We start from the raw sequence: 139,545 nt of genomic DNA on the forward strand, positions 1-139,545 counted from the left end.
TCTCTCTCTCTCTCTCCCTCCCTCCCTCTCTCCCCCTCTCACTCCCTCTCTCTTTCTCTCTTCCCCCCCTCTCTCGACCCCTCTCCTTCTCTCTCTCCCCCCCTCCCTCCTCCCCCCTCTCTTCCTCTCTCCCTCTCTCACTCCCTCTCTCTTTCTCTCTCCCCCCTTCTCTCGACCCCTCTCCTTCTCTCTCCCCCCCTCCCTCCTCCCCCCTCTCTTCCTCTCTCCCTCTCTCACTCCTTCTCTCTTTCTCTCTCCCTCCCTCCCTCTCTCCCCCTCTCACTCCCTCTCTCTTTCTCTCCCCCCCCTCTCACTCCCCCTCTCTTTCTCTCTCCCCCCCCCTCTCTCGACCCCTCTCCTTCTCTCCCCCCCCCTCTCACTCCCCCTCTCTCTCCCCCCCCCTCTCTCGACCCCTCTCCTTCTCTCTCCCCCCCTCCCTCCTCCCCCCTCTCTTCCTCTCTCCCTCTCTCACTCCTTCTCTCTTTCTCTCTCCCTCCCTCCCTCTCTCCCCCTCTCACTCCCTCTCTCTTTCTCTCCCCCCCCCTCTCACTCCCCCTCTCTCTCACCCCCCCTCTCTCGACCCCTCTCCTTCTCTCCCCCCCCCTCTCACTCCCCCTCTCTCTCCCCCCCCTCTCTCGACCCCTCTCCTTCTCTCTCCCCCCCTCCCTCCTCCCCCCTCTCTTCCTCTCTCCCTCTCTCACTCCTTCTCTCTTTCTCTCTCCCTCCCTCCCTCTCTCCCCCTCTCACTCCCTCTCTCTTTCTCTCCCCCCCCCTCTCACTCCCCCTCTCTTTCTCTCTCCCCCCCCTCTCTCGACCCCTCTCCTTCTCTCTCCCCCCCCCTCTCTTTCTCTCTCCCCCACCCTCTCTCGACCCCTCTCCTTCTCTCTCTCCCCCCCTCCCTCCCCTCCCTCTGTGTGCACGTGTTTGTGTTTGAGGCTCGAGACAGCTCCAGCCACTCAGACGCCAGCAGGCGAGCGCGAGCCCGCTTCGCATTTAACTATCTGGACTAAACGCTGCACGCGCAGAGAAGCAGGTTCCAGCGAGACACGGAGAGGACCGGGCCCGGTGTTCCGGTGTCAGCTCAGAAGATACAGCTCGTTGGACATCGTAACAAAGATTACTTTGTGGATTAGCAGAAAGTTTACAACGTGAAGTGGCGGCTCGCATTTTTCCCAGAGGGGACCCGAAGCTTCACCGACTCCGGGATGTATCGGTCCCGGAGAGCATGTCGGGGACCAGAGTTCTCCCTTCAATGCTGACAGCCGAACCGGGACGAGCTGCTGCTGTTACTATGAGCGGAGACGAACTTCTTCATTGTGTGCCCAGGACAACTTATCAATAGGGTGTCGCTGGTCACTGTCGCAGAGCTGCTCAGTGGGACTGCATTTATTGTTTTGGACTGCCACCCTGTTCATGTGCTGTTCCCATTCGTGTGTCCAGCAGCTGTGCTGTAGTGTGGGTTATTCACAGGGCTGCTATGCAGACTGACTGGAGCCACGCTCAGACAGCTCCACTGTGACCCACAGGCCTGGACCCTCACACAGAAAAAGCCCTTTAGAGCTGAGGAGGGAGGACTTGTGCGAAACAGCAGATGTTACACAGCTTTGTGTACTAAAGCGGATTATTCAGGATGCTGCTATGCAGACAGAGTGGAGCCACAGGAACTCTGCTGGGGAAGTTGGAGTAGCTCACACGGCTGTGCAGCTTCTGTCAGCGCCGCTGAACAGCTTGTGTTACACTGTTGGCAGCTGAAGGTTGTTGTTTTCAACTTATACCGGTTAAGTATGGCTACATTATGAGTTGGAAACTTTCACATAGACTTAGACCAACAGTTGTGTCTGAAACATAAAGGTCCTATTCACAGTTATGAAACCAAGCAGGGGAAGATTTTGAAAGATGACAGTGAAACTTTGTGGAATTGAAACATTTTGTTGGACAGTTTTGAAGGCTTTGCATTCCATACATCTGCATTTTGCATAGTTGAAATTAGATTTGCTGTTCACATTTCACTTCAACAGCTTGTTAGTTACACTAAGTGTCGGAAGATGAAGAACCCTCATCCACTGAGTAACACCTGGAGTAGATCCATGACCAAAGAGCCAGTGCTGATCTCTGTGCCAGACACAAACAAGAAGTTCAAGAGGAAGTCTCGGGAGCCTAAAAGGCTAGAGCCTGAGAGGATGACAACCTACCCAGAGAGCGGGTCGGATGTGGCCTCAGTAGATGACATGCAGACAGAGGCATGTAATGTCAGCAGGTTGGCTCCTCTACAGAGACAGCTGACGATGTCACAGGAGGGGATGGCCAGTACTACGGGGATTCTGTCCGGGCTCCCAGAAGGCAATGTGGCTCCAGCTCAGAGCAGTGCCATAGACATGAGAATTGGCATCAACGTGCCTGCCATCACTTCCAAACTGTCCCAGTTACCCGCCTCTCCGTTCTCTAACTCTGAGATCTCCCACTGGCCCACCGCCATCTCCCAGCCCCTGTCCAACAGACTCAAACTGGGCCTCCGCTCCACTTTCCCTCTGTCGACATCATCCAGCAGCAGCCACAGCCATTCACCCAACCACCAGGCCTTCTCCCTGGAGCCCCAAACCTCAACCCTGCCTGTCCCGAGAGCCTCCCAGACCTCCCAGTGTCACGAGTATGTGGAGCCCCAGGACCAGTCACCTAAGGTGAATGTGTGGAGTGTCATGAAAAAAATAACATGGAGAAATATAGGATGTATAAGAATTAGTCAATCAACACAAAATGTTGATAATTGATTAATGGTTTAAGCAAAATGTATTAAATCCCATTGACTTGTATATATATATATATATATATATATATATATATAGTCAACTTAATATCTTACAAAACAAGACATTTAAAAACATCACCTCAATTGAAAAATAACTAATATATGATTTAGTAATGAAAATAACTGTTAGCTACACATTTGTTATTGCTGTGCAGCTATAATTAAGTGTATTTGACCTATTTTTTAGATAATGTATCTCATGTGTTGTGATCATCTGGGATAGGCAATACTCAATCAATTATGAATCAGTACTTTTCAACTAATTGATGCCAAACAAATAGCTTTTGAGTTAGTGTGGTAGGGATCTGCCCATCCTCAATACATTCTGTAATAGAGTATGTATGCTGGCTGTCAGTACAGGCCCAGGAGTACATGTGCTTTCATATGCTGGCCGTGTCATTCCGGTGACCTATCCAAACATGTAACACAGCATTGGGATTGAACAGTCCTTATACTGCTTCAAGCTGTCTTGAATTCCATTATGAACTCACTGCAAAACATCTGGCTCAACTTCTTCTGAGTCCCCAGAAGTCTTATTTTCTTAAGGTAAAAAAAAAAAAAAGAAATCCGCCAATTTCTAACAAAATGACAAGACAAAACAATACAATGAATTGATAAACATTCATTTTAAATTATATATTTCAATCTGTTGCTGTTGTTAGGTGCACATGATCCTAGGTTAATTATGGTGAGGTGTTCATCAGGGTTTGGTGAGAAGGATTCTAGGTCTGATTGGGGTTGTCCATGGGCCTGGGTCAGCCATGGCGTGCCAAGCCAGCAGGGAATAGCCATGATTTGATTTCCGACTGCTGCTGTTCACATTATTCACTGATGAACTGGTGGGAAGCTTTTATTGTGAAGGTATAGTAAATGCAAGGTAACCTTGCTGTCCTGTGGAAAAACCCTATGAGGGACTGGTGGGTTACAAGCTTTGTTCCAGAGGACAGTTCAATAAAATGGTGCTGTTGTTAAGTTCAGTGAAACAGAAAAGCAAATTTCCTTCTGCTCTCAGGAGTCTCCCAGGAAGCGGGCTGGGGGGAGTACTGATGGACCTGGCCGTTTCCCAGAGGTCAAAGCCATCCAGCAGACCAGGAGGCTTCTGGCCAACGCCCGAGAGAGAACCCGTGTCCACACCATCAGTGCTGCGTTTGAGGCCCTGAGGAAGCAGGTCAGACTCACGTTCTATACTGATAACACACACACACGCACACACACATGTTCAAGCTCCAACTCAAGCATATTGTTCACATAAACATTGCACAGAATCACATACATTGTTTTGGCTTTCAGTAAATATGTTTACGGTGGCCTCAATATGCAGACGCTGACTGCAGGAAATAAAACAAGAGGAAGAAGTCTGTCGGTCTGTAACTTATGTGAATACAGATTCACGTATTTGGTCATTTAAAGCAGCGGTCCCCAACCACCGGTCCTGGTACCGGTTGATTATCAAGGTTGGAAAGATGTTTTATTTTGAAATATGACCAGATACATCCGTCTGTGCATCTGAGCCTCTTGACGCATGTCAAAAGGTCACATGATACGTTACCCCAAAAATGAAACTCACAATCTAGTGACTGACGGTGGCCTTAAGAGTACATTTCAAATAACAACTCTGCTGGTGTTCTGGATTAAAATAAAGGCAGAATATCCTGAGATCGCCAAAAAAGCACTGAATGCTTCCATTTCCAACATCCTGTCTTCATGAAGCGGGTTTTCTGCAGTGACAGCGACCAAAACTAAGTTATGGAGTAGACTGGACATAAAGAACACACTTCGGGTGTCATTGTCTCCCATCACCCCGAAATGGGACCGGCTTGTTGTAGAGAAACAAGCTCAGGGCTCCCACTAACTCGGCGTAATGTAATGTTGAGTTGTATTCTTATTCACTTTATATTTGTTTTTATGCCGGTCATATCATTTTACTACGTCATATTTGTTACATCATATTTATCGGCCACACCGCGAAGGCCGGTCCATGAAAATATTATCTTACACGAAACCAGTCCGTGGAGCAAAAAAGGTTGAAGACCCCTGGTTTAACTGTATAATGTTCTTGTAGCAAACCAACATCAGGATGGCCCCATGCACAGCAGCAGTATGAGCCAGTACAAACAAGAGATTCTGTTTGATCAGATTTAAAATGTACGGTTGATTGCACCAGTTTACTGCTTGCTTAAAAGAGCACAAAGCCTCATACATCGTTAGCCACCATGCCACTGCAACCCACAACGGATAGAAACTTGAAAGAGCCATGCTTTTGCATTGGCTGACAAACGTTTCTTCATTTAGATAAAACAGCAAAGGAGTGTGAACAAAATACTGAGCCCACTGAGGTACTCTTGAAGAACATCTTGAAGTAAAATGCTATGTAGTGCTAGTAAGTCTAGAACCCGGTGTCTAGAACCCTACTCTGTGGTAAAAATGTGATTGAGCCATCTCGCTTCCTTCTCAGCTCTTTTGAGAGTTGCACATGCACCTTACCGATCGGGCACTCTTTACCAATGGAGGTTAGTAAAGAAAAGGTTTCTGTGCTGAAGCGCAAGCAAGCATTTAAATTATCCTGGCAATTTAGTTGGGTGGCATTGGAGGGTGTGGGATAAACTCCAAATGTTTAGTGTGTATGGAGCATTTTGAAATCTTTATTCAAGAGCGTGGTCTTTCGGTTTCAGACCATGACTCTTTGATTTCACATTTTATAATGCTCAAAACACTGCCCTCCCTGCCATTGTATTAGTAATGGTAAATGGACCTGCAATCCACTCAAAGCTCTTTAACGTGACATTCCCACCCATTCATACACTGATGGGAGGAGCTACCATGCAAGGTGCCACCTGACCATCAGGACACTAATGCTGCGCTCACACCAAAAGCCTTGCGAATCTTTCCATGCAAAGTCAATTCACAGACATGACTGGATGCGAATAAAGCATATTTTCCCCGGGCGGCGCGAATGACGGCAATAGCACGAAGCAAAAATGCGCCCGACTCTGAGTTGCGAAAGCCAATCGGCGTTGAGACGCTCTGCCCGTCATCACTGACGTCGTGCCGTTGGTGAATCTAACTGGCTGCTGCTGCTCTCGTAGCGCTGGAAGCGGAAGTTATCCAGGCGTAGTTGTGAAAAACACCGAGCTGTGTGAGCCTACGGGTGATGTTATGAACCCAGACACCAGGGCGCTAGATGTTCCGACGTTTATGGGATGTCCTCAACAAGTATAAAGCAGAACTAGTGGTTATTTCTTCCATGGTAGAAAAAATATATACTTGTTCTAAAGTACTGTTATGTTTGTTGTTTACCATATTTATCTATCATTGCATGTTTATTGTTTTTATTACATCTGTATTTGTATTATTGTATTGTTTTATTCTATGTTTATTTTTAATGTTATGCACCTTATACCGAGTCAAATTCCTTGTATGTGCAACGCACTTGGCCAATAAATGATTCGGATTCTGAAATCTGTTGACAGATCTCTGCACCAGAAATGTTGGCATTGTGCGTTTCTGCAAACTACGTGGTACGTTGAATATGGACGTTTCATGGATATGGTTCATATCAGTCCGTATCATGCTTGCAGCAACGCTCAATGCCACATGATTTACGTTGTGAAACAATTGGTGAGGCATAGGCAACAAAACTACTTGGTAAAGGTTTGAAAAAAGATCATGGTTTGTGTTTAAATAATGACATAACGTGTAATAACAACGTGTAACTACAACACTTAGAAGACTCTCTTACATAACATAAGGACAAATGTAACAGTGTTACACAACACGCAGAAAGTGACTTTCACGTGCAACAGGAACACCAGTCTCCTGAGTGAAAGTCCTGTCTTTGTTTGAGTCATCCATCCACCCCTTCCGCTCGGCCTGAGAGGATTTTCAAGCTTGTTTTGCTCGTTTTCATACCACGTAACTTTCAATAGTGATATTATACCATGTCATTTTTCATAACAGTCAATTGATATACTACGTCGCCTACTCACTGCTTAGTAAAACTCCACATCCAACATATCATTGGTTTGCCCAAACGTACAACAATTCTAATCCCAACCCCCTCTATTTCCTCCTCTACAGGTACCATGTTACTCTTATGGACAGAAGTTATCCAAGCTGGCAATATTACGTATAGCCTGCAACTACATCCTGTCTCTGGCTCAGTTGGCTGAGCTGGACTACAGTCCCGACCACAGCAGTCTGAACTTTTCTCAGTGTGTGGAGCAGTGCACCAGGACGCTGCAGGCCGAGGGCAGGAGCAAGAAGAGGAAGGTGAGACTGAACTCCTTACACTCTGAGGCAGAAAGAAACAAATCAACCTTTAGAATTATGTTGGACCATATTTCACTTTGAGGCTTCCCTGTTTTCTGACCCGCTCCTGATTGAATTAGTTGTTATACAAACATTGTTTACCTAATGTCCACAGCACCGATTCCAAAAGTGCAACAACAGAGTCACGTCTTACTCACCACTCTGCTGAGAGCACTTTCTCTTTACACTACTGTTTTGAGTCATTCTTTAATTCCAATCATTTTTACTTTGCCATCCTTTTGTTTGCTGTTAAGTTACTGTCAATGACACTCTGGAAGCAGGAACTAGCGCTGTGTAAAATACATGCAGCATGTGAGCCATTACACTACATTAGTTCAATATGTTTTACCCTGCCTTTCTTTGTGCCGGACATGCTCCCAACTGTTATTTATTTATTATTTATTTGAGACCGTACAGCATGACATCTCCAGCACACCCATCTCACCTGGGCCTTGTTTGCCTTTGACAAGCGATCTTAGATATAATGCAATGCAATGTTTTGTACCTGGAATTGTTCATGAAATGAAAATGAAGCTCCACATTCTACAGCGTTCCTTTTTAATTGATATACGTGGGTGGAGGTTAAAGAAAGTAAACTTTGAATTTAGGTTTTAGGTTCCGTTTGTAAAAATTGAGTATGACATGTCCCCTTTAAACTCACATTCATCTTAAATAATGAAATGGCATTCCTATAAGGTTCATGAATATGCATGTCATATATTGTGAATGTCAGATGAATGATACAAGTGAAAAGAGAAAAATGATCACGGTAACGCTTGAGATCAATAGTGGATCACAAATATCACAATTGACACTTGACATGCAGACAGTAAGACTCGGGATTGAACTCCTAACCTAGTGGTTAGAAGAACCCGCTCTAGCCACTGTGCAGTTGCTGCATCTCTTCTTAACTCATGTAGCTCATATAGAGGCGTCAGTGTTTAATTGAGACTGTTTTTTAGACAGCAGTTCCATAACACAAGAGCAACAGACTCTGACCAACGACCCACATTATCTTCCCTGCTAATGTCTCATTCTTAGCTCACTTAAAAACATGAACACTACCTGTTCTGCATCGTGGCCTTTTGAAGGAGCCCCCAGGCGAACATGAACACTACCTGTTCTCCGCCGTGGCCTTTTGAAGGAGCCCCCAGATGAACATGAACACTACCTGTTCTCCACTGTGGCCTTTTGAAGGAGCCCCCAGGCGAACATGAACACTACCTGTTCTGCATCGTGGCCTTTTGAAGGAGCCCCCAGGCGAACATGAACACTACCTGTTCTCCACTGTGGCCTTTTGAAGGAGCCCCCAGGCGAACATGAACACTACCTGTTCTCCGCCGTGGCCTTTTGAAGGAGCCCCCAGGCGAACATGAACACTACCTGTCCTCCGCCGTGGCCTTTTGAAGGAGCCCCCAGGCGAACATGAACACTACCTGTTCTGCATCGTGGCCTTTTGAAGGAGCCCCCAGGCGAACATGAACACTACCTGTTCTCCGCCGTGGCCTTTTGAAGGAGCCCCCAGGCGAACATGAACACTACCTGTTCTGCATCGTGGCCTTTTGAAGGCGCGTCCAGGCGAACATGAACACTACCTGTTCTCCATCGTGGCCTTTTGAAGGAGCCCCCAGGCGAACATGAACACTACCTGTCCTCCGCCGTGGCCTTTTGAAGGAGCCCCCAGACGAACATGATCACTACCTGTTCTCCATCGTGGCCTTTTGAAGGAGCCCCCAGGCGAACATGATCACTACCTGTTCTCCACTGTGCCTTATTGAAGGAGCCCCCAGACGAACATGAACACCACCTGTCCCTCACACTGGCCTATTGAAGGAGCCCCCAGACAAACATGAACACTACCTGTTCTCCATCGTGGCCTTTTGAAGGAGCCCCCAGACGAACATGAACACTACCTGTTCTCCATCGTGGCCTTTTGAAGGAGCCCCCAGACGAACATGAACACTACCTGTTCTCCACTGTGCCTTATTGAAGGAGCCCCCAGGCTAACATGAACACTACCTGTTCTGCATCGTGGCCTTTTGAAGGAGCCCCCAGGCGAACATGAACACTACCTGTTCTCCACTGTGGCCTTTTGAAGGAGCCCCCAGACGAACATGAACACTACCTGTTCTCCACTGTGCCTTATTGAAGGAGCCCCCAGGCGAACATGAACACTACCTGTTCTGCATCGTGGCCTTTTGAAGGAGCCCCCAGACAACATGAACACTACCTGTTCTCCAGCGTGGCCTGTTGAAGGAGATGAACATTCAATAGGGAACAGTGCACTACTAGTGTCAGTTAGTGTGTTCCCTACCCTTCTGTGCCATTAACAAGTTTACACTGTGTAACACCGACACTCTGGCAGCCTGCTACAGTAGCGGAATGCATTCACTTAAGAAAAATGTGCCTTGTTTTTCTGGAAAAAAAGCCTTCCTTTTACTACAAAACTATGAACACAACACGTAAAGAACACATTGGCATTACTTTTTGCTACAAAAAGGGATGGGTCAATGTGATTTCAACATGTGGTTATTAAATTAATATATTTTAAAGTGAGCAAGCTTGGATTGAAGATTTTCCTTTCTGAGACAGTCAAAGTGCTTTCACATCCAGCTTCACACTATTGCAGTCATGCTGCTCTCTTAGATGTTAACTAGATGAGGGCTTTTCCCTGCTTGCTGGCTCTTTCTCTCTGTGTGCATGCCTGCATTGTGTGTGTGTGTGTGTGTGTGTGTGTGTGTGTGTGTGTGTGTGTGTGTGTGTGTGTGTGTTCTCTCAAAGTTCCAGACACCAGATGTTTAGAGTGGAAGGGAAGTGGAGCTGGCGCCATGAAGGGCAGAGGGCAGCAAGAAGGCACGCGAACTGAAACCACACGAATGTGCACAAACACACACACACACACACACACACACACTTGGCACATTCCCCAGCAGTCTCTCTAACACATTCCCCCACTCTGCCTCTCCAGGCCATCTGCTCCAACATACTTTGAAACAAGGAGGGGAAAAAACACAGTCATCATCAGCCTGTCAGACATCAGCAGCTGGTGGAAAGACAAAGGGGGGTGGGGGTAGTGTGTGGATGTATGTGTGTGTGTGTGTGTGTGTGTGTGTGTGTTTGATGGGGTTGGGGGGGGGGGCACACTTTTTTCATTTTCCTCAGAGCCAATGAGTCTGTGTGCATAGTTAGCAGGAAAAGAAATGAGGTCCCAAATATCCCAACTGGAACTCATTTCAGTACTAAGAGTTTCTACTACTCACATTGTAGTCTGAGTGAAGAATGAAGTATATATTGTACTTAATTAAAGGGGAACTTCACACTAAATATATATTTTCTATATGTTTGCGCTGTACACATAATCTCATAGATTATTGTTGGCACATTTTTCTGCTCAAAATGAGCTTGAAATTAAATGTGTCTGCTTGGGCAGTCTAACTGCTGTGATCTAGTCAGAATGTAAAAAGATATTCAGAATAACAAACAGTAATGTTAGCCCTGATAAACAGCATGGCTACAGCTATGGTGACACTCCTCCTGTCTCACAGACATTCAATTCAATTCAGTTTATTTTGTATAGCCCAAAATATCAAATCACAAATTATCCTCAGAGGGCTTTACAATCTGTACACATACGACATCCCTGACCTTTGACCTCACATCGGATCAGGAAAAACTCCCCAAAAATAACCTTTGACAGGGAAAAAAGTGAAGAAACCTTCAGGAGAGCAACAGAGGAGGATCCCTCTCCCCGGATGGACAGAAGAATAGATGTCATGTGTACAGATGAACAGAGTTACAGCACATTCAATGAATATGACAGAAATTATGAATAATTAGTAGTAGGCATGGACCACGATCCAGACCTCCACAATCCATGAAACAGAAGGAGGAAGAAAGGGGGAGGGGGGGCATCAGCAGGGCCATGGCAGGAGGCCGGGCCAAGGAGGCACAAAGAAGGAGGCCAGGGCCAAGGTGCAGGATGCAAGAAGCAGGGGCAAGGAGTCAGGTGAGGGGACTGTGTCTGCCTCCCGGACTGAAAGTGGAAGCTGGTTCCATAAAAGAGGAGCTTGATAACTGAAGGCTCTGGCTCCCATCCTACTTTTTAGGACTCTAGGAACCACAAGTAGCCCCGCATTTAGTGAGCGCAGCTCTCTAGTGGGGCAATATGGTACTACAAGCTCCTTAAGATATGATGGTGCATCACCAATCAAGGCTTTGTAGGTGAGGAGAAGAATTTTAAATGTGATTCTTGATTTTACAGGGAGCCAGTGCAGAGCAGCTAATACAGGAGTAATGTGATCTCTTTTCTTAGTTTTTGTGAGTACACGAGCTGCAGCATTCTGGATCAACTGGAGGGATTTAAGAGACTTATTAGAGCAGCCTGATCTGGGCTTTTTAGTTAGAGTTGACTCTCTCTGTGAACTTTCGTTGTGAGTAAATTGCAATCAATGGATAAAAGGGATGCAGAAATAACTACATAATGATGCCAATTTGTAAAAAGTCTGAATTGATATTGTGTTAGTTCTCTCCGCAAGACGACAAGCCAATCACTTTTAAAAGCTTGTTTTCTCAAGGGAGCTTGGATCGATCAGGACTAAGCTTTTTGTAGCATCTCCATCAACACTCTAAATAGCGTCATCTAGGGGTAAATACATCAGCTTTGTAATTGTTTGTACCATGAGGTTTATACATATGCATTCATGTCTTCAGCTCTCTCCAGCGCCAGAGCCCGGACATGAACCCAATCGAACATGATTGAATTGAAGGCCACTCAAGGACATCCACAGAGTTCAGAGTCACTATGCATTGTCTTGTTGTCTTGGCTCTGTGCTTAGGGTCATTGTCCTGTTGGAAGGTCAACCTTCGGCCCAGTCTGGGTCTTGAGCTCTCTGGACCAGTATGTCGTGCATATGCCTGTACTTTGCTCTGTCCAGCTTTCCCTGGTCAGTCCCCGAGTCCCTGCTGCCAACTCTCACCATAGCGATGAATGGAGCCTGGTTTCCTTCAGACATGAAGCTTGAAGCCAAACAGTTACATCTTGGTTTCATCAGACCAGTGAATCGTGTTCCTCATTGTCTGAGAGTCATTCAGGTGCTTTCATGCATCTCCCAGATTGGTAGAGTTTTGCAGTGATTGTTGTCCTTCTGGAAGTTTCCCCAATTTCCACACAGAATCTGTGGAGCTCAGCAAGAGTGAGCATCCAGTTGTGGTCACCTATCTTACCACCACGTTTATCATGTGGAGTGATTACTGTGTGTGTTTCTGTTCCCAGTTCAACCAAGACATTACCCCCTTCAGAATCAACAACACAGCCTCCAGCCCATCTGAGTCCATTCATACAGCATCAGCAATGTACACAGCCATGTGTACACTGTATGATACATTTCTGTCATTTCAATTTCACTAAGAATATGTCTTCTATAAGTCATATTTATATTGTGCATGCTGTATGATGTTATCCTACCAATAATGAATAACCTGATGAGTTCCAGTGTCACTGTACTAATCACAGCTGAGATCAAAGTGGTGATGGACTCGTTCCTCTCTGTGTTCCAGGAGTGAGGCTGATGGCGGTGGACCGGTCCAACAGGTCAGCCGCTGACAGAGCGACGAAGACGCAGAATACTGGCAGGACAAATGACGAGATGATGGTCAGAGGAAAGCTGAGGAAGTGGATACATGAAGGAGTGGAAAGAAATTACCTTTTTTTTCACCACTTATTAGTAACGAGCATCAATAATTGACTCTGAGGTGGAGTTGTGGAGTTCTGTACATAAAGGCCAACAAACAACAACTGACTACAAGACAGAGATGCACAGGGACTTCAAGGATCAGCCCTCAGCAATAACCTCCAGCCAATGCCATGACATGACTTGTTGCCTTGTCAGTATGTATGTTTACTATTGGAACAGTCACTGCAGTTCAAGCAGCTCATTCATTAAGCTGCTGTAATAGTGTAATATGTTTTATAGTTTATAATCCTGTTATATTTCAAAAAATGCCAATTATGTTTATTCAATACAAATAAAAACAATTGTAACATTAACCATTGTGATTCTTCACAAAAACTACACCAATACAATGGAACTACTATACATTACATTTCTCTCGATGTGTATTTCTATTAAAAGAACAGTGTGTATGACTTACATGATATATAATTTGATTATAATATACACAACCATGTTTTTATTCAAATATAATCACCTGAAACTAAGGGATTTATTAGCATACTGTAGAATGAAACCTTCATATCTACATAATAATAATAATAATAATGCATTATATTTGTAAGCCACTCTTCATCCAAGAATCTCAGAGTGCCACAGAGCCAGTACATAGTTCAAACTAACAATAATAAACATTTTTAAAAATAAAAATAACATTTAAAAAAAAAGGAATAGTTGACAAGTCATAAAACTCAACTCAAAAACGCCTTCCTGAATAAAAAGGTTTTTCGGCCAGTCTTAAAAGAGTCCAGTGTCTGTGTTGCCCTCAGGTGGTCATGGAGACTGGTCCATAAGTGCGGCGCTGCTGAGCAAAAGGTGGTGTTGGGGACCCGGAGGAGCGAGCTGTTTGTAGATCTGAGGGTGGAGGTAGAGGTTTGGGGAGTAATGAGTTCTTGTAGGTAGGGAGGTGCATGTCCATGTATTCATTTATGGGTGAGGAGTAGGACTTTGTAGTCAATCCGGGTTGAGACAGGGAGCCAGTGGAGTGAGTGGAGAATGGGTGTTATGTGCTCATATTTCCAGACTCTCATCAGGATCCTGGCAGCGCTGTTTTGAATGTATTGTAGTTTCTGGATGTTCTTGCCAGTGATCCCAGTGAAGAGTGAATTACAGTAGTCCAGTCTAGAGGAGATGAATGCGTGGACGAGCTTCTCTGCATCTGACAGGGTTAAAGTGGGGCGGAGTTTGGAGATGTTTTTGAGATGATAAAAGGAGGTTTTGCACAGGTGTTTTATATGGTCATTAAAGGTCAGGTGAGGATCAAACCTAACTCCAAGATTAGTGACTGTGGAGGAGAGGGGTATGACCTGACCATCGAAGGTGAGGTGAGTTATGGAGGATGACTGAACCTGGTGTGGACTGCCAACAAGGAGGGCTTCAGCTTTGCTACTGTTTAGCTGGAGAATGTTATTGCTCATCCATGTCTTTATCTCCCCAAGACAGGCGGTGAGACATGACATGGCTGCAGAGGGGCTTGGGGCAGTTTTTATGTAAAGCTGCGTGTCGTCAGCATAACAGTGGAAGGACATCCTCTGTCTGCTGATGACACGACCGAGGGGGAGCATGTAAATAATGAAGAGGATGGGGCCGAGGACCGACCCTTGGGGAACACCACAGGAGACAGGGAGCAGTCTGGACTTGCATCTTCCCAGTGAGACATATTCAGTTCTGCCAGAAAGGTAGGACTGAAACAACTTGAGTGCAGAGTCTGATAGTCCGACAGCGGTGTAGAGGCGCTCTAGGAGAGTGATCCACTGTGTCCAACGCAGCAGTCAGGTCCAGGAGGATGAGGAGTCAGGGTGATCCAGCATCGGCTGTCATCAGCAGGTCATTCGTAACCCTGAGCAAAGCTGTTTCAGTGCTGTGGCCTGAACGAAAACCTGACTGAAACTTTTCAAACAAGTTGTTATGTTTGAGGTGGTTCTGAAGTTGAGAGGCGACTACCTTCTTTAACACCTTGGACAGGAAGGCAAGGTTGGAGATAGGCCTGTAATTGGCTAGAACCTCCGGGTCCAGGGTGGGCTTCTTGAGAAGGGGACGGATGACAGCAACCTTGAGAGTAGGTGGGACATAGCCACACTGAAGGGAAAGGTTAACAACCTTGGTGATGAGAGGACTGAGAGTGGGGATATGTGACTTGAGCAGAGCAGTGGGAATGGGGTCCAGGGTACAGGTACAGGATTTCATTTTTTTGAGGATTTCCTCAACATGGCTCTCCTGAACCTCAGCGAGATGTAGAGTAGACAGCACACTCGTAAATAAGGTGTTGGTGTCAGAGGGAAGCAGACATGGAGAGCTGGACATCAGAGAGCGAATGTTGTTGACCTTTGATCTGAAAAAGTCAATGAAGCTGTTGCATTGCTCCTCTGTAGCCTCAGTTGAAGAGGATGGTTGTGGCTTCAGGAGATGATTTATGGTGGAAAAAAGCTGTTTGGAGTTGCCAGGGTTTTTATTGATTAACCCGGAATAGAACTGTGAGCGAGCATCTTTAAGGGAGTTGGAGTAGGCCCTTTGATGCTCACGGTAGGCCAGTTTATGGACAGTGAGCCCAAAGTGTCACCAACAATGACAATGTTAGTTGACATAGTGCAGAGAGAGGTAAGGAGATCACTTATCTCAGGTAGAAAAGATGGGTTTGGTTATATAGGGAGCAGGTCCACTTCAGTGATTGGCCATGTTTCTACAGTAGCCCAGAAGGACAAACCAAACACTAGAGCCTTTGGCTTTGTTTCCTGAAGGCCACCGTAGTTCTTCGTCATGCTTAGAAAAGGAGTGAGAGGAGGATATTCAGTTGGTTGCAATCTGCAGCTTCACCACTAGGTGCCACTACATCTTACACACTGTTCCTTTAAAGGCCGCAATAAACTTGTGATAACACAAATGTTAAAGGGCCACTACAGTGTGGGAAATCTGAGATATCCTGATTTTTATTCCATAACAAGTCAAACTCCAAAAACACTGGATCACAAAACACAGAACACAAAACACAGAACACAAAACACAAAACAGAGAACATAAAACACAGAACACAGAACACAAAACACAGAACACAAAACACAGAACACAAAACACAAAACACAAAACACAGAACACAGAACACAAAACACAGAACACAGAACACAAAACACAGAACACAAAACACAAAACACAAAACACAGAACACAAAACACAGAACACAAAACACAAAACACAGAACACAAAACACAAAACACAGAACACAGAACACAAAACACAAAACACAAAACACAGAACACAAAACACAAAACACAGAACACAAAACACAAAACACAGAACACAAAACACAAAACACAGAACACAAAACACAAAACACAAAACACAAAACACAAAACACAGAACACAGAACACAGAACACAAAACACAAAACACAGAACACAAAACACAAAACACAAAACAGAGAACACAAAACACAAAACACAGAACACAAAACACAAAACACAGAACACAGAACACAAAACACAAAACACAAAACACAAAACACAGAACATAAAACACAAAACACAAAACACAAAACACAAAACACAGAACACAAAACACAAAACACAGAACACAGAACACAGAACACAAAACACAGAACACAAAACACAAAACACAAAACACAGAACACAAAACACAGAACACAAAACACAAAACACAAAACACAGAACACAGAACACAAAACACAAAACACAAAACACAGAACACAAAACACAGAACACAGAACACACAAAACACAGAACACAGAACACAGAACACACAGAACACAAAACACAGAACACAAAACACAAAACACAGAACACAGAACACAGAACACACAGAACACAGAACACAGAACACAAAACACAAAACACAGAACACAGAACACAAAACACAAAACACAAAACGCAAAACACAGAACACAGAACACAAAACACAAAACACAAAACACAAAACACAAAACGCAAAACGCAGAACACAGAACACAAAACACAGAACACAAAACACAAAACACAGAACACAAAACACAAAACACAAAACACAGAACACAGAACACAAAACACAGAACACAAAACACAGAACACAAAACGCAAAACACAGAACACAGAACACAGAACACAAAACACAAAACACAGAACTCAAAACACAAAACACAGAACACAGAACACAGAACACAAAACACAGAACACAAAACACAAAACACAAAACACAAAACACAGAACACAAAACACAGAACACAAAACACAAAACACAAAACACAGAACACAAAACACAGAACACAGAACGCAAAAGGGTTAAAGAGTGGACATCTTATTCAGTCCCTCTTTCAAAGTCTCAAACCAGAATTATTGATTGTTGGAACAGTTGAAAGACTGACGATGACGGTTTGGATCGGTTTCATTTTTCCCTCTGTTGAAATCTGTGAGGTAAAATGACTGACAGGTCTGACTGGAGTCCGGTGGCTTTGAGGACATCTTATTAATTGTAAGTTTCATAAGTTAATACATTCTAATAATTGTCCAAATCCCTGTTGATTTGATTTAATGCAGCCAGGCTGACAGAGAGTCACAGCTCTGTGGAGCCGTGTATTCCTATAGACCTCAGTAGTAATGACTTCATGAACTTCTTCAATGAAAAGATTTTAACTATTAGAGGCAAGATTGATGCTCTCTTGTCCTCAACTACTGCCGATCTGTCATCAAGAGGAGTGGCCTTGGAAACGGCCCTGGTGTATATTTGGATAGCTTTTCTCCCATTAACCTAGACCAATTGTCCTCAATGGTTTCTACTTCTAAACCGTCTACCTGTCTCTTAGACCCCATCCCAACGAGGCTGCTTAAAGACGTGTTGCCTTTAATTGGCACCTCTCTGTTGGATATTGTTAATGTGTCTTTGCTAACAGGCCATGTACCACATTCCTTCAAAGTAGCTGTAATTAAACCTCTCCTGAAAAAGCCCACTCTTAATCCAGAGGTGTTGACTAACTACAGACCGATCTCTAACCTTCCCTTCCTCTCTAAGATCCTTGAGAAAGTAGTCGCAAATCAGTTGTGTGACTTCCTACATCAGAATAGTTTATTTGAGGAGTTTCAGTCAGGATTTAGAAAACACCACAGCACAGAGACAGCACAGGTGAAAATTACAAATGACCTCCTAATTGCATCAGATAAAGGACTCATCTCTGTACTGGTATTATTAGACCTTAGTGCTGCGTTCGACACCATTGATCATGACATCCTATTACAGAGACTGGATCAGTCGATTGGCATTTCAGGTACCGCACTAAGTTGGTTCAAATCCTATTTATCAGATCGATCTCAATTCAAGAATGTCTTAAAGACATAAAAACATGGATGACCTGCAACTTCCTGATGTTAAACTCAGACAAAACTGAAGTTATTTTACTGGGCCCTGAACACCTCAGAGATCAATTATCTGGTGATGTGGTTTCTGTAGATGGCATTTCCCTGGCATCCAACACCACTGTAAAGAATCTAGGCGTTATCTTTGACCGGGACTTGTCCTTTAACTCCCACGTTAAGCAAATCTTAAGGACTGCATTTTTGTCTCATCTCAAAAAGATGCAGAAAAGATGGTTCACGTGTTTGTTACTTCCAGACTAGATTACTGCAACTCCTTATTATCAGGCTGCTCTAATAAGTCTCTTAAATCCCTCCAGTTGATCCAGAATGCTGCAGCTCGTGTACTCACAAAAACTAAGAAAAGAGATCACATGACTCCTGTATTAGCTGCTCTGCACTGGCTCCCTGTAAAATCAAGAATCACATTTAAAATTCTTCTCCTCACCTACAAAGCCTTGATTGGTGATGCACCATCATATCTTAAGGAGCTTGTAGTACCATATTGCCCCACTAGAGAGCTGCGCTCACTAAATGCGGGGCTACTTTTGGTTCCTAGAGTCCTAAAAAGTAGGATGGGAGCCAGAGCCTTCAGTTATCAAGCTCCTCTTTTATGGAACCAGCTTCTACTTTCAGTCCAGGAGGCAGACACAGTCACCTCATTCAAGAGTAGACTTAAGACTTTCCTCTTTAATAGTGCTTATAATTAGGGCTGAATCAGGTTTGCCCTGGTCCAGCCCCTTGATATGCTGTTCGTGTGAGATCAAATGAGTCCAATCTTTTGTTAATGATGCCGATGGGATTGCTGCTATTTATTAATTAAATGCATTGGATTTGATTAATTACTCAATAATGTAATAATTAAATCAAAGTGATAAATGTATTTGTTCATTCTTTTCTATTCTTCTTTGGACTGAATTGAATATCTATTATATTTGATTGATTTTAAGATTACAAAAATTAAAGATATATATATATATATATATATATATATATATATATATATATATATATATATATATATATATATAGGCTTATATGCTGCTGGGGGATGTTTTAGGATACACTGAGCAGCTATCTCATCTTCTCTCTCTCCTTATGGATGAATTTACATCTCTCCATTGCACCTTATTAACTCTGCTTCCTCCCTGGAGTCTTTGTGACTTCACGTCTCATAGGGTCCATTGGACCTGGAGGTGTCTGATGCTGGTGAGCCGGCCTCCCGCGTTGGCCCTGCTGATGCCCCGCCCCCTCCTCTCTACCTCCTTCTGTTTCATGGATTGGAGTTCCATTCATACATTGTCATATTCATGTAATGTGTTTATGTAACTTTGTAATGCTGTTCATTCTGTACACATGACATCTATTGCTTCTGTCCATCCGGGGAGAGGGATCCTCCTCTGTTGCTCTCCTGAAGGTTTCTTCCCTTTTTTCCCTGTCAAAGGTTATTTTTGGGGAGTTTTTCCTGATCCAATGTGAGGTCTTAGTGGGCTATACAAAATAAACTGAATTGAAATTGAATTTATGATATTATGTGTCACAAAGCCTTGGGCCGTAGTAGTGGTTTGCGCCACTGCAATAGCGGAACTACTGCAGTCATTGGTCCCAAGAATGAATGCAGATTGTTATTTTTCCCTTTGAAAGCAAAAGACAGATGTTAGTGGGTGTTAATGGGCTTTTTCCCAGTGTGAATGTTGCTTTGCTCCAGCATGCTCGATGTGAAAGGAAAGAATACATTTCCAACATTCATAGTGGAGAGTTGCCAAGGTCAGGAGGAAAAGCTTCACAGAGGTCGATTTCCCCAAACTGATACCCGAAAGAGGAGGGAAGGAGGTGAGGCCTACATATGTGACTCAGCAGAGAGAGAAGTATATCTACACATTTAAAAGCAATACAGAATGTCGAAGAGTCGTACTGCTTTATATAAACTACTTTGTATTTGTTTATTGCCACCTGCATTACGTGTTTTCAGTTGTTTAAATTGATTCAGAGACATCCACCAGAATGCAGAAAATTAAGTGTCTCAAAATATCAATGGGCAAGGAACCCAAAACTTCCCGCTTGTATAATATGTATACCGATGAAATCTGATCTCAACAACGCAACTATATATATATATATATACTTGTATTTATTAAACATTTGGCAGATATCTCAAGATTGTAGACGTGTTTATTTGGATGTAGACGGATGGAAATTAAAACTTTTTCTATGACCAAAACATTACACACAATATTTCAAAGAGTTCCAATCTTGTCATAAAAATAAAGATGTTGGATACTGTACGACGCCCTGCTGCTCCGGTCTGCTTAACTTCCTGGCCGTCAAAATGAACACATTGAGCCAGAAGCAGATCGTCCTGTTGGCTGCAAACACGTTTGACTCCAAGTGGAAAGACTCCTCGAAAAGAGTTTCGTTTGAAGTTTGCCCGACGACACAGCGGTGCGTTTCCCAGAAAGACATCGACATAAAGAGTTGCCTCAAAGTCCAGAATTAGTGCAGGGAGAACATCCCAAGATGTGTTTCTAATCACCCGGATGAGTTGCCGCCGGTGACATTTTCCAACATGGACGCTTCGAGTCTACTTGGGAGAATGGAGCAGTCGTACTGAGGTCCGTGAGCACTGGAGCGTCCTATTCTATTTAATGTTTTGTATTATCTGGACCCTGAGTCTGAAATAAAGTTTGATTGATTGATTGTGTTTTGAGTTTTGTGTTCAACTTTGTATTGCGTTGTGCTTTATTGTGTCTACTCAAGTTATGACAATAAGAACACATGAATAGTTTGTATTTATATCGGAATGCTTGTTATTAGGTAGCTGCTGCTACCTGTCGGCCTAGCCCTTAATGCAGCAACTGCATACAATATTTGTGTTGCCTTTACGGCATTTTCTATTTCATTTTTGTTTAATTAATGGGGTTTATTTCAAGACAGTTATTGGTAACATGATTTTCCTGTTCATGGCATGTTATGACGTTACTTCCGGTTAATTCACTTCCGGGGCGGGACTTCCGGTTAAATGGTGTCTGGTTTCACTAGCTCGGGTTAACATTTGACAGTGGACCGCATGCTCCAGAATCTGCTCGCATCCACGGGGAAGCATCGTAGAGGCAATTTCGTGAGTGCTGTAAATGTATAAAGATGCAATGTATATTTATATTTTCTACTATGAAATGTTATATTTACGTATGTACACTGAATGTTTGTATTGTCTTTGTTTGCAGTTTTCACCAGCATGATTGAAGGAAAAGAGTTACAGTAAATGGGTGAAACTTATTACGACTCCGTCTTCATTGACTGTGGTCACCCTGCACGAGAACACTACAGTGAAAAGAAAAGCATTGGATGTTTCAACGGGATCAAGATGGCCGCCAACGACAAATCGTCTGTATCCAGCACTAGGAGCAGCAAGACTGCGTCATCATCACCCAGTGTGGCTCGCGTTCGGGCTAAAGCAGAAGCTGCTAAGATTAGAGCATCATATGCTACCCAAGAAGCTAAACTGAAGATGGAAAAGGCTTCTAGGGAAGCAGATAGAGTCACAAGAGATGCTCAAATTCAGTTGGAAGCAGTAAGAATAGACACAGAGTTGGAGGTGCTGACGTTACATCGAGAAGCTGATGTGGCCATGGTGGAGGCTCAAGTGCTGGAAGACGCCGAGGGAATTCCAGTTGAAAATGGCAGATCTGAATCACAAAGGAGAAAAATTGAACGTACCAGTGAATATGTTCAATCACAAATCAATCTTCGTTCTTCCGCTCCACTCTTGTCAGTCTTACCTGTTCCATTCCAGGAAGAATCAAGTGCCAGCTATGTAACATGGTATCCACCTACAAAAGATACTGTACCACCTACCAACTACAAGCTAAAGTCCGAAGGAGCTGAGAGCGGGCATTTAGCTACACCAAACCTACCTGTCCGTGCACAGTCATATGTTCCACAGCAGATTCCTCCCTCTAGCACACCACCTCTGGCAGAGCCTTTGGCACAGTATTTAGCACGACGAGACCTTGTCAATTCAGGACTGTACCAATTTGATGATAAGCCTGAGAATTACCGCGCATGGTGCTCTTCATTCGACAATGCCGTTGGCGAAGTTCACCTCACAGCATCCCAAGAATTGGACCTCATGACTAAATGGCTGGGGAAGGAATCTAGTGAACGGGTGAAACGCATACGCTCAGTGTACGTAAGCAACCCCAAACTGGCTTTACACAAGGCATGGGAGAGGCTGCGTGAGTGCTATGCCGCTCCTGAAATAATCGAGAGGTCTCTGTTCCAGCGGTTGGACGCAGTCCCCAGGATTTCAGCGAGGGATCACACCAAATTACGTGAACTTGGAGATTTGCTCATGGAAATCCAAGGCGCTAAAGAAGAAGGTTACCTCACTGGCCTGTCGTATCTGGACACATCACGTGGAGTTGGACCAATCGTGGACAAACTTCCATTTGCACTTCAGGACAAGTGGATGTCTACTGGGTCATGCTACAAGGAAGAGAACCAAGGGCGGTTCCCTCCCTTTGAGTATTTTTGCAACTTTGTGTGCCGGGAGGCGAAGAGGCGCAACGACCCTAGTTTCATGCAGCAAGGTGGCATCATAACGCCAACAAAACTAGATACATTCATTGTCAAGAATTTTAACACCAACAAACCCATCTCGGTAAACAAAATGGACGTTTCTTCGACCAATGATGACCCTAACAAGAACTGCCCATTGCACAACATGCCTCATCCACTCAGAAGATGCAGAACATTCAGAAACAAACTCCTCAACGACAGGAAGGCTTTTCTTATGGAGAAAGGAATATGTTTCAAATGCTGTTCGTCAGTCTCACACCTTGCTAAAGACTGCAAGGCCTCTATAAAGTGTTCAGAATGTGATAGCCCCTATCATGATGCAGCCATGCATCCTGGTCCGTCACCTCAAAGTTTCACTTACCTCCAAGCCCCTCCACCATCACAAGAGAACAGCGGGGAGGGAGAAGATCATTCTAACACGGCCGATGTTAGAACAAACTGCACGGAAGTGTGTGGTGCAGGTCAGTGGAGCCGCTCATGTGCAAAGATCTGCCTCGCAAAGATATATCCAAAGGGTTCCAAGGACATGGCTGTGAAAGCCTATGTAATTATAGATGACCAGAGTAACCGCTCACTAGCTAGACCGGAGTTCTTCAAACTTTTTAGTGTGGAGAGCAAACCAATCTCGTACTACCTCAGAACTTGCTCTGGCATCGTTGAAACATCTGGCAAGAAGGCAGAAGGATTCCAGATTGAGTCGCTGGACGGAAAGGTTCTCATCGCTCTCCCACCTCTCATGGAGTGTCATGAAGTATTGAACAATCGGTCTGAGATTCCGACGCCAAGCGCTGTTCTCCACCAGCCTCATCTCCATCACATTGCCAAGCATATCCCGCAACTGGATCCAGAGGCACAAATACTTCTGCTACTCGGAAGAGATGTCCTTCGAGCACACAAGGTCAGGCAACAAGTCAACGGACCACATAACGCCCCCTTTGCTCAACGACTGGACCTGGGTTGGGTAGTAATTGGAGAGGTGTGCCTGGGTAATGCACATAAGCCGACAGTCAACACGTTCAAAACCAACGTGCTAGACAATGGTCGTCATTCAATCCTTCAACCCTGCACAAACTCCATGCATGTCAAGGAGACACAGTACAGTGCTAACCAGCCTGACAAGACAACAAAGAGGATGCTGGGTGAGACGGTGTTTAATCGAACTGAACGTGACAACAAACTGGCTCCATAAATAGAAGACCTTATCTTTTTAAAGATAATGGACACAGACGTCTACACAGACAACACTAACACTTGGGTCGCCCCACTGCCATTTAAAGAACCACGCAAGGTTCTGCTGAACAACAGGGTGCAGGTAGTCAACCGGTTCGCATCCCTACAACGAACCTTGAGAAGGAGACCTGAGATGCAGGAGCAGTATGTGGCATTCATGGAGAAAATCTTTGCTAATGGACATGCCGAGATAGCACCGCTACTGAGAGAAGATGAGGAGTGCTGGTACCTCCCAACGTTTGGGGTCTACCACCCACAAAAACCCAATCAGATCAGGGTTGTCTTCGACTCCAGCGCACAGTATCGTGGCGTCTCCCTCAACGACGTGCTGCTCACTGGTCCCGATCTCAACAACTCCCTTCTTGGTGTCTTGCTACGCTTCCGGAAAGAGAAGGTTGCAATTATTGCTGACATCCAGCAGATGTTTCATTGTTTCTTTGTGCATGAAGACCACCGCAACTTTCTGCATTTTTTGTGGCACAAGGACAATGACATTAATAAGGAAGTTATCGAGTACCGGATGAAGGTTCATGTATTTGGCAATGCGCCATCTCCTGCTGTGGCTATCTATGGGCTGCGAAGAGCTATAAGAGAAGGAACAAAGGAGCATGGTGATGATACTGTTAAGTTCGTGGAAAGGAACTTTTATGTGGACGATGGCTTGGTTTCCCTACCAACTGAAGCGGAGGCAATTGATTTGCTTCAACGAACGCAGACATCCCTTGCAGAATCAAACCTCCGCTTACACAAGTTTGTATCAAACTGTCAGGCAGTTGTAGAGGCCTTCCCACCCGAAGATTGCGCCTCAGTAGTCAAGGACCTAGATCTGAGCGGAGAAACAACACCCACACAACGGAGCCTGGGTCTGCTCTGGGAGATCAGGACTGACACATTCACCTACTCTGCGTCAACTACAATCAAACCCTTTACCCGACGTGGAGTTCTCTCCACGGTCAACAGTATTTTTGATCCCCTGGGTCTGCTGGCACCTGTCACGATCCAGGGAAGAGCCCTCCTCCGGGAACACACTTCAGAACTGTTCGACTGGGACATGCCGCTCCCAGAAGACAAGCAAAGCGGATGGGAATCCTGGAGAGATTCACTCCAGGACCTAAAACAGCTCCATGTTCCTCGAACATACACAGTGATCTCACCCACTAAGGCAGTGCACAAAGAGTTGTGTGTGTTCTCGGATGCATCTACCAAGGCCATCGGTGCAGTGGCGTACCTGAAAGCAGTTCACGAAAATGGGCAAGCCGAAGTAGGATTTGTCATGGGTAAGGCAAAGTTAGCACCCCAGTCTGAGCCTACGATCCCAAGGCTTGAGCTGTGTGCCGCTGTCTTAGCAGTAGAGATGGCAGATCCCATCAAAGATGAGCTAGACTTAAAGTGGGATGCCATCAATTTCTATACGGACAGCAAAGTAGTGCTCGGCTATATCTGTAATGAGTCAAAACGATTCTATGCATACGTCCACAATAGAGCTTTGCGCATTCGTCAGTCCTCAAAGCCTGAGCAATGGCACTATGTACGTACAGAGGAAAACCCTGCCGACCATGCATCAAGATCCTTATTAGCAAACCGCCTTGTACAAACCTCTTGGTTCACTGGACCCTCCTTCCTGCTCCAGCCATCTTCAGAGGAAACGCAAACATGTGAGACATTTGACCTAATTGAACCTGAAAGAGACTCAGAAATTCGATCACAAATCCAAACCTGTGCTACTTTCCTGGAAGAACCAATACTAACCTCTGAACGCTTCCAACGCTTCTCCACCTTTGCCTCTCTACTAAGAGGAGTAGCATTCCTGGTTCACATGGCAAGATCCTTCAAACACTCAAACCAAACCAGCAAATGCAAAGGCTGGCACACATGCAACTTATCTCGTACTCCGGAGGAAATGGACCAAGCAAGGAATGTTATCCTTAAAGCAGCACAAAGGAAAGGGTTTGCAAAAGACCTGACGGCTCTCAGAGTCAACAAAACGGTGTCCAAAAACAGTGCTTTGCTGAAACTCAGTCCAACCTTGGAGGACAATCTCATCTGCGTTGGAGGCAGACTAAAGCACTCCAACCTCGCAACTGCAGTAAAGAACCCAATAATTCTGCCCAAGGATAACCACATCCCTCTACTTCTCACCCGACATCACCATGAGCATGTGAAACATCAGGGGCGTCACCTGACAGAAGGAGCGATCAGAGCAGCAGGACTGTGGATCTTGGGTGGCAAGAGATTAATCAATTCAGTACTTCATAAATGCATTATCTGTCGCAAGCTAAGGGGAAAACTGGAAGAACAACGCATGGCAGACCTGCCACCTGAACGTCTCAAAATCTGTCCTCCTTTTACATATGTGGGCTTAGATGTTTTTGGACCTTGGTCTGTCACAACCAGACGCACCAGGGGAGGACATGCAGAGAGTAAGCGATGGGCCATCATGTTTAGCTGTATGAGTGCAAGGGCTGTACATGTTGAGATAATCGAGTCGTTGGACACATCCAGCTGCATAAACGCTCTTCGGAGGTTCTTTGCATTAAGAGGTCCTGTGAAACAGCTCCAATCTGATTGTGGTACCAACTTTATTGGCGCATGTAAAGAGCTTAGGATGGACAAAATGGTGCAGAAGTACGTCAGCAAGCAGGAGTGTAGCTGGGTATTCAACCCACCACATGCTTCTCATATGGGAGGTTCATGGGAACGCATGATTGGCATTGCCAGAAGGATCCTCGATTCAATGTTCCTTCAGCAAAACATTCGACTGACGCATGAAGTGCTTTGCATACTAATGGCAGAGGTCACAGCCATCATTAATGCACGACCTCTCGTACCTGTGTCTACGGATCCTGACGCCCCCTTCATACTCTCGCTGTCAATGCTCCTTACACAAAAGACAGGAGTTCCACCTCCACTTGGAGACTTCTCGGACATGAACCTGTACACAAAGCAGTGGAGACAAGTCCAGGCTCTTGCCAATCAGTTTTGGACCCGTTGGAGCCGTGAATACTTACCTTCCTTACAACACAGACAGAAATGGACATTGGCCCGTAGAAACCTTCAAATTGGAGATCTTGTTCTGCTTAGGGACAAGCAGAATTGCCGCAATTGCTGGCCTATGGCAAGGATTATCGCCATGTTCCCTGGAAAGGATGGACATATAAGAAAGGTTGAGGTGAAGACAACTGACCAAGGCACTATGAAGACCTTTCTTAGACCAATTACGGAGATTGTTCTACTTCTACCCAAGGACTGATCAAGAATGGAATGTTTCTCTATGCTGCAAGTTGTAGTGACCTCACAAAGGTCATGCGGGGAGTGTGTTGCCTTTACGGCATTTTCTATTTCATTTTTGTTTAATTAATGGGGTTTATTTCAAGACAGTTATTGGTAACATGATTTTCCTGTTCATGGCATGTTATGATGTTACTTCCGGTTAATTCACTTCCGGGGCGGGACTTCCGGTTAAATGGTGTCTGGTTTCACTAGCTCGGGTTAACATTTGACAGCTCCAGAATCTGCTCGCATCCACGGGGAAGCATCGTAGAGGCAATTTCGTGAGTGCTGTAAATTTATAAAGATTCAATGTATATTTATATTTTCTACTATGAAATGTTATATTTACGTATGTACACTGAATGTTTGTATTGTCTTTGTTTGCAGTTTTCACCAGCATGATTGAAGGAAAAGAGTTACAGTAAATGGGTGAAACTTATTACGACTCCGTCTTCATTGACTGTGGTTTAACTCGGTGTTTAGTCCAGAGTTCCAACACCCTGCACGAGAACACTACAATATTATTTATACAGTAAGATTAGCATTTACTTTTTTAAATTTCACCCAAATGAGGCCAATCAAATCCTTTATATTCAGTCATGGTAAATATTAATACTTGTGCTTCTGCAGGACAATGTTAATCACTGGGAACAAATGAGGATTTTTGAAGAAATTAACAATGAGGCAAATGTTAGTTCAATCAGGAGAGACCAGTCAGATGAAGAAAGGATCATGTTTATTTATTAACAGATGATTTGTGATTAAGTCTCAGTCTCTTTGGCGCTTGGACTCTACGGGGAGATTTGGAATTGAGGGCCGACGCCCCGATCAGCAACGAGATAGATCCCCCCGTGGAGTCCAGACCTGGTGGTGATGAGCTGATGGAATGATGAGTTGATGAAGCTGATGGATCCGTGGAGACTGGGCGGAGGTGGAGGGGTGCGTAACAGCAACATGAAAGAACTGAAGGTAGAGAGACAGTCACATTTAAATGAGACAGCAGCGAGATGATTGGCTAACCAGGTCATTGTTTCAGTGTGCTTATTGGATAGAGGGGATCAGCTGATCTACACAGCTGGTGTCATGATTGACAGCGCCGAACGATGACAGCGAGTAAACAATGAGTGAGCATGTGTGAGAAATGATTGGCAGACAGATGAGGAATAAATGGCGGGCTTGAGGAATCCTTGGTTCTGATTGGCTATTCCTGTGAATACGCATGTGATCACTTGAGAGTGGCCTTCACATGCTGATGTTGAGTAGTAAGTCAGTTGAAGCAGACTCTTTGTGCTAACCTCAACATATCCTGGTCAGGGTAACTGATATCAACCCTCTTTTTTGATCGGGGCTCAAAATGAATCTCTCCAAATGTCACATGGTTCATGCCATGTGCACCATGTTGGGGTTCAAAACAGATGTTTGAACAGTCGGTTTGGATCCGTTTAGTCTCGTCAGTGAACCGCACAGATGTCCAGTATACAGAATTTGGCTCTACAGGTAGGACAGGGGACTCTGCTGGACAACCAGGTCTCAGGTCTTTGCTGGTCTTGGCGGCTGGCGAACCATCGACCCAGACAGGACAGACACCACATGGGTCTGCAGAAACACTGCTGGCACTCGGACTCGTTATGGGCTCCTGTGAACACACAGCAGTCGCAGGGTCAGAACAGCCATGAACAACTAAAGGCAGGGACACAACAGGACGTTCATGTTCACCAGACAGTCCCATTAATAACTATCACACACCAGAGTTGTTCTGATAACAATACCAGTATCAGAAATGCCTCCGATACTGGATCAGGTATGGGCCAGTACGTCTATGCGCCGATATGATATCAAGTAAGAACCTCATTTATCTCCATAGGAACAACAACGTGCTTCACTCACTAATCTGTACATCCTGCCCAATCGCTACTGCACAAACTAGTACGACACAGCTGTGGTTAAACGGAGAATGGACTGTCCTTGTAATGTGAATCACTTTTCTAGTCTGCGGACCGCTCAAAGTGCTTTCACACTACACGTCATCATGCACACGCTGCAGCAATCTGGGGTTCAGGGTGTTGCCCAAGGACACATCGACATGGACTAGCAGAGCCGTCAGATTGAAGGACAATCCGCTCTTCCACGGAGCCACAGGCGCCCCCTCACTCTCACTCATCCTGTGTTTCCTGGATAATGCTTTAAATGAGCAGCAGGAGAGCTCGTTAGTGGGCAGCACAGTCCTGCTTGGCTAGAGAAGGAAGCTAACGGCTAAAGTTACTTTATTTACTGAAGCTCTAATCAGTACAAAAGGAACATTATAACTGTATCATGATGTGTTCAAATATAATCTTGTCTACTATTTTTCCATCAACAACTTAGGACCCGTTTCTTTTCCTTCTTTGCCAGTTTACACTGACTTCTTCCCAGATACCGTGACCATAACTGTGCACGTACGTACACACACACACACACACACACACACACACACACACACACACACACACACACACACACACACACACACACACACACACACACACACACACACACACACACACACACACACACACACACACACACACACACACACACACACACACACACACACACACACACACACACACACACACACACACACACACACACACACACACACACACACACACACACACACACACACACACACACACACACACACACACACACACACACACACACACACACACACACACACATACCTACCTTCTGCCTGGCAGAGTCTGCGCAGCTTGCTGTTTGCAGGAACCTGCATGCAGCCTATACATGACTCCACCTCCTGTGTATGGGGAGAGAATATTCTTCTGAATCATTTCCCATGTGCTCAGGATTTACACACACACACACACACACACACACACACACACACACACACACACAGTCGAGTACCTGTCCACTGGGGAGTGTGTACGGTTGATTGAGGTCCACCTGAGCTCTGAATGTTTCCAGGAAGAGTTCACTCATGGTTTGGTGGATCACGACATTGGGAGAGTTCCTGATGGGAGCGTGGAGCTTCTGCCTGAGCTCTGCATACTCTGTAGAGATGAGCCTGGAAACAGAGGGACAGACACATGTCATATGCTGTTTTGTCCTGATAGCTCAAGACCACACTGAGAGGCGCATGCACAAACACCTGATATCAAAGGGTCTGACAGCAGGGTTGATGCTGTCCACTCTCAGGGTCAAGATCTGTGCTGGGGAGGCCTGGTCAGGACTCAGCTGGTGCTGCCTGGACTCTGTCACGGTCACATGACATTCACTCTGTAAGGCCATGTGGATGTGATATGTGGTCACCTACAAAAGGACGGAGACGGTCAGGCATGTGGACGAATGCAGATTTTCTTTTCTTGCCAATTTGGAAAACTTAAAATTTAAATTTAAAGTAAATGAGACGCCAACCAACCCGATGACAGAAAGAAGTGAAAACGTGTGGTGTGGTTTTACTGGACTACACCCAGTTACATGTGCACTCTTTAAGTTGTTGATTTGCATTACCTTCACATTCCATCACCTAAAATGTAGCTTGATGACTGGTAGTGTCACAGGTGGGTAATAAAGGGACCAGACTGGTTTATTATAAGGAGAAGGACACATCATGGATACCACAACCTTTAAACAGTCTAAATCAGGCACCCTGAGGAGTAGTTGGCAAGATCAGAGGAAATCGGGGGTGGGGGGTAAGCATAAAGAAGACCCTCTGGCCACGTGTGAGCCAGGGCATCTTGACCAAGATGTCTGGTACTCTCCCTCAAGGAGAACCATTGGGGGCAGTGGGCCGACATCTCCACTCTTAGGCAAGAGATCCCCCTCTGCTCTGCCGAAGAGACCCCAGATGCTATGCCCCACCTCTGGATGAAGCTGCTACTCCCCCGATGGAGGCTCTCCTGGTAGATACATCGCCCCCAAAAACTGCTCAGGCGAGGGGCTGCCCAAGTCAGAAGGGCACGGGACACCCGTAGCTGCTCTGCAGACCTAGTGCCTCCCTGGTGGTTCATGTGAAAACGCGGTTGTCTGACCAAAAAGTATGGCAGGAACTGTTTGAGCGCTAGGTGCACAGCTCGTTGCTCCAGAACATTGAGAATAGAACTGTCCACAGGAAGTCCTGTTCTGCCACACTGCACCCCACCCTGAGAGAGAGGAGTCTGTTGTGACGACCTCCCGGTGGGGTGGAACCATGCCCATGGGGACACCCTCTGACAGGTATGCTCTCATCCTCTACGGGGATAGAGCAAGAAGGCACCGCTGTGATGCCTACTGTCCTGTGGCTCCTGGCACCCAAGCGAAGGCTGTTAAGCCCTGTCTGCAAAAGGACAGCAAGCCCAAGGGAGTGACAGCTCAGGTAGCTGTCAATTTGCCCAATAGGCAAAGAAAGAGGATGTAAGACAACCGCCTGCCCCCTCGGAAGAGGGGAAGGCTGAGGGGGATGCAGTCCACCTGTTTGAGTGACGGACAGGCCCTCATAGTGGCTGCATCCAGAGCTACACCGATGAAGGTTATGGTCTGAGAATGGCTCAGAGAGCTCTTCTCCATGTCCATCGAGGCCCCACAGCGCAGCATGAGAGAGAGAAGGCGAGCAGTGTCCTGTGCGGCCTTAAACAGGGATGGCGCATAGATCAGCCAATCGTCAAGGTATGGCAGTATCTTCACGCCCTGTGATTGCAGGGGAAAGGACAGCAGTAACGCACATTGTGAACACTCGTAGGTGAGTCCGAATGGAAGCACCCTGAAAATTACAGCTTTGGAAAGTGAAACGAAGGAACCGTCTGTGGTGAGGCCCAATAGGAACCTGACAAAAGGCATCCTTCAAATCGACAGACGTGAACCAGTCTCCTCTGGAGACGGCACGTACGACATCTGCTGTGCTCAGCATGAGAAAAAGCCCCCGGGTCTGTGAGGTGTGGACACGCCCCTGCAAAGACCAGAGAACTGCTGCCTAGCCTGACCAGCTTGTACAGTGCGCTGACACGCCTGTAGAGCAGCCGAGCCGAACAGCTCTCCAGGTTCGGCTAGGACAGTATGGAGGGTCCTCCTACATGTCTCCAACAATTCAATTCAGTTTATTTTGTATAGCCCAATATCACAAATTACAAATTTGCCTCAGAGGGCTTTACAATCTGTACACATACGACATCCCTGACCTTTGACCTCACATCGGATCAGGAAAAACTCCCCAAAAATAACCTTTGACAGGGAAAAAAGGGAAGAAACCTTCAGGAGAGCAACAGAGGAGGATCCCTCTCCCCGGATGGACAGAAGAATAGATGTCATGTGTACAGAATGAACAGCATTACAAAGTTACATAAACACATTACATGAATATGACAATGTATGAATGGAACTCCAATCCAAGAGTGACTGCGCCAGCCACACAGCAGGTCTGAACCACGGTGGACATTAGGTGCCCAGGTTCCCTCGACATAAGTGCAAATGCCTGCAGTGAAGCATCACTGGGGCTGGTGGCAGAAGCGTAGATAGAAGCCTGCTGCAGAGAAGCTGAGAGGGCAAAGCATGACATGGGAGAGGGAGTTGCCGTGTAGTAAGCATGGGAAAGCGGTCGTCTATGATCCGATTGGGCTCGAGGGCACTCAGTTACTGTGGATAAAGTCTGTCTGGTGAGAGGGGAGCGCAGGCACTCTCCTCACTAGACTGGTAGCGGTGATTAGAACCTTGAAGTAAACAAGAGCTACTGTGAACCTAGGTTCTGTGGAAACGGGTCAGAAAACAGCCCGTCTAGTGAGAGTGAGCGAGGACACTCTTCACTAGTACAGTAGCGGTGATTACTGGTGGCCCAGCAGTAAGCCTAAGCGAGGGCACTCTGCCACTGGGAAAACCTGGTCATGTGGAAACAGGTCAGAAAACAGTCTGTCTAGTGAGAGTGAGCGAGGACACTAGTATGGTAACCGTAAATATTGGTGTCCTACCAGTAAGCCTGAGCACTGTGCTACTGTGGACACGGGTCCTGTGGAAACAGGTCATAAATAGTCTGTCTAGTGCAGTGGTTCTCAAACTGTGGGGCGCCCACCTCAAGTGGGGCGCCGAGGTATTACAGGTGGGGCGCGGGGGGCAGTGTGGAGAACTTCACATGAGCTTGTTAGGCTTCTGAGCAGTTACCTGACAACACGGGCTGAAATGGGAGAGTTGTGGGTTTCTGCTCAGACCACGGCAGGGAACAGGAAGCTGATCAAGAGGGTCTCTTTAAATGTGCAATGGACACACTGTCATTCACAGAGAGGCGCTAGCAGACAGACAGATGAGCCGTGAACTAAACGAGGTTTTAACCGACGCTATCAGCGTGGTCGTGATCATAAAAACAAGACCCCTGAACGCACCACTGTTTTCACTGTGGAGACGGGAGCGGAGCTTTCAGCTGCTTCACAGCGAAGCTCGGTGGCTCTCACGAGGGAAGGGGTTGTCTTTGAGCTCAGAGAAGAAATCCGTCATATGCATGACATGTTGAATTGAACACATATTATTCTGCAAAGAGGAGGTGGACTCAGTTCATCATTTATTTTATCTTTGTAACGTTACACATGTATATACTTTTTGGAGTCAAATTTATTAATTCAATTATAATTATTAATTTGCTGTTGAATAATTTCTGATGAAATTGGCCTCTCTGACATATTTGGAAAGCTGAATGAATCTTCATCTTCAAGGCAGAGAGCAGCACCTTCCTCAGGCAGCTGGAGATGTGGGACGATCAGGGGAATATTGATTCATTTGAACTAATACTGATACAACTTGATGGCTCACACATATCTGCACTCATTTGGTTTTGCACCGGTTGCACGTTATTGTTTTGAAAAGATATTTAGTGTAAAACTCTTTATTGCCAAATATTTTAACTTGTTTTGTTTAGTTTTTCACAGGTTGCACTTTATTGTTATTATCTTGAAAATATATTCAGTGCCAAACGTGTAAATTGCAGCCACAATAAGCTATTAAAGTGAATGCACATTTTATTAGTTTTTGTCTGATGGAGCAATCTGGTTTACTTGAAAGTGATTGCAATTGTCTTTATTCTATTATTTGAAAAAGCACAGATGGAGGAGTCACAAAAATTCAACATGGACCATTTTGTTACATTTTTGTTGGGGCACGAACATTTTTCTTCCTCCGAAGTGGGTGAGACAGAAAAAGTTTGAGAACCACTGGTCTAGTGAGAGGGAGCGAGGACACTTTTCACTAGTCTGGGAGCTGTCAGAATTAGCGTGGCCTCAAGTTAGCCTGATGGAGACACTCTGCTGGCTATAACAGTGGCAATGTTATCGAGGTCAATGTATACTCCATCAATATCGACAACCTCACTAGCATCCCACCAGGTAGCTTGAGCGGGACACTCTGCTCACTGAAAGCCGGTCGTCACAGTGTAGCCACAATGAGTGGACACGCGCTTGTTAGCGCTCCACTGGATTAGCAGGAGCAAGAGCGCTCTGCCAACCCTGGAATCTGCTGTTGTAGAAAACAATGTTAGTCGATCTCACCCGTTGATGCTCCACGGCGTAAAGGTGGCCAACCTGGTGAAGACCGAAGGTTTTGTGTCCTCTGGTACGGCTCGATGTTCTGAACATAGAAAACGCACCGCTCCCTACTAAGAGGGACAGCTTGTCACAGCCTTTGGAGGGCGAGAGAGCCGCAACTCCGACCAGTGGTCACAAGGCTTCAAGCGGCGAGCTTCAGAGTTCTTTCCTTGTACAAGTTCAGCTTTAGCTGATGCTAACATAATAGTTAGCCTGCGTAGCGAGAAGATGAAAAAGGACTGATGAGGCCGGAACTTATACCCAGCTGGGGTCATCTGAGGTCACGTCTCGACCTGCTTGTGCGCAAGACGGAAGATATCCAATGCTAAGCACCTCCTCTGGCGGTCAGGAAGGATGAAATGGAACCATGAATTATATGTAGACCCACAATAATAATATTATAATAATATTAATAATTTGACAAAATATAGCGCTCAAAAAGTAAATCAGACTCTTGTTCTGGTTCTATTAGAATTCATTCCACCATGCTGCTCAGAGTAATCAGTCTGCTGCACCAGTCCTGTTTATGCAGAGCTAACAGCTAACGCTAACGGAGGTTGCATTGACTTGTATTATGATGCATTCAAGCTCTATTCAGTACAAATGCATATGGCTGCAAATATCTTATAATAAAAATGTGTTTTCCTTTATAGCAGCAGTGTCTTTAACGTGTCATGCCATGGGCTGCAAGGACCAAAAAGTATCTAACCCTTGGCAATGTGCTTTTTCATTGAAGATACTAACAAGCACTCTGTGCTGTACGCGTGACTCTGCAGTGAGATGATTTAATCACTTCTCCAGACCCCTGTAGTACTCTGACAGAGGGAGTTGCATGTGGAGAAAAGACTGAAACTCCTGCTGGTTCAGTGCTATTGATCGGGTGAGATCAAATCATTGTGCAGGGAGCTGTGGGGCAGAAGGCTTCATTTCAGAGCCTCTCCTTTGATGAACACCAGCAATATCATTCCTTTCTGCTCACCTGTCACAGCCAAACAGCTGCAAGTCAACCTAATTTCTCCCACAGGATATTGATTTCCTTGATGGAATCAGGCAATCTACACATGTAGTGATAATGACATCTAGTGTTTACATTAAGAATTGCATTTTAATAAAGCCAGCAGGTCAACTGTAGGTGCAATTGTAAAATCCCACATATAATATAAATGAAGGTGTTGGCCAGCACATGGCCCGCAGGCCGTAGTTTGGACACATCTAAGTGTTGTACTCACCTTCAACACCCAGCTGTCGGTGACGATAACTCTGGCTCCAGGTGCCCCCGTAGAAAACTTGTCTATGCGTCTGAACTCAGTGTTGACGCTGGATGCCACTGAGCCCCAGCCGGCGTGAGGAGGCTGGATGTGGGCCTGAAGGGCCCGGCTGATCGGGTGGTTGTGCCAGTGATGCCTAGACCAGTAGATGACCAGCGTCCAGCTGGTCAACTGGATGCAGAGAGACAGGAGTAGAAACGCTCTCCAGCTGTCACTCACCTGATGAGATGCAACATAACAACACAGCTGAGAGCAACATTCAAGAACACCGGAGATGTCCACCCTTCATCAGATCAAGGACATACATCAGTCAAAGATTGCAGAGGAAGAAATTGAAAATAATCTCTCAAAGCATCGAGTCACAACATCCCTAACTTGTGTTTGGACTGAAATGATATATCATTATGACAACACTAAATATTGTCCAAAGGGAATATCATATTTTCCCTTAATGATCATTCAAAGATACTAAGCATTGCACTTAAACGGAACAGTGTGTAAGCTTTAGTGGCATCTAGTGGTTTGTGGCAGGTTGCAACCACAGACTGTATATAAGAAGTGGACGTAGTCGTGGTGACGTCACCCGTTGGTTTGTGGACTAATGTTCTGAAGCCTCGAGCCGCGTTGCTTCTTTAGAAACCAATGAACGGAAGTGACCATATCTGGACTGAGGAGGAGTGACATAGATACGCCATATACGTCTCTGGTAGATCTCTTATCAATACTCTGTTCTTCTTCATGACTAAATAATTATTCTTAAAAACAAATCAATCAAGAGCTGAATTAGAAGTTATAATTTAGATATAGCTCAATATTTTAACAACAGTAATGTTTGCGTGCGTGCGTGTTGAACTACAGAAATCCTTGCAACTTCACTCCTACGTCTCCAAGTCGGCCTTTAAAGCCAAGATCACGGACATGCTGAAAGAAGAATGCAGCTGTTTCTCAGGCTGTTAGCATGTTGGTTTCTCCGCTCCGTGGCACTTTTTAACCCCATTTATTTATTTATTTTCCTCTCCTTTCCCTCAAGAGGTTTCGCCTCTTGTCAGGCCACAGTTGAAAATAAGATTTTTTCTTAATCCGTTTCGCCTGGCTAAATAAAGATTCAATAAAAAATAAAATAAAAGTGTAGTAGAAAAGCTTAGAGCGCTGCAGCGTGATAATAAATGGCATCAAAATGTGACAATATATAAAAATATGAATAGAAACAGCAGTAACGTTGGAGCTTATCAATGCAATGATCTTTCATTAGTGAGCACAGAGTTTCAGAACGCATCTCTGCCTTCAGATCACGTTAAACGCTCAAGGCCAGTGTTCAGTTCTGGACTGCCGTAGAAACATGGAGGTGCAAGATGGTCGGTTGTATAAAATGTGACAGAGGAACAAGTCAGCGTTTGTCGGGGGGATTTATTGGTCACTGAACTATTTTGGGTTACATTAAGGTACTTAAGGGGGTTAGAGTTCTACTTTGTGAAGGGTTTATTGTGCCGGAGCCCTGCTGTTCTTTTGAATTGAATTTGATTTAATAATAAGATTTTGTATTTTGCAATTTACTGTATGGTTTCGTTCATCACTGATTTAATCTGACATTATTATTATTTCAAACATATTACGACTGTCAGCACACAATATCAGGTCCACCCGTTCCCTTAAATGTAGCATGTGCACTTTTCCCCTGAGCCTTTATTAGGAGGGCGAACTGTTACTAGCTCCCTATGTAGATATAACTAGTTTTCTCTAAGCTAAGGAAAACATAACTATTTTTAGTTTGGGGTCATTATTCACGGATTAAAGCGTAGTTCTGAATAGCATATTCAAAATCTATCAATAACGCCCTCCCCCATACCAGAATGTTACACACTGTCCATTTAATGCTTTGCTGAGTTTGTTTCCCCAAACTGTAACCAAAAACTGGTGAAAATATGGCAGATGGAACTGGGTTATTTGAGAGAGGGTGAACTATATGGTAGCTTTTGTTTTTTTGGGAAGGCTTGATGCCAAGTCACAGAAACAGGTGTGATTCAGATCAGTGTACTTTCTTGAAGCTGCTCATACTGGAACTGTTAGATTTAACTTATTTTCTCTTATGCTACCCTCATTTTTCATCTTTCTAAAATGACATCATTATTTAAGAGTTCATCTAAAGTCCTCAGCATCAGTGCAAAGACTGCCTTTTGTTCATCCTACAACAAATCAATATGAATAGGGATCACAATCTTGACTTCCCACAATTAAATGAACACGAGCAACTGCAATATTTACACTGGAACTCCGCTTGGTATAGAACTGTGAGTAAACATTTAGCAGCAGCCTGAGAACGGCCTCTCTGGATATAGAAAAGTCATAACCAAAAAACAAAAAACAAACAAACAGCTCCTAATCCAGACTTGGCTTGTCCATCAGCAGGAATGGAGCACCACATGACAGTGAAAGCAGAACTCTGTTGAGTTCTTATTTTGTCTATGTACTGTGCATTAGGGTCTTATTTTGGTACTGTGCATTAGGGTCTTATTTTGTCTATGTACTGTGCATTAGGGTCTTATTTTGATGCAAAGATGTGTACATTAGCAGGAGTGAAGCCGTTCATTTCCATGTGAAAGTACAACCTAAACAATGATTGTCCAGACTGACGCTGACCTGGTGAACGTATCCCAGGTTTTTCTCTGGAGCGGCGACACACATTCCCAAGTAGTAACCTGGAGAGATGGACAACAACAACTTAGACATGAACAGCAGCCCCACGTGACCCCATCAGGGCTGAATATAGAACCCGGGCTCCTCTTGCTGTGAGGTGACAGTGCTAGTGCAGCCCGTTGTGAATTAAATCAAAAGTAAATGTAAATGTTCTCATGAACAATGATGTGCTCATCTGACAGATCCTAAAATGCAGCTGTGTCACACCTTAAAGACTTTAAAGAGGTCTCCATTTGATAACTGTCTGTTGCCTCACCTCCTGTCTCCTCGCCTCCTCAGCTCGAACAAAGACGAGAGGAGGCGAGGAAAGGAATCGAGGAGATACGTTTGCATATTCATTCATGCCCTTTTGTATATTCCTCAAAGAGCTGTGCTCAATGGGGTTAAATCTGAAGGCATGTATCTACTAAGGCATGTAGTTGCAGGCCACAGTGCTCGCCTGCAACTACAACCAAATGTGGACTTTGATTTTGGAAGAAATGTGCAAGAAAGAAGTGGCATGAACATAATCTGATGAAGAATAAAATACTCTTCACAAAGTTAGCCTATCGGGGTATTTACCATCCTGACTAGGCGACAAGGAGGCGTGGCTCTGTGAATGCATGACGTCATGTCCCACACCGTCCGCTTTCCCCCCCTGTGTCAGACACATCACGTTCTCAGTTCCACACAGTTAGAGCTACTCTCAGCTGGCGAATATATATATATATATACAGTTATTTGTATTATAGAGTTATGTATTAACTGTCGGTAATGTATGACTAATATTGATAGTTATTTACTCCCCGTCGGTAACAGAATAATATTATTCCCGGATATGGCCGTCAGAGTTTACCTAGAGGCAGAGCGGAGTGCACCAGGACGGTCACGCTGGTCCTCCGGACGTGGTACTGGATGAAGCCCAGGTCCTCGCTGCCCAGCCAGGACGAGAACAGGTTCTGGACGGTGAACCCGGCCGAGCGGAACTCGTTGGGTGTAAACACGAAGCAGACAGAGAAGACGACATAAGCCAGAGTGAAGGAGAACTCGGGGCTCTCCATACTTCCTCCCGGTGCACTCCCCTCTACTTCCGGTGCCCGCCCCTCGCCCGCATACAGCTGGGGCTCACACCTGCTGCTTCATACTTTACTTGGATTTCTTTTTTGTCTTCTTCTTCTGCTTTATGGGGGTTGGTATCCACCTTATTGGTGCATTACCGCCACCTTCTGCTACGGAGTGTGGACCAACCAAACAAACGATACAATTATAATACATCAATAAATACCATACATACCACATTAACTTGGATGTTGTCCTCCAAGGCTAATTTGTGATTCTGGGCTACACAAAATAAATTGAATTGAATCCTCCATGTTTTAATACTCTAGAGTCTAGACTAGAGTGTATGGGTACAAGGGTGCACCCTTGTCGCTCTACTCTTTCATTACATGATATTCAAAGGCACTTACCAAATCAACATTATCTTTTTCTTTTGGTCATGTTTTAAATGCCTCTTAATGCCTCTGCCTGAATCATATCATATGTTGAAGAGATTTGGCTGCTGATCCATATGCTATGCTGCTGTAATGCAGCACAGTTCTTATCAAGGCCTTATACATAGTTTTTAATGATGCAAAGCTGGCCCATTCCCTACCAGTCACACATCTTATCACATTTATTACTTTTTTGGGTGCATTTTTCCTATATTTTCTTGAGATTCAATTCAATTTATTTTGTATATCCCAAAATCATGAATCACAAATTATCCTCAATCTGTACACATAGGACATCCTCTGTCCCGAGACCTCACATTGGTCCAGGAGAAACTCCCTCCCAAAAAACCTTCAGGAGAGCAACAGAGGAGGATCCCTCTATCAGGATGGACAGAAGGGGCACATCTAGGGGCTGGACCAGGGAAAACCTGATTCAGCCCTAACTATAGGCACTATTATGAGGAAAGTCTTATTTATTACCAAATTAGAAAAATTGTCCCCAAAGGACTAACACATCTGGACGCTGATTCATTCTTCTTTCTTCTTCTGACAAATGAGCTGAACTATGAATCTTCACACATGCCTTGGTCATTATCTCTGCCTTTTCCCTATTGGAGACCGCCGTTTCCTTCGTCAGATGTCAAAACGCATTCCCTTCTGTCTCCTCCCATCCTCTCTAGCATTCCCCATATCTCTCCCACAGGAGGAGTTCTCCCTCACTTCTTCCTATGTCAGTCCCACTAAGTGGTTCCCTGCTGCTTTGACAACCAGCTGGATTTGATCAGCTCCTCTTCTCGTCACAGTTTGTGGCTGTGTGCCCACACCTTTAATGCACCTCAATGGCATATACACTCTCTTTGGGTAACTCAGGTAACCCGGGAATACCTTCTTTGGCACGTTCGCTCCTTCAAACTCAATCTGTACTGATTCACTATCCCTTTTCACTCCTCTTGTCATTTTTAGTCTTCGGGTATTCAGTAATTGTACTCCTTTTGAAATTTCCTCTTTAGTTCTCCCCAGCATCTCTGTGTTTACCACCTTACATTTTCCTATTTCTTTTAGATTGAGTGCTTTCTCAAGTCGTTCTTCATTCGCACATCACCATTAGATTGCTTAAGGACCCTCCCATAGAATATCTCCCCAATCTTACTTGCCAGAGCTCTGATCTCTTCACGGAGCAGTCCAGTTCTTTCTTTTGTCGCATGAGCCCAATACTGCTTACCCTGTTTGTTTATGTTCCTTCAAACTATGAGTTTACCCTTTTTAAATATGTATTTCCCTTGTGAACAGCCAATGTGAAACCCACCACTTGTTTTGACATCTAAATACATTATTTTCCTTAATAGTGGTAAATAAAAAAACAAGACGTGTCAAGGGAAGGCCTATTCAATGGAATCCACCAAAGGTTCCATCGCTAAAAAGGTGAGATCAAATGAGTCAAATCTTTTGTTAATGATGCCGATGGGATTGCTGCTATTTATCAATTAAATGCATTGGATTTGATTAATTAATTTATTACATTACTCAATAATGTAATAATTAAATCAAAGTGATGAATGTATTTGTTCATTCTTTTCTATTCTTCTTTGAATTGAATATCTATTATATTTGATTGATTTTAAGATTACAAAAATTAAACTACCAGGATTGTTAATAAATATATATATATATATATATATATATATATATATATATATATATATATATATATATATATATAGGCTTATAGGCTGCTGGGGGATGTTTTAGGATACACTGAGCACCTCTCTCCTCTTCTCTCTCTCCTTATGGATGAATTTACATCTCTCCATTGCACCTTATTAACTCTGCTTCCTCCCCGGAGCCTTTGTGACTTCACGTCTCATAGGGTCCATTGGACCTGGAGGTGTCTGATGCCTGGTGAGCCGGCCTCCCGCGTTGGCCCTGCTGATGCCCCGCCCCCCCTCCTCTCTACCTCCTTCTGTTTCATGGATTGGAGTTCCATTCATACATTGTCATATTCATGTAATGTGTTTATGTAACTCTGTAATGCTGTTCATTCTGTACACATGACATCTATTGCTTCTGTCCATCCGGGGAGAGGGATCCTCCTCTGTTGCTCTCCTGAAGGCTTCTTCCCTTTGTTCCCTGTCAAAGGTTATTTTTGGGGAGTTTTTCCTGATCCGATGTGAGGTCAAAGGTCAGGGATGTCGTATGTGTACAGATTGTAAAGCCCTCTGAGGCAAATTTGTAATTTGTGATATTGGGCTATACAAAATAAACTGAATTGAATTGAATTCTGTCACATGTTGTGTAGAAACAGGGAAGTGTTGTGAACTTATGACGCCGCCTGCTACCCGCGTCCATCCCGACCTCGTCTCCCAGGAGGAGCGACCCAGCCACCACACACACACACACACACACACACACACACACACTCTCACACACACATAACCCTCGCGCTCCACTGGATGGCAGCGTGCGGTCATTGTGCTGACTCGGTGAGTTTGTCTCGTGTCGCTGTGACTAGCGCTCTCAGCAGCGGGATTTCCGACGCTTTTTGGTGACATTTGAAGCCGACATGTCTGACGAGGAGCGTGAACGTGTCCGTGAGCTGCAGTCTGCTCCCATTCTGAGGAGGTCGGTGTGGTTTCACTGGCTGAGCTACCAGCAGGCGTTACAGCTGTGTGGAAGCAATGACGTCATCACTGCACTCTGGTGAATTATTTTGCACCTCATTATAGTGTTCATGGTTCTGCTTATGAAAAGAAAACAATAAATGCACGTTCCATTTCAAATTCAAAAAGATATCAGAAATAATTATTATTATTATGCTGATACTGATCAAAACTAGCTGGATGTCTCGAACATGTTCTCCTTCCTGTGTTGCTGCTGCTCGTTCCCTTTTTGTGACAGGGGATCTATTTATATGATTCATTTGGTATTAAAAGGTCCTATAAAGCACAAGTCCCACATTTCTACCATGATATAGGTACATCTTTGAATATTTGAGGTGCAATAAATAAAAACCATGACTGATACTATCAGACTACATACATTCTGAAAATCAATGTTTGGGATTTCCTCAAGTAAAAGTCCCACATTTGTCCTTGGTCTTTGACTTTGGGTTAATCCTGCTCTCGTGCCTCAGGTCAATACCCTTCATCTGCCTGCTTCGGCTAACCAACACTTATGAGCGGCTCAACCATATCAGACCAGCCAGTGTCGCATTAACGGAGGAACTTCTTTTTGGAATATTGCTGAGTCTGTGTAAAAGGGGCTTTTAAATACTCCTATGTCAGAGTCACTTCCAGACAAGCAAAATAAGCCTTTTCATCTCACTTTGATGTGGGATGAAAACTATTTCCCCCATAGGTATTGTGAGCCTAATATTGACAGGATTAGAGGTCTGGCGTAGCAGGCCGAGGGGTGAAGGGGCTGAGTGGAGGCAGGGGTCTGTCTGAGCTGCTGATAAGCAGCTGGTTAGGCGAAGTAGGCAAGACCAAGGAGACCTGGACCCAAGGTGTAAGGAGAACAGGATTCATCCAAAGTCCAAACATATACAACGTAACAATGTGGCATTTTTACTTGGGGAAAATGAAAAAATTTATGTTTTATTTTCAGTATGGGTGTAGTCAGAGATGTCCTGAACTCAAATACTTAAGTCATTCTATGGAATCACGGAGAAATATATATTTTTAACACGTAAATGTAGCCATTTTAGGGTCAAATGTGGGACTTGAATTAGGCTACTTAATATAGTTAAGTAGTATATTGTTATGGTTTGTCTCTGACCCCAAGCGCACGACAACCGGCAAAGCTCAGTTTAGCCGAACACGGCTTTAGCCCCACCCCCCCCATGTAGACAATGAGCTGACGAGCTCCCTGGCAGCGCGCTCTGAGGTACCGGGTGTCACTGGGCTGAGGAGGGAGTCCGGCTGGCTGAGTCCTGACATATATAGCTGAATTATTTATTATTTAAAGTATGTAAGATTAGCTGCAACATTTATGGAGATGAGAAATCACGAAGAGCATCCATCCCAACAGTGGTGTCCTGGAGGTGTCTAATGCCTGGTGAGCCGGCCTCCCGCGTTGGCCCTGCTGATGCCCCGCCCCCTCCTCTCTACCTCCTTCTGTTTGATGGATTGGAGTTCCATTCATACATTGTCATATTCATGTAATGTGTTTATGTAACTTTGTAAATGCTGTTCATTCTGTACACATGACATCTATTCATCTGTCCATCCGGGGAGAGGGATCCTCCTCTGTTGCTCTCCTGAAGGTTTCTTCACTTTTTTCCCTGTCAAAGGTTATTTTTGGGGAGTTTTTCCTGATCCGATGTGAGGTCAAAGGTCAGGGATGTCGTATGTGTACAGATTGTAAAGCCCTCTGAGGATAATTTGTAATTTATGATATTGGGCTATACAAAATAAACTGAATTGAATTGAATTGAATGGTGTAGAATGCACTGCTGGAGTTGGACCGTCCCAGTGGTCATACACAGAGGAGGTGGATGTTGTGCACAAGTATAAATATCTCACTACCATCTTTGGTAACACCTTCAAGTCTGATCCAAACATAGAAGCTATAATTAAGAAAGGACACTGACATCAATGCTCAAAACTGAATTCATGTAGTGTCCAAAAATCCATCCTACAAATTGTCTCCATGGAGAGTATTTGGAAATATAGTCCTGAAACCTGCTCAGCAACTGTGCTACTGGACGTTCATGTCCCGAGCACTGTCCATAATTAAGAAAAAGGACACATCGGGAAAAATGTGAATTTCTGAAAGAAAAAGGAGTTTGCTTTGGTTGCATTGGACACATGAGCATGAAATGCAACGCTTATCTTGCAACGTTTGCAACTTTAATCATCCCATCATTGTGTGTGTGGCACGACTGTCTCTACTTGTGGTCAGGGATACGTAACGGCATCCTTTCAATCTTACCTGTCAAATGTACAAAGGGAAATAAAATCATACAAACTTATGCATTTCTGGATCCAGGAAGTAATGACACTTTCTGTTCTGAGAGTCTAATGGAACGGCTGAAGAAGAACAAAGATTCATCTACTTACGATGGGTCACAGTACGACTGTTCCAAGTTGTAGTGTCAAAGGCTTGGAACAACAATCAGTTCTTTGAGTTTCCTATTACGTTTCATTCAGAAGAAAATGCCAGTGTCAACAAACAATATCATTACTGAAGAAGAGTTGTCAAAGTGGACTTAGCAGAAAGGAGTCGTATAAAATGAAGTTGCCTTTCAGGACACCCCAGGTACACATGCCAAACTACTTGCTGTTGCTAAACGGCACCTCAGTTCACTAAAAAAGAGACTCATCTCTCTGGTGCTCAAACAAGCAAAGCAGCCGTCAGAGAGAGAACCAGAAGAGGGTGACACATTGGCAGAGAAAAACTGGAGGAACAAGAAAGACTCTTTGAAAAAAAGGATCTGTACATAAAAAGGCTCAGTATGTGGCTGATCTCTTCTGGAAAAGATGGACACAAGACTGCATATCATTGCTGCAACAACGGCAAAAATGGAAAGGAATTTCAGGGAAATCTTTTTTACCTGGAGATATCGTTGTTGTTGTTGTTGTTGTTGATTCAACAACACCTCGTGGATCCTGGATACTTGGGAAGATACTACAGACGTTTCCTGATTGGAAATGACTAGTGCATTCTGTTGGTCTTCAAACCAAGACCAGCAGAATTAAAAGACCAGTGACGAACCTGAACATTGCATCGTTAATAACGTTAATTACGTGTCCTAAACTAAGCAGCAACCGTAGTATATTTTTTTATATATTAGGATAGTTTTGTCTTTTGAGTGTTTTTAGTTTAATTCTTTGTTGTTGTCTATGTATAGTTAGTATTTTGGTTGTTCTTTTGTTTATTAATTGGGTACTGTTGTGGGCACCTGGGGTTATATGTAGGAGTAGGGAGATACAGGACCAGCATGCACCTGGGTAGGCCTATGTTTTTTTTAGAAGCATGTTTCTTTGTTCTTTTGTTTTTTGCTTCTTTTGTTTAGTTAAATAAATGAGCAGAAAAACGGAATCCTGAATAGACAATGCATTCTCTTGGCTGCGTAAACCACAAAGCCATGGTGCATCAGTGGCCCTTTGATTCATGTTTGTTTTTGATTTATTGGACAAATGGCCACTACAGAATAGTTAAAAGTAGTAGTAGTTAATAATACACTATATGTATGATCTTCAGCAGATAGAAATAAAGTGCTGGAGCTTGTGCAGGAAACACGTGACCAAGAATCGCTCCCAGAGGACCCATGCAGTCAGCTGTCACACAACTCCTGGGCAGTTGTGCTGAGTGCTCCTGTTTAGTAGTTCTAAAGTAGTTGTTGGCCCATCCCATGGCAGTGAGAGGAGGGATGGGAACTGTTATCTCATCAACTGGCTACTTTAGTGTTTGTACATGGCAACGTGGCGTGTATTGGGTTTCTACAGCCCTACTCACCCATTGTTAATAAATGTAAGGACCGCCACATCTTTTTACAGTGGTATGAAAAAGTTTGGGCACCCCTGATCATTTTCAAGATTTTCCTTTATGTCATCATTGGTTGTTCGGAACAGCAATTTCAATTAAATATATAATATAGCAGTCAAACAGTGATATTTAAGAAGTGAAATTAAGTTTATAGGATTTACAGAAAGTGTGCAATAATTACTTAAACAAAAGTAGGCAGGTGCATAAATTTGGGCACCCTTGTTGTTTTATTGATTTGAATACCTTTAGCACTAATTATTGGAACACCACATTTGTTTGGTAAGGTCATTGACCCTTGACCTACATACACAGGTGAAGCCAATCATGAGAAAGGGTATTTAAGGTGGCCAGTTGCAAGTTGTTCTCCTCTTTGCATCTTCTCTGAAGACTGGCAACATGGGAGCCTCAAAACAACTGTCCAATGACCTGAAAACAAAGATTGTTCAACATCATGGTTTACGGGAAGGAGACACAAAGCTAGCTCAGAGATTTCAGCTGTCAGTTTCCACTGTGAGGAACATAGTGAGGAAATGGAAGACCACAGGCACAGTTCTAGTTAAGGCCCGTAGTGGCAGGCCAAGAACAGTCCAACTCAACCCACAGACCAGCTCCAAAGACCTACAACATGATCTTGCTGCAGATGGTGTCACTGGGCATCGTTCAACTATTCAGTGCACTTTGCACAAGGAGATGCTGTATGGGAGAGGAATGCGGCAGAAGCCTTTTCTGCGCCCATGCCACAAAAAGAGTCGCTTGAGGTATGCTAAAGCACATTTGGACAAGCCAGCTTCATTTTGGAATAAGGTGCTGTGGACTGATGAAACTAAAATGGAGTTATTTGGACATAACAAGGGGCGGTATGCATGGTGGAAGAAGAACACAACACTTGCTGCCCACAGTTACATGTGGTGGTGGTTCCATCATGCTGTGGGGCTGTGTGGCCAGTGCAGGTACTGGCAATCTTGTTAAAGTTGAAGGTCGCATGGATTCCAGTCAGTATGAGCAGATTCTTGTGAACAATGTTCAGGAATCAGTGACAAAGTTGAAGTTGAGCCGGGGCTGGAAACTTCAACAAGACAAGGACCCTAAACACCGCTCAAATTCTACCAAAGCATTCATGCAGAGGAACTAGTACAATGTTCTGGAATGGACATCTCAGTCCCCAGACCTGAATATCATTGAAAGTCTGTGGTCTGTTTTAAAGCGGGCTGTCCATGCTCGGAAACCATCCAACCGGACTGAACTGGAGATGTTTTGTAAAGAAGAATGGTCAAAAATACCTTCAACCAGAATCCAGACCCTCATTGGAAGCTATAGGAAGCGTTTAGAGGCTGTTATTTCTGCAAAAGGAGGATCTACTAAATATTGATGTCATTTTTCTGTTGGGGTGCCCAAATTTATGCACCTGCCTACTTTTGTTTAAGTAATTATTGCACACTTTCTGTAAATCCTATAAACTTAATTTCACTTCTTAAATATCACTGTGTTTGTCTGCTATATGATATATTTAATTGAAATTGCTGTTCCGAACAACCAATGATACATAAAGGAAAATCTTGAAAATGATCAGGGGTGCCCAAACTTTTTCATACCACTGCAGCTGTAAAACTGTCACATGAAAGTTACCTCTCTCTCTGCGGATGTTCTTCAGCATGAGTGTAATTTCTCACAACTGCAGGTCCATAATAATTAATAATAAGGCCCATAATCTAAGTGAATCAGTCTCTTGTTCTGGTTCTATTAGAATTCATTCCACCATGCTGCTCAGAGTAATCAGTCTGCTGCACCAGTCCTGTTTATGCAGAGCTAACAGCTAACGCTAACGGAGGTTGCATTGACTTGTATTATGATGCATTCAAGCTCTACTCTGTACTACTGAGTATTGGGCAAAGGTAAATTATAACGCTGTCACGATGTGTCCAAATCTAATCTTGTAAAAAAAAGTAAATAATAAATGCAGTTGTTTTGAAGATGTTTTTACAGAAATATAAAATAGATATTATTTAGGGAATCACCTGTTTATCTTTCTTACACTAACTCTAAACAGCATATAATATATCATTAAAACTCTTAACGCCAAGATTTCCTTTTAATCAACGCAACCGTTTTGAATAAAAGTGTTTTATACAAAGACCCAATATGGTAAATGGGCTCATGTTTGACTCTTCACACTCACTTTGGGATGGTTGAAATATTTGTTTGGAACACAAAAAGTGAGTCTGTAGCATTGCTGTCAATTCCAGTTTTCAAAAAGAAAATCTTTTCACATATTGATTTGACTCTTTCATCAGTGGCTTTAGAACTGTTGATAATCTACCTCTTCCCTAAAAGCCGACTACCACCACACATCAGGAGCAACATGTTAATAACACACTTTATGACTCTTGGCTTCACTGAATATTAGAATAAGAGTTCTATATGTTTGGCTCATACTCCTCCTGTAATGCTTACAACATGTTCACATGCTTTTATCTGCAGAAGATGACCAAACCCAAACCAAGGCATGCCTCCACTGTCATGGCATGAATGCAGCAAACCGCACAACATGCCAGTCGTGTTTTGCGGGCCTCTCTATAAAAGAGAGGATTAAGTTGAAGGAGGAGAGTTTGCGCTCCGGTGACTGGGGGGGGAAAGTGAAGGAGCACCGTAACGCAGGCAGAGTGGTGGATTCAGCCCGCATATCTGTACGTGAGAATATTCTTTGTTGAGGTTTTTATACGCCTGGATTATCTAGTAGGGCTCCTGGTCCAGGTAGAGAGGCATCTGATGATCATACAGTAGACCTCTCCAGGGTTCATTATGACCAAAACCTGGGACCTCCAGTTTCTTTCTCATCTGTGGCGTATGAACAATGTTTTCCTTTCCATAACTGTTCTCATTTTGTCCTTGATAATTGTAACAAGCTCCTGGCTGTCACATGCAGGTTCCCCCCCCCCCCCCCCCAGCACCAAGGAATGAGCACACTTAGGGTATATTTTGCAATATCCTTTATTTAGTTGCAGACTGTCCCTCTGCTCCTCTCTCTCGTGCCACTACCTGCATGCCCCACATATAGGGCAGAGCCACTCAGGCCTTGATTTCCTGCAGCTGAGGCCTATCCCGGCACCTGTTCCCTGAACCACTCCCCCACACCCCTCTGCAGCTGAGCCTAACCACGCCCCAGCCACCACATACCTCCACCGCCCCAATTTTAGGCCAGGGTGCCATCCGGCACGCGAGCGGGAGAGGAAGTCGGCCACGACCATCTGCGTCCCCGGCCTATGGATCACCTTGAAATTAAAAGGCTGCAACGCCAGATACCACCGAGTAATCCGGGCGTTAGTATCTTTCATCCGCAGCTGAGCCTAACCACGCAACAGTCACTACAATAATACATGTGGGATTATTGGGGACATTGCATTTCACCAAAGGATTTCATGTTTCGTTAACTTGGATGTAGCGATGGCATTACGCTCCCTGGGGATGGCGGCAGCCTTTAAAGAAGCCAGTTCTTCTCTTCCTATCCTGTTGGAGAGGGAGCGAACAGCGTGAAAGTATTCATACAAATGATGACATACTTTGGAGGTTTATTTAATAATGTGTATTTTTCTAGGTGAAGAATCTGCATGAGTTGGACTTTAAGCCTCTTCTGTTTATGGGGAGAGAGAGGAGATTCAGCAGAGGGCATCGGCCCCATACCAGAGGGACCTGTGAGGGAGATCATTAAAAGAATGACTGCCCTTTATGAATACTTTCTTCGAAGTAAGAACACTGCTTTCCCTTCACATTTAGTTTATAAAGCCTGTTTGTAACGCTTATGAAATACGAGCTGTGTTTGTCTTTTGTATTTCCTTATTATTCTCCATCTCTCAGATTACAGTGAGCTACTTGCCACAACTACATCAGCACCCCCTGCCTCCTCTCAGGAGGAGCCCCTCCCCGTGTTAAACCTGGTCCCTGTGGAACACCCACCTCCAACTGCTCCCCCCTCTCTCTCCTCTCCTCTTCCCACCCACTCTCTCTCTTCACCTCCTACGACTCCTTCTCTGCCCTCTCCTCCTCCTACAAACCCCTCTCTCTCTTCACCTCCTACAACTCCATCTCTCTCCATTCCTATAACGCTCTCTCTCTCCTCACCTCCTCCAGCAACCCCCTCTAATGCTCCCCTCCCCTCTCCTGTCAAAGGCCTGATGAGAATGAAAAAGGAATTGCTGGGAAAAAGAAAAATAAGTGAACATACAGGTTTGACATATTCTTCATTATCCGGATTTCCAGATCACCTTCTAATTCAAAGCCAACGCAGTTCAAGGCTAGCCTACATCACATGTAATTGGACTGAACGGTCTATATTTATTTATGTATTTGATTTATTGATTATACAGAATGCATTATTCATACATTTTGAAGCAAATCATCTTGTTTGTTATTTTCAGGCTGCAAAAAGCATACCTGGCAGAAGCTTTTCTTTTTTGAGAAAATAATAGAGGAGGTCAAACAAGGTAAGATCAGATGCATGCCAAAAAAAATGTTATATTTTATTTTGAGTGGGGGCAACATTTGAGACCTTTTGAGGTCTCCATGAAAGAGACTCTTGTAAATGTTTCAACAAGCGGCCACTCTCTGGTCCGTATTGAAGGCAACTTTGATGGGCCATGATAAGCTCCTTGGTGGATTCCTCCCGTCCTTTGGAGATGGTCTTTCAATATGACACCTCCTTTGTGACCATGGCGAGTACTATTTAGTATTTAGGTTCATCTCATCGTTATCATAAATGTTGGGGTGAAAACCAAGACTCAGAAACGTGTCTTCACTTCCTGTGGTTTAGCTAAAAGGCCGCCTCAAATCATAATCTTTGGCTGTATAAAAACAAAAAAATGGAAGCAAAGAGGTGCAACTCAAATGGCCAAAATGGACATTTTATATCTTCATTCATTGTGGTGACAAATTATGCAGCAGCTGGATACATGTGTGTCGAGTTATGTTCCCACACTTAAAGGATCAATGCGTCTACCCCAAGATTTGAGCTGGATTTTACTCAATAACAATCAACTCTTATTTTGGTAGGTTCAGCATATTAGTTTGTTCAGTCACTAAGCCATTAAGGTGAAACCTTTTTTAAATGGAAAAAAGAAAACCCATATGGTTGTGGTGGAGCTGCTGATCCAGAATCACTGGGGTCCTCCAGTTAGGGTTGTGTCTATCGAACTCACAATTTCTATCTTCAGTTATGTTTAAATGTGATAAGATCATCCAGGTTGGTGATTTTAACCTACACATGGAATTCAACTGCAGTTTATTTGTTACATATTACTGAGTCCTGTAGACCTCATAGCCATACTTTAGACTTCAACAATGTGCCTAGCATGGACCTCTCCACCGCTGACCACTAGTGTATTAAGGTCTGTTGTCCAGTAAACCACCACTCAGTTTCGAGTGGTTGCTGAACATACAGATTCTGTTCCCTTTTTAACAAAGAAAAACACTTCTTATACAGATATGGACAAGTTGGTAGGAAAATTCAATCATATTTGTGAAACTACCCTGGACACACTCGCCCGATTTACAACTAAACGAGAACACTGTAGATTCTCTGGAACAGAACTCCAAATGAGATCAACTGGGCATCTACTGTACAATCAAAAAGTAAAAGCGGATAGAGACCAATATTTCTCTGAGTTAATAACTACCAATCAGCACAATTCCCTATTCTTATTTCCAACCATTAGTCATCTAGTGGAATCTCCCACTTGGAGTCGCTCAGCTTCATCTGCTGCTGGCTGTGACACATTTCTGTCCTTTCTCAACAAATGCAACATCGCCTTTCCAGCTTGTCCTATGATTATTCTTCATCCACATTTCCTAGAAATCGTTAAGCCAGTTGATATGGAAACCAACACGGTGTCCCATATGAAACCAGCATGTTCAGACAAGTGTTGAGGGAAATAGTTCAATGCTCCCTTTGCTCTGGATGTTTGCCACATTATTTCAACGCCTGTATTCAGCCGCTGCTAAAAGGACCTGGTCTTGATCCATCAGTTACACATTTTAAAAACAGGTTTTTAAGACAACTTCTGGAAACATAAATAACAACACTTTGGAAGCCACATATGACCAAACAGCAGGCTGCAGACTCTGGGCTCTGTACTGGTGCTGCTGGTCCCCATGGACCACGCTATGCTAATAGAAATACTTCTCTGGAGGGGTTCTCCTCTTCACTGTCAAATGGAACACTTTATGTCTCAATTGATTCATTTATCTCCTCAACTGCACAAACCACATTATCAAACAGATATAAACCATCACCGGACAATCGATCATAAACAAACAACCATATTGTACAACAAAGAGTGAAGCCTTCGCCGCACGTCCACGGGGATAACCGTGCTGTAACGCTCACGCTCGCCACACTAGAGCGGCAGTGATCTTCATGACGGCTACAAAGTCCGGCACAGTGTTCCAGATCTGGATGCCAGGTGTTCTCATCTGATTCCAGACCGTATTGACTGCGACACCGCGTGTCTGCTTATCTAGTGTTCCAGGTAGAGTGGTTCCACCCTGTTTCTTTTTATTGATAACTCACACAGTCGGTATATTCATTATTTCGCGAATTGCTTTACTTCTCAATTTATTTTCAATTACTTCACCATTTTTTTGTATTGCTTCTATAAAACTCTCCAATGTGTCCGCTCAGCCCTTTAGTGAGCTGTTTATAACCTGCTTTGCTCTGCAGGGAATGGAGGAGGTCCGAGTGCACTGGAAGTCCTGCTCCGCTTGGTAAGACACTGTACTTTACCTTTACTACTCTAACCTACAGGATGAGAAGTATGGCCATCACAAGCAGCCTGTAAGAAGCCTGTGGTGGAAACAGTGGTTTACACTGTAAAAAAGAAAGCAGCAAACCATTTGGAGCCATTAGCCTGTTCTTCATCATATGTATATATATATATATATATATATATATATATATATATATATATATATATATATATATATATATATATGCAGCAAGAACCAGAATATTCACATTATTCAAAAAGGTGGCTTTAGCTAGATAACATTGGGGATGTTTATGGGTGTAACTCCACATGTGTTTGACCGGCCTGAGCTGTGAGGACTATATGAAACGACTGTATACAGACGGGTCCACAGTCCAAAGGGCCAGCTGGGCTGTCAGTACATTGATTTTCACTTTATTACAAGTTCAAATGCAAACAACACAATCACAATTATATTTACCTCAGATTTACAATCACAATATGATGGTATAATCATTTGAATTGCCTAAGATGATGAATGAATAAATAGAACTTCATTCAGAACATATTTAACTAAATGGAACCATCATCACTGTCATGAGATTATAGCTACATTATGAAATCATCAAGTAAAAGAAGCTCAGAACCTCTGAGGTCACTCTACCAAAGCACGGGCCCTTTGAATATGAATAGATGAAAAGATGGCACCTTTGCTTTAAGAAGTGGCGTGAGAGTTTAAACGTCATCTGGGTGAGACGATACAAAGTGGAGCAGACATTCATTTTACTGTGTTAACCCGTAACATGGAAACTTCAATAAGAGGGACTAACTCTACCACTCATGAACTCAATTATCAAAAAACAATCTGCAAGATCATTTTTCTTCCCAGGCTAAGTTATGTCAAAAGACTTTGGAGACACATTATGTATTCATGTTACAACATGCTATAAAAGGATTGGTGGTGTCTTCTGTCAACCATTGACACACTTAATGAGCTTAATGTTTTTCCACTTACTTTCATATGGTGAAACGTTAAAACATGATGACACCATGAATGTCAATCACATGACAAAGTAACAGCGGTAACGAATGACATCAGACTTCTAAAAGCCAGTTAGCTCTTTACCACGATGAGTCTGTTATGGAAATGGGAAAAAAAAAAATCAAATTGCAGAGCATTATGATTCAAGTTCCATGATCAAATGTATTCACTAATCATTGCCATGTGTGCTCTTTTTCAAAGTGGCAAAGAATGGGAGGACACCTGGGAACCTGCTGTCAATTTTTCTGTCTAGCTGTCACTCTAGTTATCATTTTAAAGTTCCCTTTTTATAGACTTGTTCATATGTAATTAGAATAGATTTTATTTGTGTGTTGATATTTTTGTCTTGTGTAGATATTCATTTATGTATGTTGAGAGGGTTAATACATACTTTTTTCATTACCCTCTCTGGAAACTGGAAAATATCAATGTTTTCAAGTTGAAATGTTGAGATGCACCTAAATGTTATAGGACATATTTAGCACATTTTCAGCTTCATACTTGTATTTTGGGTTTCTATTAAAACGTGTTTAAACACTTTAATGTTCAAAGGTCTAACTGAATTTGCCCGTATGCTCTCCGTTTCAGTGCCTGTCTCTTTAAGACCCCCCTATTTAAGAATAAAAGATTTGAGTTTCTCCTAAAAGCATCAATGATGCTGTGATGGGGTTTTAAGTTGTTTTTCTTTCAATCATGTATTTATATTTAATACAAATTACACATCACCTCATACTAGACAAGATTAAATAAAATAATACATTACAACATAACGACTAACTATACGAACAATCAGACATCATCATCATATTGAACTTACTATAACAATTATATATTAATGAATGTTGAGCACTGAGGCCCTCGGGGTCCCTTGGATCGGAACAGGTGCCATGGTGCTGGAGGTCTGCCTCCTTTTGGTTACTCAGGTGGTCTTAGTTACTTAGGTGGTCTTAGTTACTCAGGTGGTCTTAGTTACTTAGGTGGTCTTAGTTACTCAGGTGGTCTTAGTTACTTAGGTGGTCTTAGTTACTCAGGTGGTCTTAGTTACTCAGGTGGTCTTAGTTACTTAGGTGGTCTTAGTTACTCAGGTGGTCTTAGTTACTTAGGTGGTCTTAGTTACTCAGGTGGTCTTAGTTACTCAGAGGAAGGGAAGGTTAAAGATTGGTCTGTAGTTAGCCAACACCTCTGGATTAAGAGTGGGCTTTTTCAGGAGAGGTTTAATTACAGCTACTTTGAAGGAATGTGGTACATGGCCTGTTAGCAAAGACACATTAACAATATCCAGCAGAGAGGTGCCAATTAAAGGCAACACGTCTTTAAGCAGCCTCGTTGGGATGGGGTCTAAGAGACAGGTAGACGGTTTAGAAGTAGAAATAATGTGTTCATCACTTTAATGTTGCAGAGCTCATTTTAACTACTTTATATACTTGATAATGATATACTACTTATACATCATAGATTATTAGTGGATTTATATATATTTGTTGTATGTGTGTGTTTGCAAGAGAGACTGAAGGGACTGAACTTATGTTGCTGCTATTCAACAATAAAGAACAGTTTGTTACAATTCTTCACTTCATTTAGTCCACTGCAGGGTGGGGGAGTAAGAGAGCTCTACTTTATGTGGCAAGACCAGGGTGTGGTTTGAGTTTCACGAGTACAGTAACCAATCATATTAGTAGTACAACAACGCCACCTTAGGGATTTCACCTAAAGAGTAAGTTTTGCCCCCAGCATCAGGAACTCAAGGGGCACGCAGATTAATCATACTGATGAGCAGGAGACGTGGATCCAGGTCAAACCATCAGTCTTTATGTTTACCCTTAATAATCAAAACACAAGATCATATTACACACACACTACTAATAATAAAAGAGCCGTATATACAACTATTTAGGGGCGACTGTGGCTCGTCCTTCAATCAGAGGACCGGCGGTTCGATCCCCGGCTCTGCTAGCCCATGTCGATGGAAGTCGGAGCTGAAGGTGTGCTGTTTATTTAGATACATTATGTGTGGATGATTGACTCTTTATAGGGTTTGTAAATATTTGTACATTATTATTGGGTTGGTGAAATCATCTAGATATGTATTGTAAATATATTGTTGATATATGTACTTACCTGTAGATGGTATGTTTGGGCTAATAAGAGGGAGAAGGTATAATGAGCTCATTTTGTTTGTGTGGGAGATTACTGGAACTGGTCAGTGATGGCGAATTTTTGATGTAGTAACTGTAAAAATAAGTGAAGCTTCATCTGAAACCTCTTATGGACTCCTGATCTGCTCCATTAGGCCGGTTGATATATGGAGGGGAACAATGGCCAGAAGAACAAGGAGCACCAGGAGGAGCTAGAGAAGGTGGAACCAGAGACCACATGCCAAGACCAAAGTTGGAAAGCTATACAGCACTCTGTTGAGTGAAATGAGAGATGAATGTGACAGCAGACTGAACAAGGCAGAAATTGATAACAATACGTGGAATCTTTGAGCATATATTATGTCTACCAAATTAATGTTTAAACACAGGAAAAGCTTTTTTAATTCAGGAAAAGAAACCTTCATTACCAAGAAAATAAGCACCGCTTTCAAATCAGCTTTATTTCAACAGTACAGGGATTCTATATGGCATATAATAAAACAGCTGAGAGAACAAAGCTCTCAAAACTAGATTTGTATTGATAACCTCTCATGAAGTCAGTGGATATTGTGGTTTATAGCCGCAGATTCCCAAACAAAATGACAATGTATCATATCACATCTGCTACACCGTGAACATGGGGTTATGCTGAGGCCCAATGAGAGCACATCAAAGGGTTCTATAATTCAAGAGTCCCACACACCATCAGATCATTCTGAAGAGAAACCAAAATAGAAAATCAGACTTTAAAAGAAATATCATCTGGATTTTCACATAATTTATCCATCACTTTTCTAATCTTCAGACCACTCAAAGCGCATTAAACAATTCACCCATTCACCCACTAACACACTAACACCCTGCCCACCAGGAGCAGCTAACATTCACACAGTAGGCGGGAGCCATTTGGGGTTAAGTGTGTAGCCCGAGGTCACATGATGGGCTAGTGATGGCAGGACGACGTGCTCGCCACTGATCAGTCTCCATCTCAGCCGAGGTCAAGGCAGCGTGACGTGTCCATGTCCTGATAAAGATGATACAACTGCACTGTAGTGTTGAGAAATGTCAAATCGTTGTTTACGGTCAGTCATACATGATGATTAAATAATACCACTGTGTTGTTATAGGTGCATTCATTTATTTCTTGGGCAAACTCAACACAACATCTGACACATCATCAACCTATAAAGTTGATTATGGTGAATCCACACCCCGTGCAGTGCTTTGGATCCAATGTTCTGTCCTTTTAGCTCTGGTTTGGTCTCTACCAGCTCCATCGGTCTCTAGCTCTTCACCAGCTCGTCTCTGTCTGGCTGCTGTCAGCTGATGAGCAGCTCGTGTGCTGCTACTGGAAATGACTGATTAGAGCTTTAAGGTCATTTCAGTTGAAAGGACAAGCTAACGGCTTATAATTCTGTGTTTGTCACTACTACACTTTTTACATTAGAGTCATGTGACCTCCTGGAAATATAAAGTGTTGATTAGTGCAGCTTTAATTGGGTTGGTTTAGTCATGTAGCTAGCCTGACACATGGCTTGTGGCCATGATCAAAAGTCACATCCAGAGGCAGTCATCTCTTATATTAGAACATTATATTATAGCTTCCATGACATTTCTTTAGCTCCTCAAATACCACGTTGACTAGGTCTCGTATTCTGGTGAGTCCATGCAGAATGTTGCTTACACTTCTTCAACCTTTAGGATTCCTTCATATATGTGAAACTTTCATAGAACATCTTCAACCAAAGACAATTGTGGTGATAATGTAATAATGCCAGCAGGTCAGTGTGCATGTGAGCAGCCTCTAACGTGTGTTTTCACAATGCTTCACACACACACACACACACACACACACACACACACACACACACACACACACACACACACACACACACACACACACACACACACACACACCTCCATCCTCACTATGACCAGCATGCTGTACTTTGTATGCTCACCTAAAAACAACTGGATGTGTTTGGGTTCTAAATGACAGCTCCAACACTAAGTGTTAAATGCACTAGAGGCACAAACTATGGGATGGGATGGGGCAGATAGATACAGGTAGAGACTATTCATGGGGCGGGGCAGGACACTTGTTTTAAGCATATTCTGTGGATCATCACAATAAATATGTGTCAAGATTTAGATTGTGAGGCGTTGACAGTGGGGCCATGTCAACACCTTCAGAAGCAGAAGGACCTGAGTGTGATATCACACACCCAACATTCATGGTACCGTTGTGCTGACCGATTCATCGTAGTACTTCTTTCTTGTGTTGACCAATGGGAGGGTTTGATAGAGAAGTTCTAAATACAACACACACACACACACACACACATACAGCATGGGGGTGTTTGCATTTGCAGCCAGTCATGATACAGGAAGGAGCAGTTAGTGTAGACAGTTGATAAGCATTAAATAAAATAGACTTCTTGTCCAGCCTGAAAACCCAACACCATGTGGAAGAAATCTCACTGATGTTTCTGGGTGAAAGAAGGCAAAACCAGAAAGATGTTTTTATTGCACTATGAAGTTTGCTGCGACTTCCCCAACAGTTACTGTGAATCCACATCCTTCCTACGCAGAAACCATAGATTCATCCGTCTGAAATAATGGACAGCATATTACCTTCAACGGTAATGAAAGCAAGCCGATTGATGACCAACGCAGTCCTGGTTATGTTTCCTCTGAACTCCTCCCCCAATCAAGCTGTGATGACACAGGAGTGTTGTCCTTCAGCCCTGCAGTGGGACCTCAGCAGAGCTCTGTGCAGCTCTCTGCTGTTTCTTCTTGTAGCTGGGCCAGCGGCACACGGGGCAGCAGTGTCTGCCTGCTGCCAGCCACACCACGATGCAGTGCTGGTGGAAGGCGTGGCCACAGGGCAGACCCATCAGCAGCTCCTCGCCCACAAAATTCTCCAGACACACCACACACTCGGAGCAGTGCAGCACGCCACAGGGCCACACCGACCAATCACAGGGGCAGCCGTCCTTCAGTGACCCGTTGGCGGATGGTGAGCCTCTGTTCCCATGCCGACAGCAGAATGACTGACAGCTACTGCTGGCGTCCATGTTGTTGCACTCCTGACTGCTGCTATGTGGAGGGGAATCCATCTGCTCCCTGCTCTCTGTGTCTGAATGTAAACCATCTGTCTCCTCATCCCCCTCCCCAGTGTCCTCCCCAACAGCTCTGAACCTCCAGGTTGGCAGGGCGTTAATATAGTCCACGTTTACTAAAGGGCGAAGCCAGAGGTCGGGGAAAGCCAAACGCTCCAATAAGAAGTTGTGGTCATCGTCCCAGTCGGAGTGGTCAGACGGGACCTGCTGCAGCGATGCGATTGGGTGGAGCAGATAGGAAGTGTACCAGTCCCACAGACTGGCCAGCCACTCCAGGTTGGTGGTGCTGTCCTCTTGGCTCCTGATGCCACAGCGGCGTTTCTTCTCAAAGTAGTCGACCAGCAGGCCGTGGGCCAGGTAGGTGGACAGGAAGAGAGCTGGGTGGGACGAGTAGAAGGTCCAGTCAGCTCTCACCAGGCTGGCCAATGTGGTGGTGTCAGTATACCGAAGCAGCTTCAGACTACAACCATACAGAGTTTCCAGATAGGGCAGCTGGAGGAGAGCCTAGAGGAGTGACCAATCAGTGATCAGTTATAAACAGGTATATCTTTCTATGACTGACACAGACATTTTACAGTTGATTATTAAGGCCTGAAAGATGTTTTATTTTGAAAAATGAGCGGAAACATCCATCTTGACACGTCAAGACGCTTGTCTCGGTCAAATGATACGTTACCCCACAAGTTAACCCACAAGCTAGCAAAAAATTAAAAAACAAAAAACGAGAGACAGAAGAAGAGCCGACAACTTCCAAGAAGAAGAAAGCTGAATTTAAAAGACAATATCAGGAGTCCTGCTTCAAATACGGCTTTATCGCTAGATTCTCACTCGACAAGCTTTTTTCCCCTCTTTTTCTCTGCATAATGTGGCGATAATTCAGTGTTATGGTGGATTGTATTTTTTTTATGTACTTTATATTTGTTTTCATGCCAGTCGTATCATTTGATATTTATCTCCCACACCTTGAACATTTTTTATATATATATATATATATATATATATATATATATATAAAAATGTATTATTATAAATTATATTATATTATAAATTTATTATTTATTGTCTTACACGAAACTGGACCGTGGTGCAGTGCAAAATGCCATAAGCTGAAGCTAGTGGTGACTAGTGTTGCAATATGCATATCAGCGTTGTAATGTGAAACCTTTGGGTATTGTATCCCATGCATGTAGTGTTCAACACAGGAAGAATGAGTGGATGAAGACAGCACTGAGAGTCGGGTGGTACGGATGATTTCCTACCAGAACCGGAAGCCAGGACCCCAGCAGGATGGAGTTGTAGGTTCCAAGTGTGCGGATCAGAACTACAAATCGTTTCACTGTTGCTCCCTGTCCATGAAAACAGGTTTCAATTAAACAATAAATACAGAACTAACTGAACCGCTCTCTCTCCCTCCCTCACTGTGTATGACATATCTGATCAATGGTGATGTAAGTATTCAGAGCCTTTGATAAGCAGTACTACAGTTTAGACAACATGTTACAAAAGGTTCTGCACTCACTTCGTTTTTCATTGTCAGTGAAAGTACAGACAAGAAACATAAAGCCGGCTTTACAGTTATAGACGTACGTACAGGAGTAAAGAGTGCAATATTTCCCTTTTGAAATGTAGTGGAGTAGAAGTATAAAGTCACTTCCAATGGAAATACCCATGGTAACAACAAGCACCTCAACATTTGACTTGATTAAAAGCACTTTGTTAATGCTGACCCCTGGGTGGGATAGAAAAACAGAAATGTGACCTGTGTGATGAAGAGGTCCATCCAGGCTAGCAAGTTGATCAGGACCAGACTGAGGACAAACAGATCATTGACCTCGGGCTGGATGGATCGTAGGAAAGTATCCATGGCAGCCAGGGACAAGAACTCCCCCGTACTAGAGAGAGGAGAGGAGAGGAGTGAGGGAGAGGTGGAGACAAGGAGTGGAAGAAGAAACAAACTGATTCAGGACATTTGTATTCGTTTGTAACAACAAGAATCCCATTGTTCGATCATCACCTGTTGCCATAGCGATAGATGCCCTCAGGCATCTTGAGAATGTAGGCGGGGCTCTGTGTCACACCAATCTCTGATAGGATGCTGTGGTTGTCCCAGCGACGTACATCCACGAAGATGAACTCAATCCTGCCGGTGAACTTGACCGACAGCGCAGAGAAGAAGGCGGGCGGCTGGGACAGACGGGCGAACAGAAACATCTTCACCGGGTGGGCCGGGTCAGAGCGCCACTCCTCCACCAGCTGCTCAGACTGACGCAGGGTTTTGATTCGATGAGCCACGTGGGAGGTCATCCAGCGGAAGATGTGCTCCGTTTCAATGCGACGGCCGTTGTATTCTTTCAGCATTACTTTACCCTTTGATGCCGAGGTCTGGGGAACGGACATGATCAGAGTGGAGCGCTGCCATCCACGCTTGATACATGACCTGGTGGACAATGACAGTATTACACCCGGCTCCTTACAGAAAGAGCCATGACACTGTAACAGCTTACTGCCCACACAGAAACTCATGTCAGCGTATCAACGGTGCTTTGTGCAAATAACCACCGCAAATGACATTAGGAATGGTGATGGTTTGAACTGACTTCAGTCCAATTTTTATTTTTTTATTTACTGATTTATTACACTTGTTTTGATCTTGTTTTTCTACTTATGTCTTTTGTTTGTTTGTACTATCCAGCTGTATTCCAGTTAATGTCTCCACTGTGGACTAATAAAGGATTATCTTATCTCATAAGGCATCATCTGCAATAGGCAAAACATATACATACTGAAGGAGAGAAAAATAAAAGGTCCAACAGAAGAAGGAGACATCCAAGTTCACAGTCCAATGAGCATCCCTTGCCTGTGTGCCCTGAGAGAAATGACAAGTGTGGGTGTATTATAGAAGACCCTGCTTCCCACCTGTAGTCATTAGAGCAGTTGAAGGTTCCAGTTCTGATCCCAAACTGAGACACTTTCTGCACCATCTTCCCCCAGTTGGACTGACTGAGCAGAGCGTCCCGGTCCTGGGCAATGACCTGCAGGTACACACAGGACATGAGCGGGTCAGACAGCTCGTACTAAACAATTCAGTGAACCCGTCTGCGGAGGCACCAAACACTTCTTCTTCTTTTTAGTACTTTTGATGAAAGAAAGTGGTTCAACGTCAACACGTCTGATCCATTTGCTTTACCCCATTCAAATTAAACATTACAGCCAGACTTCCATATGTTGGTCCTCGGGGCAGAACGTGGGCTGGAGGTTGGATCGGATGTTGGTGCCACAATGTCGTGACCATTCTTTGACAGGTAGCAGAACACCCGTCCCGAGTTCATTAAGCTGGTTTGGAGCCAATGTGAGCCGACCGAGTCAAGTCCGGTTTAATTCATTGAAATACAGAACATGTCCGTTCCTTGTGAGGAAAACAAACAGGAGTGGATAGATGAGTTGAAGTAAACTGTTACTGCACTCTGCTTGTTAGTATGAACTGGTGAGTTACAGTCAAGTGTGAGTGTTGAAAAGTATGCATATAATAAGTGCTGAAAATGTGTACATGAATAAGATGACAATGCACCATACTATAAAAGTACTTTGATCAAACAGGACTCCAGGCAGGTAATATAAGGTATGAAGTGCATCTCATGCCAATAGACTCATGTTATCAGTGCAGAGCTTAAAAACAGTGTTTCAGTTGGTTTAACTTAGTGGTTCTCAAACTCGCCCCACTTCGGAGGAAGAACATTGTTCGTGCCCCACCGCCCCAACAAAAATGTAACAAAATGATCCATGCTGAATTTTTATTGAAATGACAACTTTGTGACTCCTCCATCTGTGCTTTTTCAAATAATAGAATAAAGACAATTGCAATCACTTTCAAGTAAACCAGATTGCTCCATCAGACAAAAACTAATAAAATGTGCATTCACTTTAATAGCTTATTGTGGCTGCAATTTACACGTTTGGCACTGAATATATTTTCAAGATAATAACAATAAAGTGCAACCTGTGAAAAACTAAACAAAACAAGTTAAAATATTTGGCAATAAAGAGTTTTACACTAAATATCTTTTCAAAACAATAACGTGCAACCGGTGCAAAACCAAATGAGTGCAGATATGTGTGAGCCATCAAGTTGTATCAGTATTAGTTCAAATGAATCAATATTCCCCTGATCGTCCCACATCTCCAGCTGCCTGAGGAAGGTGCTGCTCTCTGCCTTGAAGATGAAGATTCATTCAGCTTTCCAAATATGTCACAGAGAGGCCAATTTCATCAGAAATTATTCAACAGCAAATTAATAATTATAATTGAATTAATAAATTTGACTCCAAAAAGTATATACATGTGTAACGTTACAAAGATAAAATAAATGATGAACTGAGTCCACCTCCTCTTTGCAGAATAATATGTGTTCAATTCAACATGTCATGCATATGACGGATTTCTTCTCTGAGCTCAAAGACAACCCCTTCCCTCGTGAGAGCCACCGAGCTTCGCTGTGAAGCAGCTGAAAGCTCCGCTCCCGTCTCCACAGTGAAAACAGTGGTGCGTTCAGGGGTCTTGTTTTTATGATCACGACCACGCTGATAGCGTCGGTTAAAACCTCGTTTAGTTCACGGCTCATCTGTCTGTCTGCTAGCGCCTCTCTGTGAATGACAGTGTGTCCATTGCACATTTAAAGAGACCCTCTTGATCAGCTTCCTGTTCCCTGCCGTGGTCTGAGCAGAAACCCACAACTCTCCCATTTCAGCCCGTGTTGTCAGGTAACTGCTCAGAAGCCTCACGAGCTCTTCAGTGTGCTAAGCTACTAAGCTACACGGGAGTCGCAAACCGTAACCTGTTAACGCCGTAACCGTAGCGTAAACATTTACACATACTTTTGTAATACGTGAAGTTTTTTTCTTGTTTATTACTGGAGCACTAATTGCATATGACAGAATACATTCATCAACATTGGAAAAGGAAGCGTTGGGTTTACGTGCTGCGGTCACCACCCACTAGTCAGACCTACCGGACCATGGTTCATGTTTTACTTGTGTAGCAACACGGGCTACAACTGCATGTTGTTGTGCACCCCGGTGTTGCAGAAGGACAATACATGATCCTTGAAACCTTGACGGTACCAGACTGCCTAAGAATCAAAGTCGAGTGTGTCCGTATCCCACTGCTGGTCCAGAATCACCTCCACATCTTGGCAGAATATAGAATATATTCCTAAACTGCCACTGACCTGCTAATATATATATTGGATGGAATAGAGCCTGTGACATGCAAGAAGTGCGTCTAATTGTATAATCAGCCTGATCAATACGCTCACGGCTCAGGGCCGATCGAAACGCGACTCTATTTTGTGTGAATTAAACAATCTGTGATGTGCGTGTAAGCAGTGCTCATGAAATTGTCACTGGCTGACTTCCTGAGTGGAAAGTTGACGGATTAAGAAAATGTGATATTCCAGCTGTATGCAACAGAATTAGTGCCACTTAATCAGGCATCACTACTATGTTTAATACACTGTTATTAAGTGCCTTTACCTGAACCAGCCATATCCCATCTTTAGTGTCCTCCACTAATTCATAGAAGTGCATCTCTCCACTGAAGTGTGTTGTGCCGGCATCTCCTGCCTCCGTCTGCTCCTTCTCCTTCTTGATGGCCGAGTACAGCTCGCCATGTGTCAACTCTCCTGTGGAGAAACAACCAGGATTGGAAAAGGACTAACAATGTATCCTCCTGCCCCAAACAATAAACAAATACATTCATTTCTTCTTTAATTCCAAGTAGAACAAATACTAATGCCTGGTATATGTGAGGTGAGAATGTGGGGAATGCCAACTGCAGATGATCTGTGAGTCTGAAGACATGTCAGGAGGATATTTTAAAGTACTCAGCCTGGACACAGACCAAAGGATCAAATCCATGTTTCCATCAAAGGACCATTTTCATCACAATGTACACAGCTCATAACTAAGATATCAGACAAACAACACTGAATAATCAGGAGAATGGATTTATGAAGGTGTTTGGTAAACATTACACACTAGAGATCAAGTTGTCTGTGAACCGATCAAAGTCCTTCATCGATTATGTATCAGGTGGAACTGCTCTTCAACTTATTACAACATATTTCTGGTGTACGTCGCCATATTGTTCCATTTTTATTATTATTTAACATTATTCTCCCCTCTTCTTATAGCATAGTTCAACTCCAGGACAATGTCTAGAAACACCCCGTGGTATCCTTCTCATGCCTTTGCCAACATGTTATGTTTTAGAGATTCATAATCGGATTCCTCAGCTAAAGGATATAAAGCAACTGACAGACAAGTACCCGGATGCATGGTTGTGGCCCTCATTCATATCCGACTGAAGCCGACAGTTACCTGATTTCTCGACTAGCTCGCTGACGTCCTTCTTCTCGGCCAGTCCGGAGTAGCCCAGCCCTCGACACTCCAGGATGGTCTTCAGCTTCTTATAACTGAGAGTGACGGGATCAACCAGCTGCGTGGCGAACATCCCGGTCTCATACCAAACTACGGCCTCAAAGATCCTCGCTAGCATGAATAGCACTATGAAGTACAGGAGCAGGAAGAACAGCTTCAGCCACATCTTACAGCCGGACCAGAGCGCTGCTGCCGCAGAGCAATGTCTCTGTCATGGAGTGGGAGTGACAAGTGGGCGCGCTTCTCAGGCTGCGCTCACCTTGCTGCGTTACCGTTACCGTTACCGTTACCGTTACCGTTACCCATTCACGACGGACACCGTGATTCTCTACGTTAACATATCTGTCAGACCTGCGTCGTTTGTTCGACTGGAGCTGGGAAGGTTGTCCCGGGCCGTTCGCTTCCGTCACATTCACGAACCGTGCTAACGGTGACAGCTAGCTACCTAGCTTAGCATCGCAGGTAGGCCTCGCTGTCCACCGGAACGAACAGGCCTCGCGAGCTCCGCTGTCCGCTGCACGCGCTGCAGTTTCCCGCTGGACGTCAGCGGCTCGTGCGAAGTGCTCCGGTGGTCCCGGAGATCACAACACGACAACACGACAGGAATGACGGATCTGCGTTTTCGCTCTGATCAGCTGGTGTACACAGAAGAGTGACGTCACATCCGGCTCTACCTCACATTTAAACAAGCTACAAAATAATAGACTTGAGACTGAACAATGTGGGTATAATACTTGATAACAATTGTTGATATGTTACAACATCCTCGCATTAGATTAGTCTTCTACCGTTGAACTCTAGAGACATCATTGTGTACACTAAAGAGTTTTTACTTTAAAAGTCAAAGTCCTGCATTCACAATCTTACTCAAACAAAAGTTTGAGCATATACTCACATTATCTAAAGTAAAAGTACTCATAATTTAGAATAGCCCATTTCACAATAATATATGTTCATATTACTGGAATATTATGTGTACATGTGCCCTCGATGGACTGGCGGCCTGTCCAGGGTGTCCCCTGCCTTCGCCCTATGTCAGCTGGGATAGGCTCCAGCGCCCCGCGACCCTAATGAGGATAAGCGGTATTGAAAATGGATGGATGGATGGAAGTACAATCATTTCAAAACTGTCCAGCACTGGAGTAGATGATTTATAAATATATCTTACTATTCTGGACCAATTGAACTTGGGGAGGGAAATCACAAAGTATTGACAGAAGAATGTCTTTTCCTATTGTATTAAAAGTACGTGTACTTTTACTAATGTACTGTAAGTATGTCTTCTCTGGACATCAGACTGTCTGATGACTTCTGACTTCTTTTTGCCACCAGAGGAGTCGCCCCCTGAAGACCAGTAGAAATAATGCCATTTTAATTAAATTATGAGAAGAATTTGCTAATCGTATAGACAAAAAAGTATGCAGTTGGAGTATTTATAGATATAAAAACAAAACTTGTAATACCATTGATCACAGTATACCACTTGATGAATTGAAAAGGTATGGTATCAGAGTGATTGGGCTGAATTGGTTGAAAAGCAATTTTCAACCAATTTAGCCCAATCAATTTATTTTGTATAGCCTGAATCACAAAAGAGGCAATGCATATGACATAAATGATTCATATGATGAGAGTAGTAGGCATGATTAAAAAGTTACGACTACCAAAAATAACAGGAACAGTGTATTAGCCCAAAATTGTTCTTTTTGTACATAAATGATAAATGCAGATTATCAAAGAAACTGAAATTTATTTTATGTGCTGATGACACTAATATTTCGTTGTTGCAACAGCATTTGGAGGTTATTGCAATGGGAATGAGTAGATTGAAAGGGTTGTTTGACATAATGTAATTAAATGTGCAAGGTGCGTTGCAGTTTTGAGAAAAACAAGGAACATTCTGGATTTCTCACTGTAGTGGAGTAACACGTAAAAAACTCATTTGGCATACGTGATAATAAACAATATAGGATATTGTGAACAAATTAACATGCTGTTTTTAAACTTTGAAGTTCATGGATCTGATGTAATAAAGACTGCATAAATTATGAACCGAGCAAGAAAAAGGGACATTTGTGTATGAAAGAATGTTTATAAGACTCTGTTAAACCCGTTTTCAGTGTCAGACCGCCAAACCATTTGTGGTGAAATAGCTCTGTCCTTCAATTGAATTATTTCAAGTATTTGTTCAATAAATTGAACTTGTGGTTCCTAGAGTCCTAAAAAGTAGGATGGGAGCCAGAGCCTTCAGTTCTCAAGCTCCTCTTTTATGGAACCAGCTTCCACTTTCAGTCCTGGAGGCAGACACAGTCACCTCATTCAAGAATAGACTTAAGACTTTCCTCTTTAATAGTGCTTATAGTTAGGGCTGAATCAGGTTTGCCCTGGTCCAGCCCCTTGATATGCTGCTATAGGCTTATAGGCTGCTGGGGGATGTTTTAGGATACACTGAGCACCTCTCTCCTCTTCTCTCTCTCCTTATGGATGAATTTACATCTCTCCATTGCACCTTATTAACTCTGCTTCCTCCCCGGAGTCTTTGTGACTTCACGTCTCATAGGGTCCATTGGACCTGGAGGTGTCTGATGCTGGTGAACTGGCCTCCCGCGTTGGCCCTGCTGATGCCCCGCCCCCCCTCCTCTCTACCTCCTTCTGTTTCATGGATTGGAGTTCCATTCATACATTGTCATATTCATGTAATGTGTTTATGTAACTTTGTAATGCTGTTCATTCTGTACACATGACATCTATTCTTCTGTCCATCCGGGGAGAGGGATCCTCCTCTATTGCTCTCCTGAAGGTTTCTTCCCTTTTTTCCCTGTCAAAGGTTATTTTTGGGGAGTTTTTCCTGATCCGATGTGAGGTCAAAGGTCAGGGATGTCGTATGTGTACAGATCGTAAAGCCCTCTGAGGCAAATGTGTAATTTGTGATATTGGGCTATACAAAATAAACTTAATTGAATTAAATGCTTCAAGACATTTAAGTGTTTCACATCACATATGTTTTCTCTACAGGAGATCGAAAATGTTAATTTCCACAATAGCTACCACAACATGGCGACGAGGACTACTTGTGATGGTGCAGACAGACGCAAACATGAAGCATGAACATGTAAATGTAATAGTTTTGATTAGTCAGAGCCCCGGCTGCTGCTCTGCACTTTACCCCCGGTGCTGCACCATCAAGCTACCGACAACCAATACAAACAACGTCTTTTCATCACTGCATTTATTCATAGTAACAGTGAGACTTCATCACTATCATGAGGCCACACAGGAGAAAAAACATTATTCGTCATCACTTCTGTCATAGCAGTCTGTGAATAACAAATAACTCAGGTCTCTACTGACTTTTCTTTAAAATACATTAGAAATACTACTTGGCTTCGTCTCTAATTGTGTGCAATTAGAGACGAAGCCAAACTTTACTGTTTGGCTTCGTCTCACTGCTCCTATCAAGCTTGTATCCAGCCACAGCAGGCTTGAGTCTCAGTGAAAAAGCTAACTGTACACAGCAGAGAGGCACAGAGAGAAGAACGCCTAGCAGCTAAAGAGACACATGTTTAGGTGAAAAGAGGGCTTAAAGTTTAAAAAGGTTTTCTAGAATTATCTGATATAATAATTAGAGAGCAAAGCTTCTTGTTTAGGGACAGGAATGTCCAGCCACTGATCCCGGTGCTGTTCAATGGAGGAAAGGGCTTCCGCCTGGCATGGCTAGTGCATGTTGGGATACTTCAGGCAGAATCTGTCGAACGTATCGTATATGGCGCGTCTGGAAAGAAAACAGATACGCAATTAATTCTCAAACAACACAGCAAAATACGTCAGGAGAAAGACAAGATCAAATAAAAAAAGATGTGAAACACAGTCTGGGATTTGACCACCTCAAGTTAGTTTGATTGTTTCCATTGTAAATGATGGTAGATGAGAGATATTCATCCCGGTCCCCAAGAAATCCTCCATCACAGGATTAAATGACTACAGGCCCGTCGCCCTGACGTCGGAGGTCATGAAATCCTTTGAAAGACTGGTGTTGACCCATCTGAAGGACATCACAGGGCCCCTGCTGGACCTCCTGCAGTTTGCCTACCGGGCAAACAGGTCGGTGGATGATGCAGTCAACATGTGCCGGACTCAGCCTTAGAGATAGGGTAAGGAGATGAGTTTCCTCCATAGGGTGCCCGGACTCAGCCTTATAGGGGATGAGTTTCCTCCGTAGGGTGGCCGGGCTCAGCCTTAGAGATAGGGTAAGGAGATGAGTTTCCTCCGTAGGGTGGCCAGACTCAGCCTTAGAGATAGGGTAAGGAGATGAGTTTCCTCCATAGGGTGGCCTGGCTCAGCCTTAGAGATAGGGTAAGGAGATGAGTCTCCTCCATAGGGTGGCCTGGCTCAGCCTTAGAGATGGGGTAAGGAGATGAGTTTCCTCCGTAGGGTGGCCAGGCTCAGCCTTAGAGATAGGGTAAGGAGATGAGTTTCCTCCATATGGTGGCCTGGATCAGCCTTAGAGATGGGGTAAGGAGATGAGTTTCCTCCATAGGGTGGCCTGGCTCAGCCTTAGAGATGGGGTAAGGAGATGAGTTTCCTCCGTAGGGTGGCCAGGCTCAGCCTTAGAGATGGGGTAAGGAGATGAGTTTCCTCCATAGGGTGGCCTGGCTCAGCCTTAGAGATGGGGTAAGGAGATGAGTTTCCTCCGTAGGGTGGCCAGGCTCAGCCTTAGAGATAGGGTAAGGAGATGAGTTTCCTCCGTAGGGTGGCCAGGCTCAGCCTTAGAGATGGGGTAAGGAGATGAGTTTCCTCCGTAGGGTGGCCAGGCTCAGCCTTAGAGATAGGGTAAGGAGATGAGTTTCCTCCGTAGGGTGGCCAGACTCAGCCTTAGAGAGGGTAAGGAGATGAGTTTCCTCCGTAGAGTCGGACATCAGGAGGGAACTTGGAGTTGAGGTGCTACTCCTTCTTGTTAAAAGGAGTCAGCTGAGGTGGTTCGGGCATCTAATCAGGATGCCTCCTGGGCTCATCCCACTGGAGGTTTTCCAACTGGTAGGAGACCCCGGGGAAGACCCAGGACACGCTGGAGGGATTATATCTCCCAGCTAGCCTGGGAACGCCTCAGGATCCCCCAGAGTGAGCTGGCGAATGTTGCGGGTGAGAGGGAAGCCTGGGTCAGCCTGCTGCCACCGTAACCCAACCCCGGACTAAGCGGTTTAAAATGGATGGTTCGATGGATGATCAGAAGAAGCGTGGAAGAGTAACAAAGCTCCGCTAATTCTGTGATAAACACATCCCTATAAATTCTTCACAATGAAAGCCCCCATTATTTTGGTTAGACCTGTAGGCGGGCTCATCCCCACCAGAGATGAGTCCAATGAGGGTGGTGTCATCCACAAAGTTCAGGAGCTTGGCAGACTGGTGACTGGAGGTGCAGCTGTTGGTGTACAGGGAGAAGAACGGAGGGGAAAGAACAGAGCCTTGGGGGGAACCGGTACTGATGGTCCAAGAGGAGACATGTTTTCCCAGTTTCACATGCTGCTTCCTGTCAGACAGGAAGTCTGTGATCCACTTGAGGTGGAGTCGGGCACGTGCAGCTGGGAAAGCTTGTCCTACAGCAGAGAGGGATGATGGTATTGAAGACAGATCTGAAGTCTACCAACAGGATCCTGGCGTAGGTTCCTGATGAGTCCAGATGATGTGGAGGGCCATGTTGACTGCATCGTCTACAGACCTGTTTGTTCTGTAGGCGAACTGAAGGGGTCCAGGAGTGGGTTGGTGAGGGTTTTGAATCAGATCAGACTTTGTACATTCTTAGTCAGGGACTCCCCTAGTGCATACAGACACCAGCTTTCAGAGAGCACATTCATTAGTTTATTAATCATGTTTATTATCTACAGCTGATGTGACCTGCCACCGGGGATGTTTATCTGTTAAATATGCAAAAGCCGGCAGTCGGTGTTGGCTGAAAAACAAGAGGCCTGTGTGTTTACATGTTTATTTGTGATAATCTGAGATATCTTCTGTTGCTCTATTCTAATAAAGGCATCTTTCCTTAAAATGATCTTGTGGCGCTGGAGGACATCAAGTCATTCCCTGTCATTAGGCCAAGTGTGGTGAAGGCAAAGTAGAGTTGCAAGTCTTGTTTGGATTTTTTGAGTCTAAAGTCATCAGATTCATGATGATTGACTCAAGTACAAGTCATGTGACTTTAGACTGTACTCCATCAACATGACTTGTTGCTACTAGGAAGAGAAAGGAGCAATGGAAGTGTGGCTTTACAGGTTAGGCTAATCAATGGACTGATGTTTACGAACTAATAGCAGTTCTACAAAACTGGAAGTCATACTACAAGCGGACCAAATCCAGTGTGTTAATGTGACTTTAGCTAAATACTTACAGAGAGTTTTAAGCGTCTTTTGAGTGTCTAGAAAAGCGCTATATACATTTCTATTATTATTATTATAGAGTTTAATCTTGTAAGTAAGCCCTGTTGAACTAGATATACGTCACACACCTGATACCTGGCCACACATATCTTTTGATACCCTTTGAGTCGGTAGTTTACCTGAAGACGTTTTGTTTAAACAGGTATGCACTGATGTGTCCTCCATTCAGATATCTGACTTCACATCCTGGCCAGATCTCTTGCAGACTGAGGACTCCTGTACGAGGGACGTAGGCATCCTCTTTGGCCTGGACCACGATAATGAGACTGGTGTCTACGGGGACTAGGACAGAGGGAAGGACAGATCTCCTTTATTTCTGTATACATGCCACTGGAACATATATTATATATCTTATATACCACACAATATTAAGCAGCGTTATTGTATTTGGGGTTAAGCCAAATACTATTTCATGCCTTGAGCTAGTACAAAACGCTGCTGTTCGGCTGTTCTGCTGAGGAGACGGAGGTCTTTTGGAGTGCAGGGAGCACTCCTGAAGACCTTCTTTGACTCTGTGCTGCATCAGCCATCTTCTATGGAGTGGTCTTCTGGACCAAATGGACCAAAGCAGTCTACTCCAACTAAGGTAAATGGTGCTTCGTCTGGAGATCCCCTTGCAGCATATCTGCTGTCTGTCTGCCTGGGCCTCCTCGTATCAGTCAACATACTACACATTTTGACAAGATCTTTCTTTTAGCTACACTGGTGCCAGTAAACCAATATTTATGGCTTAGCAATGCCAACTTGTGGTTTCTACCACTGTGACCTATTTGTCTTAGGATAATGTCAGAGATAAAGAGATCTTCGGTCTGTATGACTAGATGCTTAGACTCAAAGGCATAGCTGCCCTCCTAAGCCGTCCACCGACTCACATGACATCAGTTTGAATATGGAACTAGTCCTCCTCAGACCGAGGCTGGAGAACTCTACTAGGAATCTCTCCTCTCGTCCCCTGAAGTGTAGAGTGCAGTTATATTAGGCAATGTGAGTTCAAACTGATACAAGGTGATGCCTGTGCATTACGTTCTGTTTTGGGTAAGAATCAATACTTCTGCCAGTATTATATACAATGTGTAGTGTACTGGTTTTGTCAGAGCCTTTGGGGATAGCAGTAGCCTGTGGAGTACAGGTTGTTAGAAAATCATGTCCGGCTGCTGTCAAGTCAAAACATGTTGCTAGGCGACAAGGATCGATACATTTCTTGAGTTATATTTGCTTTTTGTCAGTCCTATTTACTTGATGTTACCGATCAGAAACATTTCCATATGGGTCTGTCTGTATTCAAACCTACCAGAAAAGTTGGCCATGTGTGTGCATTCGTCCATCACTGCCTTCATGAAGCTTATGGATTCTCTATGTAAGGATGGCCGATAGCATTTGGCTAAATCCGTCTTCTTCCCATGCAGTGTGCTGTTTGCATGAAGGCTTCTAAGAAATCATTTGACAGAATTAGTTTAACAAACAAATTACAAACTAAATTGAACTACAACATAATGCAGGTTTACCTGCTGAATAGTATTGTAAGTAGATTTGATTGTGATAGCACAACGATTTATGAGTAAAGTATTATCTTCGCAACACAATATTATGTAAAATATGCAAAAACTGTAAGAAAGAATATCGACATTTCTGGATCAGTCCCGAGTAGTCCTATTTACGAAGTAGGGTATTTTTTAGAAGTAGTACAATGAGATATTTGTAATTAATTAACTGCAAAGAACGCAATAACTTAAATTGATTACCTTGGTGTGCCCAAGCTCCTCCCACCGGTGTTCCCAGATGAAAACAATTGGTCTGCTCTTGCCTCGCCCCCTTCAGGGCCTGCACCAATCAACAGGCCTGGTCCAGCCTCTGCTTGCCCTCCAGCTTTGGAGCTCTGACCCACTGATGCTCTGACATCTCCAGACAGGCCCAACAGATGCTCCAACGAGTCCACATTCTTGGAAAAATATGGACCCATCTTAAAGGAATCAGCCTGATAAATGTGGACGGATACAATGTACTTATTAATGCTCATGTGTGTTTATGCATGCGTTTGGTAAGTTCTACAACAGTGAGTGGTTTCCCCAAGGAGCCAATTATAACTGTAGAAATGTTTATTAAAAATGAAAAATCTGATCTGATGTAATTTCATGTTGACACAAAACAAAGAAAAGCATAATAATGTGAGCATTTGTGAAGCTACAACAAACAAATGAATACCTTTGTTGATGATAGCCGACACATTGTTTTGGGATTAATACAGTTATGACTACACTTATCCTTTTGGTACATATTGTTTCCACATTTATTCTAACTCATTATCCTTTTAAATAACCAAAACTGTAACCTTCTAGCCAATTGAACCCTGGTTGAAATGAGAAATACAAACACTATACACATTCTTATAATTTCTTTGTGAGAGTATGAAAAAGTAATAGAAGGATAACACACCCCACAGTAGTCCAACAGCTTGATGATCTCTTCTTCATACACAGAGTCAATGGCATACTGCTTCTCCAGCTCTTTCCAGTTCACTGCTTTGCTCAACACTCCCTACACACACACACACACACAGACCAACACACACACACACACACACACACACACACAATTCGATACAATATCGATTCTGCCCACAAGGAATCATTTATTTACAGACCTTGAGCAATACATTGAACACCACACCCCGCACCCGGGCATTGACTGTCTCACAGAATGTATGCAATAAAAGTTCTATATGGTCATCTCCACATACACATATATATTTGAGATAGTTATTTTAGATCTCATTGGATGATGCATTGCATTAAGCCGACTGCCAGCAGGCACATTTAAAGAATGAGGCACTTAAAATGAGCCAATACATTTTCCCAACACTGATGCGTTCACACCAAACGCGTTGCGAGTAGATTCCGTGAAAGTCAATGTACAGACGAGAATCGTTGCGAATAAAGCGGATTTTCATCCAGTTATTCAGATGTAGTTGGTGAACTTACCGAGCTGTGTGAGCCTACGGGTGATGTTATGTATAAATATAAATATATGATATTAATGTTATGGGGCGTTTGATGTACCGACGTTTGTGGGATTTCCACAACAAGCAGAAATAGTGGTTATTTCTTCCATGGTGGATGGCTGAAATTATAACTGTTTCCACGGAGATAAGCCACGCCCCCTCTCCAGCACGAGTGAAGTGAATAAATCAAATGAATAAACCACAAATAGTCGGGCGAGTAAAGCATTGTGAATATTCATGTGAACGCAGCATTACGCATTTAACTTGTCTGATATATTGCCATGCTTTTTGTCTAGCCCTCATAGCGGTGGCGGTGTTAGATGTTCCATGATTATGGTCTGGAATTCCTCATACGTTCATAATCATCTCCTGAAGTCTGGTTCAACTATCCTGATTACTGAAGTCTGGTTCAACTATCCTGATTACTGAAGTCTGGTTCGACTATCCTGAGTACTGAAGTCTGGTTCAACTATCCTGAGTACTGAAGTCTGGTTCAACTATCCTGAGTACTGAAGTCTGGTTCGACTATCCTGAGTACTGAAGTCTGGTTCAACTATCCTGAGTACTGACGTCTGGTTCAACTATCCTGAGTACTGACGTCTGGTTCAACTATCCTGATTACTGAAGTCTGGTTCAATTATCCTGAGTACTGAAGTCTGGTTCAACTATCCTGATTACTGAAGTCTGGTTCGACTATCCTGAGTACTGAAGTCTGGTTCAATTATCCTGAGTACTGACGTCTGGTTCAACTATCCTGATTACTAAAGTCTGGTTCAACTACCCTGATTACTGAAGTCTGGTTCAACTATCCTGAGTACTGAAGTCTGGTTCAACTATCTTGATTACTGAAGTCTGGTTCAACTATCCTGATTACTGAAGTCTGGTTCAACTATCTTGATTACTGAAGTCTGGTTCAACTATCCTGATTACTGACGTCTGGTTTGAATTAACAAGATCGTTTGAGCATTTGAGAAACTGAGATAGCCTGATTTCAATCATCGGGTTAATTTAAGATGGCTAATAGGAAATGTGATCGACTCAGTTGAACCACAAACAGAGTTTATGTTCATGGGAAAACTGCCAAAAAGAAAGAATTAAGAAGCCTACTATCTAAATCAATTATGTATTGGTCCAGTCGCACCAGAATAACATCATTGCACAAAGTATTGCCAACTGTAGTGTAATATGGATATCATTAGAGCTGATAATATGAGGCTCATTATTCCTTGTTTGTAGGGTTGAATGCACCTGGATCGCACATTGTGACAGCTTCTATCTTTTACATCATTACACTGTACTGTGCACTTTATTGTATGTTTTATATTCTTCTGTACATTTAATATGTTTCAATTCTTGCACTGTGTCGATTTGTGTTATCTAATGTTGCACCACCTACCATGACACATTTCTTGTATGTGAAACATACTTGGCAATAAAAGGTTCTGATTCTGATGCCAGGTGGTTACCGTGGTGAAGACACTAGAGGCAGTGGACCAGGACAAACAGGGAATCAGAGGGATGGGCTTCGGCCAGTTGGTGACTGCCAGGGATGCCATCTGGACAAAGACACACAAGACTTCATTAAAAATACCATCTTTGGGTTGGACTATGTCTTATATTGTATACTACACTTGAATTTGTATGCAGGCTTGATGTCAAATATTATCTTTAAAATGTGCTTCAAAGGTGCATTAATAGAGAACATGTCTGTTTTGCTGACTCACATATCCTCCCATGGAGATCCCAGTCATTCCTAGTGGCCAGTAACCTTCGCTCTCCAGCCACCGGAGAAGTACTGTTGACTCCAGGATCAAAGCCCCGCCCATCACAAACAGGTCGGACACATTCTTTAGACTGGAGCGCCTGGAATACTCAAAAAGATTGTCCCTGTTTACTTGACACTGCATTCATCCCAGCTGTAAAGGACAAGTCCTAGCATCTTCCCTCCATGGCCTGTAGTGTCCTATGATGTACAGATAAAGCCGACGGAGGCAAGTGTGTGATACTGGACTATATAACACACACTTGACTTCAATAAACTACTTCCATTCGAGCTTTGGAGTTATGCTAAATGGTAAATGGACCTGTACTTGTATAGATCTCTTTGACATCATTCACACCCTGATGACAGTGGCTCACCTGCACATCAGCACTATCATTCACACACATGCACACACTGTAGAACAGCTACGAGAGCAGTTTGAGGTTAAGTGTCTTGCCCAAGGACACATCGACATGGACTAGCGGGGCCGGGGATCGAACCACCGACACGCTGATTACACGTGGAGTAGGACTATCCGAAGAGCTGACATCAAATATACATTCCTATTCCCGTTCATCATTTACATCTCTGCAGCTTTAAGCACCAGTATAGACACATATAGACCATACTCAGCCCGACCTGCCTCTTTCACCAGTAACAAGCAGCAGTCGCAGATTGAGAGGAATGGGTGCTGGTGAAATTGTTTAATAAATCAGAAATCCAATATTTTAGGCTGTACTGTACTGTCTGTACTGACTGAGGATTCTGAATGATGGGAATCCTCCAGAACCTGACAGACTGAGGACTATTTATTTTCACATTTTAGTTTGCATTTTTCATAAAGAACCAAACTAGAGTCAAATGTCAGCATAATGTCATTATGTGGTAGAGTTGCCCATTTACGGTGGAAGTGATAGTACTATCATTTTTTTAGTAATATTGAGATCACTATTATTCAAACATTTGTATTATAATATATATATATTATAATATTATTGACATGTAAATAAACCAAGTACCGCTCTCATCTTCGAGTTATACTATATTCCTTGCTAGTCAACAAATATTTGCATCAAAATAAATGAATTTAGTGCATATTTATTTTGTCCATCAAATATACAGTGCATGACTCTTCTACTCTGGACTGCATCCGCAGCATTAAGGAATATATATATATATATATATATATATATATATATATATATATATATATATATATATGTATACACTGTGCTATTAAATAATAATTGTGCAGATCTAGTATGTAGCCATCAAATGCAAACTAAAGATCCTTTGTCTCATTTTGCTTCTCATGTTTAAAACTGAAAGCTCACTTTTATCTACTTCAGTGTAAAATAAAAAAACAGTCAATTACCAAAACACTTATCAATCAATCAATCAACCAATCAACCAACCAAGTGACTATTGTGAGAATAGTTAACTTACAGTTGGTCTTTGGGTTTACGGGAGCCATGTAAAAAGTGAGTCAAGGAATAAAACAATGTTCACAGGCAGCATACATCAGATTAAGATATAACAGGAAGATAAAACACATATGACCAGAGGATGGAATTCTTTCCTCTAGCCAGTTCCATATGTGTGCCCGATGCAGGCAATAACACATTGATTCATTGATGCTTTTTTTCACCAAAACACACTGGTAATGTGTTCATCGATGACTGCGTTTCCAAAGCATTAGTCCAAACATTGAACACACACTTATGGAGCGCTCGCCTGCCTTTACAAAGGTCATGAGGAGTACCACTGGTAATCTCTCCTGGAGCTGTCAGGGCTGAGGAATAACCCAGATGATGTCCTAGTGATGAGAGCCATCTCGAACAGAAAGCCTGCGTCACAAACCAGAGTTGGAGAGCATGAAAGGCATGTGGGAGGGACCTATACAGTGCTCGCAGTGCTACGACCTTGAGTCTGTCTTGACCTTGGAATTGGCTTTGTGTGGTATTTTGGTGCACAGATGGGAGGTGTAATGACCTGACCTTCTGGGTAGTGTTTGTTGTCACTGTCTGTTTCTGTTGTGTTTCCTGTCACTCCCCTTGTCTCTCATTTCAGACTCCTCCCTCCCTGTGTGTCGCCCTCATGTGTGATCGCAAGCCCCGCCCTCATTGGTTCCATCTGTGCCTGTTGCCTGCCTTCCCCTGTGTATTAGTCTGTGTGTACACCTTGTTCTGTGCCAGTTAGTCTTCATATGTACTCTGAGCTCTAGTGTGTCTTCATATGTACTCTGAGCTCTAGTGTGTCTTCATATGTACTCTGAGCTCTAGTGTGTCTTCATATGTACTCTGAGCTCTAGTGTGTCTTCATATGTACTCTGAGCTCTAGTGTGTCTTCATATGTACTCTGAGCTCTAGTGTGTCTTCATATGTACTCTGAGCTCTAGTGTGTCGATGTGGATTCCTCTGCCTGTCTTGACTGCTTCCCTGTGTACCGAACCCTGCTCAAGTAAAACCTTGTTCTTGCACCCGACTACCGAGTCCTGTTCCCAGCTCCTTAACAGGAGGGAGTTTCACTCAAATGAGTGCAAAGAGAGTTGTTGGTGGTTTGGTGGAAATGTCACTTTGCAGGAGGCAAGCAGGTGTGAAGAAATACCATGAAAGGATATAATAAGGGTTCTCCAGAAGCAGTGAAGCCATTCCTGCCTCTTTGACCATGGGCCTGGCCATCAGGGTCCGCCGACGCCAGAAAAACTACACACACACACACACACACGCACACACGTCATTCCAGGCTCAGACCGTACACTTTGTCCACGTTGAGGTTAGAAGGTTCAGTCTTACATGGTCTCCGGTCCCTGCCAAGTGGATGCATACTGGTCTGTTCTTCTGCCACCTCTTGGGAACTATGAACTGGAACCTGAAAGAACAACAAACCACACACACATTACAGCACACACATTGAAATACTCGCTTTGAAAAATAATCTTGGCACTGATGGTTTTCATTCTGTATTATAATCTGTTCAGAGCTTTAGGAGGTTAAACCTTTCCCTCTCCAAAATCTACTTTACATTGCTGTGAAAACAGCTCCTTCACTCTATTCTAATTCTAATGTATCACCTAAAACTACATTTCACAAGACTACTTTTAAACGCATCATAAAGTTAGCGTTCAGCTCAGTTGTAAGCAGTGCTACAGACTCGTGCTGTCAGCAGCTGGCCACTGTGATCACTGAATTATAATATAACTTGTGTCTGATTAAGGTAGTTGTTCCTCCACAGCTTATTAATGAGAAATTGTGACTTGCACTTCTTTCACAACGTTGACATGTGTGTGTGCTCTATGCCACTGTGTGCCAATGTAAAACTCTGATCGGCCAATCAGAAGAAGACCAGCCGGCTTCGTTGAGCAGTTGATCAAACGAAGCGTCTCTAACAGAGAACATTGTAAAAGATGAGGACTTCAAATGTCTCTTTGAATAAGGTCCTGGAAATAGGTCCTGTACCTGGCTTTGACAGCCTCTGCTGGCAGGATTCCAGGAACCAAGTGCTCCAGAGGAGAGATGAAGAACCCATCGTGGATGTGACAGTCAATGTGCTCCTCTGTCTGGACACAAAGGCACAAATCCTCACTCACACACATCTGTGAGAATACACAACTAGTGAGCAGTGAAGAGTACCTTGTTAATGTGAACTGGGTAGTCTTCAGGCACCAGAGACCTGCACCTCTCTCGGTCTCCAATGATCTTACGGAACTCAAAGATTCTGTACAACACCAAGAAGGAAGAATATATACATTTAACACCAGCACCGTCAACAGCATTGAACTCGCTGGACCATGTGACCTCAAATCTACATCATGAGATCTGTCTGCGGAGAACAGCCTCATGCAAGTGATATATGATTATTATTTAATTAAAGCCATTCTATTAAACTGAGACGGGTTCTATACTCTGTGCGGTGACCCCTGCCCATTTGTAATGGATTTACATATTTCTGGAGTGCTACCTATATTTTGTATGTTTAGCTACTTTCCCCCTTGTTTTCCTATTATTATAATATGTCATACTACAGCAGGGACATGCTGGTGGGACTACAGCTCCCAGCTGATCCTCCAGGAAGAGTTGTTTGTGATGACAAGCTGTTGTGTTCTAGTTTTTTTTCCGTACCTCTTGAGGTCTTCAGGCTTCCCCCATCCCCCAATGAAGAGTTTGGTGAGGAGCAGCCTTCTGTAAAATACATCCAGTCGGCTCACACCCATGGACCAGCACATCTGGCATCTACAGACAGACAGAGTGTGTTATCTCACATAATGTGTAGCATAAAAGCTGAAAGAAGTCAGACTATTGTATGTCCTTGTGTGCCAAATGTGCACACAATCTGAAACAACACTGGGGTACTTGTATCAGGGTTGGTGGGCTCAACCAGAGCTAACAGGAAGAGGACTAGAGGACCAATCAGGTGGCCAGACGCTCTAATCTCATCTCTAGTCTCCTTCATTTCAACTCAGTTTGACAAGTTGAACTTTTACATTCATTTAATATATATATGTATTTATTTTGGATTGTATGGCAGTATAATACAGCTCTTGTACTGCAATTATTGTTTTTCACTTTTCCCAGAGAACAATACAAAGTCTACAAATATACTGCGACTTCCAAAGCTGTCAGTCAGAGCTATGAGCCGGATCAATCACCCGAGGAAAGAGAGTCCAGTCTCAGGGACGTGCAATGGGTGAACCAGGACTCTGGTTGGCCCACAACGAGAGCTCAGAGACTGCCGTGCCTCCATCCTGGAGAGACCCGGCTCCACCAGAGCATCGCGGATCGACACGGTACGTTTGCATCAATGATGCGTGGTGCTCAAACGTTGTCAACGTTGATGCACAATGTTTTCCCTGACAATGAAACAATGTTTCAAATTCTTCACGTTAAGATGCTGGCCATGTTATCTGCCCAGAGAACTGTTGCTCTGGTGTATTACACCGCATATATCGATATCCTGAATGGAAAAGGTGCACGACAGGAATGTACTTGTGTTTGTTTTCCCTGACAGCAGAGAGGGACAATGACTGCTTTTCCTTGTGTTGTAATACAAATGTAATAAATGAACCTTAAATAACAACCACAACATACTCTGTAACCTACAACATAGCCTGTAAACAGCCAGACTCTTAATGTAGTCATGCTTTATTGTATTTAGACAGCTGTTAACAAACAGAATAACGCTGCTGATTTCAACCCTAAACAAGAGACCAAAATACACCCATTGGGGGACTTTAGGGAGGAATAGCAGGTCAACAGGAGATACCACACATCCATCAACAGAAATATGGGAACCTGAAGATTATTCTGAGATGCACTGTGATAAATCTATAATAAACATTGTGATTTATTAGGCACGCGTTCAGCTACCAGTGTATTAGGGCTCCATTATGTCTCATAGGTTGTTGAGCTGATACCAAATGGTTCACAGAGCTAAATGTGACCATTTTGTACCACTCAAAAACAGGTAGAGTTTGGGGAGTGTTTGAGTGGAAATTTGGCACTAAAATAGGTCAATATTTACACATATAATCTTTTTTAATAGTAGAATGAGTTCACATTTCGGTGGCTAAAGTCATTTTCCAAACAAATCATTTCAGGTCAATGTTTTAGGAGGTGAAAACACATTGTCTATGTTTGTTACCCTTAACGCGCAAAGCACGTGACGCGTTAGACGCCCTCAGATTGGCTTCTTGGTTGCGGCGCATCAGAAGTACCGCAATGACTTGAATAGAGGCGCAAGAGCAACGGCGGCTGGAATGGTGGGATTTGAGCTCACATCAGAGGCAGCTCATATTATAATAATAATACAACACACCTTTACTTATGGAACGTAACTTTGTCCCTTTCGTGTAGGGTTTCATTGATATGAGCATTCAAATGCGATAACCATAAGATAAATAATAACGCTACTGAGCTAGCGTTCCTCAAGAATGGTATGTTGCCAGTTGATATGACTACACTAAGTTACATAATAGACCAATGTCAACTATTAACTCGTTTCATTATTAAAAAATGACAACGCATATCACACCGTTCTATTATTATCGGTGGTGTGTATGAATGGCACTACTGATGACCCTGGCGCACAGCACACAGACCGCCTATGAACTGCTGTCCGAAGTTGAACGTAGTAAGTGAGCTAACGACACTAGCCTCGGTCCTTCGTGGTTCCAGCCAAACCGCGACCGACGGGTCCCGGGGGTGAGTGGGGCAGCCGGACCGAGTTGACCGAAACATTCACGTTAACGTTACACTACCTCACACTGTACACGGACGTTTGTTATCCTTGTGGACTTCTTCACACTGATAGCTAACAGCTAGCTTCCTCAGAGGGCGAAGGACGTGCACTGACCACGTGTCAAGCTACCCAGAAACAGCGTGGAGGAACTTCCGGTTACAACATGAATCTAATCTAATAAACCAGACATGTAAATATAAACGGAGCTTTTATGACCATATGAAAATCGAGCCAATGGGTTTGTCAAATTACTTGTAGCTAATGGCGAATAATAATAATATCCTTTATTGATCCCCGTGGGGAAATTCTTAGTGTTGTATGTCACACCATTCAAACGCCACATCTTAATTACGTAAACATGTTTGTGTTGATCCCTCTCCTGTTAGAACATGCCAATAGTTCGATTGTTTTCCAGTTATATGTAGAATCATTTGACACCTCATCCACAGCCACCACCTCATGGCGGAGGAGTGTTACAGAGAGTCAGAGTCTCTTTACTGCAGCAGGGTCTGACAGTCCTGGTTCAGGGCCTCCAGCAGCCATGGAGTAGGTGTTGTCTCCCAGCGGGGAGCTGCTGAGAGCTGAGACTACCAATAAGTAATTACTTTTACGTTTATTGTAAAAATATGAAATATTTTTGATGACATGTCTTTGGTAACTAAAATGTATCCAGTCAAATAAACTGTAGGGCAAATGGCTATCCCCACCCACAAAAGCATGTTACTGTTAGCTAGTGGCCAGATAAAAAAGCAGTAGATATGATATATTAACAGATGCTTCCCAGTTTCTGTACACTGATTTTCTTACTCCATGGGTTTTCAGTCTCTTTATTTCCCAATGACAGTGTTAGGGGAAACACTACAAAGCAGAAACATTGCAGTGATGGCTGGCCTCTTCAATCCAACCATATGGAAATATCTAGAAAGATTCACTGAAAAACATGATACCATAAAAGGACTGTTGAACCAAACGTAAATGACTAACATCAGTGAATCAGCTGCAGTGTCAATGAACTCAACAGGTTGGTTTGGTGGTGGTGTGTTTCTTGGTTTGGTGGATCAGAATCGTGAGGAACGTCCGTTCACTTCCTGGACTGATCAGAATAGAAATGAAGACTAGCCCATGTTGTGGCGGTTTCCATAACCTCTGCGATGGCTTTCTTTCCAGTCGTCCCAGTTTCTGGCCTTCAGCAAAGACTCCTCATCATCATTTTCAGCCTTCTTCTCTTTATCTTCTTCTTCCCTCTCTTTTGCATCGCTGTCCTCCTCCCCATCGACCGTACTTGGAATCCCCTGGTCAGGCATCGCTCCGCGCTTCCTGTGCTGTTCATACCAGTCGTCTACTGTCATGGTGGGGAGGCTCGGGTAACCAGCCCCGAACACTTTAGCCTGCGGATGAAATCAACATTTTATCACACATTGCTGCGCCGCATGTTAAGGAAACTACAAGCTGCTGCTTGGTGTCTGAATTGGTACCTGCCACGTTTGATGGAAGTCTTTTGTTCCCCTTGGTTTGACTCAACCCTATTACTTTTCTTTGAATGTGCACTGAGGGATATGATAGTTTTCTTTGAGCACAATTCACTTTGCTGAGAGTTAGAGATTCTTCTTGTACAGAGATACACAGATTTATCAACATTAAGCCAATATGGGTTTATAATGAACTGGCAGATTGATAGTCCCTCTCTACTCTATATGCTACTCATGCCATCACCAGCAGCTCTTGTCAACGCATTGCTTCACGTGGCCGGTTCAGGACCAGCTGGCCTGTCTCCCAGCCAAAGTCTCACCTGAACAGCGTCCTTGGTGAGAATGAAGGGCTTCATGGGAGGCCTGGCTGGCTGAGCGGACTTCTTGTCGGCACCCTGCTTCAGCCCATCCATATTCTTGAGTATCTCCATCTCCTGGTCAATGCTCTCTATTTCCTCCAGACACACATTGACCCATCTCCGGACATTCAGGTGGTAGAAATCTCTGCTGACTTCGTCGTCGGCTTGTCCGCTGTCCACAGCTCTCCGTACATCTGAAAGTCTGGCTTCCAGCTCCTTCCTCTGGCGGTACCGCTCAATCTTAGCCTGTCTTTGTGCTGCCATAGAAACCAGGTCTGATGGGCAGGGTTTAGGCTGAAACCAGAAGCACACATCACAGTTAAGAGTATCACCAGATTCATTTTCAAACTGTGCTGCTAGCATCGACACTTTATTACTCATTTCTTATAAGCCACTTTCTGGTTCCCATTTCCACTGTTATCACTCACACAGCACCGGCCCCCAGGGGTTCCTTTACTTTCTGTTCTGCTCAGGTCAGCTGGGGTTTAGGTGGAAACTACTGTTGAATGACTATTAACTGAATACTTCCTGCATGACCTTCACAATAAAAGTGTTTTAATATGAAGGCAGACAAAAGGTGAACGATAGCAAAGTCAGTACATATTCTCAAAGATCTCTTAATGGGGGTTAAGGATGTGGGTATAATGGGGAGGCGGGAGCCGGCTCAACTAAAAAAAAGTATTATTCTTTATTACTCTGCCTCTCAATTTCACCTCTGTGCCTATTACTTTATTTATTAGGGCCCGATAACGGGGCGCTGCAGCCGATCCCAGCTGTTATTGGGTGAAGGCGGGTACACCCTGGACAAGCCGCCAGTCTATCACAGAGCACACATATAGACAGACAACACTTCACGCTCACACCAATTTAGAGTCATTTCTGCTTTTTTAGCAATGTTTCATCTTTTTCAGGCGTTATAACTGAACAAACTCCTCCTACAAAATATATGCGATCAACTTCAATTGTGCTCAAGGATGATCTGAAGCCCGTTATGATGAAAATGTATCAAAATGGTGAGTTGTCCTTGAACGGCCTTGACGTGGCCATTAGACGCCCATTCCATGCAGTTCGCCAAGAAAGAAAGTGGTTTTAACTCCACGGTACATTGTCCAATCTGTCCCAGAGGTCTCATGCATGATGCTGGTTCAGGACTGAACACAATTCCATGCAAACATTTTCACATCGTCATAGCGCCTGGTAACAGGAAGTCAGTGTTATCTGACAAACGGCATCCGATTTACATGACATTGACTTGATGTTGTCTACACTTGTTATAGAGCAGTATAAAGCATCGTGATGCTTGTTGTCTAGCGCCACACAGCGGTGGACTGTTTGAACAGCCACTCAATGGAGGAAAAGAACGTCTAACTCGTGGGCGCATTTTGTCCGGAAGTCGCAGACATTCTTGGCCGTGAGCCGCCGTCCCTCCAGGACCCCGACGTGTACAAAGGGGCGAGGGCCCGTACATCGCTGCTTGCAGCTTTAATTATTTAGAGAATCCACAAGGATGTAAAATACAACTGCTCAATAAGAGAAAATTACACAAAAGATCACATTAAAAGATGATCTCAAACTGATTTGGACTTGTTCAGAACGTTTTGTTAGCAGTTAAACAATACAAGGGTATAATAGATTTAGTAGTTCCTATGAGTGTAGTGGCCGTTGCTACTTGAAAAGAGCTTGTTTCAATTTGTTTCTGTTTTTACCTTTGTAATAATTACCCTATTTATTTTTCAATCTTAAAATGTATTTATTTCTCGAAACATATCTATTAATTACTTTTCTTTTTATATTTCCTAATGAATACATATATCTGACATGTTATCAATTAATGAATGCCTCCGTTTATTGTCAATATGCTTCTTGGTGCATTTAATGTCATTTTAATTTATTAAAGCAGTTTTGGTGCTCCATATTTCACAACTTCTAAACAGGTTGCATTTCGGGGCTTATGATTATGATACGACCCTGGAGGTGCCTTTCGTAATTTGTGTTTTTAGTTGTTTGACTGCAGTCTTTGTGGGTTGCACAGCCTGTTTATCTAACATGTTATCTCTAGTTATCTTGTGCTTAAAATGTATATCCTGTGTGTAATGGTTTTATAGTTTTACACTGGTTTGAATTGGGCTGTTTTGTATTAAATGTGGCTGCTTTTAAGTTGTGGTTGGGCATGAAACTGTATGATGTGGCAACACTGATGTCGGCTACTGAAGCCGTTAGTGGTGCTGATGCTGACGACACAGTTACAACAGCTAGTGTTTTTAAGGTTTATTTGAACATACACTTAACGCGATGCTGATTCTACGTGTCGACACATTGCTCGGCACAACACTGAGCAGCCCAGTCCCCTTTAAGGGATCCGGTGGTGATGTTAAATAACAGGTCCACATCACTTACCGTGACCGTGGCCGGAGACGACCCATTTCCGGACGCCTCTTCGGGACCTGCGCTTTCATTCGTCCCGTGTGGCAGTTCAAAGTGTGTGCTGTTGTACTCTTTGCATCTCTTCAAGAAGTCCATAAAGTGCGCCCGGGCTGCTCGGACTGTCTCTAGTCGCTTGTCCCGGCTGGTCTGCTTCATGCTCAGGGCTCCTAGCAGAGCCGGCAGCAGCAGGTACTTCAGGTCGGCCGTGGCGATCTCCTCGAGCTCTTCGTTGCGGCTGAACAGCTCGAGCAGGGCCACCATTCTGGACGCTTCTTCCAGCATACCGATACCGCGTTTAACTTGGACCTGGATGCTGGTCGAGGCGAGCGGTTCGTTTGTACCGTCCACCTCCTCAAATATCTTCCACCCCCGCTCGAGCAGGTCACAGAGTTTAGACGGTTCTGCGCCCGAAACATCGTTCGTGTTTTCATATTCCGCCATCTTGATGTAGTTTCCGGGTTCCGTCTTCTTCGTCTGTTTATTGTGTTAAGTGGCTCAAGGACCTGTACTGCCCCCCACAGGTCAAACACTAAAACAACATTTTAAAATGTTCAGTATGTTGCAGGCTGTCATTGTTCAAATGGACCACAATTATAGTTTAGATTGTTGCACTACATCAGGAATGTTAAATGTTCAACTCTCCAAGCAGTGCTTATGGAGCCTTTCTGACATTACATCAGTAGAACCGAATGTAAGTCCTGTCTAAAGATTCTCCAAATGAAAGGCAAAGACACCTTTTTTACCAGCTGCCAACTCATTTCATCCACTGAATATCACTCTCTCACTCTCTCACACACACACACACACACACACACACAGCAAAATCCAGAGAGGAAACCATCAGATCACTGATCAGTCAACAGTCATTATGAAATATTTACATCATAGATTTTATATATCACAGATAATAAATGAGGAAAGAGGAAGAGATCCCCACTGAGAGGAATTTAAGGCACTTTAATATGAGAAATAATCATCTCAGATCAAATATTCTCTCCTGGTACAAACTTAGAGAGCAACCACAGACATTTAAAGCAGAAACAGAAAGAGATGTATACTTGTGATTAGTATTCTAATGAATGCATCTGCACCTTTCTCATGTGTACATAATAAAGGACAACAGGAAGTTGAAGAGTTAACTTTTCATCTGCTACAGTTCCATTTTAACAAAAATGTTACAGGTGAAAAGAAGTTATTTTATTATCCAAAGTGCTTGTGAACAAATAATTACTGTAAAGTGACTTAATAAATCCACATTTTGGGGGAACTATTAGCAGAAATGGAATATCATATTCATACCTATGTTTCCACGGTCACCTGAAACTAAGAATGGTTGTGCTTTTGTTAGCTTAGAAAGAGTCCTTGAGTATTCTTCATTCATCAGTTTTTTTCTACAAATTGCAACTTCTCATTTAGAAAAAGGAACATTAATTGAGGCGGCTAGAAAACTTTATAAAAAGCCCATCCCTCCATCTACTAGTATTTTATTCTTTTGAATTCCATATAGGTTTGTACCCAAACAGAAGTTATTTCATCACCATAGTAACCATTCATTTGAATCCCGTATTGTGTCACTCTGCTCATTCCTACACTGAATCTCAAGGAGCAAAGTAGTGACGAATAATTGATGAATTAAATTGGCTTCAGCTCAGACAATTCAATTCAGTTTATTTTGTATAGCCCAATATCACAAATGATCCTCAGAGGGCTTTGCAATCTGTACACATATGACATCTCTGTGCCAGGACCTCACATTGGATCCTTAGGCCTTAAGGTGTATTAAAATAATCTGACAAGGAACCATTTTTATTCCATACATAAGAAAACGTTGTCAGACCCCCCGGGGCTCAGCAAGTATAAGGCACATAGAGGAACCTGCAGGATGACCTCAGTGCTCAACAGGATGGGAAGACAGCATTTATATGGCGATGTTACAAGTACTTTTAATTTGTTACTATGAAATCACTTTTTACGTACCTTTGGTTTGGTAAATTGGTCTAAATACTACAGTTCCCATGAGCACAGTGGTCACTTGACAGATGACACACACACAGTAAACAAGCTGGATGACCAACTGCCCCATATCTACACACCGGTATGATGCTGTTTAAGAGCGATCTCATTCATCTTGTTTGGTGCAGCAGACGTGTGGTTGTGGTTATTGCCGTCTACCAACCTCTAATATGGTATAGAAACAAGTTCTCCATGTATGTATACAGGAGTCTGACAAAGTAATGCACAGCTGGAGGGGCCATCACTAAACCAAAAGGTTCATTTACAGTAGATCTTTTTAGATTTACCTTGACAGAGTTCCCATGTTTTTATACTCTGACTCTAAGCTGCTTTGATTTGTGTTACTGCTTCAGAGTGGAAAATAGAACTCCATCCTATATTTATATATTGTATTTACCTCACAGGTGTCACGCTTCAGTGATGCAACTAGCCAACCACTGCCACGAAAAACTAAATTACAACTGTAAATACTTAGAAAGGGTCCCAGAAAGAATTATATAATTGGGTACTAATAAATAGGAACATGGACAGTATTCAATTGGTATATTTGATGATTATTTCTGGCGTAACCTGGAGTCATTCATACAGTGCACAGCAGCAGAGCCCAGCTCAATAATCACAGGTGAGCTTACAATTCAACAGAAACAGTAACACATGCATATTAATTTGTGTTTAAATGGATCTCTGTAATCAACAATTGCTTCTAAACTTCACAAAACTTTACTTAAGGGGACCTAATTGGATTGGTTGATTCTTAAATACTTTGTGTGCTGTTGCAGATATTTTGCCTACATTTAGTGCCATAATGTGTTCTTTCAAGGACATTTATAGGATATTACAAGACCCGTATAAGAGGTTACCAAAATGAAACCCTGGATGACTGAAATAACTGCTCCATGAATAAAATATCCTGGTTGAAGTTTAGCCACACCCAAACAAACAGAAGAGAGCCCATGGCCCGTTTCAAACAGAAAGAACCAGACTAAAACTTGTGTCCAGTAACAGCCGGACTAGAAAACGCTTCCAAAGTTCTAATGTAGAAATCACACTGGTGATGGCTCTGTTGTTGGAACATGAGTCTTTGTAAAAGGAAGGCACAGTGTGTGTTGGCTCAACAGATTAGGAGACAAATTAAAGAGAAATGTGGCGTTGCCGTTGGCAGCACCCAGCTGGTGGGCAGCACTTTGGGGAGCTTCCTGTTCATACTTGCTGTGAAGTTGGAGGATGCTGGTCAGCATTAAGTCATCAGGAAGCTGCAGCAGAGACAAGAGGACATTAAGCCAACGGGGAACCAGCCAGTGGTAGCAGGTGAATCAAGATGGCATCTCTGTCCCTACCTGTATGGGTAACCATGGTACTTTGCTCTGAAAACTGACAGCAGCCAGCTGAAGAACAGCATCACCAGACCAATACCTGCTACACACATAACTAACACACACACACACACATTTATCAGGGGGACTGCCGCCGACCGCACACATACCACAATCAGGAACAATCACTTTGTGTCTGTGTGCACGTACTCTTCCTCTTTCCAATGTCAATGTCCGAGGTAGCGGCCTCACACAGCAGCACCATTCCCAAGGTAACAGCAGCATCTGACAGTAGGGTTAAGGTTTAGAAGTGAATGCATGACGCCTAACATTGCTCTACTGACACCACTGCAATGTAACCGCTACAACCAACCAGGCATGTGGAGGTGTGGGTTGAAGAGAAACAAAACAACAACAAGAAAACAAAGCTAGCGGAGCCAGGACAATGCAACCGGAACAGAGCCGACACCTCGGGTCTGATCCACTGAGGATTTGTTTAGCTTGTAAAAGTGTGAGTATGAAGGATACTGAAGAGGAGGACAATGTGCGTCTCTGCCACAAACTGGGCCTGACTGCTGCCGTGGATGTAGCTCTGAAAACACACAAACAGTTAAATACATGCAACGATGTAATTGCGGACATAATGTGAACAGTGGGTTACTGTCTTACCACTTGGCCGGTGCTGGGGTTCTTGTGTGCATAAGGTGGTCCTCTGATGTGGTTCCACATCTGGCCTGAAGTCATGATGAGGACAAAGCACTGACACACAGAAAAACATATAATCATCAGGGTCGTTCATAGAAACTGAGGTGAGAGACTCTTCTATTTCCTCTACACTCGAGAGATTTCCATCCAGAAACGTGACAGTCTGTTGTCAGGCCACTCATGTGTTTTAACTTCAGGCCTTGTTGTATTCATTACATTCATTAGGGTGCGTGCGTAGGCTGTTACCAGTGCAGAGAAGGCCCAGACATTCTTGTTAAAGAGAAACTCCAAATTGTGTCTTCGCAAATACGCCAGTCCTCCAATCACAGCCAGGAGGAAGCCCAGCAGGAGAGGCCCTGCATAGTTGGGGGGACGAATGACACGGATCTGAAAGAGAGACAGGGCTATAGTCAGAGGATCCCATCATCCTAGTGTTTGAGTGCCATGGTTAAGTTCAGAGAAGTTATTGGTTTATGTCATCACATCAAACACAATGATTGATCACATGTATGTTACCTGCACATCAGTCCTGTCTGCCACCCATCTGGCCAGCTGCTCAGCTGCAAAGCCTCTGACCTGCAGCTCATAGGTATCAGTCTTGCGAGGTTTCCCTTTGGATGGGAAGTGAAGAAAGGTCGGCGCAGAATTCATACTAAGCTGCAACAAAAACACAGGAATACAGTCAATACACAGGACCCATAGACATACAGTTTGACATGTTAGGAGGGGTCTGGTGCCGTGCTCAAGGTAAATAGACCTGTACAGCGCTTTTCTAGTCTTGCGACCATTCAAAGCGCTTTAACACTGCATGACATCATTCACCCATTCATACACTGATGGGAGGGGCTAAGGTTCCACCTGCCCATCAGGAGTAGCTAACATTCACACACCGTAGAACAGCTACGGGAGACATTTTGGGGTTAAGTGTCTTGCCCAAGGACACTTCAACATGGACGGAGCCGGGGATCGAACCGCCGATGCTCTGATTGAAGGACGACCGTGCTCACCACTGAGCCACAGTCACCCCAAGGGCATCTCTGCAGTGCCAGGGAGCTTCCTGTCCACACAGACTGAGCTCTCCAACCATGTGCCACGGAGGACTGAAGGTCTGCAGTCATTTTGCTGACTAGCTCTCCTAATGTGAAGGGAGGGTCTGATCAGTGAAATCAGTTGGTTCAATGTCTGGTAAGACTCAGCCCTCAATGACACAGTGCTGGTGTTTGGGTGTTAATGAATGGATGGCAAATTGTTAGAAAACTAAAAAGGCATAACTTCCGTCTCGGTGAACAAGAAGATGTCTCACCATCTGAAAGACGTCTGATCCTTCATCAAAATCGACAGCTGCAAAGAAGACTTTGTTAGTGAAGGCAGAAGAATAACGCCAGGAGTTAGCCAGCACCTGGAACTCCTCATCAGCTTGTCTGAAATGAAAAGGTGCATTTCAATTCACAGATACAAATTCAAACAGCAGCAAAGCCTATATTGCATGCTTCTTACTTGCAGACCCCACACTGCCTCTGTGGCTGCAGTGCCGTGAACATGATGACCACAGAGTAGTTCCTGGGAGGAGCCTTGACAAAGCGACGAAACTTATCTCCATTCATCCGGATTACTGAGCGCTTGGAGGCCCACTCCATCATCTGAGTCACCTTCTCTGACATCAGAGTCTACACAGGACAGACATAATATAGACAGTTGCTGGTGGGAGACGCAAAAACAGGAGAACAGAGGAGAAGGACTAGGAGCCATCGTGATACGAACAACCTCATACAATACTTTGGATCAGGGTGCACATTACATCCAAGACAAAACTATACATACAAACAGGTGTTGTGTAAAGTACATTCAAACCAGAAACTTTATTTAATCCTCGGTAACATCGGCAAGCTGGTTTGCAAATATAAAACCACAGCAAACAATCCATTGATACACATCAGAACAAGGCAGCAATACAAACTATATTATAAGTGTTAAAGGGAGGTGGCCAACCCACAGCTGACCAACAGTGTTCAACATTAATAATCAAATGCATTTCTCAATCTATACACGTAGGGCTCCTTTGCGGTTCTCTTTTTGTATGTGTGATGAGCAGACCCTTTAACAATGGGACAGAGAACACCTTTTGCACCTCTTCCCAGGTTAATATGTGAAAAATAAATGTCCTTTTTATTTTGTATATTTTGTGTCTTCCATTGTCCCAGTCTCAGAGCCGGGCTGTGACTGCATATGACAATAAAAACCTGAAGCTTGAGCATTAACTCGCCACTCTTTGCAGTAAAAACTTCTGTTTGAAATCATAAGCGTGATGGCATTAGATCTCCAGCCTGAGAATCTTTTCAACCAGACTTCTTGTGGACCCAATGCTACGTGTACAAGCCATTACAATGCATTATATAAGGAATATTTCATCTGAATCATGTAAATGGGCCCTTTTCTCCCAAAGCGCGTTAACACTCCATGTGCTGATGTGCCCATCAGGACTACATAACCTTATATCGAATATCTGCAATTGAGAAAGAGACGCAGCCGATGTTAGTGGAGCTCTGGCAGGGAGTAACATGTTAGGGAGTAAACAGGAAGTGGAGTTTACTGAACACAGTCCTGGTCGGAGCCGTCTTCATTTCCTGCACGGTCGCTAACTGGTTGCCATGTTGGCTAACGCGGTGAGTCTTTAACAAGTGGGTCCACTCTCTGGGTTTCAGACTGGTGGCCTAATGGTAGCCAGTCCAACAAAAAGTCTCCACGCACTGCTGTGACGTTGGTGCCATACCAAACCACTCGTTCTCGTTAGCTCATTTATGGTTGCTGTTAGCTTAGCTGTAAGATTGGCTCGGACGATAGACAACTTTGGAAGTATTCCACCAGAATTGTGTCAACTTTGTCCGCTGTTCCGACACCGCAGGCATGTTACCTCTTTTTTCTTCTGCGCGTCAGCGGGGTCATTGTATAAAAGAAAGAGGAGAACCAGCGAGAGGAACATGTTCCCAGACATTCTGCAGCACTGTTCACACCGCTGCCGACCACACACGCGCACCTCCTGTCAGCCTCCTATTGGTCACCTCTCAGCCAATCACAGATGCCGTTCTGTTTTTCTTTTTTTTTCAACTTTATTGAGAAAATGCAATACACCGATTACATTGATCGTACCACGTGTTCCAGTTCTTCATTATAAAGGTTTCAGTAAATAAATTTCATAGTATAAAATAATATAAAAATACAACAAATTACAAAATATAGGTAAGGGAAAGAAAAGAAAAGAAAAATAAGAAAATAACTAATCTTTTGGGTTCAGCTAAATTAATAAGTGCGCACATTTGAAATATCCAAACAATCAAATAGTTTGGGTCAATTTTAAATTAAAATTAAAATCTGTATCTTTCAAATCATATTAATTTATGAATGTATTTGTACTAAGATATTACTCACGTTATATGAAAAATCAGAGAAAGACCATTGAACAACTATGTAAGACAACGTTGTTGGGGCAGGGGCTATTTGTTAAAGAAGGTTTTCGTAAAAAATTAACTATTTAGGTCGAGTTGTACTTAATTAATAAATCCATTGTTCAGGCAATATTCCTGTTAAAGTGGATTTTAATATCTATTTCAAAAGCAAACATACATGTTTTATCATGCTGCCTCTTTCTTGCTCCAGTCAAAATAATGTGTCCCTTCCTGGACCTGACACCTTTATCATTAATCCTGACTTGCAATTAACATGTGATACCTAGTGTCCCTGGTGTCTAAATATAAATAACAAACAATAATAAAATAACCTAACTAATGAAACAGAGCTTTAAGGCTGTGTAACAGATAACATTCTTCATATAGTGAATGATTATGTACAAAGAGAATGGTATAGGTGTATGACAATATAAACAAATGGCTTTTATAAATCCTGGTAGGCTGAAATGGGAATTTATTGTTAATATACATCATTGACTGACAGACAAATTGTCCATATTTTTAGCAGAGATTATTGCAATAATTTCTGTTTTTTAGTGGATAGAACAAGGACAGCCACATTGAGTTGTCATTAGCTCGCTGCAGCCTTCAGGTGGGTGGCCCAACACCAACGTTGGAGAAGATCTCCAGGTAGAACTACACATGCTACTCTAAAGACTACATCGGATGGATACACATGGGTGTTACTGAAATTAAGAGGCAGATGAATTAGCAACGAAGCTTTAAAATGACATATAAATGAAAACTTAAGGTACGTCATGAATCCAGACACTCCGATACAGTAGGTGGCGGCGTGCACGTTGGTTTACGGTCCGCCAACACCGGCAATTAGTACAACGAAGAAGAAGAAGAAGTGCTAGAGCGCAACTCTTTAGCACATCTGCTGTAGCCACAGGATGGCTGCAGAGCAACACCACAGCGGCGTGGATCAAAGGATGCCGGTAGGTTAGCACCGTTGCTAAAGGCCTTGTTAGAGGCCATACCGTGTTAGGCTGTGCGCGTGCTTCAGTGTTTAGTTGTGTGACTTCGTTTCTCTGCACAATGTTCGCTGCAGCGATGCTAACAAGTAAGCTAGCTTTGACAAAGAGCAGGTTAAACTTTACAGCCTGATAACGTGTGACAGGTGTGGAGTAACGGGTCTTCACGTGTAACGTAGCTCTCACATTGGGACGTGTAACGTTCACGGGGTTGTAAACGGGTGTGCTGTCGTTTTTGTTAACAAACATATATATATTGTTTATGTTTTTTTTGTTGTGGTTTTGCTGAAAGCTTCCAAGCGGAAGTGACATGCATTTACTATACAGCGATACGGGAGTTGTTTCCTTTTAGATTTCACCCACACACATCAATCTGGAAAAGAAGCATCTGGAAAGTTCCGTGACTGACCACCTAAAGGAATAATAGAACCACCTAAAGGCTTAACTAGAACCAGAACCCCCTAAAGGCACAACTAGAACCACCTAAAGGCTTAACTAGAACCAGAACCAGAACCCCCTAAAGGCACAACTAGAACCACCTAAAGGCTTAACTAGATCCATAACTAGAACCCCCTAAAGCCCTTAAGGCACAACTAGAACCACAACTAGAACCCCCCTAAGGCACAACTAGAACCCCCTAAAGGCACAACTAGAATCACAACTAGAACCCCATAAAGCCCTAAAGGCACAACTAGAACCCCCTTAAGGCACAACTAGAACCACAACTAGAACCCCCTTTAAGCACAACTAGAATCACAACTAGAACCCCCTAAAGGCACAACTAGAACCCCCTAAAGGCACAACTAGAACCCCCTTAAGGCACAACTAGAACCCCCTTAAGGCACAACTAGAACCCCCTTAAGGCACAACTAGAACCCCCTTTAAGCACAACTAGAATCACAACTAGAACCCCCTAAAGGCACAACTAGAACCCCCTTAAGGCACAACTAGAACCCCCTTAAGGCACAACTAGAACCCCCTTAAGGCACAACTAGAACCCCCTTTAAGGCACAACTAGAATCACCTAAAGGCATAAATAGAACCACCTAAAGGCACAACTAGAACTTCCACCAAGGAGCTTGTGCTGCTGTTAACGGAACTTTTGTTGACGTGCAACTGCGGAACGTGAGACGTCATTCATGAGTCCCGATGTGTTTGTCATTTAGTGACCTGAATGTAGAAATGATGTCGCCTGAATATATATCTAAAGAAATGTATAGTTCCACCCGACCCACAGTGATTTTGAGCATCAATTGATGAGATTACTTCAACAGATAATTAAAATGTGTTTATTGCTGAAAGACAAGAGACCTGCCTCCTCCCAGAATCTAATATTATTCATGTTGAAATGACAGATTGTGAATTGAAAACCTTTTCTGGTGAATGCAAAGAGCTGCTTTTCATTCCCACCACTACAGAAGTGCATGTTGTGGGGGGTGTTTCAAATCAGCCTGATGAGCTGCAGCGCTCCACTCACTGACGGATACAATGTCAGTGGGTGTCTGTCTGATGAGGATTTTCATGAAGGATGTTCACTTTATCCACACTTCCTGGCAGAAATAAGGGATTTGAGGCCTCGTTCATGATTGCAGAGCAGATCTATTAATTTCCAGGTCACCTTAGGAGCGATGACATGTGAAGGCAAATGCCAAGAGTCTCTGTATCCTCTTCCCTCACTCCTGTTAACTTGTCTTCCTCTGCGATGTTGTCTCCAGAATTAAGGTTCATGCTTGGGCAAGAGAGCCTCCTGCAGGAGGGAGGAAGAGGGTGAGTGTGTGTGAGTGTGTGTGTGTATAAGCCTGGGCAGTGACACACAAGTGATGGGTCCGAGGAAGAAGGCCTCTAAACTCCAGCCTGTTGTGGGCACCTGTGGAGGGGAACTGGTCCTGAGACCTAGTGAGCCCAAAGACTACATCAATGAGCTGTCCCATGAAGTCCTCTGTCACATTTTCAGGTACGCTGCGTTCTACCGACACAACATACTTTGCTTTTGAGTCTAGGGCGGGGTCGTGTGTGCGTGTGCGTGTGCGTGTGTGTGTGTGTGTGTGTGTGTCCCAAGCCTAAAATGCAAACGGTTTGAACATGTTTTGTAGGTACCTTCCCATGAAGGACATCATGTGTATGGAGTGTCTGTCCAGAAAGCTTCGGGAAGCTGTGACACTCTACCTGCGAGTGGTCAAGGTAGTGGATCTGTGTGCTGGTCGCTGGTGGGAGTACATGCCTTCAGGTAAGAACACAACCAGGGCCGTCCCTAGCTAACACAAGTTCATGTGGAGGTGCTGTATAAAAAAAGTATTTTTCAGCATGTGGTGAAAGCCAGATGGGGACTGTCCTGACTTCAGTGGGGGGGTTTAGAGGTAGAGCTGACCCACTAATCGGTAGTTTCATCTATGGCCTCTTTAGTCCGTGTCAAAAGAAAGTGAAGCCCAACTAGCTTCCTAAAACTGGTTTGTCAGTGTGTGAATGATTAGTTTAGATCCTGATGGACAGGTTGGTACCTTGCATGGCAGCCTCTGCCATGTATGAATGTGTGTAGGAATGAGGTTGATGTGTAGCACTTTGAGTGGTCGGAAGACTAGAAAGGCCATAAAGTCCATTGACTATTCTACAACTGTAGGACCAGAGAAGAGCTTTCACTGAGATGACATCTTAGGGTCCTCTAGGTAGCGTGGTGGCCATTCGCCCAGAGGCAGAAGAGCATTATGGTCTTGACAGAGTGTAGGCTTTAGACAAATGCTTAGTGGTTAAAGTGTTGACCTGGCTGTGAGCTACAGCAGGAAGCCACTGCAGAAACAGGAAAGTGAAGTTTGGGGAAACCTGAGCTGTGGACTCTCAGAGAATCTTGCCGGGACATGTTTGGAGTTACCCTTTCACAAATGTAGCACACAACAGGAATGTGTCTGTGTTGTCACCTACGGGAAATACTCCCGCTTAGACCAACAAAATAAACACAACTAAAAAGAGAAATATTCGTCGGCAATTTTTTCAGATTCAAACCTTTCACACAGAAGCCAGCACCAATATTAGTGTTCATACATTCCACTGAAAACATTGCACCACAACACAATCATTGTTGTTATTACTATAACTCTCCACACTGGAGATGGGCTGTGTAGAAAGGTTACTATGTGGTCTATAGGGGGTGCCAAAGAGGCGTTTTATTATACCGATTGTAAACGCTGAGCTTCATTGCACTGTTTTCATCATACTGAACAGTTTAAATGAGTGTATCATACTTATGTGTTTTATTATATGTGCTGCATGTCCTTGAATACAAAGTGTAATGATTAGTTTATAATGGTCAACTCGTCATACCTGGGCTCAAAGGAAAGACGGTGTGCTTCCACTGCTTGTAATAATAAGGATTTTTTATTTTCTTTGTCAAACAGGGCAATATGCTGTTAGACCAAATGGATCAATCTCGGCCTGGGTGATGTCGAGAAAATCAAAGTTCTCAATGTTCTAGGGTTGACCATTTATGCTTTCACAAAATAGATCTTTGACACATAATCAGTAATGTAGATATAATGATTAAGTGGGTCAAGGTAAATAATAGAACAGCTACAACTGTTTGGTAAATTAAGAACCTAACATCACTATGATGGATGGACCTCGGACCCCATGATGAAAATGTAGTACATTTTAAAGTTAAGTGCATCTGCTTGGTGCACTTTGTTAGTAACATGTAGGTTAGATCTATAAAGAACTGTGTGCTCTTCATGGAATGTAACTACGTTTACACTACAGTACATTTACCTAGGTTACTCTGTACAATTGTGAGGTACTTCACTTGATGATTTCCATTTCATATAACATCTCAAAGGCAGATATTGTACTTTGACCTCTTTGCATTTGTTCCTCCACTTGGAAAGGCTTGACCTGTGATACTGGTGTGTCGTATAGCATTGTAACCGTGGGCAGAAACGACATGGTTGTGAAGGGAGTTGTTATCAGTTGCCAAAAAAGAATGCTGAGCGTTGTACACTGTGGCTGAGAGTTGAGTGAATGGTCAATCAATAATTATAATCCAATGGTGTAGTCCGACCAAAAAATGTCATACAACATAATGAATATACGCTTGCTTTTTCATACTTCAAGTATATTTTGATGCGACTACTTTTACTTAAGTATTTATTTTAATACATGGTATTTTATTTACAGTGTGCTCTAGAAAATTGAATCCTAAACACATTGGTTGTATAAATATGATTGTCTATTCACACAATTGGACACAACAGACTTTGTACCAGAGTAAAGTTTAGTGTCCGGTCCAAATGATGTGACCATCTGAGTTCTCACATAATGAGAGTAATGTACTCCAATATAATAATATACTAAACATACTCTGAGTAATCTCTAGATCAGGGGTGCAGTGCATGTGTGAAAGGGGCTCTGGGGAGGTCGGCCGGCTGTGGACAGCTACCTGGACTAGCTGCAGATGAGGATGAGTTGATGTGGTAAAGCAGGGGCGTGACAGTAGTGTACTGATGAGTGTATTTACTACTTGTGTACATCAGCGGCTTATTCCAGAGGTGTTTCTGATTCTTGAGTGCACAGCTGAGACCTTTGTGAAAAACAGCAGAGATTGAGAAAAGAATCTGATCGAGTTCATTGTGTTTTCTGTGTTAGGCTTTACAGACGGCAGCTTTCTGCTCCTTTTGAAGAAAATGCCCGATCTGGAGCAGCTATATGGCCTCCACCCTCGATACCTGGAGAGGAGACGAGTCCGAGGCTACGAGGCCTTCAGTATACCCGGAGTCCTGGAGGCACTACAAGCCTGTCCCAACATACTGGTCAGTAAGTTGTGTGAGAACGATATCCTATTGCAGCAAGGTGCACGTGTACATCACAGAGAGACTGAGGATGCAGGTTTTCAATCTAACCAACAGTCGTACCAAGTGATTCCACTGATTGGGTTCTCCTCTGCCGTCATTCTGTTTCTTTGTAGCAAAGCTGCATACTCTTGGTTTTCTGTGGTACATAACAGCTTAGTTTTGACACACGGGCGTGGTATCATTGTCTAGTCTGTAGTGACTCAGTCTTTGATCTAGGGTGTAGTGAAACGTTGGAACATCAGCATTCTTGATGATACTTATTAGGTCCTCTGGTTGTTCCAGTCGGTCAGTGGCTTTGTTGCCTTCTTATTTAGTTATCCAACTTGCAAGCAACATAACGCGGTTCAGAATCTGTTTTACTTGCAAATAAGTTTGCACATACAAGAAATTTCTCTTGGTGATCTGGTGCAAAATGCATAAGTTATACAAGACAGTAGGTATTCTAAGAAATACATACAAATATACGTTTTCTTTTTAAGTTGAAAAGATGTAGTAGTATTGATTTTTAGGTGCAGTCATGAAGAAAGTGTTTATGTGGTTTGAGATGTTGGTCCTGATGGACAGCGGCCTCCTGCCAGAAAGAGACGTCTGTGTCCAGGGTGGAAGGGAATGGCTGCAACCTCTTCTGTCTGCCTCAGGGTCCCGGAGGGATGGCAGATTGCAGCCACGGCTCCGCTAGTCCATGCCGATGTGTCCTTGAGCAAGACACTTGACCCCAAATTGCTCCCGTAGCTGTGTCTACGTTGTATGCATGTTAATTAGTCGTGATAGGCAGGTGGCATTAGCCACTGCCATCAGTGTGTGAATGATGTCATGTAGTGTGAAAGCGCTTTGAGTGGTCAGAAGACTAGAAAAGATCTATACAAGTACAGACTATTTACCATTCTCATAGGAGGGATGATAGTCTGCCATTGTCCTTGTTAGTGGCTGCAGCGTACCTGAAGCTGATGGAGGAGCAGAAGATGGACTCAATGATGCCAGTGTAGAAGTGCACCATCATGGTCTTTGGCAGGTGTAACTTCTTCAGCTGCCTCAGGAAGAACATCCTCTGCTGAGCCTTTTTGGTGATGGAGCTGATGTTCAGCTCCCACTTGAGGTCCTGGGTTATGGAGGCCAGGAAGAGGGAGGACTCCACAGTGTGGCTCGCACATGGGGGTGGGGTGAGTTCTTTATGAAGTCCACAACCATCTCCACTGTCTGCACAGAGTTGAGCTCTAAGTTGTTTTGACCACGTTAGGTCATCTACTGGTCGCCGACTCATCCCCACCTGGGACGAGTCCAATGAGGGTGGTGTCATCTGGTGATTGGTGGAGGTAGAGCTTCAGCATTCAGGGAGAAGAGTAGAGAAGGGTGCAGCGCGGAGGGGAACCCTTTGTCTTGGAAGTGTTTCTCCAGCTTCACATGCTGCCTCCTGTCAGACCGGAGGTTGGTGACCTGCAGGTGAAGGTTGATCCTTAAGTAATACTGAGTGTCCATAGAGGGGTTTCTTTTGTGCCAGGTTTTTTAGGTCAGTTGTTACCGATGGTGAGAGAGTGTATGTAGCTGCAGTGGAAGATCTTTGAACCGTTCAGAAAGGTACTGGTAATCTTCACTGGATGAAGCCTTAGACCAGTCTCTGAGACATGTTTCAAAGGCTTTCATATCAAAGAGATCACTGTGCTGCTGAAGAAAATCCTGTTATGCTCTGCACATGATAACACAAAAAATACCTTTTGACCTTCAGTAAAGATTTTGTTTTGCCACACTGCTGTTTCAAGGTTAGGAATGGATGTTCACATGTATACCTTTTCCACAGCTTTAAACTAGGGGTGAACAATTCATAAACATTTTATCCAAATCACAATATGGCCTGAATTAGGAGGTGCAATATTTGTTAAAGAACAAATGTCAAATGACCATTTTCAATGAGATGATGATGATAATAATAATAATAATAATATATCCTTTATTGATCCCTGTGGGTAAATTCTTCTCTACATTTGACCCATCCTTAGTTATTAAGGAGCTATTAAGGATGCAGTGAAGCAACTGGGGGTTCAGTGTCTTTCAACATGAACTATGGGGAGAGCGGGGATGGAACCGGGTACCTTGTGGTTACAGGACGACCACTGTCCCCATGAGCTACGGCCGACCCCAAATGATATGCTGTTCTGAGATAACGATAACTGGCCTCCGCATCACATTCTACAGACTAAATAAAACATATTTGTTACAAATCGCTACAACATCTTAACACACCCTATCTAATTAAGATAGGGTTACAAGGGGAAAAGCTAGTAAGTGGATCTTTTAGTGAAATAACCTGCTTTGACCTTATTTCAGGGGCTGGAGACATCCCATCTGGAGCTGGTGGAAGCCATATGGAACTACATGCCCCAGGTTCATATACTGGGAAAGTTCCGTAACCGTAACGGAGCTTTTCCCATTCCTGCTGAGAACAAACTGACCATCCCCATAACTGCAAAAATCCAGACCCTACATCTAGTGGGTGAGTAGGACCACAACAGAAACAAATCCTCACTACTGGATGTAAAGCAGCTTCATCCTGTTGGAGAGCCTTGCTGCGTCACCTCTAGTTTGTAGTGCTGTATGGGTGTACTTCACATCGGTTTTGTTTCTCACAGGTGTGAATGTCCCAGAGATCCCCTGTGTGTCCATGCTTCGCCACCTTTATCTGAAGTGGGTCCGTCTCACCAAACCACAGCCGTTTAAGGACTTTCTGTGTGTGAGCCTGAGAACCTTTGTCATGCGGAACTGTGCAGGGCCAACCAACTCCCTCAAATATGTTCCCTTGGTTACTGGGTTAGCATCAGCCCGGAACCTGGAGCAGCTGGAGCTGGTTAGAGTTCCCTTCCTGGGAGGGCTGATCCAGCACGTGGTAGAGGACAGTTGGAGGTCAGGTGAGGAGGTTATGTGTTTAAAATCAGCCCTACGCGTGGGTTTTCCTGTTCCCATTAGTAATGTACCGGGCCGTAGTACATCGGTGATCCGTACGCACACCCCTGCGCTTTGCGCGCATGTGAATCGGAAAATTTAATTACAAAGTTTAACCATCATACTGTGATAAGTTTGACATCCAAATATGCAATGCATTTTTTGGCTCACAAGCAAACAGCAATTGTTATCAACAAAAAAGAGAGATTAATTTCAGCTGGCGGATACAGTCCCACCTGTGAGGTTTGTGCATCCCGAGTTCCCATGGAAGTGTAATCAGAAGAATGTATGGAAACGCCTACATTGCTTTCATCTTTGTGGCACACTGCTCAAACAGTTCAGGTGCTTAAGACATTGTGTCTTATTTTTGTGTTGTGTGACATTTATGTGCCCAATTTTCATTCCTCACCATGCTTTTTGTTGCTCTATAATTGAGACTGACAATCATTTTCCACTGTCAATTATATTCAGTCATTCCAGATGATTTGAAACCTCATAGTCGGGGTTACACTTGTCTTTTCAGTCAGACTATTGTGAGCCGTTGTGCCAGATCACAACTCTAATATCTGTGTCTATACTTGACTCACAATATTTTCTTTCAGATTTCCGGTTGTATTTCTTTTTTGTTCGTCTTAGCAGTCCTGTCGTTTTGTAGATGCTTTATTGCAATTGCATTGCAGACGGGTTCAGTCCTCCACTCTGAAATGTTCTTCAAATACTGCTGGGACTGCTCTCAAGTTTAGCTTGTGGCATCGGTCCATTAAATGGCTGCCGACCTTTTCATGCTCCAATTAATCATATCGGCCTTTTAAAAATCTGCCATCAGTTGAACTTCAGTCAAATTGATGAGATGGAGCCAGCTGGTCAACCAGATCCTCTTGTCTCCTCGACTCTAGATACCAAGTGTGATTTCATATTTCTAGCTAAACATCCCACATCTTTTGGTTAAAGTTTTTGTTTGTTCTTTGTGATACTGTCTGTACCTCTAGGAGGATTTCGGAACCTCCACACCATTGTGTTTGGAGCCTGTAAGAACGCTCTGGAAGTGGACTTGGGCTACCTCATCATCACCGCTGCTCGCAGGTGCACAGCAGTCATCAATTCCTGAAACTGAGGGGAAAACACGGGTCCAAGTTTAAAGCAAAATGCAAAGGGGTTCAGCTTGTGGGCAAATATTGGAGACACTGAACAGAGTAAAGAGTAAACGTGTAGTAAGTAAGAAGGATACTTGCAGTGTGTGAGCTTGTTAAGGCATCATAGGGAGTATTGTGCCGACAATATCTGTGGGCTGTATGTCAGAATAATTATCACAGCATTATTTTTCTATCTATATACTATAACATTTATTCTTGTAAACAAACAATCTTCGTGATAGAAAAGTCAGAATTCCCCCCGGTGTTTTTAACTTCATGTCCTCCGTTGCAGACTTGATTTAAGTGCTTAGTAGGACCAACAGAAACACTTACCTCCATGATGTCTGTGTTCAACAGGCTTCATGAGCTGCGCATCCAGCCTTCACTGACTAAAGATGGAGTCTTCTCTGCTCTCAAAATGGCTGAACTCGAGTTCCCTCAGTTTGAGACGCTTCATCTGGGATACGTGGATGAGTTCCTGCTGCAATGTTAGTTCCTTCTATCCAACATGACCACCATGGCCTGTTTCCTTCCTGACAGAAAGGGGCAGTTCTCCTGTACTTGACCCTGTTGTTGTTGTCAGTCTCACCAGGCTCTCCCACCGTGTGTCGATTTGGATTGAATACATTAAGTTTACGAGTGTGTTGGAAACAATGTTTGTTTGCTAAATGCAGGTAAGCTGAGTCATTCAGAGCTGGTGAAGTACGGTCTGGCTGATGTCATTGAGAACCCCGGCATCATCACAGATATCGGCATAAAGGTGGTGAACGAGGTGTTCACTAATATTAAATACCTGCTCATCTACAACTGTCCACACCTGCATAACCCTCACCACTGGATCACAGGTAAAATTCATGGCCTGAATATTCATGTCCATATGTCACTTTCTCTCTATTCTAATAATCCGTGTTCGTCTGTCCTCAGATCAGTCCAGATGGAGTCGCCTCGTTGATCTCACTCTGGTCCGCTGTCATGCTATCAAACTAGAATCCTTCTCCCAGTTCATAGAGTTACTGCCCAGCCTGGAGTTTATCTGTCTGGACCAGATGTTTAGAGAACCACCCAAGGTATTTAGACACTCACAGCAACGTGAACCATCACATGTGTTTATGAATGAAAATTAAATAAAATAAAAAACGCAAAGTGTATCCAAAATAGTAACTAACGCCATCCAACTGAACTCCAGAATCCATGTTTCCAGGATAATTGAAAAGCTCATACAGTTTGTCTTTACCCGCCACCTGATCAGTACTGCACATGTGCAACTTTCAAACAAGTGAGATGGCTCACTTCCTTTGGCTACTTCTAGAATCGGCTCCAGAAAGAAAACCTGTTAATATTTTTTTTACGGCCAATCCAAAACCGACCTTCTAACCTTGGAGTTCTTGTGGTCCGTACTGGTTTCAGAGCATTCCCCTGAAGAGAGGTCTGATAACCATTTAGTAAACACTGTCGGACACAAAAGGAAACGAATACTAGTCCATGTTGTTGTTGTCAACACTTTCACAGTTTAAGTGTGCTATACAATTGCAGTCCATCTAGCATTTACAGTGCAGCCCTACCATTACCTTCACATCGACATGCATCCATATGCATGATGAGTTGTAATCAGTAGTTGTGTGCCCAATTAGTATCAGCAGAACAACACCATAACTGAGTTATGTCGTTAAAAGCAGAAACACTGAACGTTCTACTCAACAACAACAACAACAACAGTAGAGGTGTGCTGATGCATAATGCATATTGTGTGTGTGACAGGGCTGTGCCAGGGTAGGCCTGAGTGCAGGAACTGGTATTGGAGTGTCCTCAGCACTGGTCAGCAACCAGAACTCCAACAATGACAATGACAACAACAACAACAACAACCACCACCATAACAATGAGGCCAACCTGCCTCCTGCTCCTCCACCTGTCGTCAACAACATAATCAACAACAACAACAACAACCAAAGACGGCAGCAGAACAATGGCAAGTCCCACCTGCATTCTTAGTCAACATCATGGATTTTGGCTTCTACAGTATTTCAACCATTAATTTTTCACATTTTCCATAGAAGCATAGCGCCACGGGCAAATATGTAAATGTTGCAAAAAAACACACCTGAATCCTGTATTGGGATAATTAGTGCTCTGTACAAATAGGAACTCAATTAGAATTGAACATGTTAAATGGCATCACCAACAATCAGAAAGCAGTAAATGGACCGTACTTGTAAAGCACTTTTCTAGTCTTCCGACCACTTAAAGTGCTTTTGCACTACATGTCAAAGTGTTAAGTGGATTGCTTTCAGATTTATCTAAGTTTTGTGATCCTGTTAACAAATAAAGAAATGGAAACAAATCTAATAATAAGCTCTTGGTTATTGGTTATTCTTGGTTTCTGGAGGCGGCTGTGGCATAGTGTGGCTCGCATGTGAAGAACCCTGAACCCCAAGTTGCTCCCCAGGCCCGTCACATCAGCCCTCTGCTCAGACTGGGTTAATAATGAGGCTTTATGTTTGGATCCAAATAAAGTTTGTTTGTTTTTCACAGCACCAGTGGAGGTAAATGGGATGGAAGAGGTAGAAGAGGAGGAGGTGGTGATGTTGGAGGAGGAAAACATGGAGGCTGGTCCTCAGATGGAGCTGAAAAGAACAGAAGGGGAGGTGAGAGTTGATGTGGCTGACAGGGCTCCAGGGCCCAGTCTTCCAGCTGGAGCACCACAAGCTCCTGATGAGGAGCAAGCAGGTTAGGAGCTGCTCTTTCATACTCCGTTTCATAAGATCTCCTTATTTATTTTATTTTTGATGTCTGCTGATGCATCCCCCGCCCTCTCCAGGTCCCAGTGGTTTAGTCCAGCAGTGTAGACCAGCTGATGCCACTGTTCCAAAGCCCCCGCTGGTCATCTCAGACTCCGACAGTGAAGAAGAGGAAGGCCTTGTTTCCAGGCTAATGCCAGCCTCCCGTTTGCAGCAGCCAGCTTCCTGTACAGAAGGTGTCCGCACAACACGGAACACACCCAGCAGTCGGTCAATACATGTCTTATTGTGTTGTGGGTGCACTATAGCTGTGTGTGTGGGGGGGGCTACAGTACGCGGGCAAATGTGGAAGTAAAACATCTCACCTTTCTTGTTCAGTAACAAAGAATTGTGCTCACACACACACGCATAAAGTCTTTGAAAAGCGGGTTGAAGAGCTGGGTTCATCCCACCAATGTAACATCAATGTTTGTTTCCAGGTAAAGGAAAGACTCCTCTGAGGCGGGGCAACAATGTGGCTGTATCGCTGGAGATCTCGGTAAATCAGCCAACTCGGGTGTTAGAAAGCAGCTGTGAGAAGAGCTGTCAGGTGACAAGTGAACAGATCAAGGCTGACATGAAGGCTGCTGTTGAGAACAGCAGGAGGACTAGCGTTAAAGGAATCGCCACAGAGGCGGTGGAGACTGCTGCAAGACCTGGGGCTGACAGTGGGCCAGTACGGGGCACTGGGAGTGCTGGGGCAGCAGCAAGGACCGGGGTGAGGCCAGTGACTGGATCAGTGGGCAGGGTTGGACCTGGAGCAGCCACATCCAGGCAGGTTGGTGGCTGTGGGAGGCTGGTGGTGGGGAACAGCCACCAAGCAACCGCAACCACAACCACTGACAGAGCGACAGGAACTGGCAGGACTAATGACTACGCAGAGAGCCCTTCTGGTACACCGACGGGGGACCGTTGCACAAGGGAGACTGGGGTGAGGCAGAGCTCTGGTCCTGCCTGTGCTGACAGTCTGGAGCCCCGGGGTGCAGCTGTAAACCATGCTTCTAGGAGACCAGCGCAGCCCACTGGACAGGGAGAGAGAGTGCCTACCCCTGCTCGATCGCCCTCCGCTACCTTTTCAGGTTCACAGAATGGTCAGGCCAGAGACGAGGACTTTGTTCCTAGACGGCCTTTGACCCGATCCTGCACTCGTACGTCCTCTGTGTCCCTGATATCTGAGACAGGTAAGACCAGGCACAGAACACATGTAGTGTGTCCACTAACCAGCAATTCAGGGGAGTGAAACTTTTGATCTTGTGCAACAGCTCAGGCCTGTGGTTTCATGTTGGTGCACATTGAGCTCAGTGAAGTGGTAGTTGTGCAGTCAGTCCTTTAATTTCCCCCTCTAAAGACTAAGAAACATGACACATATTGATCTAACTCACCCTTTAAAGATCAGGGCGAGCATAACAAAGTCAAAAGGAATGGGGACAAGACCAAAAAAGGAAACCTATTACTAAGATCAGTGACCTCTCATATTCCCTAGCATATCGATATAGAAGAACTACCACTGTGTATATCGGCACAGTTGCAGAGCCTAAATTATTTAAATATTTCTAAAAAAACCTATGTCCGGCATGTACACGCATTAAATGTGAGTTGTTTTGCTTTTAAAGTCGTATTTTAGTGCTACCTTGAGCCAGTAGGTCTGAAGGCTTAGTTTGAAAACCATCCTCATCGCTGGAGGCCCCAGTAATGGCACACGCACACCTGAATGTACGACTCAACTGTCTGCAGTTGAGTTGCATTGTGGGTAATGTAGGTGCCAGGTTTTGACGAGGAAGAAGAATGTATTTTTTTGTTGTTGTTTTTTTACTGCCCATCATGAGTCTGTTAATGGAGGGCAATGCTAAAGTGATGTAATGTGCCTTCAGCTGTTCTAAAATAGTTGTTTTCCATTTGACAGTTAAAGACAGTGCTGCTTGCTTTTCTATTGTTGAAGGTGATATTGTTGTTTAGATCTTTCCAGAGCCAGGCCTCGAGTAGCAGTGAGGAGGAAACGAATGGCTGACAAATCAACCAGCACCTCGGACCCGGTCACAGAGGACGACCACGTACAGGTAGGCGCCCACACACTCCCATCTGTAGACAGTCTCATCGTCACTGTAGATGAAGTGTTGTTGGAAGGCATTTACATTTACTGTACATAGTTTGTAATACAGTTCTCATAAACTTGTGGCAATGAGTCACAAGATTTTCAACATAGTTTTCATCCGCTTGTGGGAGCCAAAGTGTGGCAGGTGGGGCTGAGAGGAGATACTTGAGGTCAGAAGGACCTTTTTCTGGTTTGTTGTCTTAACAAATGAATCACTCAATCGCTCATGTGAGCACCAATGAGCCAGGATGCTCATGTGAGGGGAAGTTAACGGTGTACTGTGTATCCTTTGTGAGCATGATTGACATTCTGAGTTGCTTTTGCTCATGCAGATTTTGTCTCTGAAGAGTAAGAACCTGGTGGGCATCACTCTGACCAACTGTGGGATCACTGACCTCGTCCTCAAAGACTGCCCCAAGATGATGTTCATTCATGGTAACGGACCAACGTGTGCATGTGGAATTAGCAACTTGTTCAGACCACCAGGGGGGTGGAAACAAGGAATGTATAAATGTGGTAAATCATTCCCAATGCTAGTAATGATTGCAGTGCACGGCTCTACTGCCAACAGCTTCGGGTCTCTCCCTCGCTGCAACCCTCACATCTGCTGAGCTTTATGCAAATCAACTGTGGCAAGGGACGAGCGAGGCTCATAGGGAACGATCCAAACGCTGATGCTGTCAGTATTCTACAGACACATTGTGTAATTACCACTTCCTTATCCATCCATCCATCCATTATCACCCGCTTATCCGGGGTCGGGTCGCGGTGGCAGCAGGTTCAGCAGGCCGACCCAGGCTTCCCTCTCACCCGCAGCACTTTCCAGCTCATTCTGGGGGATCCCGAGGCGTTCCAAGGCCAGCCGGGAGATATAATCCCTCCAGCGTGTCCTCGGTCTTCCCCGGGGCCTCCTACCAGTTGGACGTGCCCGGAAAACCTCTAATGGGAGGCGTCCAGGAGGCATCCTAACTAGATGCCCGAACCACCTCAGCTGACTCCTTTCGACACGAAGGAGCAGCGACTCGACTCCAAGCTCCCCCCTGATGTCCGAGCTCCTTACCCTATCTCTAAGGCTGAGCCCGGCCACCCTACGGAGGAAGCTCATTTCGGACGCTTGTATCCGAGATCTCGTTCTTTCGGTCACGACCCAGAGTTCGTGACCATAGGTGAGGGTTGGAACGTAGACCGACCAGTAAATGGAGAGCTTTGCCTTCCGGCTCAGCTCCCTCTTCACTAAGACGGACCGGTACGGCGCCTGTTTTACTGCTGCAGCCGCACCGATCCGCCTATCGATCTCCCGCTCCACCTTACCCTCACTCGTGAACAAGACCCCGAGATACTTGAACTCCTTCGCTTGGCGTAGGCAGTTTGCCCCCACCTGGAGGGAGCAATCCGCCGGTTTCCGGCAGAGCACCATGGCCTCAGATTTGGAGGTGCTAACTCTCATCCCTGCCGCTTCGCACTCGGCTGCAAAACGCCCCAGTGAATGCTGGAGGTCACGGTCCGAGGAGGCAAACAGGACCACATCATCCGCAAACAGCAGAGAGGCGATCCCGAGACTCCCGAACCGGATCCTCTCCGCCCCCTGGCTGCGCCTAGATATCCTGTCCATGAAGGTCACGAACAGGACCGGTGATAAAGGGCAGCCCTGGCGGAGGCCAACACCCACCGGGAACGTGTCTGACTTACTACCGAGGAGACGAACACAGCTCCTACTGCAGGCATACAGAGACCGGATGGCCCGTGCCAACGGGTCCGGCACCCCATACTCCCGCAGCACCCCCCACAAAAACCCCCGAGGGACCCGGTCGAAAGCCTTCTCCAGGTCTACAAAGCACATGTAAACTGGTTGGGCAAACTCCCAGGACCCCTCCAGTAATCTTGCGAGGGTAAAGAGCTGGTCCACTGTTCCACGACCGGGACGGAATCCGCACTGTTCGTCCTGAATCTGAGGTTCGACAAGCGGTCGGAGCCTCCTCTCCAGCACCCTGGCATAAGCTTTTCCCGGGAGGCTGAGCAGTGTGATACCACGATAGTTCGAGCACACTCTCCGGTCCCCCTTCTTGAAGATGGGAACCACCACCCCGGTCTGCCAGTCCATGGGCACTGTTCCCGACCCCCATGCGACACTGAAAAGGCGTGTCAACCAAGACAGCCCAACAATGTCCAGCGCTTTCAGCATCTCAGGGCGGATCTCATCCACCCCTGGCGCCTTGCCACCAAGGAGCTTTTTGACCACTTCCTTAGTTAAAGCAAAACAATTGTCTATTTTTAATTTTCAACTTTAGAACCTTGGAATCTTTGATACGGTGTCATTTCTGGAAAAACACCATTAGAATCTCAAAATGATATAATAATTGACTAAACGGCAGCTTATTTTAACATATTTATAGTCTAGTTACCTGCGTTGACAAAAAAGAGCTAAACATGGGGAGATTACATGTTCATGACTGTTCTTCAATCCAGGGTTTTGATTGACAGTGTTAAATAAAGCCATTATTAACCTTATGTTGAGTTCTAATAGTCCAAAAGCCTTCAGTCACAGTGTCTCGTTGTGTCCTCTCTCTCTGTAGCCACCAGGTGTCGGGTGTTGAAACAGCTGCGGGTAGAAAGTGCTCCCATAGTGAACCGGTTTGATTACGCTCAGTGTAAAAAGCTGGACATGGAACAGGTCCTGGATCAGATACTGAGAATGCCTCCTGAGAGGAACCGCATCATCTACATGCGCCCTATGCACCAGGTTGGTACGGTTTCCTTAAACCATGGATGTATTAAGAACTTTAATTTGAAAAGCTTTGTATTTGCATCACAGGGGAAAAAGCGGTTGCTACACCGATATATTAACACAATTAAGTCAATACTGCCTTTTTATAAATGTACATTTTAATGCTGTTAAGGCTTATTAAAATGTCTACATTTGCCTCATAGTTAAAGTCCTCCTGCAAACATAATTTATCAAGGCTTTTATTTTTAAATAAGTCGGCAACAATTTAGCCGATTTTTTTTTTTTTTTTTTTTTTTTTCAACCAGTTGGACATTCTTTGCTGCTTTTAGTTGGGAGATCAATTTCATGCAGGCAATTAATACAGCACTTCTTGTATAAATAGTAACGGTGGTCCTAATGTTGACATTGTTCTACCTCTACATCTCTGCAGATCGACTCGGTAGCGTTGGAGCGTCAGCTCTTCCAGGGGCCCTATCCCTATCACATCGCTATCGTGCACGAGTTCAGCAACCCTCCAAATATACGCAACAAGGTTCGCATTCGCAGCTGGATGGACACAATAGCCAACATCAGCCAGTGAGTAATGTCTCTGATAACAGGGATTCAGTCAGGAATCCCTTTCTGGTCTAATTCTTCCTGCATGTTAACCGTAATGAGAGGGTGAACGTGGTTTGATTAATCGGCATGACCAACCATCCAGGAGACGGGGGCACTGTCCTCAAGATCGTCTTCAAAAAGCAGCAACAACAACCAGTCTAATCAAATGCCAAGCTAAACTGATCTCTGTATGTATTTGTGTCTCAGAGAGTTGATCAAGTACGAGTTCTTCCCAGAGGCTACGAGGACAGAAGAGGATGTGAAGAAGTATCCCACGTACCCCTGGGGCCGGGAGATCTATACACTGGAGGGTAACAGTTACATCTTCATTAAACCTGAGGATAGACGCATACCACTCAAGTAAACCCTTTTCTGCTGTGTTATTAGTAACACATTTAGATCATGTGTGCTCTTTAAGAAGCAAGACATTGTAACTGTGATTCTTAATGAGTGCTTTCATTGTCCACATTAGTTGAACAGTGTTGAAATCACTGCCTGCTTTGTATTTCATGTTGGAATGAGCTTGAAACGTATGACAATCTATTTGCAGTCCATTACTTTCTGAAGCCTCCATTAGGTTCCTGGTTGAGGCTCTGCCAAGTTTGTAATGCAGTCAGCTTCACTTCCTGTTAAGGATCTTTAGGGGGGAAAACAAAATGGAAACCATAATCACCAAAACCATCGGCGATGTCCTCAGTCCATCGACGACAGCTGATTAATTGGTCTAGTCGCTCAACCCTAAGTCCTACTGTGTTCACCCAATATGGAGTTCACACACAATACATTTCAGTGTGTTCTGTTTCCGGTGCAATAAGCAGTGATGTAGAGAACTGTGTGAGAAGCTGAACATCTTCTGGATGCATCCTGTTGAAGAGGAAGAGCATGAAGTACAATGTATGGCCTGTGTCCAAACAAAACGAGTTGACTGGATGTGGTGTTCAGTCCTCAACCCTTCCTCCTTAAAGGCTTCTATTATGTATTGGTTCAGGACTCGTGGATGGTGCTCCCTACAGCATGATAACAGACTTCCCCTGGCTGAGGACTCTGAGAGCAGCTGATCCCAACAGTTACGCCCGCTATGACTTTGAGGACGACGAAAGCAGTGAGTGCAGTCAATACTGTCAGCGGTCTTTAAAGGGGACGTGCTAAACGTCCACAGTTCATTACCATTGTCCCTGTGATAGACAGAACCTGGTCGGTCATAGCAGCACTTGAACTATTTTCTCTCTGTTGTGTTAAAAGCCACCATCTACGCACCCAGGCGGAAAGGCCAGCTGTCAGCGGACATCTGCATGGAGACCATCGGGGAGGAGATCTCAGAGCGCCGACAAAGCAAAAGAGGAGTGTTTCAGAGGGTGGTGGTGCTCTTCCTCCATCACTGTGATACACCAGGAGAACCTGTGGATGATGACTACATCTAGACAGATGACGGTCCTGCAGCGCTGCCTAAGCTCCTGACTGACACACTTTTATTTGGAAAAGAGACAGACAGAGATGTTGTCGTTTGGATGAGGTTCACGGCATATCTGATGCTGATTTTCTTAATATTTGAGCAAAATCTTAAAGCTTGTATGACCGCCCTAGAACTGTACATTCTCACATATAATATCTCTAATATAGTCCTGTTTGGCCAGTATTGACGGCATAACCCCAGGCAACTGCACAGCTGCTTGTCTATCATGCAAGCAAGGGTTATGCTCCTCTTCTGATCTTTCACCCGTCCACCGCCAAAGTCTGCCTACCTCCGCACCACATATGTGACCAATCACAGACAGAAATGGCCTTAGACAGAAATGTCAAAGAAGAGATACTTTTTAATTCAGTTTTAAGTTGTTTTTTCTTTAACACGCAGAAGAGTCAGTGGCTCTGGATGGTGGACAGTGTGTCATGGCTTTGCTTTTTACCACAAGCACTAGGCGGAGAAGAGATGTTCAGTCCACGTGGAGCTGAGACAAAGGAGCACTTGCTGCTAACGTTCCTGCGGTTGATTCTCGTACTAAGTATCAGTCCTCTTTGCATGACAGGCCTGTGTGATAAAGACTGAACGCCCCACTGCCAGGGAAACTGTTGGCTTCATGAGCTAGTTTGTGTAGCTCCAGTTGTCGCTCATCCAGCCTGACCAATCACAACACTTCCATGCAAATACTACACGTCCTGCATGGCTTTGTCATGCTGAGACGCAGTAGTTACCGCAGACTATGCAGCATTGACAGAATGGCTGCAAGTTTGGCTTTGTTGCAGTTCTGACCTTTCACACACATATATATATATATATATATATATATATATATATATATATATATATATATATATATATATATATATATATATATATATATATATATATATATATATATATATATATATATATATATATATATATATATGAGTTGTGGGTTTATCTAATCTTTCTTATTCCCATCTCCCGACAGGGATTGTAAAAGAGGAATGGGTCAGTCATGTCATACATGTATTCATACAGTATGTATCACTAGGACACAGCTCTAATAAGACATTGGAACAATACTGCAAACAATTATTCTCTCAACAATCTCTTGTGCAATACCCAAACATTGACATGTAGTTGGTTTGACTTTAAGAGCTCTTGCTTCACTGCTTCTGTCTTCACTTATCAAGTCTGTGAAACTATTGTATTATGTCAAGTGGCGATTACCTAAAGTAATTTGTGTGGCTACCCTTAGTCTCAAAGAAGTTGTAATATGAAATTAACCATCAAACTGTTTTCATTTTCAGAATTAATTTTCATTGCTCAGGATTGTTTTTTTCTTCTAGCTTCCTCTAAATGATTTCATTGGCCATGTCTATGGACAACTCTGTTCTGTTGGACTATAGAGCAGGACAGGACTGCCTGTCCAGGACAGGACTGCCTGTCCAGGTTTAGGACGTATCAGGTATTCCCCAAATATGTTAAAGGGTTTGGGTTCAAAAGATGAGTAACTTCATGAACTGACTATGAATGTTCCCTATCAAAGGAACTGAAACTTCTTTTTGCAGGTTGAATGAACAGAATATGATGCAAGTTGAGACTTCTGTTTGTGTATAGACTGTACAGATGTCATGGATAAAGAGACACTTCCATGGTGTTTATATGTTTATAATGAGAGAACAAGACTATTTCACATTGAAAAATAAAATAACCAAAAAGAACTCTGGTTGTCTTTGTCACATGTTCTCACTGTTCAATTCAGTTTATTTTGTATAGCCCAAAATCCCAAATTCCAAGGTCAGGGATGTCGTATGTGTACAATCTGTACACGTACGACATCCCTGACCTTTGACCTCACATCAGATCAGGAAACGCTGCCAAATGATAAGAAAAAAAACTTTCACAGGGAAAAAATGCAGGATGCATCCCGAAGGAGGCCAGACCAATAAGGCCAGGCCTTTTGAGAATGGAGGCACAGAGAAGGAGGTCAGGTCCAGGCCAGGGGCAAGGAGCCAGGAGCAGCCAGGTCCAATGGACCCTATGAGACAAGAAGGCACAAAGACTCGGGGGAAGAAGTAGAGTTAGTAATGTGCAATGACGAGAGAAGAGGAGATAGGTGCTCAGTGTATCCTAAAACATCCCCCAGCAGCCAATAAGCCTATAGCAGCATATCAAGGGGCTGGACCAGGGCAAACCTGAGCCAATCAAGGCTTCGTAGGTGATGAGAAGAATTTTAAATTTGATTCTTGATTTTACATTATGTGGTGGAGGCATGCAATGTGTTAACATTCTGTGCCGGCATCACTTTCTTTTGTGGTGGACACACCCAGGATCAAAAGAAAAACATTTCAATCAAAGTCTGCATAGCATGGCCAGTTAGGATAGATGGATGGGTCAAATACGGGACTTTCACCTCAGAGACGGGTGTTTGTGTACATTGTAAAACAAAAGCCATTTAGTTACTTTACATTATGTAGGCTACAGAAAATGTTATGTATCAAAAATTACGTAGGCTAGGTGAGAAGTTATGTAATATAGTTATTTAAAACCACAGGAAACTTATAAAGGGCAAAATATTGACTTAATATATAGACCTGTACTTGTATCAACCCTTTAGGGTCGGCTGTAGCTCATGGGGAGAGTGGTCGTCCCGTAACCCATATCCAGTTCAATCCCCATAGTTGCATGTCAAAGTGTCCTTGAGCGAGACACAGACTACTGCTCCTTAATAACTAAAGATGGGTCAAATGCAGAAGAAGAATTTCCCCACTGTGGGATCAATAAAAGTGTCAATTTCTTTCTTTATCGCACTTTTCTAGTATTCTGACCACTCAAAACGCTTTAACACTACTTCTCATTCACCCATTCTTTACACTAATGGGAGGGGTGCCACCTGCCCATCAGGACTAACTAACAGTCATACTCATTCATACACTGCAGGAACTGTGGGAATTTGGGGGTTAAGTGGGAGCCAGAGATCGAACCACCGATCGCTGAAAGGACGACACGAACCACAGTCACCCCGAGTTGACATTTGTTATCTAACAGGGCTTTCCCAGCTCTAGAGCTTATGGCAAACACACACATGTTTTAGGCACACCTGAAGCTAATGTGAAAACCCTGCCATGGATAACTGTCTGGATGAAAACATAACTTCAGTTTTATCCACACTCAATAAATGGCAGAGGAGGTAATATCTGGTTTGCTTTCATCTGTGCAGTGACGGCCAAGTCTTCACAGAGTGAAGGAAATGCCGCGACAGTCATACACAGTCAGATCTCACTGATATGTGGCTAGCAACATCACACACATGCTGCATCACTCTTGCCGCCATGTCAGGATCCTGTTGAGTAAAGACATCCTCCTGTGTGGGAGCATCAAACCATGGACAAATAGTGTAGGGATTCCCCAAATATTTGGAAATGTCACATCCTGATGTCTTAAAAGCTGCAAATCTGCTGCCCATCATTTGACAAAGCCTCAGGAGAAGGTTCAGGCATCTACCACAGGATGCAGGACAAGATTTAGAAAGCTAATACAGGTGTAGGCATAAATAATTGACTGGACCTTTACATTAACCTAGTCTGGACCAGAAACACAAGTCAAGTCCAAAAACATTAGAATAATAATATAAGCATTTGCGTTGTGAGCAAGGACTTCTTTGGTCATCCTGACAACTCTTTTAGTTATAACTGGGTCATCTTCCTCCTCTACAAATATGCTGCCTCTACTGCTGCTGCCTCTTTTCATCTCTTTTCATCCGACATCCTCTAAATGCAGAGGCATGCACGAGTTCAGCAGCAATGTGAGGGACTTGGGAAAGAGTGTGCAGGTAAGGTGGTATAATTCTGATCAGACATTGCATGTTTCTTACCTCTCATACAGGCCAGGGAATAGTACGTCATTAAATGTATTTTATGATCTCCAGCTCATTTATTGACAAAGTAATCAGATGTTAACAATGAATGAATTAGACAACAAGCATTCCAAAGAAATTGTTTTAGTAATCTTCCACTTCTCTACATTAACAGTCTAATGATTTAGTTATTTCCCTTTTTACTTAATGTTTATTTGATATGATACAGTAGTGCAGTATATATTATAATATGTTGTATATTTGGGGGTATTGTGTGTGTGTGTGTGAGGTCAGTGGTGAATCCAGACTAAGCAATCAAAAGCAGTGGGTGGATGGTAAAAGATCCTCTTGTAACATCATTGGCAAACACTGAAGACTGTTTCCAGGCATGTGAGACGTATCCTTCTCACGTCATCAGCCAACTGACGTCATATAGGCAACAAGGAAAACTGATAATGTTGTGGGTAATAGATAAGTCATTAAACATGTGCAAGCAGCCTATTACTTGCTGCTGCTGGGACTTCATCTTTGACCAAACTGATGATGATGGTGTTTTCTTTAACTTTGTTTCTTGTTTGGATTGACAGAACTGTTCTGAGAACTGCAGCTCAATTCATTCATTCGTAAGTATATCATGATGTTCTGCATGTTTTCTCTTCACAGAACTCCACTCGTTCTTTTTGGCATCCTCACTTTTTGCCCTGCCATGAATCAAAGACAATACTCTGAGTCTTCGCTGACTCTTTTCACTTTGAACTATTGTCCATCTTTAATTTTTCCCTTTATTTCTGGGAATACAATGCAGACATCTTTGCCATAGCACTCTGTATTATGCGTTTAAAACTGCTCTATTCTGCAGTGTTCACACACATTGTCAGCGCCTAGCATTTACCACTTCCTCTTTACTTTGCTATTATCTGATCTGAATCAATTTCAGTTATTCCTGCATAGCTTTGTTTGACTGGTAAATGCAGTGTTTTTCTAATCCTTTCTTACAAATAATGCATCTTGATCCAACTCCCTACATGTGCATTTAACATCCTAGTAAATTAATTAATTTGTAGTGTAGTAACTCTTAAAATAAGATAAGTTATAGCTTTAAAAGAAGAAAAAAATACTTAAAAAGTCACAAAAGTGTCATTTTAAATTAGAAGGAATTGATAACAACAAACAAGACACCTCAGAAGGGGGAGCTGGTTGAATGAACTGGACTTAATATTTGGTCAAATGTTGACCTAATCTCTTCATATTATCTCCTCAGGATGGAACCTGCAAGTGTTTGAACCTCAACGAGTCCCAAGAGGTAAGTAGTGTGTGTTTTTGTGTTTGAGTATACGAGAGAGAGAGATGATTATCATTATTAACATAATGGGAGTTTGTACAGTGTAAACCTCTTATAGTGATCTCATCTGTCTGGTTCAAATTGATCACTTTAAGAAGATGATTTGTACAACAACTTATTTTCATGCAGATTACCTATTATTTAATTGACATTTGTATATATTTATTACATGAATACAAAGGTATAAAACAGACAGCCTTTGTATTTACTGGCTTGCTGCTGTTTGGGGTGAGGCTTTACCAGTTTTAGAAAATGTAGCTTTTTGAGTAAGTAATTACTGGTATTGCTGTAAACTTTTGTTTTAACTGTCTTGACATTTTAGAAAATGTACCAGAGAAAGTCAGATGAAATAAATTGAAATCTTAAACTCTGAGCATCCAGCAAAGAGATAGGCCATAAAACATGTTTCATTTAGTTTAGATCAAAGACAGGAAGCAGATAAGAACCTCTCAGAAGTCCTGTCCGCATTGTGTGATTAACCAGTGTGTGAAATACATCGTCGAGGACCTTGATTGACACTTGAGACCTCCTGTAAGCCTTAATTGCCTCTAATCATAAGATAATGTGTCACATGCAACTGTCACTAAAATGTATTTTAAAAGCATACTAATGCACAGCAGTTTTCATAATTCAAACTGCAAAATTATTTATTTACAAATATGAAAAAAAGAGTGACATTTTAATTTATTAAATCGTGATCTGGTTTCCCTAATGATAGCCACAGCCATGTGCAGTACCAGACACTCAAGTACTGAAATGCTGCTCCTTTTAAATAAAGCAAGACAATAAGCAAGCTATCAAATGGCTCTTGAATCAACTAAATAGGCGATATGTGGGCATTCATGTGTTCTGACGTTTCTATGTCTGCCCTCTGGACAGGAATGTGCCTCTCCTGGTTATGCTATCAAAGCCCTGCAGTCCCTGCACAAAAGTATTTCCCATCAGGAAGCCATAAAGCATCTGATCAAGGCACTGACAAAGTGGAAAACCTTTCCACAGTGTTGGGTAAGTAATCATGGTTGAGGATTGTGTCTGCGTGTGAATATAACAATACAAGTGTTTGAATGGCTGTGAATGTGAATTAATTAAGTCCTGATGGGCAGGTGAGGTGGTACCTTGTATGGGAGCCCTGCCATCAGTGTACAGATGTGTATGACGGCATGAAGTGTAAAGCACCTGTAAAGTATGGTTTACATTTTGTACTACCTTGCCTTCATGATTTTGAGACATTCATTTGGTAAAGGTAAGTGGACTTGCAATACAAATGCAATTCCATTTGCCATTTGCATTGGCTATCAAATCTATCAAATCGTTCTTGTACTATAAACCTGTCAATGTTTAAATAAAAAATTAAATATTAAGAAGATTTAAAAACAATGAGAGTGGTGAGACTGAACCATACTGTAAATGTCCACTAAAAACAAAAAAATGAGCTGAAGGGTTGCAAAATGACTTAACATTAATGTCCATGTGCTTCTCTCTTCAGGAAAATATGACCTTATGTTCGTTGCCTGTGAACCTCTCACCAAAAAGCCTTCATAAGAAACTGGAACACCTGGCACAACTGAAACGCTCAAGTAAATAACCTCAGTTATCTGTGGTTACCTGTGAACCTGTTTCTGCTTCAGTCATTCGAATTCATTTACATTCAGCAATGACAGATTATTCTGCAGTCATCAGTGTGATCACTGTATGCTTCAAAGCATATTTGTCTGACTTTCTTAAAGTATTTTATTCCAGCTGGTTACTGAACAGATGTTCTCACGATTTATGAAGCATAATTTGGAATAAGAATGGACAGTTCTTTTGGTGGATTTTCACTCATATAAGAAGCTAAGCAAGTTTTAAAAAAGAGTCAGAAAAATGTGTTGGACAGCTTTACATCCAATTGATTAAAAAAATGCTTGCCATGTAATTTATTTAGGTTTTTAGTCAGTTGTCCAGATGGATCAGAATGAGTAGCCTGGTTTCCTAAAATTATCTTCCCATACAACAAAACTGCATTGCCAGTTACATTTCAAAGGATCCCTGTTTCCCCCAGATTATATTTGTGATTAGAAATACATTTCTAATCACTAACAGGAGGTTGGGTGGATGGATAAAAACACAAGACAACTGTTGGTGTCTCGGAATAAACCAAAAATCAAGTTTGACTTATCTTTATTCATATCTTAACTTAGATAATGTACCAAACATACTTATTTCGTAGTATGTCTAGGAAAAGAGTCCCTTGACTCACATGACTCAAGTGACTAACGACACTAACAACGCTTTGCGTGACTTACGACTGATATAACAAAATATCAATGTTTTTATTTTTATTTTTTATATTTTTAAAGTCGAGACTTAGTAGTCTCAGTCGTAGCAACACCTGAGCAGAATCAGATAGTAGGTTAAGTTAAATGAGTACATTATTAAATGAAATAAATCTGCAGTTATAGGTAAGGAATAACTCAATAACTGATCACGATCAATTCATCTCATGAACATGCATCATATATTTGATTATCATACCTCTTAGTGTGCTGCATGATTAATATTTAGATGTATGACAAAAGTACTTTTGTCGATTAGAAATGGTGTTATGACAATATTGATGCTGCCCATGAAATATAATGTATTGTTTTGGACCTATTATTTATGTTATTTATTATTAATTTATCATTGTGTTGGGCGTACGTTAATTGATTTAGCTTTTCATTATTTGTCTCCATATGGGTGTGGAAAAACAACAGTTGAATTTATGATAATAAATAATGTTAATTAAGCTGTATAAAGACTGAACAGTAATGTACACAGATCCATGTTATCAGGTTCTACCACGATCCCACCTAAATGACCATGTCCTTGTTAATTCTTCTGGGTTCTTATGTAACTTTTCTTTTCATTTTTTTGTGTATCGCTTTGTCAACTCTTACTTAGTGCTGCATCAATAAAATTATTATTGTCATTAATCCAGTATGTTGGTTCTTTGGTATATTCCTTTTTACTCTAACTATAATTTATATGTTGTAGGAGACTATTACAGCTGATCTCATAAGAGAATATATGTTAATTTGTATGCAATTATTTATTCAATTCAATTCAATTCAGTTTATTTCTTATAGCCCAATATCACAAATTACAAATTATCCTCAGAGGGCTTTACAATCTGTACACATACGACATCCCTGACCTTTGACCTCACATCGGATCAGGAAAAACTCCCCAAAAATAACCTTTGACAGGGAAAAAAGGGAATAAACCTTCAGGAGAGCAACAGAGGAGGATCCCTCTCCCCGGATGGACAGAAGAATAGATGTCATGTGTACAGAATGAACAGCATTACAAAGTTACATAAACACATTACATGAATATGACAATGTATGAATGGAACTCCAATCCATGAAACAGAAGGAGGTAGAGAGGAGGGGGGGGCGGGGCATCAGCAGGGCCAACACGGGAGGCCGGCTCACCAGGCATCAGACACCTCCAGGTCCAATGGACCCTATGAGACGTGAAGTCACAGCGACTCCGGGGAGGAAGCAGAGTTAATAAGGTGCAATGGAAAGATGTAAATTCATCCATAAGGAGAGAGAGAAGAGGAGAGAGGTGCTCAGTGTATCCTAAAACATCCCCCAGCAGCCTATAAGCATATAGCAGCATATCAAGGGGCTGGACCAGGGCAAACCTGATTCAGCCCTAACTATAAGCACTATCAAACAGGAAAGTCTTAAGTCTATTCTTGAATGAGGTGACTGTGTCTGCCTCCCGGACTTCCATTCAATTATTTATGATAATAATTGAATGGAAGTGATCATTCTGATGGAGACTGCAGCGTACAGAGTGCTGCAAGAATGAGTTCCCTTGTCAATGGGGGTTTTAAAGTGTTTTTTTAACATCCTGTGGCTAAATGAGACCACAACATTTCATCACACCATCTACAGTAAACAACCTTCACAGCCTCGTTGTGTATACTTGCGCTTATGCGACCGTGGTGTAGTTTGTTTATGGCCTAACATTAGCTTTTTAGTTTTGCCTATTGCATTATGCTTTGTAAATCGTAACAGTGGTAAAAAAGGTTTAAGTATTATAAAGGTTTTTGTCACAGAGCTTGTTTTCTGCAAAAATCTACTATACAATGGAAAAAGCCCATTGGATTTTTGTCGAGGGAACCAGTAGGTTGCTGACTTCTGGGGTTGACCTACCAAAGTACCCAACGGCACTCCAATATCAGAGGGCGTAAAAGGAGGAAGTCAGCCGATGGAGGTGGTTGGGGTGGATGTACCGGTCCAATAAACACAGGACTGTTGTTCGTGTCTAGAAGTCAACATTCTGTCAAATGACTTAACTTACAACACATAAGTTACTGAACAAACGTACTTACTCAAGCCCTATTTGTGATATCTTTTTTTTTACTAAGTCATTTTTTTTGCCTAAACCTAACCAAACTGTGAATGTTTAAATGTTAATTTTATTCCTGCCAAGCAAAACATTGCCAGGTCAGGGGCAGGAAGCAGGGGCAAGGAAACAGGGGCAAGGGCCCAGGAGACAGGGCTGGCTCCAGACACAGCCAGGACCAACGGACCCTGTGAGGCGTGAAGGCACAAAGACTCCGGGGAAGAAGTAGAGTTAGTAATGTGTAATGAAGTTGTGGTATATTCTCAGCTTCCTTAGAAGCTCACTTCCAAATTACCATGTCCCCCTCGAAAGAATGCCCGTTGACCTGTTGGAGGATCGGTCTGTACCTGGTACTCGGTACTCGGTACTGGTTCTTGTGTCTGGAACATGTGTGTTTAGATTAGAGGCCTCTGCATGACAGTATGTTATCTCAAGTTTTGCTATATGGTGCTTGTTCTTATGTCTGAAACGTATGTCTTTGGTGAGGGGCCCCTGTGTGTCGGTCCCCAGTTTTGGGCCTATATAACTTAGCTGCCTTGCATGATCCAGTCAGAACTTCCAATTGGCTGAGAAGTTTCTCCGATCGATCCTGACGCTCGTCCTGACCTGTGATTCCTGTCTGTAGTAAACTTTATTATACCAGAAAGAACAGTGTCCGCGGAGGTTCCTTCATCATCATTCTTCAACATCACTGCCGCTTGAAATATACAACAAAGTCCATAAGGAGAGAGAGAAGAGGAGAGAGGTGCTCAGTGTATCCTAAAACATCCCCCAGCAGCCTATAAGCCTATAGCAGCATATCAAGGGGCTGGACCAGGGCAAACCTGATTCAGCCCTAACTATAAGCACTATTAAAGAGGAAAGTCTTAAGTCTACTCTTAAATGAGGTGACTGTGTCTGCCTCCCGGACTGAAAGTGGAAGCTGGTTCCATAAAAGAGGAGCTTGATAACTGAAGGCTCTGGCTCCCATCCTACTTTTTAGGACTCTAGGAACCACAAGTAGACCCACATATAGTGAGCAGCTCTCTAGTGGGGCAATATGGTACTACAAGCTCCTTAAGATATGATGGTGCATCACCAATCAAGGCTTTGTAGGTGAGGAGAAGAATTTTAAATGTGATTCTTGATTTTACAGGGAGCCAGTGCAGAGCAGCTAATACAGGAGTCATGTGATCTCTTTTCTTAGTTTTTGTGAGTACACGAGCTGCAGCATTCTGGATCAACTGGAGGGATTTAAGAGACTTATTAGAGCAGCCTGATAATAAGGAGTTGCAGTAATCTAGTCTAGAAGTAACAAATGCTTGAACCAGCTTTTCTGCATCGCTTTGAGAGAAGATGTCTAATTTTTTTAATGTTATTTAGGTGAAAAAAGGTAGTGCTAAGGCAGAGTTAAAGGACAAGTCCTGATCAAAGATAACGCCGAGATTCTTTACGGTGTTTTTGGATGCCAGGGCAATGCCATCTACACCATATCATTAGATAATTGATTTGAGGTGTTCTGGACATGGAAAAATAACTTTTTTTGTCTGAGTTTAACATCAGGAAGTTGCAGGTCATCCATGTTTTTATGTCTCTAAGACAAGCTTGAAGTTTAGCGAGCTGGTTGGTTTCGTCTGGTTTGATTGATAGATATAATTGAGTATCATCTGCATAACAATGACAGTTTATGGAGTGTTTCTTGATAATATTGCCTAATGGATCATCAACTACTGAGGTCTATAGGAATACACGGCTCCACAGAGCTGTGACTCTCTGTCAGCCTGGCTACAGTGCTAAAGAGAAACCTGGGGTTGTTCTTATTTGACATTTTAGTGTACAGTGTTTGATAAAATCAAAGTTAAAGTCAGCTACAACTTTGATTTTCTCACAAACCGTACAGTAAAATTGCGTGTATATAACCATGGACATAGAAGAGGTCCTCCTGAACAACATGCCAGTGTCATTTTCATATACACTTTTAAGGATCTGCTTGAAAAAATGATCAAATATTAGAATATTATGAATATCATTATTTTTTTCTAGCTGACTTTATCTTTGATTTTCTCAAACACCGTACATGTACTAATACACTTTTAAGGATCTGCTTTAAGAAAAAAAGAATATTATTTCCTGTTACCTAACATAGACTTCAAAAACTGTACAAAAATAGAATATAACCTTTTAAAGCTATGCTTCAAATATTGTGAAAATAAGAATATCGTCTTTTCATTTGAGCCACTTTTGCATTTAATTTTCACAAAAACTGTACAGTAAAATCGCAATAGAGAATATACATGAACATAGCAGGGGACCTCACGAACAACAATCCAGTGGAAATGGATCCTTTTAAGGATCTGCTTTAACAGTTATAATATTGTGAAATTATTAATATAATCATTGAATTTGAGCTGACTTTCAATAAAAGTATAATACTGTAGTGTAACTTCACATGTTATTATATAATTATTTCATATAATGTCCAAAATAATGTTCTTTTTGACTTGTTATATGAAAGTGGAGAAATTATTGCTGAGAAATGGGTCTATCTCCGTTCTTTTGGGCCGTACACTCCCTCGTACCGTAATACCATGAATAGAGGCGCATTACATTTCAAGCGGCGGCTCACATGACTGAGTATCCGCGGATGTTGCTCTCCTGAAGGTTTCTTCACTTTTTTCCCTGTCAAAGGTTATTTTTGGGGAGTTTTTCCTGATTCGATGTGAGGTCAAAGGTCAGGGATGTCGTATGTGTACAGATTGTAAAGCCCTCTGAGGCAAATTTGTAATTTGTGATATTGGGCTATATAAAATAAACTGAATTGAATTGAATTGAAAGGAGTCAGCTGAGGTGGTTCATCTAGTCAGGATGCCTCCTGGACGCCTCCCATTAGAAGTTTTCCGGGCAAGTCCAACTGGTAGGAGGCCCCGGGGAAGACCGAGGACACGCTGGAGGGATTATATCTCCCGGCTGGCCTTGGAACGCCTCGGGATCCCCCAGAATGAGCTGGAAAGTGTTGCGGGTGAGAGGGAAGCCTGGGTCGGCCTGCTGAACCTGCTGCCACCGCGACCCGACCCCGGATAAGTGGGTGATAATGGATGGATGGATGTAATTGAATTGGATGCCGGCCCACATGACCGCAGTCACTAAAGTCGCAGGAATAATGTTCACAGAAATGATGCCGGAATTAGACTTGTCAGCTAATTAATTTGCGTATGACGAGAGCACAGACGCCACAGACACCGGGAGAAACACGTAGATGACAGCCAGGAGCTTGTTACACTGGAGCCCAACATGGGGCCTGGACTCCTTCCTCATTGGTACAGCCTCCTTCGCGATGCCTCCTGCATGACGGGACGGCCTCCTTCCTCCGTGGCCCTGCTGATGCCCCTCCTCCCTATCTCCTTCTATTTACATGGATCGTGGTTATCTGAATCGTGGTCCATGCCTACTACTCATTATTCATATTTTCTGTCATATTCATTGCATGTGTTGTAACTCTGTAACTCTGTACACATGACATCTATTGCTTCTGTCCATCCTGTGAAAGGGATCCTCTGAAGGTTTCTTTCCTTTTTTCACTGTGAAAGTTTTTTTTCTATTATTTGGGAGTTTTTTCTGATCCGATGTGAGGTCCTGGGACAGGGATGTTGTATGTGTACAGATTGTAAAGCCCTCTGAGGATAATTTGTAATGTTGGGATATACAAAATAAACTGAATTGAATGAAAACATGTTCACATATCTATGCTGTTTTATGTTCAAGGCCACTTGGTGGCTTTGTGACTTGTTATATTGTTTAATGATGTAGCCACTGATCTCTGCTGCCCTCTGTAGGCTTTCTCCAAGACAGCATCAGAGAGAGAGAGATTGATTGTCTAGGGTCTTTATTTCTCAATCAAATCACAGTTATACAGTTCATCAAATCCTTACAACAAAACTAAATCATGCAATACAAAAACAAAACCAAAGAAAATATCAGTAAAGAAAAAAAACACAACTCAGAAGTTCAGAACCAGAGCATCGCCTCTGACTGAACACAGGACGTCCTTCAGAGTCCAAAAAAAGTTCACAAAGAGTTCTGTGTTGTTTGTGAGTCTGTAAAAACCAAACTCCACCCTGAGCCGAGCAGTCAGGAGTCCCGTCAGCATCAAACTCATGTCTTCTGACCCTTTACCCAACACACAGTTTTTCCTCGTTTTCCAAATTGCCAGTTTGGCCCGTCCTGGTACGTTGCTTTACTCCCCAGAGTCTCAAATTCCCCCAGCTGGGGTGTCTTTAGAGACAGAAGGATGTCCTCCTCCTCCTTCCACTGTCCAACAGGACAGACAACCAGGGGTGGGAAGACATACTCACACTCATCGTCCCATTGGTCAGATACTGTGGGGTCCCCAACAAACGCTCTGAGGGCTTCTGGCAGAGAAGCACAGACCTCCTCCACCAGCCTGAGCAGCAGCCTGCTGGACCGGATGTTGGTCAGCTCCTCTAGCTGAGGGATGGAGGTCTTCATTAGATGACCCAGCTTCACACAGCCGGCCTCTCTCAGTCTGGATCTCAGGCTGGCCGACGTCAGGACCTGGGATGAGATTTAGCTGCTCCCAAACAGTGGCCCCTCAAAGAGCCACATTTTATGTGCAGCTGCAGGTAACTGGACCCAAAAGCCGTCAACGAGGGAAAGGCAACTTTATTGCACAACGGGCTTCAACGCAGACAAAACAAGCTCACACACAAGATCTTCAGCGATCAAATCAAGACGAACCGACAAAGAGGAATGACACAAAGAGCTTAAATACACAGGGCTGGTGCAGGTGATTGGACACAGGAGGAAACAATCAGGGACAGGGCAGACAATCACAGGGACAGGAAGTGCAGAGAAACAGAGGACACGAGAGACAAGGACTTCAAAATAAAACAGGAAACAAGACACGACACTACAGATCCACTACAGATCCTGACACCACATCCCTGGTGTCGTCACAGCTCTCCGGTGGACTGTACAGACCTGCCACGCCTGTACCGCTCTCCCCTCTCGGTCCCTCCCACCATTAATGTTTAAATACCCAACCCTCACCTTGTGCATAGAAATATGAAAAGAAACAGTGATGTAGACAGCCAACAGTAGCAGACATATTAAGTGCAGCACATCCATGACAGACTCACTTAAATCTTTTCACCCTTTTGGAACTTTTATCTTTCTTCAGCCCCCTGAGACCAGTCATGTATTTTTTAAGACGGTAGCGCTTCCTCTTATCCAACATCTCAAACCCGACCGCTTTCTGGATCGATGACACGCTCTTCATGAACTTTTCCACATCCGGAAAATGCTCTAGAACCTGCACCGATTTACCAAACGTTTCATCCAGGAAGTTGTTGATTGCACCTTATTAACTCTGCTTCCTCCCCGGAGTCGCTGTGACTTCACGTCTCATAGGGTCCATTGGACCTGGAGGTGTCTAATGCTGGTGAACTGGCCTCCCGCGTTGGCCCTGCTGATGCGCCTCCTCTCTACCTCCTTCTGTTTCATGGATTGGAGTTCCATTCATACATTGTCATATTCATGTAATGTGTTTATGTAACTTTGTAACTCTGTTCATTCTGTACACATGACATCTATTGCTTCTGTCCATCCGGGGAGAGGGATCCTCCTCTGTTGCTCTCCTGAAGGGTTCTTCACTTTTTTCCCTGTCAAAGGTTATTTTTGGGGAGTTTTTCCTGATTCGATGTGAGGTCAAAGGTCAGGGATGTCGTATGTGTACAGATTGTAAAGCCCTCTGAGGATAATTTGTAATTTGTGATATTGGGCTATACAAAATAAACTGAATTGAAATTGAATTGAAAATTGATCTCCTCCAACTTGTACAGATCTCCAGTGTAAACCTGGGACTCTGCGACAGAGACACAGTCGGAGTCTGTCTCGTACTCCATCTCCTCCTCCACAACACAAGCCTATCCACTCACCTCTGGACCAGCAGCCTGACTCTGGTCAGGTTCACCTGTCGGCCCTTTGCTGCTCCCTGCTCCACTTTCCTTCCTCCCTTCCACTGCCAGTGCTGCCTTCACCTTCTTCCCCTCTGTTTCTCCACATTCCCTCCTCCCTTCCTCTGCTCCTGCCAGTGCTTCCTTCACCTTCTTCCCCTCTGTTTCTCCACTTTCCTTCCTCCTTTCCACTGCCAGTGCTTCCTTCACCTTGTTCCCCTCTGTTTCTCCACTTTCCTTCCTCCCTTCCACTGCCAGTGCTTCCTTCACCTTCTTCCCCTCTGTTTCTCCACATTCCCTCCTCTCTTCCTCTGCTCCTGCCAGTGCTTCATCTACCCTAATTCTCTTTGTTTCTCCACAATCCCTCTTCCATTCTTTTGCTCCTGTCAGTAATTCCTCCACCTTCTTGCCCTCTGTCGTTTCACTCAGAACATCTGAGTTCTTCTCATTAATCTCTCCTCCACCTGCATCAGCTCCCTGCCCCCCGACCTGACCGCCAGTCTGCCCGCTGAGCCCCTCCCCGGCCGCCGCGGACGGGTCCCTGGTTGGGGCATCGCTGCCCCACGGGCCAGCAACCTCCACCGGCTCGCCACTCATCGGAGCCCCGGTGCTACTTCGCTCCTCAGCCGGCGCGTCCCCCGGCTCGGGGCGGCCCTCGGCCGGCCTGTGAGGACAAGCGTCCCGCTTGTGCCTCGCCCCCCCACACTTAAAACACTTGATGCTACTGGTGGTAGCGTACAGCATGTAGTGCCCGTCCCCGTGCTTCACCCTGAAGGAGACATCCAGCTTCAGACATAGCCAGGTCCAATGCACCCTATGAGACAAGAAGGCACAAAGACTCCGGGGAAGAAGTAGAGTTAGGAATGTGCAATGAAGAGATGTAAAGGATAGAGAGAAAATGAGAGAGGAGCTCAGTGTATCCTAAAACATCCCCCAGCAGCCTATAAGCCTATAACAGCATATCAAGGGGCTCGACCAGGTCAAACCTGATTCAGCCCTAACTATAAGCACTATTAAAGAGGAAAGTCTTAAGTCTATTCTTGAATGAGGTGACTGTGTCTGCCTCCAGGACTGAAAGTGGAAGCTGGTTCCATAAAAGAGGAGCTTGATAACTGAAGGCTCTGGCTCCCATCCTACTTTTTAGGACTCTAGGAACCACAAGTAGCCCCGCATTTAGTGAGCAGCTCTCTAGTGGGGCAATATGGTACTACAAGCTCCTTAAGATATGATGGTGCATCACCAATCAAGGCTTTGTAGGTGAGGAGAAGAATTTTAAATGTGATTCTTGATTTTACAGGGAGCCAGTGCAGAGCAGCTAATACAGGAGTAATGTGATCTCTTTTCTTAGTTTTTGTGAGTACACGAGCTGCAGCATTCTGGATCAACTGGAGGGATTTAAGAGACTTATTAGAGCAGCCTGATAATAAGGAGTTGCAGTAATCTAGTCTGGAAGTAACAAACGAGTGAACCAGCTTTTCTGCATCTTTTTGGGACAAGATGTGCCTAATTTTTGAAATGTTACGTAGATGAAAAAATGCAATCCTTGAGATTTGCTTAACGTGGGAGTTAAAGGACAAGTCCTGGTCAAAGATAACGCCTAGATTCTTTACAGTGGTGTTGGATGCCAGGGCAATGCCATCTACAGAAACCACATCACCAGATAATTGATCTCTGAGGTGTTCAGGGCCAGTAAAATAACTTCAGTTTTGTCTGAGTTTAACATCAGGAAGTTGCAGGTCATCCATGTTTTTATGTCTTTAAGACATGCTTGAATTTTAGCGAGCTGGTTGGTCTCCTCTGGTTTGATCGATAGATATAATTGAGTATCATCTGCATAGCAATGAAAGTTTATGGAGTGTTTCCTGATAATGTTGGCCAAAGGAAGCATATATAAGGTAAATAAAATTGGTCTAAGCACAGAACCTTGTGGAACTCCGTGATTAACGTTGGTGGTCATTGAGGCTTCATCGTTTACAAATACAAATTGAGATCGATCTGATAAATAGGATTTAAACCAACTTAGTGCGGTACCTGAAATGCCAATCGACTGATCCAGTCTCTGTAATAGGATGTCATGATCAATGGTGTCGAACGCAGCACTAAGGTCTAATAATACCAGTACGGAGATGAGTCCTTTATCTGATGCAATTAGGAGGTCATTTGTAATTTTCACCAGTGCTGTCTCTGTGCTGTGATGTTTTCTAAATCCTGACTGAAACTCCTCAAATAAACTATTCTGATGTAGGAAGTCACACAACTGATTTGCGACTACTTTCTCAAGGATCTTAGAGAGGAAGGGAAGGTTAGAGATCGGTCTGTAGTTAGCCAACACCTCTGGATTAAGAGTGGGCTTTTTCAGGAGAGGTTTAATTACAGCTACTTTGAAGGAATGTGGTACATGGCCTGTTAGCAAAGACACTTTAACAATATCCAGCAGAGAGGTGCCAATTAAAGGCAACACATCTTTAAGCAGCCTCGTTGGGATGGGGTCCAAGAGACAGGTAGACGGTTTAGAAGTAGAAACCATTGAGGACAATTGGTCTAGGTTAATGGGAGAAAAGCTATCCAAATATACACCAGGGCATACAGCCGTTTCCAAGGCCACTCCTCTTGATGACAGATCGGCAGTAGTTGAGGGCAAGAGATCATCAATCTTGCCTCTAATAGTTAAAATCTTTTCATTGAAGAAGTTCATGAAGTCATTACTACTGAGGTCTATAGGAATACACGGCTCCACAGAGCTGTGACTCTCTGTCAGCCTGGCTACAGTGCTAAAGAGAAACCTGGGGTTGTTCTTATTTTACTCTATTACTGATGAGTAATAGGCTGCTCTGGCATTACTAAAGTTAGCACAGGAGTCCTCCGTCACATTGAGACGTGGTATTGAATCAAATGCAGAAGGAATCGGTTCTTTAAATGTAGCTACAGCACTGTCAGTTAGACATCTGGTGTAGAAACTTTTGACTAACGGTGTATACTCCGGGAGTATAAACTCAAAAGTTATGAGGTAATGGTCTGACAGAAGAGGGTTCTGTGGGAAGACCTCCAAATGCTCAATGTCAATGCCATATGTAAGAACAAGGTGGAGGGTGTGGCCAAAGCAGTGAGTGGGTTTCTGTACTCTCTGACAGAAGCCAATCGAGTCCAACAATGAGATAAATGCAGTACTAAGGCAATCATTGTCAATATCCACATGAATATTAAAATCTCCGACAATAATAACCTTATCAGTTTTAAGGACTAAACTTGATAAACACTCTGAAAATTCAGATATAAATTCTGAATATGGACCTGGTGGCCGGTACAGTATAACAAATAGAATTGTCTGTAATGTTTTACAGGTTGGATGTGAAAGACTAAGAACAAGGCTTTCAAATGAGTTGTAGTTTAGTTTAGGTTTAGGATTCATTAATAGCCTTGAGTCAAAGATGGCTGCTACTCCACCTCCTCGGCCGGTGCCTCGAGGAATGTGAGTATTAATATGACTTGGAGGAGTTGATTCATTTAGGTTGACATATTCTTCATGCCTCAGCCAGGTTTCAGTAAGACACAATAAATCAATGTGATTGTCTGATATTAAATCATTTACTAATACAGCTTTAGATGACAGAGATCTAATATTTAGGAGTCCACATTTAATTCTCTTGTTTTGTTGCACTGTGGCAGTAGTGATGTTAACCTTTATGAGGTTATTTAGTATGACTCCTCTTCTGGTTACTTTTGATTTAATTTATTTTAGTGGCCGTGGGACAGACACAGTCTCTATAGAGTTAAGGTTAAGGGTGGGTAACTGCTCGAATGGAAGTGCAGAGAAGGGTGGAAGACTACAACTCTGCTTCTGCTTCCTGGTCTGAACTCTGGGTCATGGATTAAGTCCGCTAATCAACTTGGCCATGTTCGCAGAAATGAGACGCGCTCCATCCCAAGTGGGATGAATGCCGTCTCGACTCATCAGATCAGGCTTTCCCCAGAAAGTCTGCCAGTTATCTATGTAGCCCACATTGTTTGCTGGGCACCACCTGGACAACCAGCGGTTGAATGACGACATGCGGCTATACATGTCATCATTGATCAGATTGGAAACTTACTTCTGTTATATAATGTACGTTTCCCTTAGTTTTGAATTAGTTGGTAACAAATATCAAATATATTGATGTCAATACTTCTAGTCATCTGATTAAGCTAATAAAATCCAAGGAGGATTTGAGTATTTCCAACTTGTGGTGGAAGCTGTGGCATCCAGAAGCATGTATTGGAAGCCTCGGATTGGGCTTTTTGTTTTTGTCAGTTGGAGACTGGACTTTCTAAATAAAGGATACTAACATGGATGAGATGTTCTATGACTCAGACATAGAGAAGATACACTGAGATTATTGACTTTTATTATTATTATTATTACTACAATCACTTTATGTTGGACAAGAGAGAAACGTACTTTCAGATCTTCTGTATGTTTGCACAAATGGAAGAAGTGACAATAAAGCTAACTTTGAACTTTGAACTTTGAAATCTACTGCTTCCAATTAGTTGTTCTGACAATAAAACCTAATCTCAGAGATATCAGTGAATCCATTATTTTTACAGATCATGTCCTCGTTATTTATTGGCTCTTATCAATTCTAATATAAATGACATATTTCACAAGTCTTCATAGAGAAAGAGAGGGTGATGTGAGGGTGTGTTCTTACACTTATTTATTTTACTTTCAATGGGTATAATTGATAAGATCAACACTAGCTGCTTTATATGGGGCGACTATGGGTCAGTGGTTAGCATGCCCGTCTTTCAATCAGGGGGTTGGCAGTTCAATCCCCGCCCTAGTCGATGTGTCCTTGAGCAAGACACTTAACCCTGAATTGCTCCCCGTAGCTGTGTCCACGGTGTATAACGTAACATGTAAAGTGTCTTTGAGTATCTTGAAAAGCACTATATAAATTAAATGGATTATTATATCAAATGAAACATCTGCATCCTTGTTCACTTACCTTCCCTAATTGAAATGTTATTGAGTGTTTATATGTCAAGCTGCTGAAACTCCCATCTTTGAACTTGCTTTGAGCCGGTCTGTTCATGCTAAAGGTTCCGGAGCAGAGTGGAGCTGACAGAAAGCAGATGGAGATCTACCTGTACGCACACTGCTAATTCTGGCTCCTCTAATCTCTGCTCTTCCTGCTTTGACAAGTTGTAGTGGAGTAGAGAAGATGGAGTCACACTCTCTGTCTCTCACACACACACAGACACACACACACACACACACATGTGTTTCTGTGAATCCGTCAGTCAATGTAAACAGAGTGAAACTGCCCACAGCCTCCTGCCGGTCCAGTGACTTCCTGTGACACTAACCAGCTACTGTTAGGTCTTCACACTGTTTCTACACAACATGGACTCTCATCTCGTGTTTAGAATGTGTTATAATGTAATTTAAAACACTTTAAAGATATTTTCCATTAAAGATATGCACACTCTGGACTCCCCTCAGGTCCTCTGGCAGGTCTGACTGGGGCCATAGAGGCTCAAATCAGCCCCACCTTGGAACAACTAAGAGACAACCAGAGGACCTGAGGTGTCTACTGGGTGCACATCTTAAAAGGAACAAGATGATTTAGTGATGTATGAACCAATAAAGAACATCTTAAAATCAGGAGCCTTACCATCGTACATAGTCAATACCACTAGTGATAAAAGTGTCCGCAATTTTCTCAGTATTGGCCGGGGAGAGGATCAGAACCACTCTGGCAATATTTTCACGTTCCGGATATGTGTCTCGAAAGTTAAATTAGAGTTCATGACTGAGTGCCTTCAATTTAGAGGTCAGTCTCTCTCTGAGCCTCGTTGCCTCAGTTGTGTCCTGGTTTACATTCATTTAGTTACTAGTAAGGTTGCTACTTGGCCTTTTGTAAGGCAAGTCGAACCAAATACTTGTGTTGGAAACTGTATATTTCCTGTGAATAACATGCTGTCCCTGACATGTGCTAGGGGTTTCTAGAGCGTCATAGTTTGAAGCGTGGGGCTGAACAAGCGCCGGGATGTGACGAGTTGGCAGTGAGTATGTGTTGCCACGGCGGTTCTGGTCCAGTCCTCCATCTCAGGGTGCATCCACATTCCACCATCTTTGCAAGGATTGGCAGATCTGAGAACCAAACTAACTACAGAGTGTGTGTAATTGATGCAGCACAGCGCCAGAAGGAAACTCAGCCTGGAAGCCCCAGTTCAGTGCTCCACTTCTTTTTTAGTCTGTTTTTTGGTCTCCCAAATATCTGACTGCAAGCGTTGTTTCCCATCACTCATACATTTCCTAAGTGTCACACTTATACTTAGCATGTATCAGATCAGTATGTGTTTGTACAGTTTAGTGGGCAGGACTACTCTCCATATGAGGGAAAGGACTGCAAACACACTCTGGGAGATTTATATAACATTTACTCCTGATGTGGACTCATGGTACATCTAGTAAAGGGTATTGTGTGTGTGTGTGTGTGTGTGTGTGTGTGTGTGTGTGTGTGTGTGTGTTTGTGTGTGTGTGTGTGTGTGTGTGTGTGTGTGTCTCTCTTTTTCTCCATGCTTGGTTGCCATCACTAATAGCCCGGTCTTGTCAGCTGCTGTAAACAGTGAACCATCTCCAAACATTACCTTATTAAGACACAGGAGACAGAACAGAGAGAATAGTTCATACCTGCCCCCCCCCCCCCCCCCCCACACACACACACACACACACACACGCACACACACACACACACACACACACACACTCTCCTCTCACACACACATCTAGTTGTGACACATTTAACAGATCAGATTGAAATCATAACACTGATGAGCACTAAATATCTAAATATTTCAACCAATCTAAATAGTTTAAAAACACTGACAGCAAGAACTGCTTGTCTCTGGATCAGAAGCGATGCTCTTCATAGTGTGCAAGGAGACACACAGTAGGTTCCTGAAGCAATTTAACTGGGAGCTGAACCATGAAGTGCTGTAAAGGTCATCAGTAAAATCTTAAAATAAATTATAAAACATACTGGTAACCCCTTAAAACAAAAGTTACGGTTCTATGAATCCTGGATGACTGCCAGAGGCAGCAGTGCTTAACATTGGATATCTTCTGTCTCGCGCAGGTCAAGTTTTTATATAAAAAAAGTCCCTTGTGACCTCGGTTGACTCCAGCCAGCTTTAAGTTCCGGTGTCATCCCTCGGATCAGTCCTACGGAATCTTCTCGCGAGTTCACGAGATTCCAAGTGACCAAAAACTCTGGCGGTCATCCAAGATTCATTTAACCGTAGTTACATCCGTAACTTTCATTCTATTCCATCCTTACTTAAAACTAGATGACTTTTATCAGTAGAGGAATCCCAAATACAGAACATAACCCATAAAGCTCAAGCAGAGGAACTTGGCAGAACATGGCCACCCCCCATCTACAACTCCGTTCACTCTGTAGTATCTGGTGAATGTGCTCCGTGATGGCCATGAGGCCACAGATATCCTGCACAGGCACACCTCTCAGGGTCATTGATCTCTCTCAAGCATGCATGCAGCTTCCTCAGATATTCTTCGGAGGGAGGAACAGAAAAGGGTCTGCAGGGGCACTAGTAGATGGAGGTTCAGGCTGACGTTTTCCACGGTTGGCAGAGCGCACTCGCTCAAGCTAATTGTATGGCGTGCTGACGAGAGCGTGTCTGCTCGGTGTTGGCTAGATTGAAAGTTGTCAGTGAGCGAGCTCTTCTTCAGCTTGAAGGTCATGGCCGTCTTCAAGCTGAAGAGGAGCCACCTGCAGGCCGAATGACAGGCCCCATGCAGCGACTTCATCTGAGCTAGCTAAGCGGTCAGCAGATCCTCTCTAGAAGACAGCATGCCGGCCTTAGCCCTCTTGGAGGGAGTACCTGCGGCCTCTGTGGCCCGACGTTTGAAATGAGTAGGTTGGTCTGGATTCAGCTGCCCTGACAGGGGGAGGTCCACCTCACCCATCTGGTGTTCCACCTCAACCAGCCTAGCAGACCTTACCGTGATACACAGGTTCTCTCAGAAAGCCCTCCCTCAGATGCTCGAGGCCAAGACCAGAGGGACAAAGGTCATGGCCGTCTTGAAGCTGAAGAGGAGCCACACAGATCTAACAGCTGGGAGAGTTAAACATAGCTGAGAAACCCTGCCTTACCAGTCTGAGCGGGAGCGCTCCGCTGACTTCTAAGAAAACGGGCAGGATCAGTCAGTGAGAGGGGAGCGAGAACACTCTCTTTACTTTCACAGTCACTGTAGATATTGATGTCCCACCAGTTAGCTTAAACGAGAGCAGAGGTGAGCGAGGACACTATGTTCCCTAGTACGGCAGCTGTCAGAATTAGCAAGTTAGCCTGAGCGAAAGCACTCTGCTAACTCACAAAAGTCAATGTACAAAATCTCAATATCGTCTTAGCCTAACTAGCCTCCCACTAGCGTTACCCTGAGCACTCTGCTCCCCCGTGAAAGCCGGACGCGACAATGTATAACTTTACAGTGAGAGAGGAGCGGACACGCTCTCTCTGACAACTGTCAATCTAGCCAACACCGAGCGGACACACTCTGGTTAGCACGCCATACAATTAGCTTGAGCGAGAGCACTCTGCCAACTGTGGAAAACGACAAATGGTAACTCTAATCTAGTTTAGTCTGCGTAGGCGAGAAGATGAAAAAGGATAGATCTCAGGGATGACACTGGAACTTTTACCCGGCTGGGGTCATCCAAGGTCACACGTAAGATATAAAAACTCGACCTGCGTGTCCTCTATCGGCCAGTAAGAATGAAATAGAACAGAAGAAATAGATGAGATGTTCTTGTCAGGAAAGAGTTTGGACGACCAAAACAAATTATTTATGATTTGTTTACATTTAACTGAAGAAAGTGTTGGGACATCCAGCACATACAATAGCTGATGACATTTCCTTTCATTATTGGTTTTTAATAATGTATGTTTAATAATGTCTGTGTGATTAATTATACTGAATATTATGTTATTGTACGATATGTCCCAGTGGCAGCATGTATACACAGAACAACAGGGGGCCAAGGATGGAGTCTTGGGGAACACCACATAGGCCCCAAAAGAGGAGGCATCACCGACTACTGAAAAGGTTCTGTTCGACCAAAAGGATTTTCCTCGG

At 43.6% G+C, this 139,545-nt stretch overlaps 7 protein-coding genes and 1 pseudogene across 14 annotated transcripts; 2 read left to right on the forward strand and 6 right to left on the reverse strand.

Annotated features, from left to right (window-relative positions):
• Positions 1 to 1,471: 1,471 nt before the first annotated feature.
• atoh8 (atonal bHLH transcription factor 8) lies at positions 1,472 to 13,109 on the forward strand. The gene is made up of 5 exons (XM_034543518.1): positions 1,472 to 1,754; positions 2,019 to 2,678; positions 3,819 to 3,974; positions 6,884 to 7,075; positions 12,671 to 13,109. Exons 2-5 carry the CDS (start codon positions 2,046 to 2,048, stop codon positions 12,674 to 12,676), a joined length of 987 nt encoding a protein of 328 aa, XP_034399409.1. The 5' UTR covers positions 1,472 to 1,754; positions 2,019 to 2,045; the 3' UTR covers positions 12,677 to 13,109.
• A 14,862-nt stretch (positions 13,110 to 27,971) lies between these two features.
• On the reverse strand, positions 27,972 to 39,914 carry tmem129 (transmembrane protein 129, E3 ubiquitin protein ligase). 4 transcript variants are annotated; one of them, XM_034543504.1, is made up of 7 exons: positions 39,593 to 39,914; positions 38,701 to 38,759; positions 36,025 to 36,282; positions 30,409 to 30,569; positions 30,165 to 30,324; positions 29,982 to 30,054; positions 27,972 to 28,890 (listed from the first exon to the last, which is right to left on the reverse strand). In XM_034543504.1, exons 1-7 carry the CDS (start codon positions 39,795 to 39,797, stop codon positions 28,706 to 28,708), a joined length of 1,101 nt encoding a protein of 366 aa, XP_034399395.1. In that variant the 5' UTR covers positions 39,798 to 39,914; the 3' UTR covers positions 27,972 to 28,705. The 4 variants fall into 4 exon arrangements, with proteins under 4 accessions (XP_034399395.1, XP_034399396.1, XP_034399394.1 ...); XM_034543505.1 differs by lacking the exon at positions 29,982 to 30,054 and adding an exon at positions 39,319 to 39,394 and having other exon boundaries at positions 28,325 to 28,890; positions 39,593 to 39,706; XM_034543506.1 differs by having other exon boundaries at positions 28,772 to 28,890; positions 29,978 to 30,054; positions 39,593 to 39,891.
• Positions 39,915 to 57,061: 17,147 nt separating this feature from the next.
• rnf103 (ring finger protein 103) lies at positions 57,062 to 69,140 on the reverse strand. Its single transcript, XM_034543491.1, has 7 exons — positions 66,123 to 69,140; positions 65,277 to 65,425; positions 62,665 to 62,780; positions 61,763 to 62,185; positions 61,508 to 61,640; positions 61,008 to 61,094; positions 57,062 to 60,252 (listed from the first exon to the last, which is right to left on the reverse strand). Exons 1-7 carry the CDS (start codon positions 66,346 to 66,348, stop codon positions 59,368 to 59,370), a joined length of 2,019 nt encoding a protein of 672 aa, XP_034399382.1. The 5' UTR covers positions 66,349 to 69,140; the 3' UTR covers positions 57,062 to 59,367.
• Positions 69,141 to 69,394: 254 nt separating this feature from the next.
• Positions 69,395 to 83,762, reverse strand: abhd18 (abhydrolase domain containing 18). Of its 5 annotated transcripts, XM_034543497.1 has the most exons (15): positions 83,630 to 83,747; positions 83,014 to 83,123; positions 81,495 to 81,605; positions 81,006 to 81,090; positions 80,832 to 80,932; positions 80,169 to 80,244; positions 79,994 to 80,078; positions 78,820 to 78,847; positions 77,336 to 77,474; positions 77,078 to 77,167; positions 75,047 to 75,148; positions 74,356 to 74,588; positions 73,905 to 74,041; positions 72,733 to 72,895; positions 69,401 to 69,954 (listed from the first exon to the last, which is right to left on the reverse strand). In XM_034543497.1, exons 3-15 carry the CDS (start codon positions 81,596 to 81,598, stop codon positions 69,897 to 69,899), a joined length of 1,401 nt encoding a protein of 466 aa, XP_034399388.1. In that variant the 5' UTR covers positions 81,599 to 81,605; positions 83,014 to 83,123; positions 83,630 to 83,747; the 3' UTR covers positions 69,401 to 69,896. The 5 variants fall into 5 exon arrangements, with proteins under 5 accessions (XP_034399392.1, XP_034399387.1, XP_034399388.1 ...); XM_034543501.1 differs by lacking the exon at positions 83,014 to 83,123 and having other exon boundaries at positions 69,395 to 69,954; positions 74,356 to 74,552; positions 83,630 to 83,762; XM_034543496.1 differs by lacking the exon at positions 83,014 to 83,123 and having other exon boundaries at positions 69,395 to 69,954; positions 83,630 to 83,762.
• A 659-nt stretch (positions 83,763 to 84,421) lies between these two features.
• igbp1 (immunoglobulin (CD79A) binding protein 1) lies at positions 84,422 to 88,415 on the reverse strand. Its single transcript, XM_034543513.1, has 3 exons — positions 87,836 to 88,415; positions 85,400 to 85,732; positions 84,422 to 84,998 (listed from the first exon to the last, which is right to left on the reverse strand). The coding sequence occupies exons 1-3, from the start codon at positions 88,301 to 88,303 to the stop codon at positions 84,726 to 84,728; spliced, it is 1,074 nt and encodes a 357-aa protein (XP_034399404.1). The 5' UTR covers positions 88,304 to 88,415; the 3' UTR covers positions 84,422 to 84,725.
• Positions 88,416 to 88,804: 389 nt separating this feature from the next.
• On the reverse strand, positions 88,805 to 94,947 carry LOC117737498 (magnesium transporter protein 1-like). The gene is made up of 10 exons (XM_034543514.1): positions 94,805 to 94,947; positions 93,391 to 93,560; positions 93,197 to 93,314; positions 92,410 to 92,550; positions 92,140 to 92,280; positions 91,858 to 91,947; positions 91,717 to 91,780; positions 91,399 to 91,473; positions 91,213 to 91,303; positions 88,805 to 91,128 (listed from the first exon to the last, which is right to left on the reverse strand). The coding sequence occupies exons 1-10, from the start codon at positions 94,883 to 94,885 to the stop codon at positions 91,113 to 91,115; spliced, it is 987 nt and encodes a 328-aa protein (XP_034399405.1). The 5' UTR covers positions 94,886 to 94,947; the 3' UTR covers positions 88,805 to 91,112.
• A 1,225-nt stretch (positions 94,948 to 96,172) lies between these two features.
• Positions 96,173 to 115,681, forward strand: fbxo38 (F-box protein 38). Its single transcript, XM_034543483.1, has 21 exons — positions 96,173 to 96,298; positions 98,050 to 98,288; positions 98,428 to 98,561; positions 100,964 to 101,127; positions 103,492 to 103,657; positions 103,794 to 104,069; positions 105,093 to 105,186; positions 105,594 to 105,724; positions 105,911 to 106,081; positions 106,161 to 106,303; positions 106,995 to 107,205; positions 107,769 to 107,963; positions 108,055 to 108,210; positions 108,454 to 109,194; positions 109,970 to 110,070; positions 110,438 to 110,540; positions 112,679 to 112,845; positions 113,261 to 113,406; positions 113,635 to 113,738; positions 114,416 to 114,529; positions 114,670 to 115,681. Exons 2-21 carry the CDS (start codon positions 98,155 to 98,157, stop codon positions 114,846 to 114,848), a joined length of 3,630 nt encoding a protein of 1,209 aa, XP_034399374.1. The 5' UTR covers positions 96,173 to 96,298; positions 98,050 to 98,154; the 3' UTR covers positions 114,849 to 115,681.
• Positions 115,682 to 125,287: 9,606 nt separating this feature from the next.
• On the reverse strand, positions 125,288 to 134,166 carry LOC117737900 (annotated as a pseudogene).
• Positions 134,167 to 139,545: the final 5,379 nt, after the last annotated feature.

Source organism: Cyclopterus lumpus, chromosome 10 (genome assembly GCF_009769545.1).
Source record: "Cyclopterus lumpus isolate fCycLum1 chromosome 10, fCycLum1.pri, whole genome shotgun sequence".
NCBI classification, from domain to species: domain Eukaryota; kingdom Metazoa; phylum Chordata; class Actinopteri; order Perciformes; family Cyclopteridae; genus Cyclopterus; species Cyclopterus lumpus.

Excerpts from the sequence above, each read along its gene's own strand:
- tmem129 (XM_034543503.1), bottom strand. The coding sequence starts at position 39,797 with ATGGAGAGCCCCGAGTTCTCCTTCACTCTGGCTTATGTCGTCTTCTCT. Across the intron at positions 38,760-39,592 it reads GCACTCCGCTCTGCCTCTAG|GTTACTACTTGGGAATGTGT; the intron begins GTAAACTCTGAC and ends CCATCTCTCCAG. Across the intron at positions 28,891-30,164 it reads ACACACTCCCCAGTGGACAG|GAGCCCATAACGAGTCCGAG; the intron begins GTACTCGACTGT and ends GTGTGTTCACAG.
- atoh8 (XM_034543518.1), top strand. The coding sequence starts at position 2,046 with ATGAAGAACCCTCATCCACTGAGTAACACCTGGAGTAGATCCATGACC. Across the intron at positions 2,679-3,818 it reads CCCAGGACCAGTCACCTAAG|GAGTCTCCCAGGAAGCGGGC; the intron begins GTGAATGTGTGG and ends TTCTGCTCTCAG. Across the intron at positions 3,975-6,883 it reads TTGAGGCCCTGAGGAAGCAG|GTACCATGTTACTCTTATGG; the intron begins GTCAGACTCACG and ends CCTCCTCTACAG.
- fbxo38 (XM_034543483.1), top strand. The coding sequence starts at position 98,155 with ATGGGTCCGAGGAAGAAGGCCTCTAAACTCCAGCCTGTTGTGGGCACC. Across the intron at positions 98,289-98,427 it reads GTCCTCTGTCACATTTTCAG|GTACCTTCCCATGAAGGACA; the intron begins GTACGCTGCGTT and ends CATGTTTTGTAG. Across the intron at positions 107,206-107,768 it reads AAGACGGCAGCAGAACAATG|CACCAGTGGAGGTAAATGGG; the intron begins GCAAGTCCCACC and ends TGTTTTTCACAG.
- abhd18 (XM_034543496.1), bottom strand. The coding sequence starts at position 81,598 with ATGTGCTGGTCCATGGGTGTGAGCCGACTGGATGTATTTTACAGAAGG. Across the intron at positions 77,168-77,335 it reads GGATCTCCATGGGAGGATAT|ATGGCATCCCTGGCAGTCAC; the intron begins GTGAGTCAGCAA and ends GTCTTTGTCCAG. Across the intron at positions 75,149-77,077 it reads CCTCTAGTGTCTTCACCACG|GGAGTGTTGAGCAAAGCAGT; the intron begins GTAACCACCTGG and ends GTGTGTGTGTAG.
- igbp1 (XM_034543513.1), bottom strand. The coding sequence starts at position 88,303 with ATGGCGGAATATGAAAACACGAACGATGTTTCGGGCGCAGAACCGTCT. Across the intron at positions 85,733-87,835 it reads CGTCTCCGGCCACGGTCACG|CCTAAACCCTGCCCATCAGA; the intron begins GTAAGTGATGTG and ends TTCTGGTTTCAG. Across the intron at positions 84,999-85,399 it reads TCACCAAGGACGCTGTTCAG|GCTAAAGTGTTCGGGGCTGG; the intron begins GTGAGACTTTGG and ends TTTCATCCGCAG.
- LOC117737498 (XM_034543514.1), bottom strand. The coding sequence starts at position 94,885 with ATGTCTGGGAACATGTTCCTCTCGCTGGTTCTCCTCTTTCTTTTATAC. Across the intron at positions 93,315-93,390 it reads AGGCAGTGTGGGGTCTGCAA|ACAAGCTGATGAGGAGTTCC; the intron begins GTAAGAAGCATG and ends TTTTCATTTCAG. Across the intron at positions 91,781-91,857 it reads ACCCCAGCACCGGCCAAGTG|AGCTACATCCACGGCAGCAG; the intron begins GTAAGACAGTAA and ends GTGTGTTTTCAG.
- rnf103 (XM_034543491.1), bottom strand. The coding sequence starts at position 66,348 with ATGTGGCTGAAGCTGTTCTTCCTGCTCCTGTACTTCATAGTGCTATTC. Across the intron at positions 65,426-66,122 it reads CGAGCTAGTCGAGAAATCAG|GAGAGTTGACACATGGCGAG; the intron begins GTAACTGTCGGC and ends GTTTCTCCACAG. Across the intron at positions 60,253-61,007 it reads GGTCCTGGCTTCCGGTTCTG|GCTCTCCTCCAGCTGCCCTA; the intron begins GTAGGAAATCAT and ends TCACTCCTCTAG.